The following is a 144,179-nucleotide window of genomic DNA, read 5'->3' on the forward strand; positions in this document are numbered from 1 at the left end:
GTTGGAAGCGTATTCAGCCTCAAACCAATTGTTAAGTACAGTGCAGAGGCAATGGTAAATTTTGTACCTTGTGATTATCATCAGGATTACAGTGAATCCTGTGAAGCACTTTGAAACATTCTCCCAACACTATATCAAATGCAAGGATTTTTACTATTATTTGTGGTTGTTTTTCTCTTAACTAATGGGTTGAGGCTGAACACCCTCCAATTTCTGGAACATGGTTTCTCTACAGCTGTTTCAGAGATGGGTCAGCACCATCTTAGATTTTTAACACCGACAGGAGGTTTTGTTGTTTTTCATTCTAGCCATTGGATTGGCTTTTCAACTGCATACTTTTAGTTTCAGAATTACTTTCAGATCAGTTTCCGGTGAGGAAATACAAAATCTGCATTTGCCCCAGCCCCGTTGAAGATTTTACAGATCGGCTCAATTGAATTCCACATCCAAAGTGATGTGAATCAGGCACACTTGTGTAATCAGGTGTAAGATGGACACCTGAATATGCTCAATTCAGGCATTTCTGGTTTAAATTGAATCAGTCTTCAAGAAGTATTGTACTGCTCTATAATCATGATTTTCTATCACATTGTAATTTTTCCACTATTGTAGCAGGAGCAGTTGCTGGTTTCAGCTGGTGTCATAGCAACAAATAATACATTCAGACCAGTTTCATTTTAAGAAAACCTGTATTTGAGACTTTTGAATCAAATTCAAAAGTCAAATTAACCCAAACGTTTGATCCTATTAAAAGCACCTTTCTCTAATTGTCAGAACTCTCTGTTTGCTTGTGTTTATAATAGGAATGCTTTCTGGTTTGAATTGCCATGTAATCCTAAAAGTTACGGGGAAAGGTAACTAGTCAACTGCCACTGCCATTGTAACAGAGAAAAATCAAAAGGAATGAATTATAAAAGAGCACAAAGAGAAACAGGGGAACTTGCATTTGTACAGTGTTTTTTCACATAGAAACATCCCAAAACGGCTTGGAGTAATTGCTGTCAAGTTTAATGACTGTTTAAATTGCCCATCAGAAATAAAATAGCCCATAGAAGTCACTAATATATAGCACAAAACCATTGGGGAGGATCTAGGGTTAAAGGGGGCTGGTTGAGATCAGGATTTGGCTGACTTGCTCTATCCCTCTGCCGGACTGCCAGTCAGTGGGAGAGCTGTGGGTGGTTGAAGATGGCAATGCGATTGGGAAACCATACATGTAAGTGACTCAGTTTTGGCTGATTGCAAAGTGATTGGGGAGGGCCTGTGAGCACCCTAGGCCCCCCATCGACTCCGCCACTGCCAAACCAGTTATTACCAATGAGGGAGCATTACTGGTTGGTACAACATCTATGTGGAATAATAGTCAGGCGAACAGTTTAATTACAGCTGTACAAACAGTCGGCTATTTTTCCTACTTGCACATGTGTGTCATAAAATAACAACCAGGTGCTATTTAGCTTCATTCTTGATTTGCTTTGAGGTGACAAATGGAACTAAAAATCAAGTCGAAAATTGTTTTTTTCAATATATTTTACACTCAACTGACAGGAGCCATCACCTGTCACTGTGTGCCAGAGATGAGGGCATAATTAATAGTCTCCCTGATGTATGTTACTCCCTAATATCACAGAAATAGTCAGTGAACCCAAAATGATTTGCCAATGTAACCCTTAGGTCTTGTTTTAATTACTATAACACAATGCTGCTGTTACCTGGTTAATTCTCTGTAGCCTTCTGCATCACTTGAGTACAAGGTCCAGGACTGATTGGCAGCCCGAGCAGTGCAAAGCTGCCTGAGGCTTTACCTACATAGTTCAATCAGTGTTAAAATTTGCACTGATCAACTGCAGTGAGCCCTGCAGCAACAAGCAGTGCTGCTGTTATAACCTGGAACAACAGGCTCCAATATCCGATTGCAGCAACTTAGGAAAAGTGGCTCAAGACGAGGGTTGCTGATTTTAAAGATGTCACACTGCTTTGGGTTCCTAAAATGGACACCGGATTGTTTTGCAGACAGTTCAAGAAAGGTAAATAAAATCTTATTTTTACTATAAATCCTCGTGGCAGTTTTGCAGATGTCATCATTGAGAATGAGGTGGACTGGTGAGGATGTGTGTATCAGGATATGTTCAATTGAATAAATACCAAAGTGACCCCAATGTTTAACTGATTTAGAGATTTAAAAACATTTCTAAATCATCTTTTCTTCTTCAAGAACAATATAAATATGTCAAGTCTATTTTATGTGGGGGATTGTTGTCCAGGACACTGAGAAAAGCTACCTTCTCTTTCTGAGTTCTGTCATGGTATCATTAACATCCAGCTAAGCGGGCAGACAGGACCTCAATTTTAAGTTTTATCCAAAGATCGGCACCACTGACAACTAGAAATTTGGATAGAAATTCCAACTTAGTTATAAAATAATAATCATTGGATTTAATACAATGTTGTACCATCTCAAAGTGCTTCATATGATTCATAATAATAAAAAAAATAATTCTTGCATTTGGTATAGATTATTTTACATCAGGAGGACGCCTCATTACACTTCAAAGTTTTAGTAATTATATTTTGTAGGAGAACCTGGCAGCCTATTTGTACTCAAACAATTGTGAAGGTAAATGACCAATTTTATTTGGGGGATTGTTGGCCAGCACACTAGGAGAAACTATCCCCTCTTTTCGAGTTGTACCATGGAATCATTAACATCGACCGAAGCAGGCAGATAAGACCTCAATTTGATGTTTTATCTGAGGATTGGAACCTCTGACAAATCAGGGCTCAGCAGTCGATTCATTGGGAGACAGGGAAACAGTGGAGTCCAGGGAGGATTGGGGTAATGGGTGAGAGGAATTTGGTGCAGGTGAGGAGCAGGCAACAAAGTTTAGGATTAGTTGTAGTTTATGGACAATGGATTTGGGGAGACCAGTGAGGAGTACATTTGAAAAGTTTGGACAGGATGTAACAAAAGCATACATAAGGGTTTTGTTGGAATTTGAAGAGATGATGGTAAAAATAGGCACTGTGGCAAGGTGAAGACAACAACAACAAAATTACATTTGAATAGCGCCTTTCACACCCAATCATTCTTGATTTATCCAAGGCTTCTCTCACATACCATCCATAAAGCAACATTTGCAGAGGCTGGAAAATAGGTAATCCATGTGCCCTATTAGTCAGGAAAGGTGTTTGGTGAAGGGTGCCTTTTGAGAAAAGGGAAAAATAATTTGCCATTATATCAAAACAATATAAATATATGGCATGTGAATATATTGTCCTTATAACACTGGGGCGGTAGTCAATCCTCACTCGGGGCAGTATTCACCTCTGGGTTTGAAGTTTGTGAGTTCAAACCCCACTCTGGGATTTGAATTCCCAAGTGTAGTCTGACTCTTCAGTACAGTACAGGAAGAAGTGTCATCTTATGGATATCCGAGAGGTTAAACAAAGGTCCTGTCTTCTGATTATTTAGGTGGACATTAAAGATCTTTTCACAACACTTTTTAAAAATGTTTTTCAAAATTTGGTTATCTTATGACCATTTGTGAAACATTGCTGTTATTTTGCTTACAACAACAATAAAATTACATTTGTATAACCCTTTTCACGTCGGGAGGAATTCCCAAGGCGCTTACAAAACAGATCACAATACTTGAGCGTAAGTACTGTAAAACTTTTTGAGATATTTCAAATGCAAAGGCATGAAGTGAAAAAATCAATTTTTCTTCCAGCACTTGTTAATACTGCTGTGTGAGGGTTTGGAGGTAGGGAGGTGCCAGTGTATAAAGTGCTTTGTGGGTGAATGAGGATCTTGAAATCAACTGATCTGCAATAGGGAGCCAGTGGAGCCTGGCAAAGACCAGTGTGATGGGGGTGTGGAGTTTGGTACAGGTGAGGATATGGGCAGCAGAGTTTGGAATTAGTTGGGCTTTGTGAATGGCGGAGCTGGGGAAACCAGTGAGGAGGGCATTGGAAACCTTGAGGCAGATTGATAAGGAAAATCTCTCCAATACAATGAACTGCAAAGGAGCTGCTGCAATATCTCATTGTACCACGAGGTGGAGGATGGTACAGTATTGAGCTGTGCAGCGAATTCCTTGTGATGTGTCAGTACTAGGTTCTCAACCAAGAGAAAGTGCATACAGTATTGTATTGGTTCTTGTGTCCTTGATTGTTGGGTATTAGACCGTCAACTGTTATAAACTGTAACTATATTTGTGCACATTGCTTCATTTTAAAGATTATCTGCTGAAAATATTAACTTATTGGTAAATAACTCACTATAGGTTTCATTGTGTTGTGTTATACTCTGCCCTATATCTTTTTAAAATATTATAGAGGTTAGTTTGCAATCTGCAGAAACTTTTATTTGTTATACGTAACTCTCAGAATAGCAGTGACTGTAAGTTACTTTTTGTATTGCCAGCCCACACCATTATTTGGTCTGTTTTCTTTATAAGGGCAGAATCAATGTGAAAATGCAGAGTGGGCATTATTGTTTTATGCTGAATAACACTCAAACTGGAAATAGTGGAAGCAAAGACTCCAAAGTAAATGCTAGTGACAAGCTAGTGAGTATTTGTAACCATTTCCCTCCCGAGTATCAAGGATCAGCAATGCTGAAGCATGTGATTATTGATAATCTTTGCTGAGGAGAAGAGCAGCTTTAACAGTACATGTATTTGACCGTTCACTGGTTAAACTATAATAATAATAATCCTTGCATTTGATATAGCGCTTTATCACGTCATTGAGATGGCTCAAAGAGCTTCGCAAAATATACTCTAAAGTGAATTAACTGTATATTTTGTGGGCAAAACTGCATATATCCTCCACAGTCTTACCCCACCATACATACATCTGTGATTTCCTGTGGATCTTACCCTCTTCCCACCAACTCTCTCTCCTCAGCCAATTGTGGCCTTCTTTGTGCCCCCTGCCTGCTCCACCCCTCCATCGGTGAGCAAACTTTCATCCACTTTGTCCCCACCCTCTGGAATTCTCTTCTGATATCCTTCCATTTTGCGCCTTTTCTCTTTGTTTTTAACCCCCCCACCCCCGGCTGTCCTAGCTTGGACATCTGAGATCTGTGTTACAATTTCACAGAGGTTACAATTTAAGTCTTTTAAGGATTGCATACAACTCCCATAAGAATATCCTTATCTCCTATGAATTGGCACCTCTCTCTTGTAGCATTTGCTATGTTAATAGTGTACCTTTCGGGACTTGATAACTAATCTTTCACACTAATATATATTCACCTAGTCACCTGTGAAGCTTGCAGTCCCTTTCAGAAGTTGGAAGTATTACTCGGCAACAGATGCCTTTTCCAGACTACATTTCTTTATAGGAAAAATATGTTTTGGGGAAAAGAGCAAAGGAAATAAAGGGAATGAATGGAGTAGAAGTACATCGGTACACAATCATAATCTGACAAATATGTTATGAATTTCATTAACATTACTTATTTTATCTTGTGTCCTGCTTGCAGAAGCATTCTGTCTTGTGGGGCCCAATATTTATCTTAAACTGAGGCTTAAATCCATTATCTTAATGTAAATTTGTGTTAACCACAATACCTGAAAAGAACTTTGGAAAATTGGCTTTCAAGTTGACTGAATTTAAGATTGTTTTCCAAAATGTCATACCTTAAATTTTAAGATAACGTCTTTAAAGCTCAGATCTTAAGATTGGTAAATCAGTGACTAGAGGGCATCAATTTAAGATTGCTGCCAAATGAACAAATGGAGGAGAGGGTTTGGAGTTTTTTTTTCACACACACAGTAATTAGGATCTGGAACCTCCTGCTGGCAACAGTGATTGAGGCAGAATCCATATTAGCCTTTAAAAGGGAACTAGATAAATACATAAAAAGGAATTAACTACAGGGGTATGGGCAGGTAAATGGGATTGAAAGGATTCCTCTAAAGGAGCCGTTAATGGGCTGAATAGACACCTTCTGTGCTATAAATTTCTATGGTTCTAACTTAAGAATTTCACACCCCAGGTGTTCTCTGGATTCAAAAGTACATTTATCAGGAAAATAAGTTTCTAATTTATTAAATTGTTCACAATATATTGATTCTATGACAGGAATCAAGAATGATGGGGTTTAAAGCACCATTAAAGTTGCAGCTATTTTCTTTGTTCCCCTGACAGATAAACCCTGTTATTAATAGCACACGAACATGAAAGTATGTTATTACCGCTTATTTTAAGTTTGGAGCACAGCGTCTTATAGGTTGTGTTGTGACTTTACACACATGAGCATAGTAATGCTGAAACCTTAATTAGCTGCTGTTGCTGACATGTAGCCTTTGGTGAAATATTTATTTATGGTCTATATTCTTGCTTAAGATAACCTTGGTTAAGGTTTTAAATACCAGGACCTCTATCCAACATAAAAGCATCTTCCTATGGAAACTAAAAGTGAATGTTGCCCACTTGTTGCCAGATCAGTGTATCGATCATCACATAAATAGTTTTGTTTTATTTAATTCACTGTGGTTTTGAAGTAAGGAGGATGTCTCGCTTTAGGGAGAGAGTCTGCATTCTATTCCAGACTCAGGGCACCTGTGGAGCACTTTGGAGACATTTCAATATGATAAAGCATTATAAAATGCAAGCGCATCAAGTTAGTAAATACAGCTGTGGGATAATTTTAAGAGAGCAAAATGGCATACAGAAAGCTTAGTTTTTTTTCCGAAAGTACATTGACTGCCCCTATTATTAAGATGGGCCAAAGTTTCTTGGCATTGATGGGATGACGGCTACTTGCCACTAGGGGACAGTGCCTGGTAGGAGGTTAACAATTTAATCAATAGAGTGGAGAGTGTACAGAGGACTTGGCATGAGGTCAGGAAGAAGCTGTAATAATTTGAAGCGTGAAGGTTAATTTCATATTCATCAAATGATGCCCAGATTTCTCAATTAATACAGAATATCAAGCGCGGTCTGAACTTACCACAAAGATCATCACTCAATGCAAAAAATAATTGCTTGCAAGATTGTCTGTGTCACACCAGTTGTGTGTGAACGTTTTCACTTTACAATTTAATATTTTCACTTTACAAATCACTGTGTGATGATTTAATCAGGTCAGTGTTCATTGGTGCCCCATTCGAACGTTGCAAAAATGCCCCACCTTTTGTTGGCCATTTGCTATACCTTCGGTAGGCTCCCTCCTATTCCAACTATCTCCTACTTGGGCTCCCACTCTGTCCTTGTGAAATGCTTTGAGATATCTTGCTACATAAAATGTGTCAGTTAAGTGCAAGTTGTTGTTGGAGGAGTAAAACAGCAGGTTGTGTTCTGCATTTGTTCAAGTCTGAATTGGATTGCCCATAAATACAGTCACTGTACTTAACAGTTGTTTGTAAAGCTGTTTAAGATCTGTCAGTTTTTCAGTGTTGGAGAAGTGATTATCAATGCAAGGATTATTATTATTGTTGCATTAACAAACCCTTAACAGGCAGAATGAGGTGTTCTATCTCAGCCATTAGCATTATTGACCCCACAGAACTGCACTTTTTACTTGGTATCCCTAGCCTTTGACAAACATCCCATATGCTCCATTTAACATAATACAAATGGTTTGAAACTAGACGTGCTAAATGCGATAAATTCAGGGGAGGTAATTTACCTTCTTTGATGGGTGAACAATTTGTATTTTCTACTGGGCAGCAAATGTACTCCCTATCTTGATATCAACACTAATGAAGTCGCAAGAGGAAGACCATGCTAAAACAGTACATTTGGAGCTTGACAGGATTAGAGGGAAACGTTACCTAGGCGAAGAAGTAATGAGTTATAGCAGCATGGAAATAAGTTGACTCATGGTTGCCTCAGGGATCAATTTCCTTTCCTGTATCAAACATTACCATCGGACCTTTAATATGAACAATCAGACAAGACCTTGTTTATACTGTCCAGACATGATTTGGAAGTCAGAAGAGAAACAACGGGGGTCAAATTTATGGTTCATGAGATATCTAGCATATTGAATATCCCTTATCTACAATTATTACTCCCTTCACTCCCTGGCACCTCCCTACCTCTCTGACCTCCTCACTCCCCAATCCACCAGCCACCGCCTCCACTCGACTGGCACCGGCCTCCTGCTCGTCCCTCGTACCCTCCGCTCCACCATTGGAGCTCATGCATTCAGCCACTACGTCTGGAAACTCTGGAACACTCTCCCTCAACCCTTTGCCTTGCCCCCTCTCTCCCTTTTTCAAGTCCCACCTAAAAACTTTCCTTTTCGACCGTGGTTACGGTCACCTCACCCCCCCCCCCCCCCCCCGGCTCGGAGTCAGGCTCCCCTACCATTAGCATTAGCATGCTACCCTGGTGGAGGGTGCTATATAAATGCAACTAGTTGTTGTTATTATGAAAGTTGAAGAATCTGGGTCTGGGAAGATAATTGGGAAGAAATTCTGCCTGGATCTATATTTACAATACAAAGTAAATACAAAATACATTTATATCAAGAGGATATCTCAAGGCGTGGGCAATTCTGGCTTGATACCCGAGCATGGGGTGGGAGCCGAGGAGGGTGGGGATTTGCTCTATTAGTGTAGCATTTTAGGGCATCCAGATTTTAGCAAATTCTTACATACAGCCTTGATCTTGCAGTCAGTTTTCTGTGATTCTGTCTATAAAAAGAATTGATAGAAAAACAGATTTCATAATTTAGGTGGTTTTTAAGAATTTGCAAGATTTTGAACACACTGAAATGTGTTAATAGAGTATATCTAGACCCAGGTGGGATTTCTTCAAATAAGTTAAACAGGGTCAAAAAAATTAGACTAAGTTAGAATGGAATCAGCAGAAGAAGCAAGATGGACAGATTTAACTGCTTTACGGAGTTTGGTGAAAATATTGGAACAGACTATTTGAGGACATAGAGTGGACAAGTTGGGTGAATTCAGGAAGGAAGGAGCTGGATATTTTTTGGGAAAGACAGAGCTGAGATATGAGCATTCATATTTTTGAACTTTAGAGCCAGCTACATAGACTTCAATGGTCTTTTCTATTCATGTGCAATCTTAATAAGTTCGTAAATAAAGATAAGAAAATTTGCAATAAAGAGAAAGAGCAAGAGTATCTGGAGGCAAGAGGTGAGAGAAAATTCACCAAGAATCATGGAAATTTACATCACACAAGGAGGCCGTTCAGTCAATTAAGTCTGCACTGGCTTAGTCTAAGCGCAAGGTGTTCATTCAATCACACTATTCTGCCTTACACCATACCCCTTTATGGCTCTTCCCTTCATATACCTGTCTAATATGGCAAAACAGTAAAAGAACAATTCTATATATTTTATATTTTTGTTGCATAATATTGGAAACTTTTTAATGCTGAAATTTCTTTCACAAATTTGTTGGGGCTGCAATTTCCTTTTTTTAATCTAATTTACATGTTTCATAAAAGACAAATCATCTTAATGCTTTTCATATATAGTATTCGATTCATGTTATGTTCATTATAAGGAGAATGATTGGAACTAACTGCCATCTTAACAAATACTCAGAGACCTGCATACGACTGATAAGGACACATTAATTTCCACAACCTTTTCATTTCCTGAGTGTAACTGATGTCCTTTGGAAATGTGGTCAGAAATGTTTCAGGAAATATAATTAGCCAGAGAGAGTTGATCATCTCTCTGTCTGCTGTAGAAATATTTGTCTCAATCCCCAATTTAATCAGCACCGGTTATTGTTATAGATTGAAATGATGATGAATAACTCTTGTGGGCGAGTGGGCACAGACATCGTCTGGACCGCATAGATCCAAAAGTTACGGGTTTGATCCCTGGTTAGTGAGCTGATCTAAATCGGGGTCAGTAGTTGGGATGCCAATTGGTCTCAACTACTCTGGGATGGAGAGGAGAAAATCAATCAGATATCCTGGGACTAATAGCTATCCAGAGGTTGTAAGATGGATTTGTATGAATGTCAGGTGAGGTTAGAATTGAGTTTGCTGTCCATGGTAGAATAGCCTGTCAACACTCAACACAATTAAAGCTCATACATGAATAATGGTGAAAGGTGCCCAAAGAACTGTCTAATGTCCCCTGGAGGGTAAGTGGAGAAAAAAAAACAGCTTTTTAATATACATAATATATATATACACACACACACACAATTATTGATGATTGGGCCAAAGTTTGTTGTGAACAGGTCAATCTTTGTCACTCAAACTTAATGCTTGCCCCTAAATTACATCATCACAAGCACAATTAATTGGAAAATTAAGCCACTAACTGAAATGTTTCTCTTGCAGCTGGTAATAATAATCTTCACTAACAGAAAACATACTAAATAGATTTAAAAAAACTGAGTCTTCACTAACAAAAATAAATTATTGCTGGTATTGAATCTGCAGCAGAGTTTGGGCAAATATTTTCCCCGTGTTGGGGGAGGAGGTTCACCTCTAAACCTATCATTAGAGACCGGTTTTAAGGACATTTTCTGACCATGTTGCTAATTATCAAATGTGGCAATCTTCCCCACACTCCAGATATGTGATAGAGTGGGTGTGCTTTAATAGTTGGATTGTGAATGGCCCCAAGTTTGAATGATATGTTAACTGCTTACTGTCAAAGCATAAATAATGAATAATACAACTTGGGGAGCTGCTGGAGGGTGCTCGATGTCCGTGGAACTGTATTGCAAGAGAAGGGAGAAAGGAGTCTGACATCTTCGGGAGGCACTGTGGAGGAGAAAAAGTTGCATAGAGANTTTTTTTAATGATATGCTGCATGTTGCACAATATTGCCAAAAGCAGAGCCATCCATATGGCTATTGACGAACATCAACGTCAAGCTTTAGCTGCACAAGGTGAGGTGGAGGTACGTCACCATAAGTCACAGGATGATCAACATCAAATAGCTAAGCAAATACAAACTAACCTGACAAATTCCTTCTTTTTCCAAAATAAATACTTTTGTCATCTATTGGGGAAAATAATGATACAGTGTCAGTTACTAGTTAATTGTCATTCATAGCACAAAAACACAGACCCTACTTTCTGTTTCTATTCAGCCTGAAATGATTTTCATTCTGAAATGCCCTATATCAAATACAGGGATTATTATACATATCATTATGTACTGTGCATAAATGCTATAAATGCATTGTGGTATGTGTTTCCTCTTCCTCATTCCTAAACCTTGGCGCAAATCCATTATCAAAACCACAACTTTTTGTTTCTTTCCCAGAGTAAGAGACACTCAGTGTTTCAGTTGCTTCTTGAGAGACCTTGATGGCCCAGCAGTACATGGCATAACAACAACTGAAACAACAACTTGCATTTACATAGCGCCCTTCACGCCGGACAGTGTCTTGGAACACTTTGAGGTTATACCCTTGTTACCAACATCATTTTGTGTTCGTTATGATTGAGACATAATTCAGAGATTGGGGAATAGATGTTGGAGGTTGTTGCATGCCAAGGTACACAGTAACAAAAATCGTCATGGCCTCAGAAGCACTTGGTTCATTACTTCCACTGGCAGCAGTGCCACTCCAGGGCATCAGTGCCAAACAGGAGTGCTGCTGGTTGAAGGTAATCTTTACTAGTACAACTCCTTTGTGTGAGGACAGAGAGCAGTTCATCAAACAAGGTTCTTCTAACCCCCACTCCGCACTCCAATTCTGGAAAAGGTTGTGCTTATTCACAGTGACACTATCCATGGTTCCAGCTGGACAAGCAAGCAGAAAGCTTGCCAAACAATATTTGCAATGGAAGGCTGCACAGTTTTAGCTGGTTAATTTCCAGCAGTATCCCAGCAACAGCAGCAGCAACAACAACAAATTACATATGTTCAGCTCCTTTTATGCCAGGATGATGTCCCAAGGTGCTGGACAGTCAGGGTTTGGACCTGAGCAAGGGGTTGGGATCAGGAGGCGTGGATGTAGGAGGGTGACCAAAGGTGCAGTGGAAGAATAGGATCTTGAGACATGCCTTGAAGGAGGCAAGGGAGTGAGCAAGCCAAAGGGACTATGGGCTGGAGTTCAAGAGGGTGTGGGCAGAGAGGCTGAAGGCCCGACCGCTGATGGTGAGGTGGGACATGGAGCAGGTCAAAATCTGCTGAGCGGAGGGAGCGGACAGGTTAATCTGGGATTAGAAGGTCATAGCAGTAGAAAGGAGTAAGGTTGTGATGGGCCATGAATGCGAGGACAGAAATTTTGAACTCTATCGTGTAGGGATTGGGGAGCAGTGGAGTTGGGCGAGGGTGGGGATAATAGGCTCATGGAGTCTGGTACGGGAGAGGACATGAGCTGCAGAGTTCTGAATGATCTGTAGCTGGTGGAGGGAAGAGTTGGGAAGGCTGACAAGCAGGGAGTCTGAGCACACACTCTAGGGTGCTCAAAGTCTTGGCTTTTGCAAACCTGTGCCTAATATTTTCTGGGTTCAGGAACAGAGTGCATCCTTCCAGAAGAAAAGTTCAAACTTCATTCCCGATGAAGGGAAATTTCACTGCATATGTAGTTTGGTTTGGATACTGTTAAGCACGGTGATGAGTTTCTGCATGTATCAGATACATACCTCAGCTGTACAGGTGGCAATGTGCACTATTTGTACAATTCTGAAGTTCATTCAGATCCTGTTATTAGTCATTATTGGCATGGTTTCCATTTGGCTCCAACTTTACCATTAACTAACAGTGCAGAAGCAAACAGTGTATTACAGGATACCATTTGTATCAGTAGGTGGTGTTAATCATTTTGCAAGCAATAGCCCTTTATTGCACAGTGCTGAGATCCAGGTAAAGTTCTTGCCTTAGGTAACTTGGCCAATAGATGGCAACTGTATCCTGGTGAGTGTATTGGCTATTGATTGAAGTTTACAAGATTGATCTGGCCAATTATTTACTTTGATGAAGGGTTCAAATACACGAGGGCACAAGTAAAAACCACAACAACCTGCATTTATACAGCATCCCTCACTAGGATTATGATGGGTTGCAATGAAGGAAGCAGCAAGTCATACAATCGTTGGATAACAGACTTGTGACGTGAAAAGACCATTGATGTAATTTGCACAAAGGGATAGGCTTATTAGACCTAAAGTCCCTGTTCTTTTTCAAAACAAATTGGCATTCTTATGTTACAATGACACCCGAGATATCTAGAACTCCAGACGTTGAGTGGAGTCCTGTGGGTCAGTGGTTAGAGCACTCGCTTTGCAAGTGAGAGACCTGAGTTCAATTCCAGGCAGAGGGCGAAACCTTGGGCAAGTTTCCTTACTCCACACAGAGCCTAATAATAATCCCTCCAAAACCCAAAACAATAATAAATTGGTCATTTTCAATCCATATGACTGTTTGTGGGACATTGCTGTGCGCAATTGGCTGCCGCGTTCGCCCACAAATATACAGTCAATTCACTTTACAGTGTGTTCTGTGAAGCGCTTTGGGTGAAAAGCGCTATATCAAATGCAAGGAGGATTATTATTATTATTACTCAATCTTCTTCCAAGTTTTGCTTCCCATTTATGTGGACATACCAACCTTTGCTTTGTGTCTCTACAGGACAATGCAGGTGAAACCAGGCATTCACTGTAGGGGATGATTGTATCTTATTGGTTAGAGCACTCACCTCACAGGTGAGAGGACCTGGGTTCGATTCCCAGGCGGGACGAAACCTTAAGCAAGTTTCCTTAGTCCACAGGCCTCTGTTTACCTAGCAGTAAGTAGGTTGTAAGTCAATTGGTGAATCGCTTTCCGGGGGTAATAATCCCCCCCCCAGAAAAGTGGTCACTTGATCCACAACTGTTTATAGGACACTGCTGTATGCAATTGGCTGCTGCGTTTCGCCCACAAAAAATACCCAGTCAATCCACTTCACAGTATATTTTGTGAAGCACTTTGAGACGTCTCAACAATGTAATAAGGAGCTATATCAAATGCAAAGATTATTAGTATAACGTGAGGAAGAGCTCATATTGATGGGATTGAAATTGTGCTGCACTACATGAAGCCAGCTACATAGCTGTTTTGTTATTTTCTTCCCCTTTCCTGTTTTTTTTCTCAGCTTGACATATGAAAACACATCTATATATTTAAAATCATCTCTATTTATTCCTTTGTTTTGGTTCTTTTGATCTGAGCTCAGTTTTTTGGGGTTCTTGTGATGCAATTCTGGGAATCTGTTGATCAACCACATTAGTTTATGCTTATGCAACTGCAGAATCAAATTTAACTCACTTGATGCACACACAGTGGTTCTTTTTTATACAATACAAAATTACATTTGTATAGCGCCTTTCATGTTGGGAGGACATCCCAAGGTGCTGGAGTTGGACTGACTGTAGCAATTCCAAGAATGATGGGGGTGAGGGGGAGGGCAGGTGAAGAAGAGAGAAAATTCCCTGTGATATTTTGAATGGGACTAGTGATACTGTCCCAATCACCAAAAATGCAGTCAATAATTATCACTGGCATCGGTGGAAGGGAAAGATTGAGGAAGATGGACCTCTGAGGTCAGCTGATTCAAAAATAAAGTTAGATAAACAAGCTAAACTTGTTCTCATTAGAAAAAAGAAGATGGAATTGGTAAGTGGTAGAATTAGAAGATATAGGTTTTAAATTATTCCTCAAGCAGGAATAGAGACTGACATTGTTTGCCTTCATGGGAACCTCAAGGGACTTCACTTTAATGTCTCATCTGAGGGATTCGGCATTGAACAACAACAACAAAACAACATTGTAAAGCGCCTTTCAGGTCGGAAAGATGTCTCGAGGCCATTTAGCAAAACAAGACTGTGTCTGTGTTGATGCTCAACAACAAGAACTTGTATTTATACAGCATCCTTGACAGCATATTTTCTCGTTCCATACAAACCCCCCCCCCTTACCTAGAAGGCTCTATTTGCTGCTCCTGGTGTTAGCCTGGCTCATTTGGTGATACTCAACCACTGAATCAGAAGATAGTGTGACCCAAGTTGAGACTTGGAGCTCAGCCTATGCTGATACTCTAGTGCAGTGCTTGGGAGGTGTTGCCATGCTGGAGGTGCCAGTGAGATGTTTAATTAAAGTCCCATCTGTGCCTGTTCAAATCGATCTGAAAAATCACATGACACTATTCCAAAAGAGAAGGGAGTTTCTTCCAGTGTGTTAGCCAATAATCCCTGAGATATACTAGTCATTCACTTTATGGCTAATTAGGACATTGCTGTGCACACATTCATTACGGTCTGGTATGCTACCATGCATGAGGGATGCTATATAAATGCAAAAGCAAGTTGCTGTTGATTGCCAAGTTCTGCAAAAACAATGTCACTACACTTTACAGAACATTCTCCATGTTCTAGGCACTATATCAAATGCAAGGATTATTATTGTTAAAAATCTTCCAAGTGCAATTCAAGTTTGCATTTATATAGTGCCTTTCACATTGGGAAGATGTCCCAAATACAGGAGAACCCTGCTATTATGCAGAGAATTCTAACTCACAATATGAGCGACAGTGCAAAATAGTGCTTCTACGTTTACAAAATCACTTGGGCTTACTGGGCATAACATACAATATAAGTTTACATTTATACAACACCTTTCACGTCGGGAGGACCCAAGGTACCTAACACTTCTGGCTTGGCAATCGAGCTGAGGTTTGGAGCTGAGAGGGGTGGAGAGGGGCAAGATGACTGAAAACATGAAAGAGATAGGTAGGTCTTTACACAAACCTTGAATAAGGTGAAGGAGAGAGGGTGGGAGTATGTCAGAGGGACCCTGGGATGGAGTTCCAGATTGTGGGGGCAGAAGGGATAGGAAACATGAAGCAGGCCAGTGCCTTCTGAGCAAAGGAAGTGGCTGGGTTGGTAGAGTTTTAGGAGGTTGCAGAACTAGGATGGGGCGAGACTGTGACTAGCAGCACTTTTGCATGGCTCACATGATGCCTAACCTCACCTACTAGTGTAATTTTTGTGATTAAGAGATTTTCATGCTTTGATGTCAGAACATCTGAGTCCATTACCAACCTGCCTTTAAGTGAGACCAGGCTATTTTGAAAGGCATTATAAATGGGGTCCTTAGGTGAATTAATTATGGTTATCATTGCTCCAGATACTGACTGTTTCACAATAGGCTGGGCCACACTCACTGAAAGGTTTATCTGTGGAAGCAATGAATGCTTCAAACATTTATAAATGCTAATCAGAACTGAGCGACATATTATTATCATATACTATAAATCTCAGCATCATTCCATACTGATGATCCTGTCCCCAAAATGCACAGCAGGTTGAACAGCACGCAAAAGAGAAAGGCAGGTTAACCTTTGGTGAATGACAATTTGTCAGAACTGGAGGGACTGGCTGAAGATAATATTAACAACAACAAATTGTATTTATATAGTGCCTTTCATGTTGTGATATAGTACAATATCAAATGCAAATATTATAATAATAGTATTTGATGTTGTAATATATCATGTCATAGAATTATCTTGAAGTGCTTCACAGGTTTACTATAAAGTCTGTATTTACTTCACAGGGTTGAATACATATTTAGAGGCAAAATATCTGCCTAAAGATGCCCCTTGGAAGGATTGCAGAAGGAAGGTTGCACCAGAAAACAACAACATTGACTAGAAGTTAAACATTTTAAATTTAAAACCAATAATTAGATGCTGCTGTTCGGTCATTAACTAATCGTGACAAGCTTGAAAAAGGTTGAATTTGCAAAAGCAATCTCAGGCCAGAGTCCCTCTCTGCAGGTGTGAGAAAGCCATTTGCAGCATCTACATTTCAGAGCAAAAGACCAAGACTCACTTTTGAAATTAATGTTGCTAAATTGTACAATCAGATGACAGATTTTATACAAAAAAAAACAAATGGTAGGCTAGATTATTTAATAACATTCCATGTTTAAGGGGTTTTCAATATGGTGGACAAAGAGCTGGATGCTGGATCTTATGTTATTCTGCAGCTAGGTTAGATTTAAAAACAATTCCAGAGTAAATGGCATCAAGAATAAGCTGTTACAGTTACAGTGAATTACTGAATGTGTATGAAAGCAGCAAGACTTGACTGGCCAGAATAAAAGATGGTCTTTTTAATTTTTATGAATGAAGCCTTGCCTTTTGGTTCATTTCAAGAAAATAGATATTGAATTAGTGATGGCGAGGAAAGGACCATTTTTCTGCGCTGCGTTTGGATCTGTATGCTGCTGCCCACATTATTGTGCTGCGAGTCACGCATCAGTGAATGAGTGAAATTGCAGGCAGCTCTTTGTTCAATGGTTGGATGAAAATGAATGCCCCTAACACCTACGTGTAACCAATCTGTGCTGTTTCCCGTGCACTTGTTCATCCCTTGCATCTTTAATTATTTATCTTTGGAGAGTTTTTTTTTAAAAAAAACCAGGAAATTGTGGCAATTTGGATTAACCCTAGAAGGACTGCATATCCTATGCGGTTTGCGACCACACACATACAGCCAATTTTGCATTCGTGCTCTGGCACCATTTAATGAAACATTATTAAAGTGCAGCAAGGATACAAAGAACTTTCTGATCCATCGTGCTGTTCGTATAAATTGGGAATCCAATTTTTGATATGCTTTTAGCCGCATTGCAATCATTTTGCCATTGACAGTGTAGGTTTAATCTGGGAGTAAATATTAAAGGGAAAAACAGGAGGATGAGAGTGAGGTGATGTACTGTGTCTCATTTAAGCGTCTGATCCAGCATTGCAAGAGATGGTTTTAATCAGATATTGGGAAATTGTCGTGATGGCTATAATGATGCACCATTTATCACACTGTCGGTCGTCTACATTTTACTTCTATTAACACCTCCTAAATAACAGCAATTATATTTTGTTATTACCTTGATAGCAATGCATTTCTTTAACCTAATAAAATATGTCCTTCTTAAATAAGTATCTTGTTGTAAAATCACCCACAAAATATATAGTCAATTCACTTTACAGTATAAACACAGAAGTCGCTGGGAACACGCAGCAGTTCGGGCAGCATCTATGAAGAGAGGAAAATGAGTCAATGTTTCAGGTCAATGACCTTTTGACCTTGCTGACGAAAGGTCATTGACCTGAAACGTTAACTCGTTGTACTCTCTCCATAGATGCTGCCTGACCTGCTGCATGTTCCCAGCGACTTCTGTGTTTGTACCAGATTTCCAGCATCTGCAGTACTTTCCTTTTGTTCACTTTATAGTACATTCTGTGAAGTGCTTTGAGACATCTTGAAGACGTGAAATGGCATGATATCAAATGCAAGGATTATTATTGTTAACTGAACCGTGCTTTTTTTCTTACCTGTAAGTGACCTTTACGACTGTTCAGATGGATGTTAAAGATCCCATGGCACTAATGGAAAAGAGAACGGAGTTTTTCCCAGTGTCCTGTCCAAACAAAATTCATTCCATGCCTGTTTATGGGACATTGCTTTGCGTAAATTGGCTGCTGTACTCACACAGTCACTCAGCTTTACATTATATCCTGTGAAGCACTGTGAGGCATCCTCCTGATATGAAAGGCGCTATACCAAATGCAAGAATTATTATTATTATTATTACGTCAGGATCATTTAAGTTACAAATACATCTTTACATTCTTTGTAGTTTATTGAATGCTAATGTTATTCAGGAATGACTTCTATATCACAAATAAATTGAAATGCTGGCACCCTTGCAGCTTACAACTGTCATAGACAATCAAGAGTTAAACTCTACAGGGGGTGTATGTTTCTCATATAAATGAATTGAAAAACACAATCTTGTTTTTATTGCTATAGCAATATGCAATCGGGTGATATATTCTGATATTTTAGAGATACAAATTAACATTCAAATCACAGGAAAAGCAAATGTTATATGGTGCACATTTCTATTCACTTTACTGATGTGAATGGATCAGTTGGATGCATCCCTGAGGGGTCGGATGAAAATATATACGAAGGAAGCTGTGCTAATCACATTAACATCTGAATCCTCCCACGCCTGTTATTTAATTAATCATGCTCTATTGATAGGAAACCAAATTTATGCTGCTGAATTGTAGTAAGTAGCTTATCTTATTAACATGAGAAAACCGTACCTGTATAAAAAATGGAAGATTCCACTATTCAGAAATCCTATCCTGAATGAATCATCCAGGTTCTTTGTTATTGGATAAAGCCATTAGCACCCAAGGGATCGCTTGGCAGATGCAGTAAGGCCCTATTTCATTCATAGAATTATTGGTAGGCTCGCTTACCATTTCATTCAAATAAATATAAATGGTTTGAAGCATCACTTTCCTACAGGATGATGAATTGCTTATTTCTTCTGTGTGTGTATATGTCTGTGTGTGTGTATATGTATGTGAGAATGTGCACATTATAATAAAACCAAATTCTTTCTTCAATGAAATGTGTGGACGCTGAGTTAAGACGCTGAGAAATCAATGCAGTGCAGATTATGAATGAGACGAACAGTGCGTTCCATTTATTAATGCTTTTTTCTTTTCAGAAGCCATGGAATCTGCCCCTAAAATGGTGGGTAAAGAAAAGCTTTATTCATTTCTGCTTTATGGATCTGACATTAGGAGTGCTCAGTTGATTTTACAAGAGGAACTGTATTAAAGGGGAAACACCGAGGTTACTGCAATGCCTGATTTATTGTCGGCATTTTCAATTCTAAAAGTAAGAGCAGAATAAAAAGGAGCAAGGATGAAAACGCACAGCAGATGGATTTTATTTAAGCTTCCTATGCTCAGTTTAAAATGTTGGGTAGAGGACGTGGAATTTTTCTAATTAGAAGCAGATGGTTTCAATTGACGCTTTTACAACACATACATCTGCAAACATTATAGAAAGTTAAACTATTTTCTCCTGATTCCGGTCTGTAACAGTGTGGGATCATGATTTTGTGGATCGTAGATAGGATTAGAGTTACGTTGGATTTAATGTATTGTTTAATCCATACGGGCATATGCAGAGGTTTTCGAGACTTTACATTTTAGCTTCATGCAGCACGGTGAAAGACTGCCCGGTCTGCAGAAGGATGGTCTATCGCAGTGAAAATATCAAGTGGGAATGTTTCTGATGTAGATGAATTTGCTGGTGATTGGTGCTGTTTACTTTCTGGAAAAGAAAAATTCCACGGCTTTGAGTGAAAATGTCCTTCTATCGAGATTTGAAGATTTGAAGGGGAAATTTGAAAATTGATTGGTTCTAGTGTGCTGTAAGTGGGTGGATGGTTTTGCAACAGGAAGTGATTTGCAGTGTTCAGTGAGCCTTTTGTTGAAAAGGGTCTTCTCATTTGTGTGAGTCATGCTTTTGCTGCGAGCAGCTTGGCAGCTCTAAGCAGGACGGTGATCTCTGCCTTAGCAAAGTACTACTACGCCAGGCCTTTACCTCTGCACTTAAGAGACATTTATTTCTGTGAGCATTTGTTTGCCTGGGTTTCTCAGATGGATTTTGGTGCTATGAGGGGTCTGCTATGGTAGGACAAGTGCACACTAGGTTGGCATCAGATGTGGATGTACATATGCAGAAACGCAGATAGAAGGGGATGCTTCAACGTACAAAGTACAACCGTTTCAGGAATGAATCCGTGACATCATTCGATGATCTTATACACAATTTGTCAATGAATGCCAAGGTCTCGACTGTTACCACGACGTCCGGTTCTCCTTCGTACCCAACCTCGTCGGAGGTGCTCCGCAAGGACCCGGAGGATGGGCCCACAGCTCTCTGCACCTTCATCCAAAAAATGTCCCATTTGAAATTCGCCAACACAGGCAGCCTGTTGGGCATCAAAAATTTCTCCTCTGCAGTGAAAGACCTTGCAGCTTCTAAACTGCAAGGAGGTTCAAGCACTCCAAGCTCAGTTGGAGCAGCAGTAGATGCATGTAACCCTGTCTCTACCACTCCATGTTCCCAGCAGGACATGAACAAGATGAGCACGGGCAAGAGGGTCAAGGTAGAAGAGATTCACCTAAGTGGAGAGGACTGGAATCAGAGTGGCAGCTTTGTCAATAAACCCTCACGGGGATGGCTTCACTCTAATGAGAAAATCCTGGGATCTGGTGTGACGTACGTTCTAAAGGTTGGTTGCTTTTTTATAACAAAAATCTCCCTTTTCATCAATTAAAAAAAATCCTATTCAAAATTGACACATGCGTGATTAACAATGATTAAAAACAAAGTGGTCTGTGTTCTTACCTCTCCAGTATGTATCCTCCGACCTGGCTCTTGTAAAGAAAACGTATGTTTATCAAGCCTCTTAACAAACCTGCATGTCTGGTTGAATTAAAGAAAATCTTTTTGTACACTATCTAGTCATCTGGAACGTTTACTGTAGTTATCACTTAAAGAGTCAGGTTATAATTGATTTCCTTGAAATGTTTTATGATATTTAATTAATCTTTCTGTGCATTGATGTAGTCAAATATGCTTGAGCTGTTTCTAATATTTGTTCAAATGTTGCAGTACAAAATAAAAGCATTGGCTGTTTGTTTAGCTGGGAAGCTGTTTCTTGGTACGAAGCCCCTATTTAGGTTTACACCTTCTGTTTCCTGATTTTCTTGAGCTGAAAATGTGTATTTTCATCACTGATGTGTTGCGTGAACTCAAATTTTGTTTTCCGCATGTCACTACATAAATGAGCTATCCCCAGAATAGAACAATTGAAATATTAACACCAAATAATGTAACCAACGAGGAGAACCTACAAAGTAGATTTCATGTGATGCTCCAAGCCCTACTGAAATGCTTGTTCCCAGAGTAAAGAGGTGCAAAAAGGGTTATGATAGATGTAAAAGATTTAGACGACAGTGGGATCCTATAGCATTTAATGGTTGTGATAGATTGAACACAGCTCATAACTAGTCTTGGATACAACTGGGATAGCAGGGCAGAAACATTCAGAGACATGGGGAAAAGACACTTATATTAGGAACTGTAGAAATCTGCTTATATCTTTACAAGGTGGCACATTTTAATATTTCCTCAAAGACATATATGAGAATTGAAATGTTGGCAATTTCTTAAAAAGCAAAATCTTATGTTAATAACTAAGGGAAATCTTCATAAAAACATTGATCCCCGAAAGCGCAAAGGTCCTATAACTTCATTACTTTGTCTGTAGTTTTTAAAACACAGGATTTCTCTCACTGATAAAACCACGGGGCATGGCTCTTTAATTTACTGATGGTGATCTGCATTATCTCTCCCCGATGCTACATTCAAAACAGCAGTTTTCGCATCAGATGGTATTAGAAGCTGTATTTGTACATAATTTAAATCTATTGGATATGCTTTTCAGGATCACCGAGCAATATTTTTTAGTTCACAAATTCGATCGCAGCATGTGAAGTGCAAGATATGTGTGTGCACTCCATAACAGAGAATGTCAGCCTCAGTGTATGTGGTCAATGTATGTTTTGTCTGAATTTATGTTTTGCCTGAGGGACTGTCATACTGGGGGGAGGGGGAGCGTTGACTACATTTTAATGCGTATACAGTACTACAATGGTTTCATGTAAAATATGCAATTAGTTTATTGACAATTAATTATTCCAAAAGTTAACTTTTTTAAATAGTTGTTTACATTTGGAAGTACTTCTTTTGCGACTGGGACTTTTCTTCTCTGGCACCCACCCAACACCATGTTACTGTTTCAGGATCTCTGTGGAGTTAGTTAGGAAAGTGTCGTTCCTTTATCCTTAGAAATCACCATTGTTAGACTGCAAATCAGTACACACGCAATGTATACACACTGACAAAACATCTCTGAGGTTCCTAGCGGCTATTTATTGAGCCAATCTGCCCTCTTGCTAGGAGCATTATTTTAATTAGTGCTTTATGTTCTCTCTGCATTCACTCTGCATTCACCAGTGAAACGAACAATGACCCTTCGCAGAAACGGATCAAACTCCTTCCACTGCTTTTCCCTGTGACTGCAGCCTCTCAACCTTTGTGCATTATCAGATTGCGACCTGGTTTTGAAAATTAATGCAAGGATCCGGATGCCTATGATGGAGGATTTGAGGCTCTCTTTAAAAGATGACTTTTATATCATTCCATAGACTTTAATATCTGGCTTAAATTTAGAAATTCTTTAAGTAGTGAATACAAATTACATGGAGGTGCTGCAGACAGATTTCCCCACCTGTCCATCTGTACGTTTCCCCACCCACCCTCCCCCGTCACTAGTACTGTTCTAATGGCTGATGTCCATTAATAGAGGTCATGTATTGGTTGCAAGGCTCACCAATTAGCAGGATAGCAATTTTACAATGAGTATTTACTTTTAACAAAAAGCCTCCATCCACCAATCGTTAATCAATGTCGGGGCAGAGCTAGGAGAGTGCTGAGCTAAGCGGCATCGTTCAGATGGATTCATCTGCCTTCCAGGTCAACCTTAAAGATTCTGTGACACTATTTGAAAAGAGTACAGAATAGCATTTCTCCCAGTTTGGAACAACAATCCGCGGTATAGAATTGGTGATTCTCTTAATAGCTGTTGGTGGGCACATTGCTGTATGCAAATTAGTTGCCTACAAATATACAGTCACTAGACTTTACAGAAAAACCTTGATGTGCTTTGAGACATTCTTGACATTACGGACAAGTCAAAAGGACGAAAGGCGAATGTGTAACTTGGTTTCATGAGCATCAACAGTGTTGGGCGAGGGCGAAGGGGTCTTCGGACACATCTATGTTCAATATTTAAGGAATTTTACATTTCGACTGCAAATTAGATCTTGAATCTAGAACTCTGCCCTCTTGTACTATATGATTCTTGCTCTAGATTCAGGCAGGCGTATTTCATCAACAAAATATACAGTCAATCTGATTTAGAGTAAATCCTGTGAAGCACTTTGAGACATTTTGACGACCTGATAATGGGCAATATCAAATGCAAGGATTATTATGAGTATTATTATTATCAGCACATTTGATGTTTTAGATATTTGATTATTATACTTTTCTTATTGAGTGAGACACTGTCCGGCGTGGAGGGCGCTATATAAATCCAAGTTGTTGTTGATACCCCAAAGTGGACAGCAAAGCCTGTTGCTGCATTAACAATATGTTAAAGTCACATATATTAATCCAGCACAGGCTGGGCACAGAAACGAATGAGAATTAGAAAAGGTTTCTTACCTCATGGCTTTGTTTGTTTAATATTTTGTATTCTAAGGATAATTATTGGTACCTCAGAACATCTGTGTTTTTTTCTGAGCTCATTTTAGTCTCTAAAATGAATACAGGGCAGTTCATTGCACTGAACAGATCAATTCCTGTTTGTTGCAGAGTGAGGTATTTTGTTGCAGCTTCAAATAAGTAAATAATGGATTTGTTTTGAGAAATTCTTGAATAGGGATTTAATAAAGAGAGATGGACAGAATCAACTGTGGCTGATGTGTGTAATTAAATTGTACTATCTCCTCAGTGGATCAATACTCTGGCTGTCTCTTCGTGTGTAAGAAATAGATGGTGGCAGGTTCAGCTTCAATCTTACATCTCATCCAATGTTGTAAAGTTTGTTGGAGTTTGCAAAGATGGCCATTCTGGGGGGATGGGGGGGGGGGGGTGAGGTGAGAGGAGTTATCTTGGAGTTAAGCTGGCTCCAGGTTGATGTGTTTAGCAATGGAATACAGAATTGAGCCAGCCCTCGGTGGTTGGTTCTCTTGCTAGTCCGGTTCCTGAGCCAAGCAGGTCAGCAGTATTCCAGGCACTGCTGATGGCAGTGAAGCCAACCTGGCCTAACAGCAGGACTTGGAGGGGCAAACCTGTCACTAGGAGCAGGGGTTCTTCCCACTCTGTTCCTGTTGGTTAAACACCAGCATTACCCCAACGCACACTCCGGGATCCCCAAGCCTCGGCTTTTGCCAACCTGTGTCCAGTACTCTCCCGATTTAAATAAGCAGGGTGTGTCCCTCCAGCGAGAGAGTGAGCATTCCATTCCAGATGCAGAGAAATTTCCATGTGTAAGTGGCATATGTATGTTGCACTCTCAGTCTGGTTTGGATACTCATAAGCAAGGATTGACTGTGCTTGTCTATTCAATTCTGGCAAAAGTACGATTTTATTTTTCATGATGTATTTGATTTTGTTCAAAAATTCCCAAGCTCGAATAATGTGAACATATTGAGGCTGTGAAAAATATTGGCCATTCAGCACATAAAATGCTTTGAGACATCCTCACGATGTGAAAAGGCACTGCGTACTTGTAAATTACTGTATCACGATACCGCATAATACAGCATCACAAACTGCAAGTATCGAAACCCAACAAGAAACAAATAGGAAAAAGGATCAGAGTACTTCATGGTGTCTGTGTCAGGTGCTGAGCAAGGGAAGAGTTGGAGGTGTGGGGGTGACTGTGGTTTCAGTCAATCAGGTAGATTTTTAGGTGAGATTTAAAGATCGATAGAAAGGAGTCAAGGGAGGGAGTTGAAAAAGGATGAGAACATAGTTGCTAAAAACTGGGTTACATTCTGAATGAAAACTGCTCTACTGATGGGTCTTCAAGGTTAGCTGTAGTCAGGTGAACAGGTCAATTGGTCTACAAATGCAGTCGCTACACCGGACAGCAATTCTATATGAAGTGCTTTGAAACATTTTGACATTATTGATCTTATATTAAGTACAAGGATTGTTATTGTATAAATGTTCCAGCTTGTCCTTCCATCATTTTAACCCAGTGGAAATTCTGACAGTGAATTCATCCAGTTTTACGGTTGCGCTAAAAAAATAAACTAACCATTTCCTAACATGTGAAATGAAAAACAAATGACTGAATAACAGTTGAGAAGAAATTGAAAGAAAACACAGCGTTATTCCCTCCCAAATTCTACTACTACTAATAATAATCCTTGCATTTGATATAATGCCTTATCACATCTTCGAGACATCTCAAAGTGCTTCACAGAATATACTGTAAAGTGAATTGACTTTAGATTTTGTGGGCGAAACGCAGCAGCCAATTGCCCATAGCAGTGTCGCGAAAATAGTGGTAGATATTATATGTTACTGATTTGGGGTAAGGATCACTTTACGAATGATGTCCTAGTTCAGAAATGCAGTGCTGTTCGTCATGGTCTCTTCAAGTACGGTATATTGGAATAGCCCTGCTAGTTTGCCTGGTGCTGTATTAATGGTTAATTTACCACAACTCAGTGAGCCTTTATATCTCCCTGTGGGTTTATTTCAGGAATTGATGGGAAGCATTTATTCATTTTTATTTTGTCTATTGCTATTTTTCCCTGAGCTCTTGGGCAGTTTTTGGCAGGCATGCGTGTCTAATCTCCCTCAAAGTCTCATGTGATATGTGCGTCCAAATCTCCTGCTGATCCAGTGTGTATCTGTTTGTCAGAATGCTCATTAACACTGTTTCTCTAGTAAATAAAAGAGACCATTTCTCTGGTGGTCTAACAGCATGAAAATGTTCCATTTCCTAGGTGGTCTAACTTGACATGCCCACTGAGGATCTGGTGGACATGTGCCAAATCTCATTGTTCAAATGTTTCCCTGGTTATTGGAGGGATTGCACAAGAGTACAATCTCTTGTGGGTACATAGATGACCTTTTTTGAGTATGGCAGAATAAGCACGGCTATTCTACCATGGGATACCCTGATTGATACCCTACCATCCTAAAATTGGGTTTCAAAAAACATCTAAGAGGCCCAAAATTTCACTCAATCTTAGCCCCAAGATAATTTTGACTTCAAATACACAGTCACTATACTTCACAATGGAGTCTCGTAGTGTATTGGTTGGAGCACTCACCTTTCAAGTGAGAGGACCTGGGTTTGATTCCCGGGTGGAAGAAACCATAGGCAAGTTTCTTTACTCCACACGCTTCTGTTTATCTAGCAGTAAGTAGGAATCCTGTTGTTAATTGATTGGCAGATCGCTTTCTGGGAGTAATATTCACTTCAAAATAAAATAATAATAATTTGATCATTCAAACCATGACTGTTTTGGGGCTACTGTTGTGTGCAATTGACTGCCGCGTTTTGCCCACAAAATACAGTCAAGTCACTTTACAGTATATTCTGTGAAGCACTTTGAGACGTCTCAATCATGTGATAAGGTGCTATATCAAAAGCAAGTATTAGAATTATTCATAGTAAAATCCTTTAAAGTACTTTGAGACATCTTGACGACGTGGTTAAAGGCCTATACCAAATCCAAGGATTAAAGGATTTTGTCTTCATTTTAAGATAGCAAAGAGCAGAGGAAAATTCTTAAATTCCTCCCCATTTTGGAAGCTGAAACTACAGAAAACCAGCTTCCAAATTGAGATGAATCAGTGGGAAGAAAATAATTGTGCATTTTTTTAAAGTAATTTTAATTTATTTGTTTCATTTTAATAGACAAACATTTTAAAGAGGAAAATAGAAGTGCTGCAAATATGTCCAACTGTAAAGAACAGGGAATTCACATTGGAGAACATGGGATAGTGAATTTACAATACAATTTACTTTCATATACTATCAGATGGACAGCTCAAAGTGTTTAAAGCCTACAAATGAGAAAGATCTTACAATTAATGAAGAGTTCACATCTGTGTTTAACACAGCACCGGCCACTATTCTCCGTAACATCCTAATACATAAACATATAAACTAGTTTTATATGTATTTGAAAATACCGCTTTTAAATCACTGACATCATACATCACTGACATTTATATCACTGACATCATCAACCTGTCCCTCTCCTCTGGCTCTGTCCCCATTCCATTAAAAACTGCCATCATCACGCCCACCCTGAAAAAACCCTCCCTTGATGCGTCGCAGCTATCAAGCTACCGGCCCATCTCCAACCTCCCCTTTCTCTCCAAGGTCTTGGAAAGAGTTGTCGCCTCCCAACTGCGCTCTTTCCTTTCCACCCATTCTCTTTTTGAACCCCTTCAGTCAGGTTTCCGTGCTGCCCATAGCACAGAAACTGCCCTGGTCAAGGTCACCAATGATATCCTGACCATCTGTGACCAGGGCTCCCTCTGTCTCCTCGTCCTCCTCGACCTATCGGCAGCATTCGATACGGTCGACCACGCTATCCTACTCCACCGCTTGTCCTCCCACCTCAACCTTCAAGGCACTGTCCTTGAATGGTTTAGGTCGTACCTTTCTCACCGTCTTCACTTTGTCTCAACGAATGGCTTCTCCTCCACCCCCCGTACTGTCTCATGTGGTGTCCCTCAGGGCTCTGTCCTCGGTCCCCTCCTCTTCACCCTCTATATGCTCCCCTCGGTGACATCATCCGCAGACATGGAGTTAACTTCCACATGTATGCGGATGACACCCAACTCTACCTTTCCTCCTCTACTCTCAACTCCACGACCACCGATGTCCTGACAGTCTGCCTGTCCGACATCGAGTCCTGGACGAGAGACAACTTTCTTCAGCTCAACGTGCGAAAAACCGAGGCCCTCCTGATTGGCTCACGTCAGCGCCTCCGCACCTCAGGCGCTGACACCATCAGCATCCAAGGCTGCACTCTCCACCTCTCAAAGCCAGTCAGGAACCTCGGCGTTTTGTTCGACCCTGAGCTGTCCTTTCTCCCTCACATCCGCACCACAACTGGCACCGCCTTCCATCACCTTCGGAACATCGCCAGATTACGGCACTACCTCACCCCTCACGCTGCTGAAACCCTGGTCCACGCCTTTGTCACCTCAAGGCTGGACTATGGGAACTCTCTCCTCGCCGGCCTTCCCGCCACCTCCCTCCACAAGCTGCAGGTCATTCAGAACTCTGCAGCTCGTGTACTGTCCCGCACCAGGACCACATCACTCCCACCCTCGCTCGCCTCCACTGGCTCCCCATCCCCCAGAGGATTGATTTCAAGATCCTCATCCTCACCTACAAGGCCATTCACGGCCTTGCTCCCTCCTACCTCTCCAACCTACTATCCCCCTACCTACCTGCCCGTACCCTCCGTTCCTCTGGCTCCGGTCTGCTCCACGTCCCCCGCCCCAACCGCCCTACCATCGGTGGTCGGGCCTTCAGCCTCTCAGCCCCCAGGCTCTGGAACTCCATCCCCCAGTGCCTTCGCCTTGCTTCCTCCCTTTCCTCCTTCAAGGCCGGTCTCAAAACCTTTCTCTTTGACCGTGCCTTCAGCTCCCCTCTCGACTCTCTTCCCCTCCTCGCTCCCTCCCTTCCCTCCCCTCACCCTGACCATTTCCCCCCTCCTTGCTCCCTCCCTTCCCTCACCCTGACCATTTCCCCCCTGCTCGGGTCATGACCCAACTGTGCAGCGCCTTGGGACGTCCTCCTGACGTGAAAGGCGCTTTATAAATGGAATGTTGTTGTTGTTGTTGTTGTTAAATCTTTTGAAATCAATGCTGAAAGGAGTTACGCTGTTCTGGACTAGAAAGTACAGGAATGACTGTCAAGTGTCGTGACCACTCTTGCAGACTAACACAACAAATATTTTGCACACATCAAGATCTCTAAAAAGCCATGAAATGAATGATCGATTGGCCCAGACACTGGCATAAATTCCCTTCACTATTTGAATAGTGCCTTGGAATCTTTTATGTCCATCTTAGATCTCAGTTTAAAGTTTCATCCTAATAATGGTACCTCCCCCACTACTGACACCAGTGGGTTAGACACAGGAAGCCCTTTACCTGCTCCATGTTATCATGTTATAGTCAATAATGTGTGTATACTCATTACTCTCTCCTGTTACACTGTGTGACTGTCTCTCTTTCTCTACTCTGTGACTCCCATTATACACTATGTGACTATCTTTCTTTCTACTCTGTGACTCTCACTCTCCTGTTACGTTCTGTAACTCTCACTCCCTCTTTCCATTATACTGTTTATACACAAAATGTATCAAGAGATAAATGTATAATCCCTTAAAAAGAAATAGTCACTCAATCCACGATTGTTTGTGGGACACTGCTGTATGTAATTGGCTGTTGCGTTTTGCCCACAAAACACAGTCAATTCACTTTACAGTGTATCCTGTGAAGCGCTTTGAGACATCTTGAAGAGTGATAAGGTGCTATATCAAATGCAAGGATTTATATTATATTACTGTAGTTGAATATCAGCATAAACTGTAAACTAAAGCTCAAGATGTAGGATTTGAACCTACAACCCTCTAACTTAGATCTGGGAGTTCTACCTGACTGAACCAAGCTGACACTTTCAGGAGAGCCAGTATCGCAATGTCAAATGTTTTACTGTTACATCCCTCCGCCCCCCCAAAAAAATCCTTCAGTCTGAATTGGAATTGGGCCATGCACTTGTGTGTAACATCTTTCAAAGCTTCTTTCAGGAAGTTGTTGATTTGCAATACTGCGGTATAAATGCAACCGGTGTGAATCGATTTGGACTGCTGAAAAATTATCCTTTTAGAGTTTTTGGGTAACCCAATGGATAGTCATGTGATTGTCTTTGTAATGGCATTTAAAAACAAACTAACATTGATCAATGGAGAACTGAGAATGTACTTAATTGCTGTGTGCAGTGCTCTCTGCTGCCCTGGGCAAGAACGATTGGGAGTGGAAAGTGAAAATTCTGCTTGCCAACTCCAAGTCACTCTACTACTGGAAGTAATGCTGCTTTGTGTCCAGCAACTTACACCAAACATTAAATTGACAGGGAATCTGAGTCAAAATTGCTGCTGGATCTCAAACTCCTCAGGTGTTTACCCAGTCTCAGTTTGCCATGGAACAAGATACATGCCCACCACTGGACTAGAGTTGCGCAATCAAAATCATCCCAATCAATACAACAACAATAACAACAACCTGCATTTATGTAGTAGCCCTCACATAGGGTAGCTTTGGAGCACATCACAAAGACAGGTCAGATGGCACGCAAGTGAGAGGTGGAGGAGGCAAGTGGGAAATTACCATAGGTGCAGTTGAAGAGCAACAATATTTTGGTGGAATTTAAAGACCGGTAGAAAATTACTACTAGAGATTTAGAGTATGTGCATCACAAGAAGATACAGTAAATCCTCCAAAGCACTTTGAGACATTTCCATGTTATATCAAATCCAAGGGTTATTATTAATGTTTGACTGACGCAATATTTGCCATCTGACACATTTTCATTCTGAACTGTTTTTATCTTGTATATCTGTGGTTAAAATATTACACAAACTTGACTGACTGATGGGAAATAAATATCTTTGACTGTTGATCCAAATAGATAATTTCCACTCAACTATACTACAGGCAGCTAACACCGAAAATTCGTGCAATGTTTGACAGTGTTGTTGAAAACATTGCTTTGGTCAGCTGGGTGTTTGATACATAAGGAATACTTATGCATCCAAAGCAGACTGAGAGTTCGAAGTATGTCACCTGCACATGGAAATCTGTGTGTCTGGAATGGAATGTGCCCTCTCTCTGTGTGACAAATTCCAAAGAGTGCACATCCATGATTGCCTGTTTGAACCCCTGCATACATCAGTTTTACTGTGGAGTGTTGTATAACACTACAGTGCAGTGCTCTCTGCATTTTCTGTTCCAAACCCTGAAGAGCAGAGTGCACAGTACAAACTTTACATTGCTTCTACAGGCAAACCATCTTTGAACAATGGATGATATTTAACTTTTGTTAACTCATTTTCCTCTCTCCATGGATGCTGCCTGACAAGCTGCGTGTTCCCAATAACTTCTGTGTTTATATTTCACTCTTGTTAGTTGTTAAGGACTTTAGAATATAAATTAGAATAGCAGAAATCTGGCTGCTCAAGGACCGAATTTAGAAAATTTCCAAAATTCTGCCTGCTTCAGTTTAAAGATAATGGTCTTCAGGCGCATATTGGCTCAATTACCAAACATGTTGAAGTCCTAGGTTTCTTCTGCCCAAGTTTGTAATCAGACAGGAAAATACAATGTGAATGATTTAATGGTCTCATAATGAGAAGTTAACAAAAACATTTCAGTATGTATAACAAGCAAAATGTGCCCAGGCAGGAGGGACATACTGAATAAATGACTAGGATAACAGACAGAAAATAATACTTTTTATTTTACTTTTAAGCTTTCATTTATCCTTATTCTACCAGTGAGTAGCTTTTTTTAAAACATTTTTTATTAAATATATATAATTGCAAAAATATTGCACTCAGACTGGCTTGTCTGCTACCTCTACAGTTATAATAATAATAATAGTTACATTTGATATAGCGCCTTATCACATTATTGAGACGTCTCAAAGTGCTTCACAGATTATATAGTTGTACTGGATTATGTACACTGATTGATATACCTGGGAGGGTATTGCATCAGACTGCAGCAAGGTATCACATAGGGAGACCCTGTCATTGTGGGTTCCACAAGGTGTTAGAAATACAGATACAGTCAATTTGTGGTGTCACATGGTGTTAGAGATGCAATCAATCTGGTGGGGAATGGATGGGTCAGAGAGACGAGCAATAGCTTCTTCTCATGTTGGTAAGATTCTTAGGGCTCCAATTTGACGTCCTTGTATATCAGAATACACTGCTTGCAGTGGAAACAATTCTTCATCAATGGCGCATTTTTAGTCAGAGAGCATGTTTGAATTGTAGATTTTAGCAAGGCTAAAAATAATAAGCCGATTTCTTGTTAATTTCTAGACTTTGCAACGCGTCAAGATGAAATTGGAACAATGATTTCTGAAGTCCAGATTTTATCTGGAGTTTGCCTTCTGCAGTTTCCAACAGATTAGATTTAGTCTGGTGCAGGAAGTGGCAGTATGACTTCTGTTGCCAGACATAACATTAATGCTGATGCATCTTCTGTGAGGCTCATACAAGAATCCTTTTTGAACTGTACATGAGAACACTAAAGGAACGGCACTGGTCAGCACCAAACTATAATATAATATATAAACTATATATATATAAACTGGGTCTATATATATAAACCCACCAACTAAACTAAACTAAACTGGGTCTATAAACATGCTCGAGGCATGTTTACTTACTACTGTGTTGCAGATGAACCTAAAAGTAATATTTTACAAAATAGGTTTCTGAATCAACACTGACATTCTTGAACTTTTATCACCAATGAGTAGGTAAAACTGCTCTATCTAAGATTCCATACTGCTCATTTGCAAACACAGGTTCTGATGTTTATTATGTATCAAATACAGTTGGAATGGCTTCCATACAAAACAGTTTCTGTAAACACATACAGTTATTAGGGTTGAATGATTTTCCTATAAAAGGTCATGTTTTCTTCCAGTTTAATGTGTACATTCTGTAACTCTGACTGCAAAAGATATTTCTCATATTATAAAATGGATTGTATGGAACATGGCAGTTATTTAGATATTGGCAATATACAGTTTATATTAGGGTTTATGATAGTAACCTTTGTATTTGATCTTTGTATCACATCGTTGAGACATCTAAAGGTCATTCACAGGATTTTATTGTTCAGTGTAATGACTGTGTATTTGTTGGCGAACGTGGCAGGCAATTTTAACACAGCGATGTTGCACAAACAGCCATGAAGTGAATGACCAATTTTCTTTGGTGGATTGTTCGTCAGGACACTAGGGGAAACTCCCTTCTCTTTTCGAATAGTGCCATGGAGTCTTTAATATCACTTGAATAAGCAGACAGGACTTCTGTTTAACATCTCATCCCAAGGATGGCACTTCTGACAATGCAGCACACCCCCTTCACTGCATTGGAGTGTCACCTCAGGCTGTGTGAGTTCAAGTCTCAATGTGGGGCTCAAACCGACAACCTTCTGAATCAAAGGAGAAGTGGATCAACTGCGCCAGGCTGACACCTGCCTCTTATTAAAAGCAAACATTTCCCTGGCAAGTTTTATTTTATTGTTTTAAAATATTGTGCCTTTATGAGTTGGTGTAATTATGGTAAGAAAATAGCTCGAAACTATTGTCGTTTGTTGTTTTGCGGAAAGATTCTTGTTATAACTTATGGAATGCTGCTTATTTCCAGATTTTTAAAAAATATATGAATGCTCAGTAAAGATGATTGTCTGTTGATTAAATTAGTATATTCTTTTCATTGGTTGCTAATTTGGTGTTCTTGGTTCGGTCCATAGCACTCATGCCTCTGAGTCAGAAGGTTGTGAGTTCAAGTGCCACATCATGACTTTGAGCACCAGTCTTGGCTGAAACTCCAATACAGTGCTGAGGAATGTTGCACTGTCAGAGCTGCTGTCCTTTGGAATGAGACATTAATCAAAGTCCCATTTGCCTGTTCAGACTGATGTTAAAGTTCCCATAGCACTAATTGAAAAGAGAACGGAATTTCTCCTGGTGTCCTGGCCAGCAATCCTCCAGCAAATAGTCATTCACTTCATAATAATTATAAAAATAATCCAAAATAAATTAAAAAATAAAAATAACGACAAAGCGATTTTCATGTCAACAGGATATCTCAAAGCTCTTCGCAGGATACACAGTACTGTAAAGTGTAACTTTACACTGTATTTTGTAGGCATAACCTGGTTGTTTGTGGGACCTTGTTGAAAGCTATACCTGTTTAGAAGCACATGATGTACATCTGTTTACATATGGAGTACAAAACTTACAAAGTATAATTAATAAGCAGACAACCGCAAGTGGTTGTTTTTAAATCTCCTAAAGGCTTCATTAGTAAATTATGTTATGAACTGGGATTAACGTGGCAAATGAAGTTGTAACTGCCCACTGATGTTATTGTTTTTAGAGCCATCTTATGTGGAGGGGTTACGAACAATTAGGCTTTTTAATGGAAAATCCATTAAAAACAATCAGCTAACTAACATCATCAAACTGGAGGTGAAGGACTTTCAAATCTTTAAAAATGGTTCAAATTGACACTCAATGTAAGAAATTTCCAAAATTCTGTATTATCTTAATTTTTAATACACTGAACTTAAGGCTAAGGCCAGCTAGATTTTGTACCTCTGATAATACCTATTTGTTTTTTACTCTGCTCTGATGGGATCTTTGTTCTTCACGAATTTCGCACAGCAAAATCAACAAAGCCATGAAGTGAACAACAAGAGTTTTATCTGGAGAGATTGTTGGGCAGGATACCAGAAAAAACTCCATTCTCATTTTACTTGTGCTATGGAATCTTTAACGTCCACCTGAACAGGCAGACGAGACCTCAGATTAAGTGCTTCAGCTGAAAGACGGAACCTCCAAAAATGCAACGTTTTCCCAATACTTCATTGAAATGTTAGCCTGGATTTTGAGCTGAAAGTCCTAACATGGGGCTTAAGCCCACAACGGTTTTATTCAGAGGTGCACGTGAACCATGCTGACACATGGCAGTATGTAGGTTGTGGTCTCCATATTAAAGTGAAAGTAGGTCTCATACACTGAGCAGTATGCTTTACAATAAGGCTCGTTAATAAGAACAACCACTCTGTATCTGAATATTTTTTCCTACCCATGTTAGTTAGTGAGCCAGTCCCAGAACTCACTCACTTTATACCTGAATTCAGATTGGGAAAACCAGATATCAAACCCTCCAAGACTGAGTCCAAACTTAATTCATCCAAGTTCTCATCTCTTGTGATCAGGCTGTTTCTGTATTCTCTCTTTGTTACGTAGTTTCCACTGTTTTTTTTACATGAATGGTGCTATGCAAATGTAAATTGTATGCAGCCTAGAATCATTGAAACAGATCCTCTCTGCATTTCATGAACCTTGCATGCCTATTTCATAGGGAAAGTGCTTGTTACTTGTCAGTATGCTTGCTGATGCTTGTGATTAGCATTGATTGTGTGAAGTCCTCTTGTTTGTAACAATAATCCTACATGAGATAAATATCCTTTTCATAAATACACTGACAGTAATACTATTAATGCTCAACTCCAGGTAGCAAAGAACATGATGCAGTTCTGCATATTGTTCCCATGTGGAGGTTTGACTGGCATTGCATTTGATGGTTAAGAGCTTGACATGGTAAAAGTCGGCAGAGAGATAAGCTCTTAACATTGGAATTTAGCAACCTGCCTGACGTTACAATAACTGAGGGGAGGGGAGAAGGAATGAAGGAAGAATATCAGACAAGTGTCAGTTTTAAGCTTTATTTTTTACAGTATAAATGACTCTTCAGTTTTTATTTTACTGCATAATGTTGTCCATTGTGCTTAATTATTTCTGCTAATCTGTAGTAGTAAAATACAGTGCTTATAACAAATTGAAAATCTCAAATTTCTTTGTGAATATTTACTATCAAGGGTAGTGACTGTGTATGTGTTTACGAACATGTAGCCAATTTGAGCCTAGCAGTGCCCCTCAAACAGCCATGAAGTGAATAACCAATTCATCTGGAGGATTGTTGACCGGAACAGAAGGAGAGCACAGTATGCATTATCTCCTCTAAAAACAAAGAAGGCAAATATCCAATTTGTGTTTGGGTTAAATCACCACAGACACCATTGAATATGTAAAATAAAAATTGTTGCATTTGATATAACCCCTTTCACGTCACAACGACGTCTCAAAGGGCTTCACACAATTTACTGTAAATCGTTGTGACTGCATTTTGTAATTTCTGCACAACAGTATCTCAAATATACAACTAAAGTGAAAGTTTACCCCTCCACACACACATACAATTGCACATAAAAAATCTGACCTCAAACATAAACTATTGAATGCCCCAATGACAATTGATTTGTAACTTGCTTCTGGGAAAGATTCCATTCATCTATGAAGAATTCATGGAGTGGAGTGCTTTTAATCTTTTTAATTCATTTAAATGTCACAGCTGTGAAGTAACACTCGCATTCATTTGGCTTTGGAAATTAATGAGCAGGACAATATTTTCCAGACCCTTTCATCACATGGTGGAAGCATAAAGCTGTTGCTGAGTTTTCATCTGTTTATTATTTTATGCTCTGTTTTGGGCGCCTTTTCTCCTTTCCCCATTTCTACTGTTTTTTTCCTAAACGCTGTGACTCGTGGCCAAGCTGGCACACTACAAGTGGCGAGAGCCTTCCAATACCTCGCCTGACCGATCGTTACAGCTGAGGTTGATCCTGACTTTCTGCTTCTCTGCTCCCACCCTTTGGAACTCTATCCCACAGTCCCTTCACCTTGCTCCCTCCCTTGCCTTCTTCAAGATCCGTCTCAAGATCCTCCTCTTTGATGGTGCTATCGGTCACCCTCCTACCCCTACCTCCCTGCTTCGCACCCCTCCTAAACTCAAACCCCAGCTTGGGTCCAAATCCCTGACTGTCCAGCTCCTTGGGACGTCCTCCTGGTGTGAAGGGTGCTATACAAATGTAATTTGTTGTTGTTGGATATATTTATCTCCAGATTTTGGGGATGCTTTGATCAGAAGTAGTGATTGCCCCGTCTTCCTCTTTTGTACCACATTCACTGAGTCATTGAGAGATCTCACCATATGGCCTCTGGTAACTGGGAGTATGCCAGGCCAACCAGCAGCAGCTCTGCTGCTACTGTTGTCTACTTCCAGAGCAAAGTTCCTGTCAGTCAACATGATGTACTTCAAGTTACCGGAAGGAGTCCCCATTTTGATGTTATCCGGAATCTCATTACGAATCACCACCACCAGCAACAACAAATTGCCTTTTTATAGTGTTTTTCGCATCAGGAGGTTGTCCCAAGGTGCTGAAGGTTGTCGCAAGACACTACGCTATAAACCTGAATTCTTTTTTAAAAGCTTTTTTTCTTCCCATTTCTTGAGTTTCCTGATTGGTCAAGAGCATAGGTAGACAACTGGGTCCGAAATGACACTGAGAAGTGGGTAAGAGCAGGACACGTATAAAGCATTTATTACACAACGAGGTGCTCTAACTACTAGGTTAATAGAGTATGTTAATATAGACTGGGGGTGGGGGGTGGAGATGCAGTCTGGAGAGCTGGAATTTCCAGCTAAGTGGAATTACAATTACTGCAGTGGTATTTGCCAGCTTTTTTTGATGTTGGCCTTTCTTCATCGGCAATAAATGCTGGTAAATCCTGGTTCCGGCATTGTAACTGCTTGAATCCCAAGCAGAAAATAGCAAATAAGATGTCTTCTGATCGCAGGATTCAAACTGAGTCAAAGCTGATATCCCTGGGCACTGAAGGCCAGCGAGCGGGGGCTGTGCTGGGAGAGGTGGGCTGGCCACAGTCTAACCACTATCCATACACTGGCCTAGGTTAAAAGATGTTTCGCTTTTAGTCCGGCTTTGTATGAATTCCGGATTCCCGGTGCCTAGTAATATTGTAGATTGTCATTGTTATTGTCAAATTTACTTCTTGATCTGTTCAGATTGTGTGCTTCCCCTCCAATGAGCAAGCATTAACTCCTAGGGCACTGATGATGTGATAAATCAGCAGCTCCTGTTCTGTTGTATGTCTGTTCTTTATCCCCCACTCGTCTCTGCTTCCCACCCATTAATAAAAGCCTCAGCATATTGATGTGTCTGCTCCAATTGGCAAGATCAATCTTTAAAGTTCTGACATTGATTGGCAGAAAAACTGGCCTTTGGAGCTAAGAAAAAGAGCAGAAATAACAGTTTAAAACTTTTTAAAACATTTAGTAACAGGGCATTGAAATTACAGAAGTAAAGAAACTCATGACAACTTTGAAGCCTTATATTGTAATATAATAATAATAATAAACCTTGTACTTGATATAACATCCGTAAAGGCAAAGTATCTCAAAGTGCTTCACATGATTTTCTGTAAAGTCTGTCTTACCCCATTGTGATTTTCTATTTCAGTGTCAAGAATGTATGAACTAGAATCCTTAACAAAATGTTTAGCTCTGGCAACACAGAATCCCCTGGAGCTTGCTGACAGCCTAAGAATTAAATCGTAGCCATATTGCTCCATTGTGCGATAAATTTATCACAGTACCCAGTTACATAGCTAATATCTTATACTAATAAAGATGAAGGGTCTGTCTGAGTATCTGACAATCACGCAATAACTGATTGACGTACAGACATGATTTGTACCTCATCGGAAAGGTCTTGCAACTGGCAGTGTCATGGGCATATTTTATTGTGGGGTGTGATCTCCTATCGTTGATGAGCTATATTAAATGCTTTATTGAAACCCCCAAATATGAGGCATGCATCGTATTCTGCAACTACATAGCGACAGAGGAAAGCACACCATCCATACATCTATATTCTGTAACAAATGTATGACACTTTTTCTGGTTGTCATGGGAGCTATGTGGGACAAACAGAGAGACTGAGAGAGATAGACTGAGATCGTGAGAGAGACAGAGAGAGAGTGGAAGAGAGAGACTGAGAGAGAGGGAGATTGTGAGAGAGAAAAGCGTGTTGACTGCGTGTTTTGTGAGAGAGACCGAGAAAGACTGAGAGAGAGCCTAAGAGAGAGAGCCTGAGCGAGAGAGAGACTGAGCTAGTGAGAGAGGCCAAGAGAGTGAGAGAGATTGTGAGAAAGAAAGATTGAGAAAGAGAGACTGAGAGAGAAACTAAGAGAGACTGAGATAGTGTGTGAGAGAGAGAGAGGGAGACTGGGAGAGAGAGGACAGAGGAAATATATTAAAGGAGTCCTCCCAAAAGGAGTCCTCCCACAGAGTCCTCCCAACTGAGTATAGATAAAGATGAAATGTCTGTCTGTGTGTGAATCTATACATCTATATTCCATATTGAATTCTTTGGTTGCAAGCGAAGCTGTAATGGATAGAGATAGTCATAAATAACAGAGTAAGATCATTTTGGCACCAATATTCAAAATGTATAACTTTTCAGTAGTAGATTCTGTTAAGGGACTACAAGAGGCCATTAGAATTTTTAGAAAGTGCATTAATCTAAGAGGATTACTTCAAGTGCGCAGTAAAGTTTGCCATTTACCCTTGACACAACCTTGGTACACTGCCATAGATCCCTAGAACAATGTCTTTCAGAGCCATACAGAAAAGAGCATTATAAAGAGGTCTGAAGTTAAACCGTCAAGAATCTCCAGTGAGTCATTCATGACTCACCCAGTAATTCTATAATTGAGTAATCTCTGTATTTCTAGAGAACAGATTGTAAAATTCATGACCGACAACTCTCTTTATAATGACTGTAATTCCAGGAGATTCATATGCATTAGATACAGAACCCTATAAATGAGGCAAGGTGTATATCTAAAATGTTTTTTTAAAAATGCGGGTGACAGAGGTTACAATTAGTATATTGGTAAGTGATTTATGGATTAATTCTGGGAAAGTTATAGGAAGGGTATGTAATACAGAGGATGTTTTATGAGGATTCTCTATTAATGGTGATGATGGTTTAAGTTTGATACATCGAGTGATGATGTGTCAAAACTCATGGTATGTCAGAGTATACATATTGAATAACAATGAATGGGAGTGAATGTACTTCAGAGAGCGGGTAGATAAGCTACTGTATTTAAACGGCACAGTCTTTATGGAAAGTGCTTAGTAAATGTTGTTTGTTTGTTGCCAAGCCCTCAGATGCAATAACGCAATCTCAGTCAAACACGTCATTGCACCATGAAAATGTCATTGCGGCAAAAATAATGTGAGGCTTTTCGACATCCTCTGGATGATGGCTCTCCAAATCCATGGAGTGTCAACCAACCAACACTGCAGTGCCGAACAGATGGTTGTGGGAAAATGGTGTTTTGCTCTCTGATCTTTTTTCCTGTTCTTTGGCAGCTTTTAGAAATCTCAATTATCACGTATTACGTGAGTTAAATTACAGCCATAATTAACACATCCTATCTTTTGGGTGAGACGTTAAACCAGGTTCCTTCTGCCTGTTCAGGTGGACATTAAAGATTATGTAGCAAAGGTTACTGAGTTTCTCCCAGTATCCTGGCCAATAATCCCCCAGACAAACTTGGTCATCCACCTCAGGGCTGTTTGTGGGTCATTGCTATGTGCAAATTGCTGCATTTGCCTACAAGTACAGTCACAGTTGCTGTGAAGTGCTTTGATTTTGATGACACGATAAGGTGCTACATCAAATGCAGGTTTTTTTTTTGTTATTCCAGCCCCTGCGTAAATATCACAAGTTAGACGCTAGAGGTTAGTTTCATTCATTGCACATAAATAACTTTTGAAAGTTGATGGCAACATCAAGATCACTACAGGAGGAGGAAGAGCTGAGGCCTGGAGCAGAAACTCCCTCATTAATCTTGCTGAAAGCAATCATTTCATCCAAAAGTTCTGCACATTATGAATTCTAACTCTATTGGATAGCGGTCGGGTTACAGCTAGGAATGCTATGGTGGTGCTGAGCCACTGCAGTGGGAGAGACAACAATTCACAATGCTGTATTGATTTTCTGATCATAACTAAAGCTGTCTTCGTATCTTTAAGCAACAGTTATTATCTGACTAAAATGAGACTCTTGGCTCATGCAGCTTAATTCAATGGTTTCTCCATAGTTTTGCAGTATTTCTGAAAGACTTTGACAGTTCACAGGACCTCTGTTACAGAAGTCGTTACCATCAGATTGTTGTTCCCACAGGTTACCATTACATACTTCTGGTTACTGGATGCAGCCACCATTTTTGCAAATGAGGTTTCTTGTTATGCACCATCAGTAGATTTGGACGACCTAGAGTTGCAAAGACCTAGAGTTGCAAAGGGCAATTTCAGAAGAGACACCACAGGAAGTTTTTCTTTACCCATGGGGTATTGACAGCTGGAACAAGTTGTCAGAAAGAGTGGTTAAGACAACAACAACAAATTACACTTGTATAGCGCACTTCACGTTGGAAAGACGTCCCAGGGTGCCGGACAATCAGGTGTTTTGGACCCAAGCTGGGAGTTGGGGTCAGAAGGAGAGGAGAGCAGGGGGTTGGGGATGGGGGTAAGGGTGGCCGAAGCCACGATCCAAATGGGACTTAAAGGAGGCAAAAGAGGGGGTGAGGGGGAGGGATTATGGGATAGAGTTCCAGAATGTGGAGGCAGAGATGCTGAATGCCCGACCGACAATGGTGGAGCAGAAAGTGCGGGGGATCTGACGCAAATGTCCGCCAAGCAGAGGGAGCAGACAGGCTGAATTGGGGTTATGAGGTCAGAGAGGTAGGGGGGAGCAAGACCGCGGAGGACCTTGAAGGTAAGTCCAGTGTCCTGGTTAAGGCCAGGATACTGGACTTATTTTTAAAAAAACAGCTTGATGCTGTGATGGAAAGATGGGTATTTTGGAGGGATGAGATCAAATTTGCTAAAGGCCCTTCTTAATCCAAACCGATCTTGTGATGGAATCCAATGAAGACATACTGTAATTAGATACGAATATCTTCATTAAAAAGTTCCAAGTTACTTTGTTTTTCTTTCTTCTTGTTTTTGATTTCCTTGCTGGTTTATTCTTTCTCTCTCTCTCTCTCTTGCTCTGGTGTTGTTGGATACCTTTCCCTCTCTTGTTTTGTCCCAGCCACTGGGTGAATGACGTTAAATTGGAACCAGGTTTTAGTGGAAATGTGATATTGCACTATTTTGACTGCATATCTAAGAGTCTTTCTCCTTGGTATGTAAATTCATCTGACCCACTTGAACCAAACCTCTACAAACATGAAATTAATCAGATCATCCATTTTTTGAAAACAAGCTTGGCAGCCATTTTACAGCTTGTGAAATAGGAACATAAGAATGTGCGACAGCAGAAAAATCAATTACCATCCTTCTGATGAGACCCAAAAAGTGACAAAACAAATATGGTTACTTGAGCTTTCTCATGCCTCAAAAGCCCATGAAAAAGAGATAAAGGATAAAGTTTGCAATGTTTCAAAGTGTTATGGGGGAGAAATTCCACCTGGGTAGATATATTTATGTTTCATTTGGCAAACCATTGAATTCAGACTTAAATTTTATATCTTTTTTCTCTCGTTCTTAGAAGAACTCACAGAAAATCAGGTTCAAAATTAAAGCTGTCTTTCAGAATTTGCTAAGATGTTTCTGGATATTTGGAACTGCTACATAAATTGTGTAAATCTCAACCCGAGTGGACTCATATATGTGTTTAACTTCTCCAGTATAAAGACCATTAGTTGGAGTGCTCCCTATTCGAGGAATTGGTCTCTTCCTTTCAGAGCTAGATTGCTGCCATCTTTTATTCTCCCTTTAGGCAATATGAGTTTTATTGTAAATCCAAGATCTTAGAGGATATTTGAACTAATAGTTGGACCCTGTTCAGTGCGGGATCTCATTTTATGGACCTAAACCATCATGTCATAATGGCGTAACTAGGTTAGTAGATCCTCTAGGTTGCACGTTATAGTGCACCCAGATCAGGACTTCTGGATCATCAGATGGCCGATGGTATCATCTCTGACGTCATTGAGATGTGCCTGCACAGTGCACAGAAAGTCAAGCGGGCGGCAGTCACTGCTCTAGGGAGCATTTCCAATGGTTGTTGGGAATACTGGAGACACTAGGAACCTGACATACACTAGAAGAAACCCATCTCACTCCCACTGCTGACTGCTTTGCAAGTGCTGCACTGCCTGTGCATTTTACTGGCCATTGAGCACCAGGAGACGGTACTGTTCCACACATATCGTATACAGCAGTTCCACAGAGCACTTGTTTTGGATTCATACTTGCTGCAGTGTGCCGAAGTGCAGGGTTACTCTGTACTTTGTTGATCTGCCAAGGAGGGTTGAAAACCGCACTCTACTCAGCCCAGGAATAATTTTCTACCAATCAGCAGACTAGGTTTTCTTGTGCATGAGCTGAAGGAACATGTCTCTGTCTGGTTAGCTCTCTGGTCAGACCGCAGCTTGAATTTTGTATATATTTCTGGTCACCTCAACATAAGAGGGGCTGATCAGACTCTTGAGGCATGCAGAGGAGAGCAACAAGGATTATCCCCAGTGTTAGTATTAGAAGAATGAGCTGTGAGCAATGACTAGACAATCTAGGATTCTTCAGTCTTGAGAGAAGTCGACTCAGAGGGGATCTCATAGAGGTATACAACATTTTAAAAGGGATTGTAAAAGTAAACCCAAATTAATACTTTAGGATGCATCAAGACAGTAGAACAAGAGGACATTGTTTTAGAATTGTAAAGGGCAACTTTACCATAAAGTGTTTCTTTATGCAGAGGATAAACAATGATTGGAACAGATTGCCAGGAAAGGTGGTAGAGGCCAGGACACTAGACTCATTTAAGAAGCAGTTTGATGCAATGATGGGGGAAACAGTAGGGTGGGTGTTCTGGAGAGATGAGATCGGATAGGCTGAAGGGCCTTCTTCATCCAAACCAATCTTGTAATTGTGCGATTTTGTATTTTGCAGAAAAATACTTCTTCTGTCTCCTCTACTGTTATTTAATATTGCAGCGTCAGCAGGATTTACAATCTGAAGAAAGCTGTGCCGTTTTCATTGATTTTAAAAAGCTAAATAAAAATAACCAAAAAGACATGTACGCAGATTATCATTGATGTACCACAGTTCCAGGGATCCATAGAGTTACTGTGAAAGCATTGTTTTATTGAAGTATACACAATGGTAGAGACCAATAAAAAATGTGAAACAGTTGTAGTATTTTTGCCACTATTTTAACAAGCAAGAGTCAATAGTCGCTATTTGAAATAGAGTCTTCCCAATTCAGAAAGTGGAGAGGATACTTTTTGCATTTTTTAAAGTAGATCTGGCTAATTGGAGTCACTGCAGGTAGTTATCAGCAGAGGAGATAGTCATCATTAGTCTAAGCTTCGAGGCTGCTTCAGCCCCCTCCAGGTCAACGTCCTCACTGGGCCCAGTTATTAACTGTAAGTGAGCGCGACTGCCTGTTCACATGGGCACAGCCGGAGACACTTTCTGTCTGTTGGGAAGGGAAAAAAGTATATATTAACTCTGCAAGCACCACAGACTTTTACTTTTGGTGTTAGATCATGTGCGTTTCATGCATATAACCACTCTTTTCTATTGTTTATTCTAAGTGTAGAGAATTAATCTGTTACATCCTAGATGCTGGTGCATTAAGAGCTCAGCAGTAGAAAGGATTTCAAAGTTTGATTTCAGAGGATATTCTAACAATGCTCTTCAGCCAGTTATGTTCAAGAATATAGTTTACAATTAAAGCTTCTCCATGCAGGCCAGATCTCTCCTACACTAAAACTACTGAAGCTTTGGGCAACCTCTCCTGACCTACCATTGCTCATGGATCATGTCTGTTTTACTTTCCCCGTTAGCCTTTGTGTGGTAGAATAATAATTTCATTGGCATATTTTCAGAGCTCTTGTTTATGAGTTTCCAGAATTACCACTCTACGGTTGCCTTTCCATCAGGTAGAAACAACAGCAGCAACAACTTGTATTAATATGGAGCCCTTCAGTAGGATAATGCCTTGGAGTGCTTTACAAAGATGGGGCTGAACATTGAGTAGAGGAGGGGGAAGGGTAGGGGAAGGAGATAACTGTGCTTATTGACCTTTATGGCCACTACCTATTTATAAAAAGGAAGTTCTCTCTTCATGCATATGGATTGAGTCATGTCTTCAGTTAGCAGGATTCCAGAGGCCCGAATTAACAGCTAGTTACATAAAATAAAATGACTGATATCGCATGGACAGGGCCATTTGGTCCAAATGGTCCGTGTTGGTGTTGATACTCCACACGAGCCCCCACCCATATCCTCACCTATACCTTTCTCCCTCATGTGTGCGTTTATCTAAGTTATCATTAGTCTAAGAGCTTCTAAGACTATTCTAAAAGAGAAGGGAGTTTCTCCCAGTGTCGTGGCCAACAAGCCCCCAAATAAAATTGGTCACTCATTTCACGGCTATTTGTGGGACATTGCTATATGCAAATTGACCTACAATTGCACAGTCATGCCACTCACTTCAAGGTAAATTCTGTGAAGCAGTTTGAGATATCTTCCCGACGTGAAAAGCACTCTACCAAATGCAAGAGTTATTATTATAAAGACCCTCTCACCCACTTCAAAACAATGGCAGGCCCCAAAACTACTTCCAGGATTTCAGCACTTCTATTGTAGTTGAAGAGCGAGTGGAAATAAACCACAACAAATACTAATTATGCAGAGCTTTTAAAGACACAAATATAACTAACTATAGTTTGAGGTGCCATCACAAACGCCACCAAGATTTGTAAAGCGAGGATGTAATGCTCTCAACTACTTAATTAAGCTTTGTAAATTTACTGACAACTGGAGAATTAGCCCCTAGTTTAACAAATGTATGGGGCACAGTTGGTAATTTTTTATGAAGGCTTAACAAAATAAATTACATGGGCAAGGTCAAACAGCTTTACACTTTTGCACTTGTGTATAGATGTTGAATAATCCCTCCAAAACCAAAAACAATAATAAATTGGTCATTTTCAATCTACGACTGTTTGTGGGACATTGCTGTGCGCAATTGGCTGCCGCGTTCGCCCACAAATATACAATCAATTCACTTTACAGTGAAGCGCTTTGGGACGTCCTCCTGACGTGAAAAGCGCTATATCAAATGCAAGGATTATTATATTATTATTGAATGCCCTCTTCCCTGTTGAGCACGTTAAGTTTTTTTTAATAATTTATCTCTATGACTCCGCTGTATGCACACCTGTCCTCTAAATCTGTGTTCGTAGGTTATTTACCACGTCAGATGCAGGGAGTTGAGTCACCAGGCTCCTGCTGAGTCAGACCTCCTTATGGCAAATGTCTCTCAAAGTGCGCAGCAGTATAAAAATAAGAATCCCAAATCAGCATCCACATTGACAGCTTGATGAAATACGATGTTTAAAAAAAGCACAGTTAAGAACTTTATGAAAAGGAAAAGTCTTTCATTTTTCAAATGTATCACAAGATGACAAGAGAGGTTTGGGTGAAGAAAGCCGTTCGGCCCAATCTGATCTCATCCTATCCCTCGAATGAGACATTAAACCAAGTTCCTGTCTGCTTGTTCAGATGGATGTTAAAGATTCCATGGCACTATTTGAAAATAAAGGGAAGTTTCTCCACATCTCCTGGTCAACAAATCCCCCAAAATAAAATTGTTCACGTGACTGTTTGTGGGACACTGTGCGCAAATTGACTGCTGAGTGCGCCCACAAAATACACAGTGAATCCACTTTACAGTGCATCCTGTGAAACTCTTTGAGAAATCTTGATGACGTGATAAGGCGCTATATCAAATTGAAGGATTATTATTATTATTTATTATTATTTTTCCTTCAGAATATCCACCCTACCATCTTCTAGCACAGCATCAAGCTGTTTTATTAAATGAATCCAGAGTCCTGGCCTCAATCACCCTTCCTAGCAATCTGTTCCAGTTATTAATTATGCTCTGTGAAAAGAAAATTTCCTGGTATCTGTTCTGAAATTGCCCTTTGCAATTCTACTGAAGTATTGTTCTGGGTTCAGTTGTTCAATCCCATTTAAAATCTTGTAGACTATAAGGTTCTTTCTGAGACATCTCCTTTCAAATCTGAAGAGCTCTAGGTGTCTAGTTGTTGTTCATAGCTCATTTCTCTAACACTAGGGATCATCATCATTGCATCTCACTGATCTATGGTTTGGTCAGCCCATTAAGTCAAGGTGACTAGAATAGTGCGAACTGACCAGCGGACTGTATAACTTGAGTATGATATCTGAGGATCTGAACGCAACTGATTTGGCAATATAACCCAGCATCCATTGTTTATTGCTGCCTTGTGCTGTTTTGACATGGTGAGCTACAAGTCAACTAACAACCCAAGATCTCTTTCAATTTTCCCCATCGCAAATTTTATCCCATCCACGGAGTACACCTATTCCTACTTCCTGCATGAAATGCCTTGTATTTATCTGTATATCATTGAAATCCACATCCACATTCATCTTTCTTTCTCAAAATGTTAATGTATTATTTGAGGATGTCATTCATTCTGGGCTGGTGATTATATGTTGCTGGGAAAAACGTCTGAGATCAGTAAAACAAAGTAAAACTCCCAATGCTAAAATCTTAATTATGTTAAAATGGGTGGGTGAGGGGATAGTGGAGGGTGCCACACCGAATCACTATTGGAATGTTTCTTAACAAATTGAGTCTATTATGGAATGTATTATGTTGCAATTAAGGGCATTTGGACCAGCAAATTTAGTTGATGTTTTCAAATACTTCTAATAAATAATGATAATACTTTCATTTTATATAACACCTATAAGTTTGAAATATCTCAAAGCACAGAGGGAACTGCTGTCAAGTACAGTGGCTATATTTGTAGGGAAATGCCACTTGTTAAAGAAATTGCATAGAATTACATTGAATGTTTCAGCATTTGGTACACTAGTCCATGTCGGTGTTGACCCACCACCCCTCCTTGTTCCTCTTCTATATGCCTCTACTCCCTTTTCCTTTATGTATGCATTTTACATTTTTAAAAATAAATCAACGCATATTTCAGTTACTTAACCAGTGAAGTGATTAATGTTCTTGATTGAGCTCGGGTGTGTGAGAAAAGGCCAACATTTTAACGAGAACTGCAATATTCAGAAACATTTTACAAACTTTTTTTTACAGTATCTGGGCTGCATCGAAGTATTACGTTCAATGCGTTCCCTCGATTTCAATACGAGAACACAGATTACAAGGTAAGAAACACTTTGAAACTTTTCTGCAGAGATTTCTTTAAAGTTGTTTTTTTAAATCATGACTATGTTACCAATATTTGAACCGGTGATGGGGCCAGTCATGATAAGTTTGAACCTCCGAGGGCTTTGCAAATACAGACTGAAAGCATCCGAATGCCCTGCAGGATCTTAATCTTTTAGACATCTCAATGACCTTCCAATTACTTTCCACAGAGAACCTCTGATTTATTTGCAATATGCTGCTTAAAGGGAATCATGATCAAGTGCCTTGTAAAGTGCTGCCTGATTTGCAGTAATTCGGAGTTTAGACTAGAAGCCTTGTCACTGGAAAATTAAATTTATGGAAGAGTGTGGCTTACCGAGTGTCATCGGCAGCAGAAAGCTAAGCTGTATTACAGGAAATGTGAGATTGATTTCCCTCCGTCCCCCCCACCCCACCCCACTGCTTGCCATTGCTTTCTGAAAATGAAAAGGGATGAAACTTTTCGGAAATACTTGACATGAATATTTACATGAATCAAGTACAGTGGAATTTTTTTTGCCAGATGCAACCCAAGACGTTGGGTAAATCTAACAAAACTCCTGGCCCTGATTCAGTTGCATTTTTACCTGTTGTAAATATGCCTGTTAATTCAGACAAAAATCCGGTATATCCGGGCAAAATGCCGCACTAAATGTACTCACTTGAGTCTTCTGTGTGTCCGCCACGAGGGACTCTGGGACGTAGATGGGAGGAGTCAAATTGCGATTGACAGACAACGGACTCCAGCCATTCACCTAAAGCTGGAGTTGGACTGTCAATCAGTGAGGGGGCAGAGAAATAGGGAAGAACGAGGGGGGGAATAGAATTCAAGTGAAACAACATTATTACATATCATTATACAGTGTCACTGCAGCTCCTCTGCTGGGTGCGAATGATATTTTAACTAACTTCGGACATTGCTTAAATTGGATAAAATGTCCATCCCCATGCGTCCGCTTTAACTGGCTTCCACTGTATTTGAATCGAGTTAATGATGTTAATCCTGTGAAAAATTAAAGGACTCAATATTTTGTTCCCTGCTTCCTTCTCCTTGTCTTTCCCCAGGCCAGTGAGCCAGGCCTGTCCATATTGCAAAAGCCATTGACCACTGTGAGCAGTGGAATGGAACTTGGTTTACATTCTGCCACTTGGCTGAGATGAGTTACTAATCAGAGCTTGGGAACTGAACCTGCGATCTTCCTGCTCTGTAGGTTTGCTTGTTGTAGGTTAATCCGGAATCAAGCCATATGTTTGCAATTTACAAATTTGCACAACATGGCCCTTTCAGATTAGTTTGGAGTATCAATTCAGTTTGCTGCTGACCCATTGCATGGGAATAAGGATTCAGAATCATAAAGTGGCAAAACTCTTTGAGGTGAAAAATTAGATGTTCAATATCAAAATTTTACTGGCATTGCTGAAGATTGTGATCCAAACCCATCTTTAACTATCAACATGTGTAAACACCTTGCTCCCTATTCCCCACCCCAGCACGATGATTTGGCCCAAAGATTTCAAGAATCCATTTGTTGCTTGTGGTCATGGAGGACAGCAGGAGAGGTCCATCCACATTAGTACATTAAAGCAAGGGATCACCTTTTAATGATGTCTCAGTCTGAATATAACTTACTGGCGTGTAGTGCACATAACATAAAATACATCTTTGCACTTGTGAATATTATAGTCTTCATCTTTTTATGTTGCATTATCTTATCTTGTTCATTTACACTATTCAAAAAAGAGAATGGAGTTTCTCATAGTGTCCTGGCCAATAATCCCCCAGATAAAGATTGGTAATTCGCTTCGCTTTGGGGCATTGCCAAATCTAATCGACGGTATTTCACCTGAAGATGATTGATTGGGCCACCTTCTGAAATCTGCACATATTGATAACAATTTTGTATCTCATTTCTGCTGCCTCTGAAATAGTTTCTCAGCATGTGACCAGTGTTGACACATCTATTATCTAGGAATTTGATGCAATTTGGAAACAGACCAGACCACAAGAACGGAAAATAACAACTAGAAAGTCTGTCTAACATCATTAACATAATCGTCTTCACAAATACAAAGATTTATTTTCCTCTTGCACTCCATGTGGCCTTTTAGTACAGTCCTATAATACAATTTAATAAGTATCCATGCAATACACTCACAAAAGTATCTTTCTTATCGTATTTGTGTTAGTCGTATGGTACAGTTAGTCTCTATATTGGTCTGTATGTTGTTTGTCCAGAGAAGCCTTGCTAGGTGCAATATCCTTTTCTTTTCAGGGAAGCTATCAGTAGAGTATGCGAAGCTGTACCAGGCACAAAAGGAGCTTTTCGAAAAAGAAAGGTATCCTAAGAATTTTTATTTTAACATTACATGTTGGTCACACTTTAGTCCTATGGCACTTTACACTTTGAGATTTCCTCTCAACGTGAAAGGTGCTGTATAATGTAAATTGTATCTTATGCTATGTACCAGAGTCCCAGAGTCTTGTTATCTCATCCCTTCCCTCACCTATTTCAAAGTCCTTCTCACGACCTTCCTCTTTGACCGCAGCTTCGGTCATCTTCCCTTTAAACATCCTTATCGATGTTTAGCCTCCACAGTTTTCTGGGCAGAGCATTCCACGGAAATGGTTTCTGACCTTAGTTCTAACTATCTTTGATCTTATTTTAAGGCTATGCCCGCTTGTAATGGTTTCCTCTACTTAAGGGAAGAGTCATCCATTATTTAAGCCATCAATTTCTCTCATTATTTTAAATAGTTCAATCATATCACATATGTGTCAGCCTGGCTCAATTTTCAGCACTCTTGCCTCTGAGTCAGAAGGTTGTGGGTTCAAGCTCCATGTTGGGACTTGGAACTCATATAGTCTAAGCTGACACTCCAATGCAGTGCTTGGGTGTGGTGCAATGTTGGATGGGCTGTCCTTTGGATAAGACATTAAACTGTTAAAGATACCATGGCACTGCTTGAAACGAGAAGTTTCTCCTGCTGTCCCGGCCAACAATCCTCCAAATAAAAAAAGGTCATTCACTTCATGACTGCAAAGAGAATGCTGTAATTTGGAAAGTTTAATGATCCACAGAAGTCACAAATACTTTTGTTAGTGTTTTTTCTACAGGCAACACTTTGTTGGAATAATTTTTTTTTATGATTTGCCTTAACAGCCACCAAGTAAAGCATTGTCTAGCGTACTTGGTAAGAGCAACCTTCAGTTTGCTGGAATGAACATCACTTTGAATATTTCAACCAGCAGTCTCAACCTAATGACCCGTGATACTAAACAGGTAGGTCGGTAGGATCCTACAGATATCAGCCAGCTTGTGAATGAGTACCATGACAATAACTACAAATGTAATCAATCACAATCCTATCTATGTAATACGGCCTTATCCATACATCACAAATCTAATATGTAGCTTGACTTACATATTCAATTGGAGGTTCTGGGTGTATAAGAAAATGTCTGATCTGAAGTGTCAATTCAGAATTGTCCAAACATGAGCATTTTCGATTTGTGTGGAAAATTCTAAATTTAACCCGATTTTGTTTTGTGAAGTGTCTGAATTTAAAAAAACTGTTTAGTGTTGAGCTTACATTTTGTTTGTTGAATGGGCGAACACGCAATCTTCAATGAGGCAGATATGCATCTGGAACAAGGTAGTTTACTGGGGAGGACAATTAACAACCTTTGGAAGGTCTATCTGACACCTAAAGTAGGGTGGAGGGATGGATCTGCAGCCTTCAGATGGACTTGTGCAGGATCAAGTAGTCTAGTAGGAGGAGGATAAGTAGTCTAGAGGCAAGTATGTGCAATCTGGTTCCTGATAATTCTGGTCCTGCAGGTTAATATGCTCTCATTTACACATGTAAAACACCAAGCAGGTAAGCTTTATTAGCACAAAGACTGGAACAATCTATTGTCCATGCAGCACCATGTCTGTCTGCTCGGAACTCGTCCCACACTGTAGGAGATAGCTCCCTCTAACTGTGTCTCTTTATCTGTGAATCTTTAAGTAACACATTAACATGCTTTACCACAAACACCCCAGAACCTTTCTGCCTCCTCCCTTGATTTCAGGATTATTGCTATCTTGACCATCAGAGCAGAGCTCCTAACATGGTGAGACCAAAGTGTGGCTGCAGTATTCAATCCTGGATTGGAATCATTTCAATTAAAAGTTGCACATGAGGCCCAACTTGACACAACAGACTGACATTTATTTACATGAGGTGGGTGATTCAGGCTGGTAGAAATATGACTAAAACCCAGTTTTCTGCACAAATGTCATTTTATCTGTCTGCTTGGAGCAGATTATACTGATCCTTGGAAGCTTGCTCTTTACACTTCACCATAACCATCCTTGGATTGCCTCAATAACCCTGTAAAGGGAACAATCGTGGATCAAAATTGGTATTGAAGTTTGATGCCTGAGTCAGCATCAATGAATAGCAAAGACATTATTCCTGTTTATGTCAAATAATACCAGCTGGAGTGGGTGTTTTGCAGTTCAGTGCTCAGGCATGGTGGGTCTTCACAAGGCTATATTTTAATGGACAGAATAAAGAGCAACTTCTGTCAACATGGGGGGGCTGAAAGTGTGATGCTAACAACTGGAAGTTGTAAGTCCAGCCAACTATTCACTTTCAGGTCAATTCACGGTTGAGAAAAGGCAAGTAAACTCAAGATAAAATGTCACAAAGGAAGACACTGACTGAGAAACAGCTTCTGATAACTTCCAGGGCTTTCATCCCATTATATACGACTCAAAAAGGCACCCCATGTATGTCAAGCCAAATCACAATACCTCGGCTTTGAGGTACTCTCAGATTGTAGCCAAAGGTTGACGTGATGTGCAGGCATTCCCTCCAGAAGATATATTTCACATGGCAAGGAGATTTCTCCAGCAGTAAGGCACCAGTACCACTGCCACTGTCCTGAGGAGAGTGTTTCAAAAATCCTTATGAGTAACAAACATTAACTAATGCTGATCTTTTCCAGGTAGTGGAAACTGAGGAGATTAAAAAAAATGTTGTTGTCTGCTTAGTGTACCACGATTCTCCATTATCTTTTGTGTTCAGCCTAGCTCCGTTGGTAGCAATGTCACTTCTGGGTCTGGAAATTGTGGATTCAAGCCACAGGAAATTTGAATTCAGTCTAGGATGGCACTCTAGTGCACTGCTGGGGAGCACTTCATTGTCGGAGGTGCCATCCTTCAGATGAGACGTTAATCTGAGGTTAATCTGTTCAGGTAACACTTTTGAAAAAGAGAAGGGAGTTTCACATAAAATTGGTCATCATTTTATAGCCGTTTGTGGCTCATTCCTATGCTAAAAGTAGCTGCCTTGTTTGCCTGCAATATACACAGCAAAAAAACCAACTTGCATTTATATAGCACTCCTCATGCAGGGTAACGCCCCAGAGTTATTACAATTCCTGTAACATGTTTTGATATTGAAAGTGCTTTTTGTATTTTCTTATTTCTTATGAGGTCCTTTCTGAGAGGGTTAGCCGTGGAGAGTAGAAAAAGGGTAATTTTTATCTGGAGATTAGGTATAAGGCTGAAAGATGCTAAACTCACACCCACCTATCTATTTGTCCTCAGAAACCTCAAACTCCCATTAGAGTCATCCTCCATTTCAAGAATTTATCCTCCTTGGGTACTTTTGTTTTAATGACACACCTAGAAAGAAACAAGTAACAATATTATTATCATTATTATGACGTTACTGCTTCTGGGGGGAGAGAATCAGCAAATTCTTAACAGCGAGATGTTTTCCTGAATTAAATGGAGTAGATTGTGTTAAACCATCTTTTTCACATTTAGCTGGTGGTCATTCAACTTACATTTGTCTAATACTCATGATACTAATTGCAATAGAAAAGTTGTCTTCAGGTTAGATACGGGAGAGAAATACCTTTCTCAATATTAATTTCTGTCATGTACTTGTTCCACTGGTTCCAATTACAGTACTTCAATCCTTTTTTTAAAACATCAAGATTTCAGGTGAACAGAAGCCTCTTTATAATATTATTTTAGAGAAGATATTAAAAGCATGTAATGGAGTGTTGTGCTAGGAAGATTGTTCAAAATAAAGGGCTGTATTATAATGAAGAATGTGTTATTGAATATGTTCAGAAAATGCAGTGTTAATAATTGAGAGAGAGGGTATATTATAGCAGGATACATTATAGAATACTTTATTGAAAAAGGTGAGCTCCCAATGGATGTATTTAAAGCACTTTGAGACTTCCAATGGGAAATTAGCAAAATAAATGTAAATTGTTGTTGGTAATGGTTTATTACATTGAACAATGCTTAATAGAGATGACTCACTATGTTATACAGAAGGGGGTATTGAATAGGGATAAAATCTGTTACAGAGTTGGTTGTGCTATACATAGTGATACTATAGAGAGGATGTATTATAGAGCCATTAGTGACAGAAGCACAAACATTGCTCGCTAATGTTGACAAGATGGAAGCCATAGTAAATGTCTTGTATTCTATGCCTCTTACCTCCTCAACCTCCTTGGCCTATCCCTCAGACTTACCGAACCAGTGCCAACGTAGGTATCCAGTTCGACCCACAACTGTCCTTACTTCCCCATATCTGGTCCCTGAACAGGACCGCCTTCCTCCACCTCCCTCACATTTCCTGCCTCCGACTGTACCTTACCCCAGAAGCAGCAGAAACACTTGTCATGACTCGACTTTTCAAATGCTACTTTGACAGTCTCCCCAGCTCTACCATGCACAGGATCCAACTGATCTAAAACTCCACCGCCTGCATACTCAGCCGCACTAAATTCCGTACCTCCATCACACCAGTTCTAACCAGGTTCCACTGGCTCCTTATCCCCGAATGGATCAATTTTAAGATCCTCACACTCATTTTCAAATCTATGCCTTGGTACCTCCCTACCTCTCCGACCTGCGTACGCCCCAACCCACAACCTACTACCTCCACTCGATTGGCTCCGGCCTTCTGCAGTTCCTCATGCCCTCCGTTTCACCACTGGCGGCGGCACTTTCAACCACTACGCCCCAAATCCTGGCACACTCTTCCTCTATCCCTCCGCCTTGCCCCTCCTTTCCCCATTTTCAGATCGAGCCTGAAGACTTTCCTGTTCGACCGTGCCTGCGATCGCTTTCCCCTCCTCCCTGCTTGACGTAGTGGTCCAACATTGTCAAGCGCTCTGGGATGCTATCCTGCATGAGAGGCGCTATATAAATGCAAGTTATTGTTGTTGTTATAGCAAAATAAAAAGAACCTGGTGCATTTTCCTTTTCCAGCATAGCTTAATAATTCAAAAGAGAATTCAAACTCACTAAAGGTTGGGGAAAAAAATGAGATCATTGGGATAACCTGTATAAAGCTTACAAAATTAAGAGATTCATTCAGAAAGCAGAAATGTAACTATAAGATTCATCCTGGGAAACAATTGCTATTTGACAGCTCTTTAAAAGCAACTTTCCATTTTAGGTAACGTTCCCTGATCCGAAAGGATCTGTGATTGTTGGAGAGGTGGTGGAAAGGGAGGGGGATTGTTTAAATATGATTGATAATATTAGTTGCTATCTCCTTTGTGTCTACCTCTCGTCACTGCTGATTCAGAATCTCTTCCATTCTGATGTTATTTATCTTCTCTTGGCTTGTAAGGTCTCTCTTGGGAGAAGCCCTTTGATTAATCGTTTGTGTTTTTGGTTTTGATCCAACAGATTATAGCAAATCATCATATGCAGTCCATTTCCTTTGCATCTGGTGGCGATCCGGTAAGACACAGCTTGATCTTAATGATAGTGTAAGCCAGGATTTATCTCTTATCATGCTAAGAAGAAGTGATGAGCATGACAGCTCTTATTTCTTATTCAATACGCTTTTTGATTTTGTTTGTATAGAAAGAGGCACTTTTCACATACCCTCCTGATTGACAGCAGCAAATCCTCTCCTGAAGTGATTGAAATGCAATGGGCCACAAAGCAATGATAACTTTATGCCTTATTTATTTTGATAAATGGTTTGGTAAGAATGCATCATATTTTTAAAAGAACAGGCATAAAACACAGGTTTTTGAAAGCTGTAGTTAAGAACTCATCCCGGCCGGCCTGCATAGTGATGTTCAGTGCTTTAATATTGTCTGCACAGTGATTAAAGATGGGCAGGCTCCGAAGAAACAAAGTTAAGCTCCTGTCAACTCTGTGGCTCAGGTTCAATTCAGCATTAATAATAAAAATACATTAATCACTGTGCTGATTACTGTACTTGAACCTAATTTGGTTTGAAAGGGAATTAGGCAAGTACAGTATCTGGAAAGGAAAAATATAAATGTTATGAGAAAAGACAGGGGAGCATGACTAAACAGAGACTGCAGAGATTGGCAGGATCTAGTACAACAGGGTGCAATAGCTGGTCAGTGCTTTTTCATTTACTGCACATACATTGCTGGCTGGCTGTGCATGTGCAGTTTGCTGGAAATGATGTTGACGTTGCTCTGATGTCCCGCAGTTGGACATTTTTTAACATACTGGCCAACTTGTAAAAGAAGCTAACCAGCTGGTCTGCAATTTAGATTTTTTTCTTAAATAGATTTTGTGGCCCACACCCCAATTATCCATGGCCAAATTGTAGGAAGTGATGTAAATATGAAGTAGATTGATGCGTTTTTTCAGCCTGTCACTAAATCAGCAATAAAAACATAAGTCGCTGGAAATAATCAGAGGTCATGCAGCACCTTCAAAAACATAATAATGATCATTTGGTCACTCAATCCACAACTGTTTGTGGGACCCAGCTGTGCGCAATTGGCTGCTGCATTTGCCCACAAAATCTACAGTCAATTCTCTTTACAGTATATTATGTGAAGTACTTTGAGACGTCTTGAAGACGTGATAAGGCTCTATATCAAATGCAAGGATTATTATTATTATTGTTGTTATCTATAGAGAGAGGAAAGTGGGTTAACGTTTCAGGTTGATGACCTTTCGTCAGAAACTGCCTGACCTGCTGAGTGTTCCCAGCCACTTCTGTTTTTATTTCAGATTTCCAGCATCTGCAGTATTTTGCCTTTTGTTCACTAAATCAGCACTGTGCTGCTGGAAACTGAGTGTTTCTCTCTTTCTTCCTCTCCACACATAGTGGATTACCAGGCATTGTATTTTCCGCCCAGGAATTAAATGCTGTCTTGACCATAGAATAGAGACACACAATACCTCATTGGTATTGAAGGGATGTGTAGACACAATCCTCATTCACATTGAAGGAGACAGTAGGCAACTATTGACATAACTCCTCATTCACATTGAAGGGACATGTGCACACAATTATTTTTTGTTAATTACAGGGACTGGGGAAAGAGGGGGAAGGCAGAGGAACAACACCAGATAAGATAATTGAGTCAATGAAAAGGATAAGCTGGGACAAAGGGCACAAGAGTGCCCACCTTGCTGTCCTCCCATCAAAGTATGAAGCTGCTTGTTAAATAAGTCCAGTGTCCTGGCTTCAACCACACTTCCTGCCAACCTATTTCAGTCATTAATTCCCCTTCAAGTAAAGAAAAACTTATTGGTATCTGTCCTGAAATTACCCTATGTCCTCTTGTTCTACTGTCTTGTTGCATCCTAAAGTATTGTTTTGGGTTTACTTTTTCAATCCCATTTAAAATTTTGTACACCTCTGAGTTGTCTTCTGAATATCCCTAGTTTGTCTAATTATTGCTCAGCCAACTAGACAACATATAAAACTTTGTAACATGGAATAAAAATAATAAATTTGATGTCACCTTTAATAGCGAGGAATCATTTTTTGTAATAATTAAACTGATCTGCTTCAAATGACTAACAGCCTTTCTTCCCAAAGAAAGTGTTACATTTCTATATCTTGGGGTTGGGGAAGGAGCAGAAAGTAATTGCTTGTTTACATCACTAGAACCAGACAAATCCTCAATCCCATGGTTTTGTTCCTCATGGCTCAATTGTTTTATACCCACAGATTTGACATGCCATTTACTGGTGACTTCCAGACACAATGCTTGAACTGTTAAGATGTGAAAAACAAGATTCATGTCATCTTATCTCTGCTGTAGTTTTCAGGGGAAATTTAATTTGAGACTATTACCATAGAAAATGTCTTGACGTATACAATCTCCCATTATTTGCACAGTATTCATCTGTTAATTTGTTTGACCTTTATGGAAGACATGGTATTAACCAACAAAGCCAATGTGATTCATAGATATTAGTGATATTAGTCTTGGAGTCATGAAAAATGCCATGACGTCTGGTTACGGCGCAGGAAATATGTTGTCTCCAAGCACACTCCTCTCCTTCACTTGGAGGCACTTCAAGATGCACTGTTCTCAGGAAAGAGTAAGGGTTCCGGTCGGTATAGAGTGTAGGCTGGCACTCCAAAGCAGTACTGGGGAAAACACTTCTTTGCCCTTCAGATGAGACGTTAAACCGAGACCCCACCTGCCTGTTCAGTTGATCCCTTGGCATGAAAAAGGAAGATAATTTCTCCTGGTGTTCTGGGCAACAATTCTCCAAATAAATTGCTCATTACATCAAATTTAATATCCTCTCTTCTTCCTCCCCACTTTCCCCATTTTGGGGCCTTCTACCAGATTTTAAACAGCCTAATCAGATCACCCCTAATCTCAACCATTAAAGTCTACCCAAGCTTTCATCCACAGCTAAACCTCTTCAACCAACGGAATAAATTGAGTAAATTGTGACTGAATACCCTCCAAGACAAGTACATTTATTGGGACAGTTTTATACTCTAAAGTGACACACAAGTTATTTTTCCTTTCCCACTACCTCAAATAAGGGCATTTAGAAATTGTCTTCATCTGCTCTAAAATAAGTATTTCTCATTAGTATTTGTAACATTTTTACCACACATGGTTGTCATTCTCTTGGACTGTACACTGTCCCTTGGCAGAGAGGGGCAGGGTGTGTCACACTCTTACCCCTCTCCTCCCTGCTTTCCATTGCTCCTGATCCCAACCTCCAACTCGGGTCCAAATCCCTGACTGTCCAGCACCTTGGGACATCCTCGCAATGTGAAAGGTATTATACAAATGTAATTTATTGTTGCTGTTGTTGTTGCATCCTCCTGCCTGATCTATGCTACTCTACAGCTGGGCTGCTCGGAGCGAACCATTTCTCCTGAGACAAGACAAATTAGCAGCTTCCCATGTACTGCTATAAAACTGCACGGTCCCAGTCTATGGCATTAGCATATTGATTTACTGAAGATTTTTCATCTTTTTTTGTGAGTCTTACATACACTGAGAAAAAACAAATGACGGGGTAAAATATCCTCCTGTGTCCTGATTGATGACTTCCTGGCTAATTTAGATCTATAGACACTGGGGGAGGGTTAAATTAGAGGAGGGGGAACTCTTCCAAGATTTGTGGGGTGGGGGGAATAGGCACCACTGATCACTTCTGACTTGACACCACCTTTGAGTGGAGTTTTCATGAGTTGGTTTGATGTACATGAGGTTCTTTACAAGAGACACATTTTACATCGAAGGGTGTTTTATCTGACACATTCATCCTGGGTGTTTTTTTCTATTTCAAGCTCAGTGGTTAGAGCACTCGCTTTGCAAGTGAGAGACCTGAGTTCAATTCCAGGCAGGTCAGGGCGAAACCTTGGGCAAGTTTCCTTACTCCACACAGAGCCTAATAATAATCCCTCCAAAACCCAAAACAATAATAAATTGGTCATTTTCAATCTACGACTGTTTGTGGGACATTGCTGTGCGCAATTGGCTGCCGCGTTCGCCCACAAATATACAGTCAGTTCACTTTACAGTGTGTTCTGTGAAGCGCTTTGGGACGTCCTCCCGACGTGAAAAGCGCTATATCAAATGCAAGGATTATTATTATTATTATAACCACTGAGACTCAAGCCCAGAACCATCTGGTCATAAACTCCATAATGAACTAGCTGAGCCAGGTGGAAAGCTTACATGCAAACAATGCTCTAAGTTGCTCTTTTGCCCTGTAGAATTTCGTAGCTCCATGACCTGAAGCTGCAAGGAGTTTTTTATCATACACTCAATCTCCTGAGTCTGGATCAAAGAATCAAAGAATGCTTAGAACCTATCCCCCCCAAAAAGTAAAGAAACTCACCTTTAAATTCACTTTCAAAAATGATTCTGCCTTAGAATGATTTGTGAATATAAATTGGAATGTGGGAGAGGCATCAATAGGCATTGGAGTCATATATACTTTAGGTAACAATAGACAGTCATCATTTATAAGCAGATTTGCTTTCACAGGAAGGGCATATCATTGCTCAGACGGAGCCATTTGGGATTTTCTAATGATTTGCATATAAGTGGATTTGATATCTGGAATTGATCTTGCTTGTGACTTTGACCTGATAACTAATGAGCAGCTTCTTCGCTAATGGCTTATATTCAGAGTATTCATGAGGTTCTACCCAAGCTTGTTGTACCCACTTTCGAGAGCACAAGAACGTGTGTTTAAAAAGAACTTCCTGATAGGATGAAGAAGGCGTGTTTCCATTTGGTGCAGATGAAAAGAACTGGAAATCTGAAATAAAAACAGGAAAATGTTGGAAATATCTGCTGGTTGATCAGCATGTCAGGGTCTCACTTGAAACATTCATTTGATTTTCTCTTCTAGATGCCAACCGGCTGCTTTGCAGCTCCAACATTTTCAGTTTCTATTTATGAACTTTAGCCATAATCTACTCAATATTGATCATAGAAATTTACAGTTCAGCAGAAGAACTATTTGGTACTTTTAAAGAGCAGTGCTTTCAGTCCCATTTATCTGTCTTTTCCCCAGACCTGTGTGATGCATTCCTTTTTTAGATATCTATCTGATGAACAGGATTTCCTGGTATTATGGTGATGTGTGTACAAATATAAATATTCATGTTTATCTATAATGAACAGTCAGTACACCGTCAATGGTCAAGCCTTCAACCTTTTCCCCCTTTCCCTCTGAAACGCACCCCGGAAATCCCTCCATCTTGTCCCACTCTCCTTTCAAACCCTATGTTAATACCTATCTCTTGGCTTTTTCAGTCACTTTCTGTCCACCCACCTAGTTCCTTCCAGGCTTGGTGTACCATTCAGTTTTTATACAACACTTTGAGATACTCTCCCAAAGTGAGAAAGTATAGTATGCTATATAAGTGTAACTTGGATAATTTTTGATCAGAGTCATGTCGGGTCCACAATCAGATGCACCAAAAAGAGTAGCCGATAAGATTGAAAAGGCTCTCAAGTGAACAGAGGTTCAAACCAAGTAACCACATAACCGTACAACTTCTATTGTGTATAAAACCTTTGAAAGTCAAATACAGCAATACTGAAGATATTCCGTTAAAATGAAACAGCATTGCTACTCTAATTCCTGATCATTCAATAACATTTATGGGAATAATTAAAATTTAATCAAAAGGAATTAACTTTATTGGAATTAAATATCGGAACAAATTCTTCAGAAAAATTTATTCAATTACAATCCTTTTTGTGTTTAGCAGTCTGGGAGATTAAGTTCAATATCTGCGCTAAAGCTGATCTTATTAAATTTTGTCCTTTTTTTTACAATATATAACAGGACACTACAGACTATGTTGCGTATGTGGCGAAGGATCCAGTCAATCGTCGAGGTAATGTGCACTCCCTTGTTAATATATATTCTTTCATAAAATCCTAGCAGCACAAAAAAACAGGGGACAAGACCTGATATAAGTTACAGTGGGCATGTTCGTGACAAACACAATATTGTATCTGACCAAACTTCACCCTCCAAATAACAGTCAATAGTTAACAGATAACACCTGATAACTGGGGCCAGAGTTTGATGGGAAGAGTTGCAACTCAGCAAATTAATTTTGTAGCTTTTACTCACCCCCCACCACTCACCCTCTAACAAGTGATATTCTTTACTGAAGAGTTGTGCCTGTGCTATATTTTTAATTGGAGATTTTCATAATATCTCAAGGTTATCAGAAAGAATGAAATTGTAGCTCTTTACCTGAAAGTGTGGAGACATTTTATTAAAATTCAGTCACTTCTGAAGAATGTGATGTGAGGTGTGATAATTATTTTTTCTAATAAATAATAATAATCCTTGCATTTGATATAGTGTCTTATTATGTCATTAAGATGTCTCAAAGCGCTTCACAGAATATACTGCAAAGTGAATAGACTATATTTTGTGGGTGAAACATTAAATATTAATATTTGTATTGTGTCTTTATTTTGTTAGTTTTTAGTGGATTTTGTGGGCGAAACGCAGCAGCCAATTGTGCGCACAATGTCCCACAAACAGTCATGTGATTATATTGTTGAAACCTTGGTTCCTATCGAGGTCTGGGGTGCCCCACTCCCACCTCAACTTCAAGGCAACGGTTGGATCTGAAACTTGTCAGCGACTGCCATTGAATTCCCTGCCTGTCATTTCACTTCTGATACAGTTGAGTGTAGAGCAACAAGTTCAATGCAGTCGGGGGCTGGCTTCAGACTCAACGTGAAGTTGGGGTGGTGGGGGATATCTGTAAATATCGGCTGAGCTATCAAGAGGGGTAGAACTTTCGATATGTGATGTTGTTTCACACCTCAAATTTCAGATAGTTCAGGTTTGTGAACTCTTGTGGGTGAAAAATATCATAGCATTGGACTGTAACAGTTTTCACAATACCTCCGACAATACCTCACTCCAAGCTGCCGAAATCCTTGTTCATGCCTTTGTCACTTCTCGGCTGGACTACCCTAACGCCCTCCTCGCTGGTCTTCCCTCCTTCACTATTCACAAAATTCAGCTCATTCAAAACTCCGCCGCCCACATTCTGAAACTTCATACCCCGATTACTCCAGTCCTTGCCAAATCCACTGGCTCCCTGTCACAGAGCGGATGAACTTCACGATTCTCACTCCGGTGTTTAAATCCCTCCATTCCTTGACACCCCCCTATCTCGCTAACTTCCTCTCTCCCCACAGCAGTACCTTCTGCCTCCACTCTACTGGGTCCAGCCTCCTCCATGCCCCCCGAATCCCCCGCTCCACCATCGGCGGCCGTGCCTTCAGCCACTATGCCCCGAAACTTTGTAACTCCCTCCTCAACCCCTTCACCTCTTCCCCTCCTTCCCCATCTTCAGGTCGCACCTAGAATCATAGAATCATACAGCGCAGAAAGAGGCCATTCGGCCCATCGTGTCTGTGCCGGCTCCTAAAATAGCAATCCCAACTTAATCCCACTGGCTCGCTTTCTCTCCACCTGAATCTGGCCCGCACCTGAAGACTTTCCTCTTTGAATGCGCCTATGGTTACCTTCCCCCTCTCCCTGGCTTGACCTCGGCTCCACCATTGTTAAGCGCTCTAAGACGCCGCAGAGCGTGGAGGGAGCTATATAAATGCAAGTAGTTGTTGTTCACGATTTTTGAAGCATCTACTACGAGGGTAGTGAATGAGAGAACAATACACGGAGCCACAACAGTATATAATAAACTCAAAACAAAAAAAAGAAGTCGCTGGGAACAGCTTCTTTTCCAGCTTCTGTTTTTGTTTTCAGATTTCCAGCATCTGCAGTATTTTGTGTTTTGTTTTATAGTAAACTCAAATACACCATATAATGGAAATGCAGATTTCACATTTGAGTAACATCTGCTGTGCAGAAAACTGTACACATTATATAGCAAAATGCAAATGCTTGATACTGGTGATGTTCATCCACTATGGGGTGAAGTCTGTGCCATTTCACAACACATTATTTAACACAAGAATGGGTTATGAAATGCTGCAAACTTTACCCCACCATCCTTCGGGTGAGGTGTTACATTCAGATCCCATCTGTCTATTCAGGCTGACATCTAAGATCCCATGGTATATTCTTATTCGTTCTGGCCAACAATTCCTCCAGATAAGATTAAAAAAAGTCACTTCATGGGACACTGCTATGCCAAATTCGCTGCCAAATTCACTCCTACAAAATACACATTCTTTATAGAAAAAAAACTCTGATGGGCTGTGAGACTTTTGAGAGGATAAGGTGCTTTATCAAATGCAAGGAATATTATTACTGTACTCTAACCTGAGACTGATCATGCTTACTCATCAACATATTGAGAGCATGAAACAATCCAATAGAAGGCTTCACAACATTAAATAGCTGTGCTCTGAGAACTGATAAGCTGTTGTTTGATGTTTTTAAAGCATGCCACATATTGGAATGCTGTGACGGGTTGGCTCAAGACGTTATTAGCACCATAGGCCAAGCATTTGAACTTCGATTCAAGCAATATCTCCAATGTCCTTCCAAGATATCTAACATTCACGACAGGTAAGTACAGAGAGCATTGACACTTATGCTTTTATATGCACAATCGAGTATTATACTTTTAAATCTGTGTCAGACTGGGGGTTGCAAAAATTGAATTGATTGCATTAATACTGCACATGGAAGTCACAAGATTGAAATAATGAAGTTACGTAAGAGCAGTCAAAGTAGACTGGTGGCATAAACACTCAAGTCATGCACTGGGATCAAAAACTCTGATTCTCCCATTTCCTTGGCCTTGTGATTGTAACGTGATATTAATCTTGCCTGCTAGAATGCTCACACCAGTCACTGAAAATAAACCATTACTTTTTTTCATTTTCATATAATGATTTATTATAATCTTGCCCCTTGCTTTTTAGAGTTTAATCTGTATTTTGAATTGAAACAGTAGAGCAGCATTCAAGGTTTTTATACTGATCCCAGATTTTATTGGATCTAGAATGGCAAATAAAGGCTGCTTTGTGCCTGTCTGAGGGATGAACACGAGTCAAGTGTGCATGTTCTGAGCATTTTGGGAAAGTATACATATTTCTAAGAAATGTTTAAGGTCAAAGCTCATGAAGCCTTTACTTCGAATTATTCAATAATATCCCAGACAATCCTGTTTCATTGCTGGGATGTACATTCTGAGAAAATAAATAACAAAACAATTTAATTTGTTAATCCTCTTTGTTTCCCAAAACTATACAGAAAGGGGATTATATAGGTTTGCTGTTTATTTGTCAAGTAGATATTTGGGGATTTCTAAAACAAAAACAATTTCCCCATGATGACTAGCAATCGGCTTGCTAAGCACAAACCATTGTTATGCAAATAAAATAGTTGATTTTACACGACTGGTGGTTGGGGTATAAGCAAGAATACATAAATATCTGCTCTCTATTAGCAGAGGTCAGTGGTAGACTGGATCCCTAAAAGGGTCTGAGAATTTCACTGAAAAACTGGGTGGTGGGGAGGTACCAATTTATGGGGGGTGGGAGTCGGTGGTGGGCGCCAGTGCCAAAGAGCATAAAACAACAACAAATTACATTTGTATAGTGCCTTTTACATCAAGAGGACGTCTTACCCTGAACAACGCACAAAGGCCTTCCCTGGCACCTCTGCAGTCACCTCCAGCCTCGGGGTGAGGGGAGATGTTGGGAGATTGTTAGCGCACTCCCCATATCTTGGAGCCGACAGTGGCAGCAGATTTCCTCTCCTCTAGGTTCCGTGGCTATCCCACCATGTGCCGATGGTGCAGGGTGTGGAGTGTGGCTGTGCAAGGAGGAAAGTAGCTGTGTCTGCGCCGGGCTCAAGAGACCCGTTTGTACTTCTGTATAAGTGCCTAGAAGGCTGACATATGACTGTACGGAGGATAAGTGTCTGTCGGTTGATTCCTAGAAACCCAGCGATGATGTGGTTCATTCCTCTAACACTAGGGGTCATCCTGGTTACTCTCCTCTGCACTGCCTCTAGGGCCTGGCAGCCCCTTATGTCTTGGTGACCAGAACTGTTTGCAGTGTTCAAGGTGTGGCTTGACCAGAGCACTGTACAGCCTGAGGATGATGTCTGGGATCTGAATTCAACTGATTTAGCAATATAGCCCAGCACCTGTTTGCCTTGTTTAATGCTGCCCCACACTGGTTTAACAGAGTGAGCAACAAGTCAACTACCATCCCTAGATCTCGTTCAGCTTTTGCTTTGGCAAGTTCTAACTCAACCATGGAGTACTTGTGTTTCCTATTTTTGGATCCTATATGTAGTACTTTGCATTTATCTGTATTAAACTTCATTTGCCAGTTATCAGCCCCTAAACTATCGCTCTCTTTGTAGGACCTTTGCTGCCTCCTCTGATTCCATAGTTTGCCCTAACTCGGTGTCATCTGCAAATGTAGTTCTTTTACACTGGCTCTGTGAATCTGTGTCCAGAAGGAAAAACTAGCCACTTTATAATATGAGCTGCCCCTTGAGGCAGATTTGCTTTTGAAGAGAAGTTCAGGGATTAACATGGTGCAAAAGGAAGACAGATGTTAAGATGGGATCGAGAAACCAGCCGTGATTTAATCAGATGGCAGAACAGGCTGAATGGTTAGAATGGCCTCCTTGTGTTCGTGTGTTTCTATATGTGCAATACGACTTTAAGCAGCTGCTTAGTGTATTTTTTGTGACTTGTATTCTATGCTTCAGCACCTTACCAAGGGCTATTTTCCAATGTTACACAGAATACCAAATTTCGAAGAATCATCTTGGGCTGGTGAAGATGAAGAGGTAATAGAACATCCATATTATAACAGCATTCCTGGGAAAATACCACCTCCTGGAGGATTTATTGACATCAGGCTAAGAGATGTCCATCAACAAGCTCTGATTCAGACTTTGACAGCCCATCATGCTGATGCAAATCAGGTTGGTAACATTTTCCTGAATGATCTTTCTCAACAGGCTGCAAAATGGGATTTAAATAAAGGAATATCTAAAGTACAACTTAACTAAGTTACACAGTTGTGCACTCCAATGGCTTTAAATCCATAGAACCATAGAAATTTACAGCAGAGAATAGAGGTGCTCATCCATTCAGAGCGATCGCTAAATATCAATCAGCTTTGATTGTAAGTGGAGACTCAGTATGTATAGGAGGAAGCAGGGAATAGGAGGATATGGGAGAAGGGATTAGGTGGCTCATGTGGAGTGGAAAAACTAGCATTAACTAGTTAGGCCGAATGGCCTGTTTCTATGCTGTAACATTCTATGTAATTCTATAATCCTCGCCAGTGATAATTATCGCCTCACATCTAACAATTGTCTCGCCTGTACGTTTGAAGCAATTTAAGAATCAATTTACTTTGTGACTTAATGCTTTCCTAGGTCTATATTTAACACTTGTACTATCAGGTCACTCACTGCTTGATCAAATGGAATGCTGACATTTTTCACATGATATGAAAACAGTCTCGTAAAGTCTGGCTAGAATTTATGAAAGTGCAGGTCTCCCAAGATAGTGCTCAGGAATACCTAAAAACAATCTGTGTTGAAGTAATTACTAAATTGCAATTTAATAAAAAAAGAATAGAATAAACTGAAAAGTTCTCAGGCGTAGATGAACTTCAAACTGGGGGAATAAGCCCACCCATCGTTCCACAGATAGAAATGTTTGTATTCTGTTAATCTTTCTTGCTCTATTATTTTAGGCTTGGAGCCCTTAGTGTTGAACAATTTTACTTTGTTACTGTAGCCAGTGTTAGCCATAGGACAAGATCAAAGCTACTATCAAGACCAGCATCTTGGTGAGAGCCACAATGAAGAATGGAGAAAGGCACTCAGCAGATATGGTAAATAAATGAACCTACAGCAAGACAACGTTTGTCCCCTCCTCAAAAAAGTCAATGAAGTTGGTCAGACAAGGACGATGCCACCTGAAGCTGCATTGGTGTTCATTTATTATAGTGGGGCACTGTTATAATGTGGTTGTTGGGATCCATAAAATCCCATCCCAGGCTGTAACAAGACACAATATCTGGTTTCTCTGTGCATTTGCGCAGCTGAATGACTCACATGTGCTGGCCTGTGGACATTTTGTTTTGGTGTTGGGCCAAGTCAGGCTATGTTCAAATTCTAGATACCCAGTGCTGGGGCGTTACTATAAAGCATAAATTAATAATAATAATCCTTGCATTTGATATAGTGCTGACAGCATCAGCATCCAAGGCTGCCTCTCCATCTCTCAAAGCCAATCAGGAACCTCGGTGTTCTGTTCAACCCTGAGCTGTCCTTTCTCCGTCATATCCGCGCCACAACTGGCACCGCCTTCCATCACCACCGGAATATCGCCAGACTACGGCACTACCTCACCCCTCACGCTGCTGAAACTCTGGTCCACGCCTTTATCACCTCAAGGCTGGACTATGGGAACTCTCTCCTCGCCGGCCTTCCCGGCACCTCCCTCCACAAGCTGCAGGTCATTCAGAACTCTGCAGCTCGTGTACTGTCCCGCACCAGGCTTCGCGACCACATCAGTCCCACCCTCACTCGCCTCCACTGGCTCCCCATCCCCCAGAGGATCGAATTCAAGATCCTCATCCTCACCTACAAGGCCATTCACGGCCTTGCTCCCTCCTACCTCTCTGACCTACTATCCCCCTACTTACCTGCCCGTACCCTCCGTTCCTCTGGCTCCGATCTGCTCCACATCCCCCGCCCCAACTGCCCTACCATCGGTAGCCGGGCCTTCAGCCTCTCAGCCCCGAGGCTCTGGAACTCCATCCCCCAGTGCCTTCGCCGCCTCCTCCCTTTCCTCCTTCAAGGCCGGTCTCAAGACCTTTCTCTTTGACTGTGCCTTCAGCTCCCCTCTCGACTCTCTGCCCTCCCCTCACCCTGACCATTTCCCCCCTGCTCGGGTCCTGACCCAACTGTACAGCGCCTTGGGACGTCCTCCCGATGTGAAAGGCGCTCTATAAATGGAATCTTGTTGTTGTTGCCTTATCACCTCATTAAGATGTCTCAAAGCACTTCATAGAATATACTGTAAAGTGAATTGGTTTTATATTTTGTGAGTGATACATTAGATATTAGACAGCAGTATTGTGTCTTTTTATTTTATTAGCTTTTACATTTATTGAGGTCAGCCCAATAAATCTGTAATTGCAGGATATGGTTCCATCACCCTCCTAACTGCAGAAATTACATTTGTTTTTTTCCAGTTAATTGGAACCTCCCCAATGTTTGTTGACTCCCTCAAAATGTTTCTCAAATCTCCTCCCTTGTGTCTCTAAGTACAGTGGGGTACAGTTTTAGAATCTCTATCTCGTTATTGTCAAAGTCCTGGAACCTGTATTACACACATTGAATGTTGGACAAAGTTATTTATCCCAGCCACACAAGAGGTAGTTCCAGCCAGGAACTGTTCTTATTACAATTGTTGTCTGGTAATGTACTGTACCTATGAACAGGAGCGCCTTTTTAAATGTATCTACATGACCTTGTAATATTTTGGAATTACTGCAGTCAATGTTTAGTATTGAAGTAAATATCTGGGTGAAGATTGATTTTTATTCCATTCCTTACTCCACGCCTAAAGGGTCCTCTGGTGATTTATACATTCAGCCTGAAGTGAGACCTTTATTGACCAAAGGTGGAGATGCGCCAACATATGTCAACACTCAGCACTTGGATGTCCAGGCTTTAGCTGCATTGCAAGTAGATCCCACTACAGGGTCCAATGAAACAATAAGCCATGCAGAAGAGAGCCCTCGGAAAGATGCTTTTGATATGAGTAAGTGCAAATTTCAGTCTTCTCTCCCCAGCCCCTGAAAGTAAAGATGTCAGTTTGTATGCTTGTCAAATGATTGGTTCTGAACTATTTTCATCAGCCTGGCCCAAATGGCAACTCTCTTGACACTGTGTATGAAAGTTGTGAGTTCCAGTCAGTGCACAATGGCATCTAAGCTCATAGACTAGGGCAGGATGGTCCAACCTTTTGGCCAGAGGGCTGGATGCCCTATTTGAGAAACGTCCATGTGCTGCATAAGCAATATTTTTGTGTTTCCTTTCCAGAAACATAACATAACATTTACAGGTTATGGAAGGAGCGGGTGGGCCAGATGAAATGGGGGCTGGGGTGGCAAATGTGGCCCATGGGCCGCCGGTTGTACTCCTCTGGTCTACGGGGATTCTGGGCTATGTCAGAGGTGCCATCATAGAAACAAGGCATTGCACCAATGTCTTATTTCAATGATGGCACTTCTGATATCTCCCAGGGATACCGTTAACCACCACTGAAATGCCAACTCCATGGTTTGGAACAAGAGCGAAGGCTGTACCAGGGTGAAGAGAGAAGCATTGATAATCTGAAAGTGGCTTTGAGCCCATCGTTATGCTGCAGTTGAAGTTGGGGGAGGAATTGCAGTTTTCACACCCAGAGCCAGTCTACATGAATACATAGAAAAACCTGAATTGTCTTAATTTGTTCAATAACACATTTGAATCTGTTATGCAACTTTACAGTTTTTACCCTTATGTTCCTATGATCCCGAAGCCAGATGATTTTTGGCTTTCCTTGTCCCAAAGTATTGAGGTTAATTTGAGTGCCTGAGTACAGGCCCTGCTGAGATCAACTAAATGCAATCAAGCTGATACATGGCTGAAGAAAGCCACATTGTTCAATATGTCCTGCAATTTTTAAAATAATAATCCTTGCATTTGATGTAACGCCTTATCATGTCTCAAAGCGCTTCACAGGATATACTGTAAATTGGATTAATTGTCCGTGTATTTTGTGTTGAGGCTAATTTGAGTGCTGAGTTGCACAGCAATTTCCCACAAATAGCCACGGCCTGAGTGACCATTTTATTTTGGGGAATTGTTGGCCAGGACACCTGGAGAACCTCCCTTCTTTTTTTGAATAGTGCCAATGGGATCTTTAATATCAAGCTGAAAAGGTAGACGGGACCTTAGTTTAATGTCTGATCCGAAGGACACATGAGATGTTTTTTGTCTGTTTTTTGAATTCCAGCTGTCACTTCAATGACGACAGGTGATAAGTAACACACTGATGAATTTCAATACAACATATGTCAATTATTCTGGGTAATTTTATCAGAAGCTTAATAAACACTAGATTTGAACCTGAGGACTGCAGGGTGATCTTGTTGAAGGACACTGCTATTCAGCAAAGTAGAGTGGCATGATTCAATGAATTATAGACCACTTAGTTTAACATCTGTGCTGAACATTGTACTGGATGTCACGAATATTCATCCAAAGAACACAGAGCCCCATAAATATTCAGCATGCTTTGAAAAGTAATATGTCACATGTTAGTAGTTTTCTCGATTTATTCAATGTTATAATTAAATTAATGAATGAGGTTTATCCACCCGATGTAATTTAGTTTGAAATGGACAAGCTAGGTCTTCAGCCTTGAAAAGAAATGCCTTGGAGACAACCTGATAAAGGTATATAAGATTTTAAATGGGATTGAGAAAGTAATAATATTAATAATCCTTGCATTTGATATAGCGCCTTATCACATCTTTGAGATGTCTCGAAGCGCTTCATAGAATATACTGTAAAGTGAATTGACTGTATATTTTGTGAGTGACCGTGACAAACAAGTGCGAGGCGAGTGCTCTAACCACTGAGCCCAAGTAAACCCAGAACAATGCTTCCAGATACACCAAGCCAGCAGAACAAGAGAACACAGGTTCAGGGTTGCAGAGGGTAATATCAGGGCAGACACTAGGAAGTTTTTCTTTACTCAGATGCTATTAACAACAACAAAACCCTGCATTCATGTAATGGCTTTCTCTGAGTGGGAAAGCGTCTCAGAGAGCTTTGCAATGGTATGGCTTGATGCCAAGCTGGAAAGGCAGGGGAGGTGACCAAAGGCATGGTCAAAGAAGAAAGCCTTCAGGTGTGATTTGAAGTCTGGCAAAGTGGGGGCAAAATGGAGGGATTGAGGCTGGGAATTCCAGAGATTTGGAGCATAGTGGCTGAAAACACGGCTGCTAGTTGCGGAGCAGAGGGTCGAAGGATGTGCAGAAGACCTGAGCAGCTGAGTGAAGTTGTCGGGTAGAGGAGTGGGAATCAACAACCAGGACAGGTTACCAGGATGGGTAGTTGAGGCCAGGACACTGGACTTATTTAAAAAACAGCTTGAAGCTGTGATGGGAAGACGGAAGGTATTCTGGAAGAATGTGGTCCTGATGGGCCAAAGGGTCTTCGTTGCCCAAACAAGTGAGTATTATTTAAGCCTTAAAATTGATGGTGCGATTTACCTTTTCTCTAGCATCAGTACATTTTAAAGAAATATATATTGTAAATAAAACAGATTTATAACAATGAGATGTGGAGGAAGAAGGTAATAACAGAGAAAAAAGATCTCTTGTATTTTTCAAAAGGCAATTCACAAAGAAGTGTTACTTTTTTGTAATTGGGGTCTATTATGTGCCATGTGTAAAATGATGTGCAAATGTGTTTACATGTGGTTTACACGTGGCACATAATGTCATTCCTTATCCTAATGAGGACAAAAATGCTTGTCCTTCCGAGATCTCAGGCTCTTAGATGATAATTATCTGCTGGTTATGTTTTAGAAATAAATGTTTATAATTTCAGGCTCGTCTTCCACCCACTACGTGTCACACAGAACAGTGTGAAGAACAACCACAGCTTTCACATGGATGTTTACGTGTTCAAGGCTTTAACTCATAGTTTCTAACAGTACAGAGGAAAAAACATGGCAACATCGTGCTCTTATTTAAATAAACATACAATTGTTTCAGAGCACTTCATCACTAGGGTTACCAGAACACATTTATTGGGCTTTTTGAATGGATTGAAGGAGAGAGCATTTTCACACTTTTTATTTTTATGAAAGTAAACTAGGAAAGTATTTACATGGAATCACTGACTTTTTATTTACCCATGATGGACAGTGGGTGGGAAAGGGTCCTGGTCTTCTATACCATTGATGCCAGTTTAATCCTTCAGATTTATGGCTATCAATGTGACCCTGCTGGCACAGATGACTGCCACATTTGCATACAAAACAAAATTACTATTGGTTTCAATACTGTTATTTCACACAAGCCAAAATTTAAAAAAAATTGCACATGCATGACACACATCTCTCAGTCAAACGGCTGCAATGTAACTATTGTCTCGAATGTCCTTGCCTGATCCACGCTCGCCTGTCCCCACTTTGAGAGAATTGTTTCACTTATACTGTTCACTTTAAATCAGTGAGGGGCAACCTCTTTGGTTGGCCAACAAATAAATGTTTCTTGATTGAATATTTCTTGACCACTGCCACCACTGCTTTAAATCATTCTTTCCCAGGACCTCAAGAGCGTTACACTCTTACCCCTTGGTCTTCCCTTCCTTTTATTAATCTGCAGGTGTTTAAAGGAAAAGCTTGATAGAAAAGCCTAACTACTAACCTTAATTTATTTTGTTTTCTCTGCTAATCCCTGCACTGTGGACCTTGGATTTACATCAGTGTTTCTCCTCAAAACACATGAAAAGTGCTCCGCATCCAACCCACTCATATCACAAGAATAATAAACTAAAGGCAGAATCGCAATATACCTTGCAAATCACAATTGCCATGGAAACAACTAGTGCTTGCATTTTATTCCTATGAAATTTTTTACAGTAATATTTTAATATATAAAATGTAAAATATTGTTTCTAACCACCATTTTGATATGTTACCACTGCCATAGATATGAGTAAAATATTCTGCCAATAGAGGTGCATCACTTGGATAATCTATACTAATAAAAAGACAATGTCTGTCTGCGCTTCCAGAAGGATCTCAATAACCGATCGATGTAGAGACATGATTTATACCTCATCGGAAAGGTCTTACAACTGGAAGTGACATGTGCATATTTGTTTTCAGCTATCTCCTATCATTTGTGAGTTTTACGTTTTTCGCTGTAATTACACCTGGTGGCTGCCGAGTCAAAGTGGCGTTGTGCCATCATGCATCACAGAGCACCTACGTATGTACGCACATACTGCACTTACACCTGGTGGCTGCACTGGCTGACCGTGGCGCAGTGGCATCCTGCGTCACAGAGCATGCACGTAGCCTAGCGTCGGGAACAAAATAAAGAACACAGACGGAGCTTAGCCGAGGCAACAACAACAACAAAATTACATCTTTAAAGCACCAAGTCCTCTTACTGAGTCCTCCCAAAATGAGTCCTCCCACAGGAGTCCTCCCAGATGAGTATAGATAAAGACAAAATGTCTGTCTGTGTGTCAATCTGCATTTCATATTAGATCCTTTGGAATCTGCAACAGGTACAGCTACTTTCCTATATGAGAAAGTCCTCATAATTTATTGATTCATTCTGTGAGCTTTTGATATGTGGAAACAAAACTCAAGAACAAACTGTTATTGGTGCAATATTGATTGTATTATAGATGTTTTGTGGGTCAGAAGAGGAGGGAGGAGAAAATTTGACCAAGCCAAAAAAAAGTTCAGTACATCTTTCCAAATTGGTCTGTATTGTACTAATCTGCTCTTTCCTTCAAAAGAGAATAGTAAATCTTCCAAACACAGTTAAGTCATTTTACCGGTTTCTGTCTATTCTCCATATGTGTTACTGCTACCAAATGTGGGTCTCCATGCTCACAAGTTCAAGGCAACAGGAATGAGTGATATGTAAGATAGTTGGCTTTTTAATGAATAGATTTTGATACTGTGTCACATTGTGCTTTCACTGACATTCATTTGATTATCTTCAATATGTATAGGGCTGAGGAGATTGACCTAGATTCAACTCCAGAGAGTTCTGGTTCTAACTCTGGCACACTACCTGGTGTGAAGGGCACTATATAAATGCAAGTTGTTGTTGAACTTTCCTCACCTCCCCAACTCCATCACTTTAGTTGGGCCTGAGGGTGGCCTGCGGGACTCATTGGATTCTGTAGTGCTCAGCGTTAGATTGCTGGCCCAGGGAGTGCTGGTTACTGGCTTCAGCTGATGGAGTCAGGGGTGGGAGTGGACGTAGACCCAAGGAATGGTAATCACACTATTGTATTGCTAAGGAAGACTGATACTTAGTCACTTTTGGCTCTGGCTCGCCGCCTCTCAATGTCTTTAAATCTAAAGTGAATTGACTGTATATTTTGTTATCCTATGTGAAGGCACTTTGTAAATGCAAGTTGTTGTTGTAACCCAATAGAGATCTATATGCATCAGCACTCCAAAGTAGTTCACTTCTTGCATTTGATAGAGCGCCTTAACACATCATCAAGGCGTCTCAAAGTGCTTCACAGAATATACTGTAAAGTGAATTAATTGACTGTATATTTTGTGGGTGAAACATGGCAGCAAATTGAGCACAACAGTGTCCTACAAGCCGTAGTTGATTTGATTTATTTTGAAGGAATTATTACCCCCGGAAAAGCCATCCACCAATCTACTAACAACCTAGTTCCTACTTACTGCTAGATAAACATAGGTGCGTGGAGTAAGGAAACTTGCCCAATATTCTGCCCGGGAATCGAACCCTGGTCCTCTCGCTTACGAGGCAAGTGCTCTAACCACTAAGCTACAGGTCTTTACACCAGGAAATATGGCCAAGATACTGGGCTTCTACATATATGCTGCACTGGTGTGTAAAAGTGAAAGCCAGGCTCATTTAACAAAGTGAACACATTTCTGAGGAGACCAGAAAGACCAAATGAGAGATATTTCAGAGTCAGTCAGTCTGGCGCACACTCGATCACTTGCTCGTCATTCACTTGCTTGTCATTCACTCGCTCTTCACCCCCTCCACGAGTTACTGCCTCTAGCCACAGCCTTTTCCCATTTGCCAGCACCATCTGTTTTCCATTGCTAAACCAGGTTTCAATCTTCATTTTCAATTTGCCATTAATTCGGTGACCCTTAATCTCCTTTATGAGATTAATGTGCAAACGTTTATCGAATGCTTTCTGGAATCCAAGCAGATTATCAATTTATACTGTAGCTTGGAAGAAGGAGAATTTGCAAGTTCTAAAGTAAAGGTCCGGCACATATATTGAGAGTATAGTGCAGTGGAGCGATGAAGCTCCATTTATACATTCTGCTTCACATTACTTTGAAGCAGGAAGGAATACCAATTTCATTGTTCTGCACAACCAAAACAATGACATTTAAAAAAAATCATTGAAATGTGCAGCTCAGAAGAAAGCCATCCATTGTGTCTGTGCTGAGGCTTTGAAAGAGCAAGTCCCATTTGCTTGCCTTTTCTCAATGTCAAAGATCTGTTTGCTCATTTATATTACGAAACACAAGTGGTCTGTCAGACTGTTCAGTGGCTCACAGGGGAGAGCCAGCTTTATGCACTTTGCACTGGCTAGGTTAATACTGTGCAGATGTGAATCTTATAGTTGCTGTAACCACCTCATGGTGCCAGGAGCAGGGCGTCCATAGCAGTTTCCAATACCTGAGTCCCCTTTAATACAACGCTTCTGGTGGTGAATCACCACCTAAATAAGAATGATTTGCTATCAAATGTACAGTTGAAACACCAGATAATTTTTTATTTCATTTACAATTATAGATAAAAAATGTAATAACCATTTGCCTTGACTAGATACACAGTTTAAAATAATATGTTATGGAATGCATTTTTGCTGTTACATTGAGAAGTTGTGAGCAGTGAATAGTCAGTGACCACCATATGGGTACTTTGGTGTAATTAACTATTCAGAGAATTTTTTAAAAATAATCCTTGCATTTGATAAACAAGCCTTCACATCAAGAGGACATCTCAAGGAGTTTCACAGGATTTAGTGCAGTGATTGTGTATTTGCAGACGTAGGTTTTTACCTGAAAGTAACTCAAATCTCTTTATAAAAAATACTTCCCAAGCCTATAAAATTAACCTCTTTAATTCCAACAAGTAATAAAAATTGCATTTTGTAACTACAGGACAGCTATGGTACATTTGTTTCAGAATTATTTCCACTACATACTTCAGCCACAACTCCATGTATCCTCGGTTATGTCCTGTAGTCACAAGCAGCAGTGGGACAGAAGGGAGAATTAACTTGATTTATGAAGCAATAATAAAGCAGTGAATGACTAACCAACCTGACCCTTACCAAGCTATTTTCTGAACAACACTTTACTTAGCAAACTACCTTTCTGCTCTTCAGTAGACACAAACATGACCGGAGCACTGTACAGCCTGAGTATGGTGTCTGGCATCTAAACTCACCTGATTTAGCAAAAGATTATGATCACCAGCAGAGAAGTCTCTGTAAGAGACAGAGTCTCTATAGGTTTCTGCTTATAAATTTGAGGCTGTTAATGGAAGTAATAGCACATCTTTTCTTCTCTTTGTATTTGTGATATCCCGACTTTATTAGAGCAGTATAGCAGAGGCAGAATAAAACATCCACTCTGTTCTCAGAAGGACCATTACCTCTGTATCTCAGTGGGAAACCTGTCTTGTATTAGTGTGACGTTACTATTCTGACAGGAAGGAAACTGACAATTTAATGCAAATCTAATTATGGGAAGTTTTGGCCCTTGGAGTCCTGACAGCTAGGGACTGGGCTAAGACTGTTCTGTGTTCATTTCGGTTAGACCCCTAGTAGTTGGCACAGAGACACAGATGAGAAAAGGTATAGTTACAGGCAGTGCCTGTTTCTCTGTATTCAAACTAGACCGAGGGTTCTTTCAAATTCATGCCACCTACACATAAGAATTTCCCTGTGTCTGGAAAGGTTCATCATGAATGAAGTAAATTGCCTCTTTAAGCTTTTTCAAAGGTATCACATTGTAATTATTGACAGTGGCATTGGCTGCTACATGACTTTATGGCACTGATTGGGCAGAAGATCAAGGCTTCACAGGGTAATGAGAAGTAATCATAATCACTGATACCCTTTACACTTGTTAATGAGAATTTCACCTTAGTTGGAGCAACAAGGAAATACACCATTGTAATAGTTCCTGATATACTGTGCCCTGGTGGTAACACATAGATTCATTGTGGGTTCTTCATTAATAAGCAACCCACATAAAAAGATCTCTATAACAGACACACATATATATAAGGATAATAATCATTGCATTTGGTATAGCACCTTATAACATAGTTGAGATGTTTCAAACCGCTTCACAGAATATACTGTAAAGTGAATTGACTGTATATTTTGTGAATGAAATGCGGCAGCCAATTGCGCACAGGACCCACATCCTTGGCTGTAGCATAGCTAACTTTATATTGAGGGTGTAATTCATCCTGGAAATTTACTTTGTATTCTTTTGTTTGTGTTCATTAATAGACAGTCTTAAGACATCCAAGGAACCATACTTGAAGGAGCGGACGTTGATGTGGCAGGCATGTTCAATGAAGAACTTAGTAACATTTTTCTCTATTTCTCTCTCGTTGTAACCAGAACCCTTTGAAGATGCTCTAAAGCATCAAACAGGTGGGCATGTTTCAAACAGGTCTGTGCCTGTTTCGTCTGCCAGTCCTCATTTATCTAGGACCAGCACAGACACCAGCAGGAAGGAATGGCTTGAGGAGGAAGCATGGTATCATGGGGAAATGAGCAGGAAGGATGCGGAGCAGCTCTTGATGATCGATGGCGATTTCCTTGTTAGGAAAAGCACGACTAATCCTGGATCCTATGTATTAACAGGAATGCATAATGGCCAGGCTAAACACCTTCTCCTGGTGGATCCTGAAGGAATTGTAAGTAATCAAACCAAATATATTGAATGTTAATGCTTCTTTAACTCTGTTTTTCCTATAGGTTCAACCCAGACTCTGAGACAGAAAACCATTGTTTAGATTGTTCCCCTGTGAGATAGATCTCTGCAGTGTGTATCAGCTACAGAAATCACCCTTTATTTTCTGAATTTTGATGATTTGGTGCCAATTCATTGTACGGAAATAGGTGAGGACAAGACTGGACTTGATTGTGAAACCATTCAATCAAACAGCCCAACCACATGCACTGTCGAGGCTCAAACAAGAATAATGGCTACTCGGGCGAGTTACCGGAGGGTAACCTTGACCTATGGAACCATACCCCATAGAAGGAACACAGGATTCCAATGCCTTCCCGAGAAGAAAAGGGGAGAAAATTTAAGGAAAAATTGATGTAGCAAACATTTTTAAAAATGTTATCATTAACATACAAATCTGAAAAGTGTAATGTGTAATGTTTGAAAATATAGCAATGTTTGAGTAGAATGTTAAGATACTAAGCTAGATTGATTCATCCAGTAGCTCTTTTAGGCATATCCTTTATTGATATATTTCCTTTTAAAGGTTCGGACTAAAGATCATATATTCGAGAGCATTAGCCACCTTATCTGCCATCACCGTGACAACAATTTGCCTATAGTTTCAGCGGGGAGTGAACTATGCCTGAAGCAACCAGTTGAGAGTAAGCAGTGACGACCGCGGTCAGTTGTGGGATTTTATTGACTCAGTGGTACTTCTTGTTCCTTGCTTTATTACTTAGCAGAAACAGGGAGAAGGGATCTTTGGATCTTGGGATGGAGTTGTGATTTATGTGACTTGGTTTTGGCATGGCCTGATTCAGAGGAAGATAAGTTTTTACTGCGATTACTCAAAGCAGAAACCCGCAATGGACAAAGAATGTGGCAAAGATGTTTTTTACCCTGTGTTTCAACTTGAATCTATGTACCTGGAACCGCTGTCAAACTATTCACTGTTGTAGAGATAAAATGCTGATATCCAGCACAAATGATACAGAAATGATATTTTAGGATTTCTTTTCCGATGTCTTCACAGTGAGCATTTTACTAAAGAAGCACAATATTTGAAATGTTTAAAGGAAAGTATTTAATAGAAATAACTTTCATTGCATTTACTATTTTAAGGAACCACAATCTTTTTTTTTAAAAAGTCAAATAGCTACAGTATTTGGTGATGAAGCTGATAGGATTGATGTTTGGTTCATTTTGTCTTCACAGCTGTAAATTGAAACCTACTTGCAATGTCTTTATGTGGACTTGTTTTATGACTGTGTCATTTTATATTAGCTTTAGAAATCAATATTACATGAAAACTCTTGACAAAGTATCTGCTGTTGAGTTCACTCACCGACCGTTTTAATTCTTTGGAGTACTAAGGTCATTTTTGCACACATACACACAACACAGACATATATATCTATAACTGATAACTGTAGTGGGACATTGCTACGTGCAAATTGGCTGCTACTTTAGCCCACAAAACACTTCACTTCAGAGTATATCCCATGAAGTGCTTTGGGACGTCCTCCTGACGTGAAAGGCACTATACCAAATGTAAGAATTATTGTAAGGAAATCAATGCTATGTACATTTTAAGAATAAGAAATAACAGATTATTCCAACAAGAGCATTTCATTGGTACAGCAGTTTAACTCTGGTGGATTGTATGGTTGGATGCAGGCGGCTTGTTCAATACTCAGAGATTTATACCAACCAGCAACTACCACAGTATAATTAAATTATTTAAGAATTGTACAGAGATAAACAAAAAGATTCTTGGATTCTTGAAATTTGTATCATTATTTTATTCTGTAAATTGAAAGAATAGTGTGGCAATTTTTTCCTTATGATTGTGCATCGTAGATAATGGAGCATTTTGATGTAATAAATATGCCAAACAATTTTCAAGGTATTTGCTTAGTAGTAATCATACTGTACCAGCTTTTTAAAGAGCTCACTTAAAAAAACGCACAAAATGCCTGCATTAAATTTGTTCTTCATTCAAACCAGCTCAAGGAGTTAATGATTGAGTTGATGAAAGTACATTCATGATATGAATTGTTATTTGGAATGATGGCTTTACGAACTATGTTACTGTATCAAATCCATGCCTACCATTCCCTGTCACTTTGATAAGTCCAGTAGAGAAATCGCTGACTGACTAGTCTTTACAACTACTGTCAGCTTCATGGCAGATGAAAAATCACCATCAAGCTTAGCAGAATTGTGTGGAATAAAATCGGCCACAGTATCAGACACTGTGCTGCCTTCATCTCAACTCTTAGAGCGCTGGTGTTGTGCTAACTGTGTAGAGTGCTTCTTTATTCAGCCAGGTAAGGGTTAACACAACAATTTTAAAGCATACAAAACAGTTGCTTAAGATAAGAGAATTTGTTTCACAAGTTCAGTTAGACAACACTGAATTTTTAGCTGTGCTATGGAAAATGTGCCTTTTGATCAGATTGTAGGGTGCGTATCTCACAGGCTGCTGTTTTGAATATAAATGAATTGTAACATGATTTTCATAAACTATGTTTACATTTGTATTTGTTGATTATTAAAAAAAAACTGTATGACTGTTGGCAATAAAACAACAAATATTTGGTTTGTTGTTTTTCTTTTAAATTGAAGTGAAACAACTTCAGATTGTGAAAAATGACTATCAGCAATACAGATTTTCAGTGCACATCTGGAGAGTGAAGGGACCATGTTGGTGTGGCAGTGAGGAGTTCTTGAGATATGTTCCTTCCCAAATGGTAATACATTGCATGTGCATAAAGCATATTATAAGGTGATGGACCTCATCTGGTTTTGAGAAACTGGAAAGTTGGCAACTCTAGAATATCAGTCTTGACTCATTCATTTGCAGGTTGAGTGGTCGTCCTCAGTCATTTGCGATTCACCACATGGGGGCACTGCAAACCAGGACAAAACACTATTGGAATCTCACCTGCCCCAAAGATGTTCTATCCACTGATAGGGGAGAACTACTTATGATTTTGTTCTCCGAATATCCTGCACTGGAAGTTATAAGGTAATTGGGGTAGAAGGATCATACTGCAATCAAAGCTCTGATCAGCATGATCACTGCAAAAGTGTGTATGGAATTTGTCTGCAAACAGCCATACATATTTCCTGATCTTTTTGTAATGTCAGATCACGTTGTTCTTACCTATTGGTAATAAGTGGTTCTCTGGTGGCTCTGGTTAAAATCGGGCAGTGCTTGTCAGTCTAATCAAATTGTAGGTTTAATCAAATACAAGCAACTTTAAAAACATTCATTTTAATCATCATTGGACGTCTTGAGATCACTGACTCTTTCGATTCCATTTTCAAGACATCTGTAGATGTAACACAACAGTAATATGCAGTGTTAGTACAGTGGTTAGAATTACTGAGGTGAAAATTTAATTATTTGTCACATTTTCCATCCATTCCAAATGACACAGAAACTGAATGTCGTCCTCATCATCAATTTTGTCATGAAGGTTTGTTCATGACTTGATTTTTAAAAATTCTGGCCCTCATCTTACAGCAACAACAACAAGATTGCATTTATAGAGCACCTTTCATATCGGGAGGACGTCCCAAGGCGCTGGACAGTTGGGTCGGGACCCGAGCCTTAGGGGGAAATGGTCAGGGTGAGGGGAGGGAAGGGAGGGAGCGAAGAGGGGGTAAATGGTCAGGGTGAGGGGAGGGAAGGGAGGGAGCAAGGAGGGGGGAAATGGTCAGGGTGAGGGGAGGGAAGGGAGGGAGCGAGGAGGGTGTAGAGAGTCGAGAGGGGAGCTGAAGGCACGGTTGAAGAGAAAGGTCTTGAGACCGGCTTTGAAGGAGGAAAGGGAGGAGGCGGCGAAGGCACTGGGAGATGGAGTTCCAGAGTCTAGGGGCTGAGAGGCTGAAGGCCCGACCACTGGTTGGGGCGGGGGATGTGTAAACCGGAGCCAGAGAAACGGAGGGTACAGGCAGGTAAGTAGGGGCCGGGAAGGCCGGTGAGGAGAGAGTTCCCATAGTCCAGCCTTGAGGTGATAAAGGCATGGACCAGTGTTTCACCTTAACTGGGACTTCAGAGCCTGACTGTTTTTCCAATCCTGGAGGCAGCATTTGCCTTCATTTCGTCACCATTCTTACAGTTATGGAGTAGGTGGGGTAGGTGGGGGGTGGGGGAAGGTGTGAAATATAGTATGCAATGTGAGAATTGTCACCTGTGGTAATTATCACTTAAACCAGTGCTGTCAAACTCAAATTAACACTGAGAGAAAGAAATGGCAGATCTATAATAAAAACGGACTCAACATAGATACAATACATAACCGAAGATTGTGTAACTATATCCTGTCTCAGCACTGCAGATAAGTTTTTCTATGCAATCGTTATGTCTCATAGATGCACCCAGTCAATCAGGAACAAGCAAAGACCAAGAAGAGTATGTATGTACGATATATGATAATAAAGCTACCTTACAACATGTCCACAAAACATGTGTCGGATCCCACAAAGTGGGTGATTTTACAGTCTCCTCCTTCCCTACAGGAAGCAATAATACTACAAACCAAATGAATGCATCATTTAATCTTGGTGTTGTTTTGTGTTCATTAACTTGAGCAACAGGAATATTGAAGAAAGGAAAGCATTTAAAGTGTATCACCCTATGGGGTGGAATTTGGCTGCCAAGCCAAACTAATTTCCCTTAGTGGTGTGAATTTATATTGGCATTTTTCCTACAAAATACACCATCACTACACTTTACAGCAAATCCTGTGAGACCCTTGGAGATGTCCCACCAATGGACAAGGGGCTATAATAAATGCAAAGATTATTATTATTATTTCCATTAGCTTCCTCTACTGTGCCCTCAAAATGTGCCTGGACACCAACCAATTTAGTGGCAATTTGTCCTAAATTGTAACCAGCATTGTACTTGTACCAGTGTGAGTTAGAGATTAGGTTAGGACTGCCAACCTTGTTTCATGTTGGACTGCTATAATGAACTGGATAGGAGTCCATCAGAACTGGAGTAAAGCCCAGATTCCAGTAATGAAAGGGCAGTGTGTGGACCCAGCATGTCACTTAGCCTCTTAAGCTAAACCTTTTTGTGCGATCTGACACTATCAATATTTCAGAAATCTTTGCAACCAGACAAGGCCACAGTGCTTTTTTTTGTCAGCTGAAGCAGGATCTTGTATTGACACACTGAATCTTGTTCCAAATGAAGTTAAGCTGCAGCTATAGTTAACAGAGTAAGTTCTTGTTCCCATGAGCTTTAACAGAATTTCAAAAGCAGACAGAAATTTCAATTAATTAAAAACACAACTTGTACAATTTTTTCTTTTCTTGTGGAAGCAATGCCCTCTGAATCCTAACAAATACAGCCTGTCTATTTGAACTTTGCCCATTCAACGAAGCAAGGGTTCTTTGACGAGAAAATACTCCCCTGCTTTCAGGGCTTGTTTCACACAAAGAGCATTTTATATAAACGTCTCACGTGAAACTGAACTGAGACAAATTCGATAAGTCAAATGTCTCTTAGGTTTTTTTTCATGATTTGGTTATCGACATTTCTCAAAGCATTCCCAGGCTTCTTGAACCTTTTTGAAGCATTTGGCCTTTGCTCCTTCCGAGATTCAGAGGGAAGAGAAAAAAAGGATGTACATCACAAAGTTAAAGAAATACATTAAAACTCAGCAACTTCAACCAGAGGGCTGTGGTTTTACCATAGAAATGTAAATATTGAGGCAAATATGTTATAGAGATATAGATCACAATGAGTACTTCTGGTCCTGTCTAATCCTATGCTCCTTCTATGTGATAATCACCCATCCCCCACCGGTTAGCATTAAATGCTTGAGTTTGATGACTCGAACGGTCTCCAGCTGAAGTTACTGGCTATGGAGTTTCAAAGGATTCTAAGTCTGTTACACCTCCAATTGGGAATGCTGCTCCAACTAAACCTATTTTCAGAGTGGGGTTCACTCAAGTTGGAATAAGGTTCGTGATGTACTGTTAGTTACTGCAAGACAGATTTGTTAATTAAAAAATACTGTAGTGCAACATTGACCCTAAAATCTGCAAAATTAATCTTACAAAAATTTTGCTTTGATTGGGACCCTTTGGAAGTTCAAAAACAGGAGACATAAATTTTGACCAGGTTCACCATTTGACCAGTCCTGCTCCAGTGATTGATCCACCTACTTTTAAAGAAGTGCAAAAAGCCTCTTGCTTCAAAATCATGCCCTCACCACACACACCTCAGCTCATCATAACTCACTTACACATGCCTGGCTCATAACCCAAACATAGCAATATGAATGTCCATCGGTTTGCAACTCCATAATGCATCTGAATAAGAATGTTGATTTAGTAACAATTTGTGTTAAATTGCACAATGTTCTACTGTTGGATATGGGCTTAACTAAATTGACTAAAACTACAGTTAGGATCCAACTCCAGTTCATGGCCTGATCACCTTCTTGGTGTGACTGTTGAGAAGTGTGTCGTGGGGGGGAGGGGAGGTAATAGATCCTTCGTCCAGCAAACACAGGGACAAGTCATGTGTTGATTATCACAATCTCTAAATTCAGTGCAAAAGGCCAGAAATTCCCCAGACAATTCCTAATTCCATGGCTGTTAATTGACCCATTTTTTATTAATAATAAGCCTTGCATTTGATATAGTGCCTTATGCCCCCCATCCCGTCCACCCGTCCACCCCCCCCCCCCCCCACCTTGTAAATCGAGAGATTCACTGAGATGTTCTGGCTGTTGTCAGTCCTGGTGGTCTGCTCACAGGCGGGACGCTGAACTATTTATTTTCAGTTCTTATTATGCTGAGAATCGAAACCAGCGTGCTTGCTAGTCTCTGAGGTTCCGTCAACATCGTGATGATGTCAGACTTTCACACATGCACAAAACGTCCTCGAAAAATCATCTTGGCTTTCCTCACTACCTGAATAACAATAACAGAGGGGAAGTTGGGGTTATTGTGCTCCTAAACCTTTTAGCGGTTCTGCTCCTGTTATTTGGTTTTGCAGAGATCAACAAAATATAAATTTCTAATGGTTTTCACATGGATGGGTAAAAATGTCCCCCAAGTCTAGATGTACTCTATTATCAGAACAGTGCAGAGTGTGCACAATTTGGCAAATCCTCAGTAATTCCTTCAAAAAAATAAGAATAAAAAGTATTAATTTGGTCACTCAATCCATGACTGTTTGTGGGACACTGCTGTGCGCAATTGGCTGCCACATTTTGCCCACAAAATATATCAGTCAGTTCACTTTACAGTATATTTTGTGAAGCACTTTGAAACGTCTCAAAGACGTGATAAGGTGTTATATCAAATGCAAGTATTATTATTTCATTTTGAAGCCGGTTTTCTGTAAGTGTTTCAAAGAGACTGCAGAAAATGGGCTTCAAGGTTAAAACTGAATTCAGCCATTTGCCAAATACTGCACGCTCCGAAATACTATGTCAATAAAATAAATTTAGACCCGAGTGAAACTTCAGCACAGGGCTTTGGTGTTTGATGGCATTGTGAAACTTACACAATGATGCCACAACATTAGTGATCACACACTGATTCTGGTCGTTCTGTGGCTGAGATTTTTCATTATGGAATCTGAATTTCCCATTCCTATTAGGAGTCAAATTTGGAATCTGATCAGTGGCATATTTAAAGCCCAAGAAGCTAGCACGGGTCTACCAGTAAAGGTTTAACTCAGCAGCTTCTGTTGTTATCCCATAATCTTCAGTAAAAATATTCGTAAATAGGACCGTGTCTCTTTTAGTTCAACAAAGCCATTTTAGGGCAATTAAATTCACTGCCCATGTGCACACAAAACATCAACATTCATTGCTTGAATCAAATGTTCATGTCATGAGGGTAAAAGAGTTTTTTGTTTTTCAGGATTTATTTCATGATCAGAATGGTGTCTCAATGAAAAAATAGATGTGTGTTTATTTGGCTTTATCATGCATTCTTCATTTCAGATCAACAATACCAAGCAAAATAATAAAATCCTTGATTAAGACACCTTTATTTGAAAACTAGAACATACATGACTTCTACGCTGGCACTTTTACACATAAGCACAGGCATGGCTCATCTGCACCATTGTAAGTGGCACACTACATTGAAAACTACGCTGTAATAACATTGCACTGTACAAAGCTAGGAGTGTTCCTTAAATAACGAAAGCCATTTTTGTAAAACAACAAAGCTGCAAATAACAGATTGTTGCCAAAAGCACAGGTATAGTACATGCACTGCATAAAAGCTAGCATCGACATGCTTCTGCTTGCAGAGTATGTGCCATTTGTAGGGAGGAAGTACACCATTCACACTGCTGCTGTACCGACTTAAGATACTGAAAAAGTTAACACTGACACTGTCATCACCAGTGCAGAGTATCAAATGGCGTCTTCTCAACCAAACATGTATTCAGGTTCAGTCAATGGATAAACAATGCATTCAGTTTACAACACACATATAGAGTCAATGGATACACAATGTATTCAGTTTGCCATACACATGTGCAGGATTCAACACATAAGACATGCACACTCCATAATGAGTGATTTGACATCTTTTAACTATTTGTAAGATCCAAATGTACATTTATTGCTTATTGTCATTAGGTACACATGCTTTGGGAGAGGGAGTGCCAGTAATCCAATACTGGTTTTGTAAGTGGTTGTTTTTGCTGACAGGAAATGCACACTCAAACAACAGTGACTAGGTGGTAAAGGGCAAAGTTGACACTTTAAGAAATATTTACCTACCCAGTCAATGCAAGCCCAACAGATAGAGCTAACCACATTGCAATTACCAGCATTCTTGAATGCCACTGATTCAAAGGGACAATGAATCATATCACTGGGAATTAGTAAGTCTGCAACTTCTGTTACAAAACTGTCCTTAGGTGCGTAAAGCATCCTATTTTTTTGGTATGGCACTTTCTTTTGCTTGTTTTCATGCGATTCAATTACATCTCATTCAAATCTTTCCAATATTCAAATGTGCCACACAATCAGATCACCCTATATTTATATAAAAAAACACATAATATTACAATGTGAGTCAGTAATGAGAGGGCACAAATCTAAGAAAATTACAGAGGGCAAGTCAGAAAAACATCATCTAACTCAACAGGCGTTTACAACACGGAACACTGTGCCACAAACCATAGTTGAAGTGGAGGTTATTTTTCTTGTTTTCCCATGCTTATGATAGTGTGGGACTTAGATAGATGCTTAAAGAGGAGAGCATAAGTAACTACCAGAAGAATAGGATTAGACAAGGTGGCTCATATGGAGAAAATCACCAGGGTAAAACGTGATAGACTGAATGGTCTATTGCTCTATAGTAATTGTGATTCTACTGTGTAAACGTTACAAATTTGCAACTTGCAGTAGGTCAGATTCTCTGAACTTGTATAACAAAACATGTTGGTGAAGCTCATAATTCCTTATCTGGTACAACACTCTCAGAAACACTGGCTGTGTTGAACACTGAGCTGATGCTCTGAAGTTTATGATTATCATTACTTTTTCCCACTGGAAATTGAGACTGTGGGTGGAGACAGGGCAAAGGGCAGGTGCGAGTGAGCCTGACAAAATCTCTGAAGGGTAAGAAATACGTGCAATGTTCTCTTGTTTTCACAATAACATGCTTATGATATTGTGGGACTCGTAACACAAATAAGTAAAAACTCATTGTACAATATGCAATAATATCTAAGCATTCAATATGAACGTACATATACCTAAAGGAAACCAAAGAACTTTGCAAAGTTCTGGAGTCTTAAAAAAAATTAGTGTTTGAAGGTAGCTAAGAGTTTAAAAAAAATAATAATTTAAGTTCACAAGAGGTGAGAAGTTAATAATACTGTTTAATAAGGCACGTTAGCTTACAACCAGCTCACAGTTCTCCATTGGTCATTGATTGATTCATTGCCTTGATTACACTTGATGGGGTAATGATTTGCGAGAGCTCTGCTTCCTTTGGCTTCTGTGAATTGCTACTATTGGACTTGCTTTTTTCTCCGCCTGGTTGACTTGGCAACGATTTGGCTACTTTGGTATTGACCAGACAGCCACAGAGGAGGCGGAAGAAGGCCCGGCGCATCTCCTTGCTGGCCAGGGTGTAAATGATGGGATTCATGGCAGAATTGAGGACCGCTACTGCAATAAACCAATCTTCTTTATAAAGAATGCTGCAATCGTTGGGCTTACAGGCCACATCGAGTAGTAAGAGAACAAAAAGCGGGGCCCAGCAGGCGATGAAGACTCCTACCACGATCACTACTGTCCTCAGTAAAGCCATCGATCTCTCCGAGTTGTTCTTTGAGAATTTTCTGTTCAAAACTTTGCGGCCACTTGTTTTCACCAGTATGTAAATACGAGCATAAAGTATCACGATGGCCAGCAGAATTGCGCTAAAGATGCCGATACAAAAGACAACATACATTTTGGAGTACAGAGGTAAGACGGTTGAGCAATCGTGGAGGTTGCAGATACAGTTCCAACCGAGGATGGGCAAGGCACCAAGTAAAATGGAAATCAGCCAGGAGGCGCCAATGAGGAGGAAAACTCTGTACTTTTTACTAGCGTCATAGGGTCTCATTTTTATCATGGTCATGTGCCTCTCAATTGCTATCGCTAGCAGGCTGAAGGTAGAGGCGCCCAAGGCTACAAACATGCTACCTTCTCTCAAAAACCATACCAGTGGTGTCAGACTAAATGTCTTATCACCGGACATTAGGATGTTCACTTTATAAGCTATTCCTGCCAGAAGATCAGACAGGGCTAAATTACCAATAAAGTAGTACATGCGATTGTGAAACTTATTGTTTTTCCATATAGCGAGTAGTACCATTAGGTTCTCAAAGACTATGAAACTGCAGATAATCAAAAATGCCACATTTGTTAGCCCCATCCCATCAGTATTCTCTCTCTTGTTTAATTTCCCAGTATAGTTATAATGCTGCTGAATGAGGTCAGTTTTGACACATCCATTGATGGTCGAGTCAACAGGTGGAGATATTAATATCATGATGGTTCTTGCAGTGTCAAATCTTCTTCACTAGATGGAGGCTTTGAGTCATTGTTAAAACAAGGAGGCTTCAATCCAATTTTTCACATGCTGTGGACAAACACAGAGTAAAGAAAAGGCATGAATTTTAAAAGCCAGTTACAAAATCTGAAGGTAAAATTTCATCAATGTGATGCTGCGTTTCAGTAGCAACCAGGAAAGGGTGCTTGCATTAATGCCTATCGATTTTGGCAAGATCACCAAGGATTTGTAACAAAACTCCCTTCAAGTGGTACATAAAGTGCATTCAGAGGATGCTATTAGCACATTGAATAATTAACTCTAAGTGCACAATTCACCTCGCAGTGTAGCACTTAATAAAACCCAAATGCTGGATAGTTTTTCTATCCTGAAAAGTCCTCATGGATTAGGAAAAAACAATGATGGGAATTTAAGATTATAAGAGATTTGGAAATATGCGACATGTCTGAATATGAAAAGGTGATTTCTTTCATGTTGGACTATATTCAGGACTGATTTACATTTTGCAACTAAGGTAGTTTATTTCAGCTGTCACATGGAAAGGCATTGTTACAATGAGGATCAGAGGAGGAAGTCAATCTTTTTGCAATGTCTTTCAACATTTCTTATTATCCTTGGATTTGATATAACATCTTATCACATCATTGAAACATCTCAAAGCTCTTCACATGATTTTTTTTACTGTGAAGCGTAGTGGCCGTGTATTTGTAGATGAATAATAAAGAAACATTCGATTGTGGAGTCCTGTAGCTCAGTGGTCACAGCACTCGCTTTGCAAGAGACACACCTGAGCTCAATTCCAGGCAGGGCGAAACCTTGGGCAAGTTTCCTTACTCCACACACCTCCAAAACAAAAAAAAATTATAAATTGGTCATTTTCAATCCACGATTGTTTGTGGGACACTGCTGTGTGCAATTGGCTGCCATATTTTGCCCACAAATATACAGTCAATTCACTTTACAGTCTATTCTGTGAAGCGCTTTGAGATGTCTAGAAGACGTGAAAAGCGCTATATCGAATGCAAGGATTATTGTTATTATTATAAAGTTAAATTCTGCTAAATTAATTGCTAAATCAACATCATTCATCAATGATGATTTTACTTGAAATTTGCTCAAATAATAAATAATTGCAGCCAGTTTGCAGATATTCACAGCCAAGCTCATTCATTTGCAATTCAGCATAAAACAACATAAACTATTTTGAGCAATGTAATACAATTTGCATTTATACAGGACCATTCAAATCAAGAGGAGTTGCAAAATTCTTATACTCCAAAGCAAATTCACCATTGTTCTTCAAAAGTGATTGGATCTATGTAATGTGCCGGCTGCTGTTTTCAAATAGCTTTTTAGAGACTTTCATGCATTAAGCATTAGAAATAGGATAAATGGAGAATATTTAATTTCATGTATTGAAACAATCTATTTATCTATTATAATAATAATCCTTAATAATAATATTGCATTTGATATAGCGCCTTATCATGTCGTAGAGATGTCTCAAAGCACTTCACAGGATATACTGTAAAGTAAATTGACTGGTATTTTGTGAGGAAAATCTATCTATCTATCTATCTATCTATCTATCTATCTATCTATCTATCTATCTATCTATCTATCTATCTATCTATCTATCTATCTATCTATCTATCCATCTATCCATCTATCCAATCTAAAAATACATAAAACCAAATAAATACTTATTAATGCGATGACACATTCAACCTTTATGTCTTGTAATTATTTGTGAAGTACGGAATAAATTTAAACAAAAAGTATAAGATTAAACATATAAGATCATAACAGAAATGGAATGACTACAAAATAATTTGAGCTGGAAATAAGTGAACATGAAGACAAGATAGAGAATGAAGACTCACCTTTTATACTATTCATTTTTTGCAGGAACATTTCACAGGTCAGTGATGAAGGGGCCACTTGCTGCACAATGTGGTGATCACTGTTTTGTGGTGCCAAATTTTTAGTTTCCTCAGACTCAAAGACTCCCTCGTTTTCTTCCAGTCAATTTCACAATTTTTGTTGAAGTCTTTTCATATTCTTTTCTCAAATGCACTTCTTTTGAAGACTCCGCTTAACAGTTGTAAGAAGCTCTCTTTAAAACATTGCTCATGCTGCAGGGTCAGACTCAATCCTGAATCTAAAACTTTTCCAAGTTGCTTGTTGTTATAGCAATCTTTATGTTGTCTTGTACTCTTCAGGAGATGCTGTCAAGTTTCTTGACACTCTTGTGCTTTCCTCCCAGAGTTTTGCATGAAAAGCTTTTGGACTACAATCTACACAGGCAAATCTTCTGGTGTTGAATTCTCTGTTCTATTACTTTTTTTTCCTTTTCTCAGCCACTGTCTCTTTAACAGCATTAATTAAAAAAAAACGTACTTAATCTTTGCAGTGTTCCTTTTATACTACTCCTTAGTAATATCTCTGCTGTTTCACTCCAAAGGCCTGTTGCTATTTTCTTGGTCGCTCTCAGACTGACTGTGCTGCTTGAAGTTCTCCTCTTATTATATTCCTGTCAGCCTGGTCTTTCTGTCAGTCTGTTTCTGAGTCAATGCCAGGTCCCGCCCCCAAAGGCAGTTTTTATTTTGCTTGTGTGACGTGCTTATGAAAGAAGTATAGGATAGAGAAATGTACAGACACTCAGAATGTGTGTGTGGGTGTGAGAACAATACACATGAAAATTGATGCAAGAGTGTAAGAAAGCGTACCAGGCAGTTGCGGCTTTATTCCCACCTTTTTATGCTGAAAATTCTTAGTCTTGTCGGTTGTGGTAAAATATTAACCGTTGGAGAGAAGAGGAAGAAAGAGATATGTACAAAGACTATTATCTTTGTCTCTAAGGCACTCCAAAACATTATCCAACGTGAAGGGCACTATATAAATGCAACTTTTGAGTGATGAAGCAGAGAGAAAGTAAAGTGGAGAGAGGAGGGATTATCAGGTCTAATTTGCAGTTATCACAAATTCATTTCTAAATAGTAAATCCTGCAGGTACCCAGGTGAGTTTCAAGCTGAACTCGGCTCAGACTTTGATCTTCTTGTTGATTTCCATGAAACCATGTGGTGAAAGGAAGCTCCTGGTGCTTTGTAGCTGATGATTAAGTGTAGATCATCGTTTGAAACTTCATCTCGGGGCGATCTTACAGCTTGCTCTCGAGCCTTCCATTTTTAACCCCTTGCAAACCCTACAAAAGTTTCTATATTGTTGCAGACACGTGACATGCACATTTTGTTGCCACATTTGTTCACTTATACAGGATTTTTAAAAATATATTGTCATTAGATCTGATTTTATCTTGTGCAAATGCAATGTAATCTGTATTGAGTTACCTGATGTCTGCCAAGCCAGCAGTAGAGGGTGGTTGTGGAGCTATGATTGGCCTCTCCATCTCTTGGATGGGGAGCTGGGAAGAATTAACACATTCAAGTTGCTATCTGGTGACCATTGGTGGAAAGTGGACTTGTGCGGATGTCAGATGAGAACAATATCAAGGTCCGAATTTTCTCTCCGTAGCTCAGGGTCCTGACATCAATTGTACTGCTGCTGCTACAGCCTTGGCTGAGATTAGTCAATTTAGCAGGAATTTGAACCTGGGAGCTTCAAGGTCTGTACGGTTCAATTTACACTAGGTAGTGACATTGAAGGAGAGTGTAGATGATGTACCAGGCAGTTGAGGCTTTATTCTCGCCTTTTTATGCTGAAAATTTTTAGTCTTGTTGCTTGTGGTAAAATATTAACTATTATATTATCTAACATGTAGAAACGCAATGTGTGCCAGCTCACAATAGGAGATGTAATATTGCCCACTAGAGATATGACGTGCAGTTTTGGAAACAGAATGTCCCTGATATCCTTATTAATTGGTGTTGCAAAATTTTTGTCCCTTCTGTAACAACATCTTACCAAAGGAACAAAATGTTATTTTAATGAGGCTTGTTGTCTGTGTTGTGTTTATATTAATCACATTTTGATGACGTTATGAGGTCAAGAGTGGAGCAAGTTCAAGAAACTGAGTAAATACTTAACATATGGACACAATATAAGATAATTAAATATATATCTAGAAGAAGAAAATATTTATAGGAGTACGGGGAAAAGGCAGGTAAATGGGACTGAACAAATTGCTCTTTAAAGATCTACGCTGGGCTGAATGGTCGGTCTTCAGTGCTGTACATTACTATGAGCCTCTGGAATGTGGATACTTGAGATGGTTTAAGATACATTTCATTCATTATTTAAGAAATGTAACATTGAAATGTAGTGAATAGTATGCCATCAACATTTAATGGGAACACTTAGACATGGTAGGATATTGCTCTACGAAATTGTTCATAGTGTTAAAGGAGAAGGATTTGCAAAAGAGACAGTGCTTTACATTCATTATCATATATTTTTCTGTCAAATGCAAAGAGGGTGGAATTTCTTCGGAAGTGCAAACATTTTTATTATCCACACACACACATGGAGGTAATGAGCTAGGATAAGTTAATGGTAGCTGAGTCTATGGTACTAGCTTTTCTCAGTTTGAACATCCATCCATCAAAAGTAATCTGGGCACGTTATCTGGGTTAATTACAGAGCTGTCCCTAGCTTGAATTTTTGGAACAACTCAATGATCTACAAAGAAACCAGAAATGGAAGGTTTCAGGAAAGAGGGGTCAGAATTAAAAGCATTCATTTCTCCTTCGAGACCAGGGGTTCCCAAACATTCTGGGCTCAATCTCCCCCAGCTCCCCCCACATACACACACAGCATATTAGATACCTTGATTGAAGACCCTTTCTTCCCAACTCGGGCTGCACATGCTTCCTGCAGCGCAGTGAGGCCTCACTCCTCTTTCATAGATTCCTACAAAAGACTGCCCTGAACTTTGCAATGAAACCATGGGAGCACTCCTTCCAGGATTCCATGGACCCCAGTTTGGAAAACCCTGTTCTAGACAACAGGTTTTATTTCAGTAGTTGAATTGTGTAGCTTACGTGAGTGCTTTACATTGAAAATACTTCTATCTAGGCAGTCAAATAAAGCACAAAATTGACAACTGTAAAAGATCCCCTTTACTGAACAACTGCATGACTATTTTAATATTATGTTGTTTTAGTTGAGATAGCATCCTTTCAAATGTGGTAATAAATAAAGAACAGGCATAAGGTACTACATTTAATTTGTACTGTTTGTGAGTGTACCAACTCTATGTGCTATGTGTCATGCAATTTATATTGGCAACTTTCAATGTGTTCATTTCAATTTATTTCTGGTGCATGATTATATTGCAGGATCGGGAAGGAAATAGCTTTCTGTGACAAAACAATTACACACCACAACATCACACAATAGAATGCAATATCACAGAATACTGTAATATAACTCGATCCAAATCAAGGGTGTGCTATTAGGCTTCTTTATTTGTCAATCCAAACACTCAAAAATCCACCACTCTTAACCACACACTTTGTCCCACTCCCAGTGTCCTTTAATACTTCCTGCCCTTATTCTTATTGGCCCTTTTGTTAATTATCAATTTACTCTTAAAGGAGTATCCAACAAATACAGTAATGCAACTCAACAACATACAATGGAACACAACAAAATACAATGCAACACATTGCACAATTCTCAGTGGTCCTCCCAAGTAGCTCGCTATGCATTAAAACAACAACTTGCATCTATATTACGCCCTCCATGCCAGGCGGCATCCCAGAGCACTTGGGACACAGTACATCTCAATCCATCCCAATTTTCAGCCCAATTGTGGACTAACATGCACTTGTTGTGAGAATATTAGTAATAATCCTTGCATTTGGTATAGCACCTTATCACATCATCGAGATGTCTCAAAGCGCTTCACAGGATATACTGCAAAGTGGATTGACTGGTGTATTTTGTGGTCGAAATGCCAGTATAAGTAGAGCCTTGTAAGTTGCTAGGTCATAAAGTGCTTCTCTTGCAGGGAATCTGTACAATCTCCTTCCCAAACAGAAAAAGATTTGCCAAGCATTTATTTCTGAAGATGGCACACAATTTTGTTGGTAGATCCAGCACACAGAAGTTGGAGATGAGGTGTCTACTGAGCAGTAATAATTAAGGAATGGGAATACGTTTCATGTGTTCAACATAATAATGAATAGATTAAAAATATTATGAAATGCTTCACATTTCACCCCATATTTAGCTGTATTTTCAGATATTATTTCATTAGGGCTCTTTATATAAATTCAGTGTTCTCTTTTGTTTTCAAAAATATTTATTTTATTGCTAATGTCTATAGATTTCCTATTAGTAAACACTAATATGTGGTATTTCTTAAAAGCACTCTTCAATACGTAGCCAGTTACATAATCCATGATTCATAAAAATAAAATTTAAGAGGAACTACTTCAAGCAGAGAGAAGTGAGGATATGGAAATTGCTTCCTGAAGTGATGGTTAAAGGGGGGTAAGCAGGGAGATCGAAAACACATTTGAATAGGAGGGTCTTGAGATGGGTCTTGAAGGAGGCAAGGGAGGGGGCGAGGTGGAGGGACTGTGGGATGGAGTTCCAGAGAAGGGGGGCAGAGTGGCAGAAGACCTGCCCACCAATGGCAGAGGAAGCGGGCAGGATGTAAGGGGGTTAGGAGGTCGCAGAGGTAGGGGGGAGCAAGACCATGGAGGGCTTTGAAGGTGAGGACTAGGATCTTGAACTGTATCCTCTGTGGGATGGGAAGCCAGTGGAGTTGGGCGAGGATGGGGGTGATAGGGTCGCGGACCCTGGTGCGGGAGAGGACGCAGGCTGCCGAGTTCAGGATGATCTGCAGCCTATGGAGGGAGGAGTTGGGGAGACCAACAAGCAGGGAGTTTGCATAGTCGAGCCTCGATATAATGAAAACGTGCATGAAGGTTTCGGCGGCCTGCGGTTTGAGACAGTGGCGGAGCCGGGCGATGTTACGGAGGTGGGGGAAGACAGAGCGGGTCATGGTGCAGATATGGGGTAGAAAGGATGGTTGAGGATCAAGCAAGATGCCAAGGTTCCAGACTGGCTCAGTGAGCTGGAGTGTGCAACCATGGATGGTGATGCCGTCATTGCCTGAGGTGTGGATGCGCTAACGTTCAACTGAAGAAAGTTAGGTCTCATCCAGGACTTGATGTCTGTCAGACATTCTGTCAGGACAACATTAATACTGGAGTCAAAGGTGGAGGCAGAGAGGTAGAGTTGTGTGTCATCCGCATACAAGTGGAAGTTGACCCCATGTCTGCGGATGATATCAAGAGGGAGTATATAGATATAGAAGAGGAGGGGACCAAGGACAGAGCCCTGAAGAATGTCACAAGAGAGTGCGGGGGCTAGAGGAGAAATCGTTTGTGGAGATAAAGTTGAGGTGGTGTGAGAGGTACGATCTGAACCGGTCAAGGACAGAGCCGTGAAGGTTGAGGTGGGAGGAGAGGCAGTGGATGAGGATAGAGGTTGACGGTGTCGAAGGCAGCAACGAGGTCAAGAAGGCTGAGGAGGCAGAGGGAGCCCTGGTCACAGATGGACAGAATGTCATTTATCACTTTGACCAGGGCTGTTTCTGTGCTGTGGGCGGCATGGAAACCCAATTGGAGGAGTTCAGGAAGGGAGTGGTCGAGAGGAAAGAGCAAAGCTGGGAAGCAACAAATCATTCCAGGAGTAGAGATGTATTCAAAAGGAAGCTAGACCAACACATGAGGGAGAGGTGAATAGAAAGGTATGGGAGGGAGTAAGGAATGGATAAAGGCTAGCATGGAGTATTACCAGCACGGAACAAGTCACCTGTTCCCGTGCTGGACATTCTTTGTAAGTAAAGATTCGCTCCAATCAAAGTCCATTATGCCTAACCAACAGAAGCTCTGCTCCAGCATGATCTGCTTCCGAAGTGAAGTTCCTACGAGTTGTTGGGAATTCTAACGGGATTCTTTATGAACAAATCCTGTTAAGAATTATGGCAAATTAGGCTCTAGAGTGATGTTATAATAATATTAATAATAATAATGATATTCCTTGCATTTGATATACCACTTTTCACGCCTTCTAGACGTCTCGAAGTGCTTCACAGAATAGACTGTAAAGTGAATTGATTGTATGTTTGTGGGTGAAATGCGGCAGCCAATTGCGCACAGCAGTGTCCCACAAACAGTCGTGGATTGAAAATGACCAATTTATTATTGTTTTTTGTTTTGGAGGGATTATTATTAAGCGTGTGGAGTAAGGAAATATGTTTAATGTGTTGGTATATAAGCTTGAATATAATGCAACTTGTGGGGAAATTAGTTAGTATATTTTATTGGAGGGTTTGGCTGTAAATAACTTATCGATTCAGTTTTGGTTTCAAAACTGATGCTAAATACAGCATGGTAGATACAGTGTTAAAACACTGCTCAAGAACGAGCATTTGTAACTGATGCTATTTACGTGTTTAATCTTTCAGAGAACTCATTAATAGTCAGCAGTCATTGGCTTCTAGGTTCTCAGTCTGTTTCAACATTGGCCATTGGACAATCGTCGAGGGATTGAGTAATTCGTGAAATTAAGTAGAAAACAGTCTGGATTCCTCAGAAACTTTATTTTTCTTGGCTCCCATCCATCTGGTTCCCAAAATAATTTTTCACTTTCTTAAAAAAAATCCAAGCTGCATTTTTTCAAAATCTAAAAATATCCTCACAAATAAAAGCAGTTGTGTAACATCTTCAACTTGTCCAAAACACATTTAAATGTTTATTTTTTCAACTTTACAACAGATGCAATCTTTACACCAAGGTTAATCGCAGAGGAGAACGGGTTACCAGAGAAAGTAATTAAGGACAAGATACTGGGATTATTTAACAAACCATTTGATGCTAAGGGGAAGTTGTTTGGGAAGGCATCTAGAAGGATACGTTAAGTGGCTCGAGAGCTTTCTTCATCTAAACCTTGAAGGGTTAAGGTTTGGAAAGTGTTATTCTTATTTCACCACTCAGCTTTCCATAGAATTGTAAAATTTTACAGCGCAGATACAGCCATTTGGCCTTTGTGCTGGCTTTTTGAATGAATATCCATTTAATTCTGACACTCTTGCCCTTTGACTATTATTTTCTCCCTGCAGTTTTCTCTCCTCTCCCGATGGCATTAACTCACGTAGAGATACATGCTAAGGACAAAAAGGACTATCAGGTCACTTGCCCAAGTGCTGTTCTTTATGTGCGAGCTTAAACAGTAGGGCATCAACAATAGGGCTTTTTTTAGACAGCCAGGTAGCCGACACCTGCAGAAACCCATCACATGCTTGCGAGTATTCAAATCAGATTGAGAGTTCCATGTGTCCCATCTACATTGGAACGTGTACAACTACAACCACAGAACTATGACATGTTGCATTTGTATTGTGCCTTTCGCATAAAAAAAGTCTCAAAGCTCTTCAGAACTATAGCGCTGACTCAGCTCTGATCACATCCTTTTCAGGAAGAATCAACAACAACAACTTGCACTTATATAGCGCCCTCCACCCTGGGTAGTGTCTCAGAGAGTTTAACAGTGGCGGAGCTTGACTCTAAGTCAGGGGGAGGGGCGAGGTGGCCGTAAGCATGGATGAAGAGGAAAGTCTTCAGGTGGGACCTGAAAGAGAGGAGGGAGGGGCAAGTTGGTGGGATTGAGCTAGAGCTCAATCCAGAGTATTGGGGCGTAGTGGCTGAAAGTGCAACCTCCAATGGGGGATGCGGAGGGTGTGAGGGATGAGCAGGAGACCGGTGCCAGTTGAGCGGAGGCACTGTGTGGTGGATTGGGAAGTGAGGAGGTCGGTGAGGTAAGGAGGTGCCAGGGAGTGAATGGATTTGAACACGTTCACCAGACATTGGTCATGTACCTTGTTCCCAAAGCAAATTTTAGCTCCAGCTATAACTCTGCTCAGCTGAGATCTGCTAACTCAACACAACCCTGTTCTGCTTCAATTGTTCTCGGACTTTCTAGTTCTTTTCCGACGTTAATCAAACCATTCTTACATTTGATATAGTGCCCTTCACATTGAAAGGACATCCCTAAGCACTTCACGGGATTTAGTGTAAAGTTCAGTGACAGTGTACTTCGCCCATAAATATACAGTCAATTTACTTTACAGTCTATTCTGTGAAGCGCTTTGAGACATCTAGAAGACATGAGAAGCGCTATAACAAATTCAAGGATTATTATTATTATTAGTTTGCTGGTCCCATAGCTGCCACAAAAGTTTGTGCTTTGTTCCATTTTAAATAAGACAAGAACCATCGTTGTAACATACCGTTGTATGCTCCTCAGTGCCACGTTAACTCAATGATTGCAAATATTTTTCTCTTCATCTGTTAGTTGCTTGGCTTGTTTACTTCTCTATTGCTGATGGTAATGTAAATGTCAGAACCGATCTGCAATTTTGACTTTCAGGCTACATTATCTTGTAATTCCTATTGAATATTTCAACAGTCATAAGTGCTCAGAAAGTATCAGATTAATGGGAAGTTTTGCAAATCACAAGGATGCAATTTGTAGACAAATACTTTGTACTTCATGCCTTTAGATGAATTTCAAGGCTCCAATTTGGTGGTAGAGCCAAGAAATGACATGATTTAGTAAAAAAAATTATTCAAATAATAATAATCCTTGCATTGATATTGCACCTAATCACATCATTCAAAGCGATGTACTATAAAGTATAGTGATCATATCTGTAGATGAACTTAAGGATGAAAGATGAAACTATAAGAAACTCTTTATAAGATTTCTCTGTTTTGTTCACTGACAAAAAATAGATTATATTTAGCTATTAACATTCATAGTTTATAAGATATAGCAAAAACACAGTGGCCTTTTAAAATAGAACTCTAGTGCCAATCTTATTACCAAATTTTGCATACTGTCAAAACATACTTCTACTCTGTGGTGTGAGGTTTGATAACTGAAATGATCTCATTCAGATAGCAGGCAGTGTTCTCTGAGAAGGGGTGTTCATCTGCCTTTCTTTTATTGACCTCCTTAAATTACATAGGATTATAGACATATGGAGAACCAGGAAAGACAAGTATGGTCCAATTGTCTGATCCCACATTTGTTTCAAAACAACCAATACAACAAGGGGCACATCTTAAGCAGAGGAGAGACACAAATAGTTCCTGAGCCAGATTATATCACAATACCTGGTCACGGTCATAAAAGTGCATCTGGACACTGCAGCAAAATATCTCCAGACGCATTGGCCCCTCAGCGAACAGTATTTAAAAAAGATTATCTCATCACTACAGAAAGAAGTGTGATGAAAGTAGCTGAGACAATATCATGTTGCACTCTATCATGGCAGAGGTCTTATTATGGTTACATTAGAGAAAGCTGACTGAGATGAGCAAAGCCACCTTTATCCTTTATGGCATTGTATCAAATTCTATCAACTGACAAGCACCCATTACCAAACACCTGAGTAATTTTGAAAAAGGCCTTTGAATTAGTGGAAAAATTATTACTCATGGATAATGTTTAAGGAATTGTGAAATATGAATTAACATGAAGAAAACGTGGAATTGCAACTGCTTTTCATGAATATATTGTAATCATAAAACCTCAATATTCATGTTCCCTGTGTGGATTAGTGGTGCTTATTATACGCCAAACACTAAAATAGTCATCTTTTCATTCTGTGTTTCTAATGAGATCTCCATTGTAAATGCATAACAAAAAGATTGTTATTGTAATGATCAGCATATGATAGACTCCAAAGACAACAACAACAACAACAAGATTCCATTTATAAAGCACCTTTCACGTCAGGAGGACGTCCCAAGGCGCTGCACAGTTGGGTCATGACCCGAGCAGGGGGGAAATGGTCAGGGTGAGGGGAGGGAAGGGAGGGAGCGAGGAGGGGGGAAATGGTCAGGGTGAGGGAGGGAAGGGAGGGAGCGAGGAGGGGGAAGAGAGTCGAGAGGGGAGCTGAAGGCACGGTCAAAGAGAAAGGTTTTGAGACCGGCCTTGAAGGAGGAAAGGGAGGAAGCAAGGCGAAGGCACTGGGGGATGGAGTTCCAGAGCCTCGGGGCTGAGAGGCTGAAGGCCCGACCACCGATGGTAGGGCGGTTGGGGCAGGGGACGTGGAGCAGACCGGAGCCAGAGGAACGGAGGGTACGGGCAGGTAGGTAGGGGGATAGTAGGTTGGAGAGGTAGGAGGGAGCAAGGCTGTGAATGGCCTTGTAGGTGAGGATGAGGATCTTGAAATCAATCCTCTGGGGGATGGGGAGCCAGTGGAGGCGAGCGAGGGTGGGAGTGATGTGGTCCCGAAGCCTGGTGCGGGACAGTACACGAGCTGCAGAGTTCTGAATGAGCACGTCATACATTCATCTGAACTGTATGGCTTTCTGTTCGTCCAGATTATTTGAATTGGTTGGCAAATTGGCAACATGTGGCATAAGCTCAAGGTTATTCTGACAAGCATAAATGAAGTGGGAGGTTTTTTTGCATTAAGGGTTAGCAAGCTGAATTAACTCTGACATTAAAAGAAGTCAATTCAAAAAGTGAAGATATTAAAAGGGTTGGGGAAAGAGCAGGATCCTGGGTTTGAGTAGCTAGCTCAGGGGGAAGGATACATTTACCCACTGTTACTCAGGGGTTAAGTTGGAATGCCCCAGGCATGATGCCTGGAATTGCTTAGCTTCCCACTAAATGATCTGACTCTGATTATTTGGATTGGTTCAGTCTGCAGTTGGAGATACTGTACATCAGTGGTAGTCAACCCATGGCCCGGAGGGCCGTCAAGGAGTGGCCTGCCAAACATTTGCACTAGTCTGTTTTAAATTAATATTTTGTTTACATTTTTTTTCTTGATTTAGTATTGCTTGATTTGTGCCATAAATGTATTGTGAACATATATTTTGTTGGCCGACCAAAAAGGTTGGCAACCACTGCTGTACATGATATATGAAAGTCAGCGGGGTGAAATATTTATCAAGTTCACTGTCGGGTTGAGTTTTTTCTAATCCGTGATTATTCATACAGATGATTCCATGCACATTACCCAATAAAGTACATTAATTCAAGGCTAATGGTTTATTTGGGGGGTTTCAGGGACTACATGCTCAGTACATGGTGGTTCAGCATTAACAATGGTAACGAATAGCCACTGAATCAATTCTCTTGAGGTTAGTTGTAGACAAGAATGATTAACTCTGTGTAGTGCTATTTTATGAATTCTCAGTACTGTATATTTTACTAAAGATGCATCAGTCTGTGCACTAACAATAATCTTAATCATAATTCTTGCATGTGCACAGCAAATTCCTCAAACTGGCATTTGATTGAATGACTAATTTTTTCGGGTTAAGGGGCGGCAATTGTTGGACACTGGGAGGACAGTGGGAGAAACTTCCATTTTTTCAAAGGGGCATGGGATCTTTAATGTCTATCTGAACAGGAGGACAGATTCTCAGATCAACTTGTTCTCCCTAGCAATGTATTGCAGTGTCAGCCTAGAACGAGCTAAAAGTCTTGATGTGGGGCTTGAACCCACAACCTTTGTGACTCAGAGGTAAAGATGCTACCAACTGAGCTGAGCCAAGGTGATGTACAGCTCACTCTCTGCTCAAACCATGACTCAATAACTCTATGCCTGAGACAATGGAAAATTCTCACTTCCAGCAGCAATTATCAAGTGCTTTATTTGATGTTTTCAATGCTGAGGTTGAAAAACAGCTTGAATGGGAAAACTGCAACATAAATAGGTGTGAGTGCAGGAAAATGTTTATCAGGGTGTGAAGTGTATCTAATGCTGGGAATTTCATGTTGAATCATGAGAACTCTGCTCAAAGGCAATCTCAAGTCTGAAGAGAGATATTGTATATCAGTATTTGGGGTTCTTTGTATGAGGTCCACACTATGTCTTGAGGCAGTTGTGTCATTTATGCTCAATTTTGACCACTTGAGTGCTTTTTCTAGCCCAACATGTCCAGTAATTATTATCAGCCAATTCTAGGAGGAAAAAGGTATCATTCATTTTTGACCAAGAACCCACTGACGATGCTATAGAGTAGATATTCCCAATGCTGGGTAATATTTTTTTCCCACATAGGGACGTGTTCTTCGTATAGTTATCTAAGTGACTGTTGACTCTGGTAAATCCATCTACAAAATATACTTTTTAAAATGATCGATGTGCATGTTAATAAATTATTTCCCACTGACTATTCAGGGAAAGGCTTTTTACCTACCAATCAATATTGTTATTGATACTTTGTAAGAGGTTAAAAATATAGTTAACAGGAATAGAGAAAGTAAACATGCAAAAACACTTTCACATCTGCAAAGGCAGCAGGACAAGAAGACACAAGCTCAGGATCATAAAGGGCCAGTTTTTTGTTGTTGCGTTTTGGAAAGGTTGATGTTGTCTTTAAGTTTTTTGACAGACAACTGTATTTTTTTTAGACAGAGGTAAAATAATCCCCAAAGTAGCTAATATGTCTTGGAGTACTGTGGTCCTGCTTGGCTCATGCAATAGACCTGCCAAAAAGGATTTGCCCGATTCCAATATTTCATTGCCAGGCATGACACCTTGGAGCCAGCTCAGGCATATGGGGATTCCCCCTACCTCCCCAAAAGGAAGATAGTCACTACTTGGCTATTTGACATCTGACAAGCGCAGGTTTGAATTTTCATTAGCTGATAAGCAGGTAACAAGAACTTTTTGTAAGCTTCCCAGTGACTGGAATCGGATGCAAAGGTCCTTTTAAGAGAGCTTGTTAGGGTATGCATGTGGGCCAATAACTGGGAAAACAAGTCTAATACTGATAAATGTAATGTACTCTATTATAGAATCGAAGAATAAGAAACACAAGGATTCCATGAATGGGATTGAACTTGCCAAGAAGGAAGCTGAAAGAGATCTAAGGTGTCAGTTGACTCATTGCTCATCATGTCAAAACAATGTAAGGCAGCAATACAAAGCAAATAGGATACTGGGCTATATTGATCTTTGCATTTGATACAGCACCTCATCACACCTTCAAAATGTCTCAAAGCGCTTCACAAAATATACTGTAAAGTGAATTGACTGTGTATTTTGTGGGCAAATATTGGTAAATCAGTTGAGGTTAGATCTGTAGATGTCATTCTCAGGCTGTGCGCAATTGGCTGCTGCTTTTCGCCCACAAATATACAGTCAATTCATTTTACAGTATATTCTATGAAGCGTTTTGAGACGTCTAGAAGTCGTGAAAAGCGCTATATCAAATACAAGGATATTATTGTACAGTTCAGGTCACCATAACATAAGTCTGTTCAGGCCTTAGAGGCAGTGCAGAGGAGAGCAATGAGGATGATCTCCAGTGTTGCAGGAATGAGCTATGAACAATGACTATACAAGCTAACACTCTTCAGTCTTGAGAAAATCATTCAGAGAGGCCTCATAAAGCTGTACAAAATTCTAAATGGGATTGAGTAAGTAAACCTGGAACAATACTTTAGGATGTATATGACAGAAGAACATGAGGATGGGGATGATTGGCTCACGGAGCCTGGTGCGGGAGGACACGATCTTCAGAGTTCTGAATGGTCTGGAGTTATTGAGAGAAGAGTTGTGAAGACTGCTGAGCAGAGAGTGGGCATTGAAGAACATTCTTTGGATTGGGTTAGATGAATGGGCACTCCCTAAATCACCCATAATCCATGTGACACATTCCCCAGTGGTGCTTGTCTTTCAAAATTTCCGCAATTATATCAACACAGGAATTAGTCTTTATTATGTTAGGATCCATTCAGCAGAAAACATATTGCAAGTTAAAAAACCATCAAAAAACCATTCCTCAAAAGTCAGGCTTTTGAGGAATAAAACATACATGCTGCATTACCTTTTTCTGTGAAAACATGATGTGAAACTCATGTATTTTCTTTCTAAGTTCTGGCAGTAGCTTTTATGTGATCAGGCCACACCTGGGGTATTGTGTATATTGTGTACAGTTCTCGTCATGACATGAGGGAGGTGCCCAGATCCTAGGGACAGTAAGGAGAAGAGCAATGAGGATGATTCTCAGTGTTAGAGGAATGAGCTATGAGCGACAATTTGATAAGCTAGGGCGCTTCAGCATTGAAACAAGACGTGTCAGAGGGAACCTTATATATAAATTATAAATAAAAGTAAAACCAGAAAAATTCTTTCAGATATGCCATGGCAGCAGAACAAGAGGGTTTTGGGGTTCCAGAGAATAATTTTAGGATAGAGCCAGAAACAATTTATTTACCTAATGGTTAATAAACAACTGGAACTGGTTATCAAAAGGGGTGGTTGAGGCCAAGACACGGCACCCATTAAAAAACAGCTCTATACTGTGATGGGAGGACAGGGTGATAGCTATTCTGGAAGGATGAACCAAATGGGCCAAAGGACCTTCTTCATCCAAACCTCTCTTATGATCTTGTGACATATTTTACATAATAGTGAATCTGCATGCACTTTGTGTTCAAACCATTTCTGCTGTTTTCACCCAGAGATTTCATTCATTCCTGCTCTTTTCCGTCACAGCTGTTTTGAGCAGGAAGTGTTTAAAGGATAAGGAGCAAAGCCACCAGGTATAAGCACAGCACAATTGTTGCCTTGCTCGCTAGAAAAAGGCAAGGTGCCCATGAACATCCCTTCAGATTAGATGGCAGCAGTTTGTGCTGGCCACATAATGTGTGCATAAAGCGCTTGCCAAGGAAGTAGCATGGCTTTTAAAGTCACTTTTTTCACAAATGTTGGCCAAGTGCTGTCGAGGGAATAAAACACAAACTCCCTTATGTTAATGATGGTCAAATTGGATATTTGAGTTTCAGGATCTGGCTGGTGTCCAGAAGCAACCTGTCAATGTGCCAACCATGGCTGGCTGAAGGATAATGGCCTGAAACTGCTGACAGCAAAGGATGCAACATGATATGGTGTAGAATGCCTGTGCAATCTAACAACTAATTAATTCAGATCAACTTCACTGAAACCGTCCTTTAATATCAAAGATCTACACAACATGTCAAGCTGTCTCATGATTCATAGGAGAGTTTCCAAATATTTTGAACTAAGAACAAAGCAGGTGTTTACATTTGAGATTTTTTTTCTCTCTTAGCCAATCTATCCCCTCCTCTCCTCTCATGCTGGGGTTCACTTCATCAGATGCTGCAGTACTTGGATCATCCTGTCCTCACCCTGTCCTCACACATCATAGATTATTGGTTAGGAATCAGGAAAGAGTAGGAACACTAGTTGATGTCTCCCCTCCCTAGCCTAAGGGAGCTAAGACAAATTGCAGCAAACCAATTGGTGCCAGCCTGCCATTAGTTAACTAAGCATATATCAGAACCAGATTAGTGAGCTTATTTGTGTATCTTTGGGCAATGCCTGGTTGTGTCTATGTACAATATTTATATATTTGTCTACAAATCTCTTCATGCCCTGGCACCTCCCTACCTTTCTGACCTACTTTCTTCCCACTCCACTACCCATTGCCCCCGCTCAGCTGGTCATGGCCTCCTGCTTGTCCCTCGTCCCCTCTGCTCATCTCCGTCATCAGTAGCCGTGCTTTCAGCCACTACGCCCCAAAGTTTTGGAACTCTTTTCCCCAATCCTTCCACTCCCCTCCTTCCTCTTCTTTAGATCATGACCGAAGACCTTCTTCTTTGATTGTTCTTACGATCACCGTTAAGTGCTTGAGACCCTCCCCAATGTGAAAGGTGCTATATAAATGCAAGTTGTTTTTGTTGTTGTTATTTGAAATAGCTGAACATTTCAGGTTCTCTGTTAGCTAAGGATATCTTGAGAAACAACTTGGCCATCTACCCAAAGAACTCCTGTTAAATTGGACCAGGTAAACTTTCTGGGGCAGGGCAAGAAAATATTGCGTAGGACAGTGACACAAATAAAGACATCAGAAATTCACAAGAGGGATCCAGATGAAAAAAGCACTTCAGCCCATTTGATCTCATCCTTTCAGAAAGCCAACCTTACCACTGCTTCAATATAGTATCAAGCTTTTTCAACAATTTATATTTATTTGGTACCATTCAGATCAGGAAGATGTGACAAAGTACTTTGCACAGCCCGATGTGGGAGGAAGCGGAGCTGAGGGTGGAGGGACAAAGGGCTTTTTTCAGTGCAGTAGAAGAGATAGGTCTGAGACGGTTCTATCACCCTTATATGAACACCCACGATATGGCTCGTTCTCCCTCACAGAGTCTACTGGGTGGCCTCTGGTTCAATACTCACTAATGAATGCAAGGCCCTATAGCTAGGTGTAACTTGTCTAATGCGTTCTCCCACGACAACAGGTACTACCAATTGCTATTTAAATTAAAGCAAATTGGAAAGCTTCAATCAGGGTTTGTTTTACACCTCTATGACCTAGGATGAACCTGTTTGTGTATACCCTCCTTCTTTGATTTATACAGAAAGCTCGAGAAAGTACGTTTAAGTTAGCTCAACAGAATTTTATTGTACAACAACAACAACAAAGATTGCATTTATAGAGCGCCTTTCACGTCGGGAGGACGTCCCAAGGCGCTGGACAGTTGGGTCGGGACCCGAGCAGTGGGGAAATGGTCAGGGTGAGGGGAGGAAAGGAGCGAGGAGGGGTTAGAGAGTCGAGAGGGGAGGTGAACTCAATAAAATCCACAACCCAATGATAGGATAAGTATCAACAAACACAACTATGAGATAAAAACATTAATCACACTTAAACTACACAAGCTAGCAGCCACTTGTAATAAAGTTAATGTGAAAGTGCACGAAGAACCAACCTTTGACTACTACTCATTAATAGTCAGAGCACGTACCTTTGTTGTCATCAGGTAGAAAAATAGCAACCATGTGCACATGGCACTTATTCTTTTATAGGCATTGAGCCCCTCCCCAAATTAGGGTACCCAATGGTAATTGTATTGCACCAATTACTTGATGCAATTAAATATATATTAAAAAAATTTAAGGCACTGCTCAATATATTTAAAGAACAGACAGGTGTAGAATACAAAAGGGATTGACCATGACAAGTCTTAATATGGATTTTGGAGGTAAGGAGGAGAGACTCCAGGATGAAATTCCAGAGAGTGGAGGTAGAGTAGATGAAGGCTGACCGATGGCAGGGTGGGTGGGCATGTGAAGCAGACAATTGTTTGCTGAGTGGAGAGAGCAACCAGTGGAGTAGGGTCTGAGGAGATTGCAGAGATAGGATGAGGTGAGGTCATGGCGGCATTGAAAGTGAGGATGAGAATTCTGAATTTGATCTGTTGTGGAGCTGAGCGAAAGATGGGGGCTCAGAGAGACTTCTGGAGCCTGGTGCAGGAGAGGACACAGGCTGTACAATTCTGGAGAATTCAGAATTCATTTAAATGAATGTAGTGTCCTGGACTTAAAAAAAACCTAAGGAAAAATCAGCTTCTAAATTAATAGCAACTAGAGGATCTAAAAGAGAATTTACGAAGAACTATTTCATGTTGTTGTACTTCCCCAGAGGATATTGTATAACTCACTGCCCAAGTTGAATCAGTTAGTATAGATGTATTTAAGAGGAAGCTAGACCTTTACATGAGGGAGAGGGAAATAGAAGGGTATGGGAGAGAGTAAGGAATGGGTTGGAGATTCGTGTGTAGTATATGGCATGGACTAGTTAGACTAAATGGCCTGTTTCTGTGTCGTACAATCTATGTAAATTCATGTAAGAATTTTCCAAAAGGCTGCACTAACTTAAACAATGGCTTTAAGATTTACACCACAAGAAAGTTGAGGACTCTGCTAGCTGTATGCTGGTAGGGCCATTTAACACTTGAGATTTTTTTCTGAGGTATTAATGTCTAATATCTAATGTCTAATATCTAATTAATCTATTAATTAAATTAATTAAGATCTAATAAACTGGTGAAATAGCCTTCGTTGACAGAATGGCCTTTGGTAACAGTTTTCCTAAGAGTGTTATGACTGGCAACCAATTTAATGTGAACCAATTTAATTACTGTGGAAACTGGGAATGTTTACATTGGAACAAAGAAGAATATGGCGGATTTTACTTTAAGGTTTTATCCGATCCTAAAGTTCATGGAAAAGCAGGGAGGGAAGGGGAGTCATGCTCTCTATCTTAGAAGATTTATTATAATAATAATAATAATCCTTGCATTTGATATAGCACCTTACCATGCCTTCAAGACATCTCAAAGCACTTTCACAGAATATAATGTAAAGTGAATTGTATATTTTTGTGGACGAATACTTAGTTTATATTTAACTAGTTTGTATAGTGAGTGGTGAATAAGTGTAACAGATGTGATCGTAGTGGAGGCAGGGATGATTACTTCAAGATGGCATTATGACAGTGGTTGGGAATGAACAGGGTGTCACAAAAGAGAGAGAGCAGTGGAAGTTAGAAAATAGGGCTGACCAGATAGGCTGCAATGGTCTTTTCCTGTCTTGTACATTCCTAATGTTCTAGTTAATACTTGCATTATTTTGCGGCCAGATGCTGTAGAATGTTTTCATGAGGGTTACATATTTGTTTTATTAGCTTTAACCCTGCTGAATTCCTGACTCATTGCCCCACCTACTCAATACCTCTCTTCCAGTGGGAGGACAGGATATTGTGGGCTGTAAAACATCCCCAGGGGTGCAATCATTGTGGCTTGTGAAAAAAAGGCTCTACCTCTCTTGTGACAATTACTTCTGAGCTATCAGACCTTCCTCTCTCAGGGGAAAATTATAGGCATCAGAATTTGTGCCTTGAGAGAGGAACAGAACCCTTCCTCTCTCAAGGCATACATTCTGATGCCTATAATTTCCCCTTGTGTTTACTCAATATATAGAAGAAAGAACTACAAGCCACATAATAAAAAGGTACATAAAGTAACTAAGTATCGGGGCAGCTCAGGATATGTAGCCCATCCAGCATTAGCAAATGCTTTGAGACATCCTCCCAATGTGAAATTTTATTGTATTATACAACAGGAGATTACTTTTTACTTGCCCACTGATTCTGTTCTGACCACAGTGTTTCTCAACCATATCATCTGGTGGGAAAGAGACAATGCGGATTGTACAGCAACACAGCCAACATGAACGTCTGAAGCAGAAGTCACTTACCTATGTACTGAAAAAGGTTTCTGCTTAGTCCCCATCAAAACATTCACACAATTAATGTCAGTCTCTGAATTATGACAACACTTAAAAATGTTCAGGGTCAGTGCTCATCTCTGAGTTAACTTGCTTATATATCACACATGACTGTCAGAAATCAGGAAAGACAAAAATCATTGAACCCTGTGTATTAATTATCCTGGCAGAATGTTGGCACGCTCTATCATGGGAATTTGCTTTCTGATTTCTTGCCATGAGCAACTTCACTTATTCCTAACAATCTTAAAATTTACAGAACCCAGTTTTTTAAATAAAAAATACATATTTTTAGACTCATCAAAATATCAATGCTGGAAAAGGAACATTTCCCAGCTTTATAAAATAATAATCTTTGCATTTGATGTGACGCCTTAACCAGGAGAAACTGCTTTCACAGGATTTACTGTAAAGTGTAGTGACTGTGTATTTGTAAGGACACCAGGAGAAACTCCAACAATGCAGGTCACCCCACTGGAATGTCAGTCTAGACGATATGAATTCAGGGTAACGATGTGGGCCTTAAACTAACAGCTAACAGCAAGCTGGGTTTCATATACAAGGGCAGAGAACAAAAGAAAAGCAATAATGCTAATTTTGAACAAGGCATAATGCATGTCAGGACCAGGAAGAGTGACATTTGTCATGCGTGTAAGCCCTCTTACTACTTCGCATGCTATCTATATGATACATACTAAACACCAATAACTAGTTTGATTTATTGTGGATAATTTTTCTGATAATCTGGATCAAGCGATTCCTCCAGTTTGTCTGAAATCAATTCAGTGTTTTAGACGCTTGTATTTCTGAAGTAAAGCAGAGCTCCAATACTACATTGCATTGTTGGATGTACCGTCCTTCAGATGAAACATTGAAATGGTGTCCTGTTTGCTCGTTCAGGTGGTCATCAAACAATGCCCTTTCATAAAATTGGTCATTCATCTGGCTCTTACTATGCACAAATATTTGTTATTCACTTCATGACTGTTTGTGGGACATTATTGTGTGCGAATTGGTCGCTGCCTTTGCCTACAAATACACAATCACTACACTTTACAGTAAATCCTGTGAAATGCTTTGAGAGTTCTCCTGAACTCAGTGGTGCTATATCAGACACAAGGATTATTATTAAGATTGTTATTTCTATTAAATCCAGGGAGGGAAAATAATGTGCTCATCACCCGAGGGTTGCTATGTGGGAAAAACATATGTATGTTATGTGAGTTAACAGGAACGTTTCCCTATTGAGGTTTTCAAGCATTCCAAGTCCAGTATAATAATACATCTGTCTAGATGCCCCAACACTGCAGCTCAGCTCACAACAACAACAACAACAAAAAATTACATTTATAGAGTGCCCTTCACGTCAGGAGGACGTCCCAAGGCGCTGGACAGTCAGGGGTCAAGACCCAACCTTGGGGGAGGGGTGGGGTAGTGGTGAGGGAAGGCAGAGAGTTGGGAGGGCGACCGAAGGCAAGATCAAAGACCGGCCTTGAAGGAGAAGAGGGAGGAAGTGAGGCGAAGGGACTGTGGGATGGAGTTCCAGAGTGTGGGGGCAGAGAGGCTGAAAGCCCGGCCACCGATGATAGGACGAGTTGGGCGGGAGACATGGAGCAGCCCGGAGTCTGTTGAATGGAGGGAGCGGGCAGGTTGGTAGGGAGTCAGCAGGTCAGAGAGGTAGGAGGGGGCAAGGCCATGGATGGCCTTGAAAGTGAGGATAAGGATCTTGAATTCGATCCTCTGAGGGATGGGGAGCCAGTGGAGTCGGGCGAGGGTGGGAGTGATGGGGTCACGGAGCCTGATACGTGAGGGTACACAAGCTGCAGAGTTTTGGATGATCTGCATCTTGTGAAGGGAAGAGTTGGGAAGGCCAACGAGGAGGGAGTTTCCATAATCAAGCCTTGATGTGAAAAATGCGTGGGTGAGGGTTTCGGCAGCCTGAGGGGTGAGGCATTGGCGGAGTCTGGCAATATTGCGAGGTGGTGGTAGGCAGTGCCGGTCATGGCAAGGATGTGGGAGAGATAGGACAGTTCAGGGTCAAACGAGACACCCAAGTTCCTGACTGGCTTCGTGAGGTTGAGTGTGGAACTGGGGAGGCTGATGCTCCCAGCGCCTGAGGTGCTGCTGCCTTAAAAGACCACCTCCTACTGCATGATTTTCTTATTGGGATTGAAAATGTAGTTTGGCAAACCAGAAATTGTGGTCACTGCAATATTTTGCTTTCAGACCATCTCTCAATCAAGGAAAGGCTGAAAGTCTAACAAGAGGTTAGAAACCAAAAAGCCTTCTGTAAAAAAGCCTTTGCCAGCTCTTGGAACCCAAATATTTTCCCATCTTTTCGAGCAATTCCTCCATTTTCATCCACAAACCAGAAGTTAATATTAATGCATAGACTTGCAATTTGCACATACAAGAGTGAAACTGCTAAGTGGTGACAAATTAGTGAGAACTGGGTGCTTTTAATGGGAACTCTTCTAAGATTTTCAAACACACAACTGTTCATAAAAGATCATTTTTCCCAATAGACAAAACAGATGTCGATCCTAATAGTCTGGGCTGTATTTGAACCCCAAGCCCCAGAGGGGAGAAGCACTGAACACTAATCAACTGTACTACCCAACGCTCCTCATAGGAGCAGGCAAACAAGCCATCATTTTAGTCGTATATTGGAGTTGGTGTGGATCATGTCACCCGCTTCTGATCTCTAGAGAATTTGTCCTTTGCCAGAATGAATGATCACATTTTCAGTCAGTAAAGTAATATAAAGAAAGCAGAAACAAATAAAGCTTTGCACCATTTTGATTATTTCTCGGAGATACTGTATTTATATGTACTTCTGTTTTGTTACACTGAACTGTATGATATATTGAGGTTTTTGTGGGTTAGCCATTGTTATTAATCTTAGTCAACTCTACTTGGCTTAGAGTATGAGAGTAATTTTTTTTGTAGGGGATCTTTTTAAAACCACAGCCACTTTTAATTGCTATACTGAAAGCAGTATGTGAGTAGAAAATGCTTTCAGTTCAAACCTAAGTTTGTTAATGAGGATACTGGCGCTGCTAACTTACAATTAAATAGATTTAAAAGCCATTTATGGAAAGCCAGAGAGCAACGTCTGGCATACAGTTAAATTTGTATTGGCTTCAGGAGCTAACCAGACGATTATTAAACTAATTTCCAGTTAACAATATACAGTCCTTGGTGCCAATGTCCCATTCACTTTGCAAGATCAATTCCTGCATTCTTGTCAATCAATCAACCAGCAAATAGAGCATTAGAAACAACAGGGCAAAAAATCAATGCCTTTTATTTCTCAGATCTCAGTCAAAATTCTGGTATCAATTTTGACAGTAAAAGGAAGAACTATCAATAGAAAAGTACTGTAGTATGGAGCCTAGCAATAAATGTCACTATCTTCACTGCAAGCTCATCACTGAGTTCCAGCCAAGGTCCTGCTTGTCTCCCACACCAATACCAATTACATAAATCATTAAATTATAAAAAGCCATGTAAACTTGTTCTGTTACATTCCTGGAAACTTCAATATGTTGTTTGATAGATCTCCTATCAGTAGACAGCTTTGTTTGAAATTGAGAAACGTGAACATGATTTGATTTGCTTTCCTGAGATGGAAGAACATATTCTCAGAATACAAATGTTATGGATAGAACATCTGGAGACCTTGAAAGAAACTGGGGTAGCGGGGGTGGGGGGAGAATAATATTTCAAACTGTTCCCTGTTGGGAAGAAAGACATGTTTAAGATATTGTTGTGTGAAATGTGACATTTCCCATTGGGATTTCTTAACAAGGAAACTAGGAGTACATCACACTGACCCGAGCGAAGCTTTCCTTGATGGGATCTGTATTTAGAGCAGAGTTACAGCAAGTTGGCATGACATGCTTTCGCTTACCAGAAAGAGATGCTGCTCTGTTTCCTTATTGAGGAATCCCATCAAAAATTGAAGGAGAGCATTATGATAAAGTGGACTCCTGATAACTGGACTTGTCTTAGCTTGTCACTATCTAGTCTTAAGTCATCATGCTGTCAATTTCCTGGCAGCATTTATTTATGTATTGATTCATCTGCCTAACTCACCACTCCAGTTAACTCGTCACAGAGCCCTTTCCCTTGACGTGTCAAGGTGAGAGTTTACTGCAATTGTACGATTATGGATAGATTTCTAAGAGTTGACAGAGAGAAATGCTAGTTATGAGCTGAATTAATATAATAATAATCCTTGTATTTGATATAGCATTTTTTTAATGTCTTCTAGACGGCTCAAAGCGCTTCACAGAATAGACTGTAAAATGAATTGACTGTATATTTGTGGGCGAAACGTGGCAGCCAACTGCGCACAGCAGTGTCCCACAAACAGTCGTGGATTGAAGTGACCAATTTATTATCTTTTTTTTTGAAGGATTATTATCAGGTATGTGGAGTAAGGAAAATTGCCCAAGGTTTCGCCCTGCTGGGAAACGAACCCAGGTCTCTCGTTTGTGAGGCGAGTGCTCTAACCACTGAGCTACAGGACTCCTACAGGAATTGTGAGGACAAAGAGTCTATGTGAGGGGAAAGTGCATTCAATAAAACAAAACACTAAAACCATCTAACAACTGTGAGGTGCCCTCTTTTACATGACCTTGAGCTGATTTCTACATGGTATTTGGGATGCCCAGCTGTGTTTCCTACGTGCTTTCAAATCTGCTGACAAGACAAAGTTAATGAGCCATATAAGGGAATACCTGAGGAACTTGTTTCCCTGTACGCATAAAGAATGAAACAAGGAGCCACAGATACAGGCTGCAGTTTGAGGACTGCCACAGAAGTCAGGCCTTAGGAGACTACTTAATGCAAAAGAATGCACATCTGTGTTACCAGATAACTCATTCGTTACATTCATTACACAGCAACTTAAACTTCCGGAGTTTAAGCTTCGGAATGTTTTGGAGCCTGCTGTCTTCTCACAAGCATTTCAAAAGGTCGACGTCATCCATTCTTAATGGGTTTCACTTTGATAGATTACTTCAAGGTAAAATCGATGGTATCTGATCTCCCTGCACTTATTTAAAAGCATTACATTTAATAAGGACAGTGAAATCTATATGTAAATACATCAACTAATGACTATCCTACGGTGGGAGGGATGGGGGTCTCCTTTGAGTTGAGCTGGCTCCAAGACTGAGATAGATAGATTTCTTATCGCAAAAGGGATTAAGGGATATGGGGATAAGGCAAGGTTAGGGTATTAGTTGGAGTTAGATTAGAAGATCAGCCACGATTGAATGGCGGGGCAGGCTTGAAGGGCCGAATGGCCCACTGCTGCTCTTACATGTTATGTTATGTTCCCATTCCCCTACAAAATGCCACCATCACTTCCACTTTGAAAAAACCCTCCCTTGATGCATTGCAGCTATCAAGCTATCGGCCCATCTCCAACCTCCTCTTCCTGTCCAAGGTCCTTGAAAGAGTCGTCGCCTCCCAGCTGCGCTTTTTCCTCTCCACCCATTCATTATTCAAACCCCTTCAGTCTGGTTTCCGTGCTGCCCATAGCACAGAAACCACCCTGGTCAAGGTCACTAATGACATCTTGACCATCTGCGACCAGGACTCCCTCTGCCTCCTCGTCCTCCTCGACCTATCGGCCGCATTCGATACGGTCGACCACGCTATCCTCCTCCACCGCTTGTCCTCCCACCTCAACCTTCAAGGCCCTGTCCTTGAGTGGTTTAGGTCGTACCTCTCCCACTGTCTTCATTTTGTTTCCACAAACGGCTTTTCCTCCAGCCCCCGCACTGTCTCGTGCGGTGTCCCTCAGGGCTCTGTCCTCGGTCCCCTCCTCTTCACCCTCTATATGCTCCCCCTTGGTGACATCATCCGCAGACATGGGGTTAACTTCCACATGTATGCGGATGACACCCAACTCTACCTTTCCTCCTCTACCCTCAACTCCACGACCACCGATGTCCTGACAGCTGCCTGTCCGACATCGAGTCCTGGACGAGAGACAACTTTCTTCAGCTCAACGTGCGCAAAACTGAGGCCCTCCTGATTGGCTCACGTCAGCGCCTCCGCACCTCAGGCGCTGACACTATCAGCATCCAAGGCTGCACTCTCCACCTCTCAAAGCCATCAGGAACCTCGGCGTTCTCTTCGGCCTTTCTTCCTCATATCCGCACCACAACTGGCACTGCCTTCCACTACCTCTGGAACATCGCCAGACTACGGCACTACCTCACCCCTCACGCTGCTGAAACTCTGGTCCACGCCTTTATCACCTCAAGGCTGGACTATGGGAACTCTCTCCTCGCCGGCCTTCCCGGCACCTCCCTCCACAAGCTGCAGGTCATTCAGAACTCTGCAGCTCGTGTACTGTCCCGCACCAGGACCACATCACTCCCACCCTCGCTCGCCTCCACTGGCTCCCCATCCCCCAGAGGATCGAATTCAAGATCCTCATCCTCACCTACAAGGCCATTCACGGCCTTGCTCCCTCCTACCTCTCCGACCTACTATCCCCCTACCTACCTGCCCGTACCCTCTGTTCCTCTGGCTCCGGTCTGCTCCACATCCCCCGCCCCAACCGCCCTACCATCGGTGGCCGGGCCTTCAGCCTCTCAGCCCCTAGACTCTGGAACTCCATCCCCCAGTGCCTTCGCCGCCTCCTCCCTTTCCTCCTTCAAGGCCGGTCTCAAGACCTTTCTCTTCGACCGTGCCTTCAGCTCCCCTCTCGACTCTCTACCCCCTCCTCACTCCCTCCCTTCCCTTCCCTCACCCTGACCATTTCCCCCCTGCTCGGGTTCCGACCCAACTGTCCAGCGCCTTGAGACGTCCTCCCGACGTGAAAGGCGTTCTATAAATGAAATCTTGTTGTTGTTATGTTATGTTATGTTAAGATGACGAGCTTGGCAATGGAATATCACAATTGAGTCAACTGTCTATGGTGGTCTCCGTATTGCGGGTTGCGGGTTGGTCTATGCTGCGTCCTGAACCTTGGGGTCCTGTTTGACCCTCAACTATCCTTTCTACCTCACATCTGCGCCATGACCCGCTCTGCCTTCCCCCACTTCCGCAACGTTGCCCGGCTCTGACACTGTCTCACACCACAGGCCACCGAAACCCTCATACATGCTTTCATTACATTGTGGCTCGACTATGCAAATTCACTGCTTGTCGGCCTCCCCAACTTCTCCCTCCACAGGCTGCAGATCATCCTGAACTCTGCAGCCCGTCTCCTCTCCTGCACCAGGCTCCGTGACCCCATCACCCACATCCTCGCCCAACTCCACTGGCTTCCCATCACACAGAGGATACAGTTTAAGATCCTGGTCCTCACCTTCAAAGCCCTCCACTGTCTTGTTTCCCCCTACCTCTGTGACTTCCTAACCCCCCTACCACCCTGTTCCCTTCCTCTGCTCAGCGGGCTCCGGCCTGCTTCACATCCCCCGCCTTGCTTGCCCCACTATTGATGGGCGGGTCTTCCGCCACCTTGCACCCATCCTCTGGAACTCCATCCTGCAGTCCCTCCATCTCGCCCCCTCCCTCGCCACCTTCAAGACCCACCTCAAGACCCTCCTCTTCGACCGTGCTTTCGATCTCCCTGCTTCCCTCCCTGCCTTCCCCCACCCCGACCCCCAGCTCGGGTCCGTAACTCTGTCTGTGCAGTGCCTTGGGACGTCCTCCTGACATGAAAGGTGCTATACGAATGTAATTTTGTTATTGTTGTTGTTGCTGAGCCAGGCGGGTCCACAGTCTGTCATCTGCTGATCAGCCAGCCTGTCATCGGCAGGACTTGGAAGAGCCAAACCAGTCACTGTGGGCAGGGATTCTTCCAACAGCTTCTGTTAACCATGTAAGCTAAAGCTCTAGTGGATAGATTGGTCCTAGGTGGAATCAGCTGGAAGTTTGCCTGAAAAAAAGCTAAGTGTGTGGTGGCGAAAAGGGATTAAACTGCTTCCAATTGCTATTGTAGTAGGAAGTCCAACCTGGAAATCAAATCCTCAAATAATTCCCATTAAGCTTGGTGACCTTGCACATGACTTTGAGCCCTTATTTCCTATTCCCCCTAGTCTGGGCAGTCTGAGCAAACAGCACTCTCATTCTGAGTCAGAAAGTTGTGGGTTCAAGTTCCACATTGGAACTTTGCGTTCATAAGTACAACAACAACAAGATTGCATTTATAGAGCTCCTTTCACGTCGGGAGGACGTCCCAAAGCGCTGTACAGTTGGGTCAGGACCCGAGCAGGGGGGAAATGGTCAGGGTGAGGGGAGGGAAGGGAGGGAGCGAGGAGGGGGTAGAGAGTCGAGAGGGGAGCTGAAGGCACGGTCAAAGAGAAAGGTCTTAAGACTGGCCTTGAAGAAGGAAAGGGAGGAGGCGGCGAAGGCACTGGGGGATGGAGTTCCAGAGCCTAGGGGCTGAGAGGCTGAAGGCCCGGCCACCGATGGTAGGGCGGTTGGGGCGGGGGTTGTGGAGCAGACCGGAGCCAGAGGAACGGAGGGTACGGGCAGGTAGGTAGGGGGATAGTAGACCAATACTCTAGTGCTGGAGGTGTCAGGCTCTGCATGAGATGTTAAATTGAGGTCCTGTCTGAATATTGAGCTGGATGTTAAACAATATGTTACACTGTTCAAAGAGAGAAGAGAGTTTCTCCACCTATATCGTAATAATAGACCCAGAGGTGGAGCTTTGCATATAAACCTCACAGCAAACTACTTAAATACCATTGCATATCACTTCTGTTTATTTTCATTGTTGTCTACTTGATCAACTTTTACTGCATGCAGCTTCTCTCTCTCTATACATAGCAACTTTCACAATGAGTCAGGCATAGCCTTTTCATTACACACTTATTCTTAACGCGTGAATCTACAGCCAAGCACAATTTCACAAATGGAGACAAGGGTTGATTCCTACACCTTTATTTCAAAACTTCTTTCAAGAAAAGTCAAGTTCCATAGACGGTAACAAAATAAACCGCAGATATTTTATAATAAGAAGCTAAGTGTTATGATTCCTGCGTAGAAAGTTCAGAAACCAGATATTCCCATTCGAACATCCGGTCATAGCCTTGATCCAAGGCTATGACCGGATATCAATCAAGTGAGTGAATCAAGCAATCTGATAGTATGGTATGTTAATTAGAACTAACGTGGTTCAAATATTCTTCCAATACTGAATGGGAATACATATTTCCTTCTTTTTCCTTTCAGTTAATGTATCCCTGAGGTCACAGTCTGTAAACTCCTGACCTTGAAAATCTATGCAGCTTGTTTATCCACTGTCAATGTTCCACCAATGTCAATGTCCCCACTGGGAATTGTCTGAACTTTCTCCACATTATTGTCCGCCTTCACAATCAGGTAATTGTTGTTGCTGTCTTCACCTTTGACATGTTACCCTGAGCTTCGGTCCATATGAGAATGATTCAAATTGCAATGATTTGCATATGTGCATTCACATTCTTCTTAGACAGATTTCATCTGTATTCTGCACTTTGAGAGGTTACTTAATCCACCTCAGGACAACAATTAATACTGAAAATTGTAAATGTTTAGTGCTGGCAAGGAGTACCAGTTTTATTGCTTCCTTAAGCTTATCTTACACTACAACTGAAGCCAGAGGAGCAACACATTAGCAAGGAATCATTACGGAAATGTGTCATTTATAATAGGAGTCAGGAAAGCTTTATTTGCAAACTGGGCTTTTTTAAAAAATAATAATCCTTGCATTTGATATAGCATCTTTTACATTAGGAGGACATCTCAAAGCACTTCACAGGACTTACTGTAAAGTATTGTGACTGTATTTTGTGGGTGAATGCAAATGTTGTTGCTTTAATTGTGACTTCTAATTAGGAAGATTTGTCAAACTCAGTCAAACATTCACAAATTGAAAGTAACAATTAACACAACAAATCTGATTTATGAAGATTATAAGAGTGAAATTCCACCGCATCTAGATTTAAACTAATTTCAGAGTATCCAGAATTTGGCAAAATCTTGAACTCAAGTCTTAAGTTTGAAGCCATTTTTCTGTAGGTTCTATATTTTCTTAGGAACTGCGGAAAATCGACTTCAAAGTTAAGACTTATTTCAACAGTTTGGCAATTTCTGGTTGCTCTGAAGTAGCACCTCATAAATAGAATAAATCTAGACCTTGGTGGAATTTAAACCCTTAGAGCTTTTTAGCCTGCAATAAAAACTCAGAAAAATATATGCCAATAAATTTCAAAACTGCAATCTAGTGATCTAAGTCATACGGAATTCATAAAGCCATTTACCCATAAATTATTATTATTATAAATTGGCTTTTGTATGTTTTGTTTTGTGAAATTAATCACAAGCTAAACTTCAATACTAAAGTCTCAGGGAGTTAGGGTCAGCCCAAACTACGATTTGTATTGTGAGCCACCAGAGAGCTGGCCCTCAAGTTACTAAGCCACCTCTGATCCCTGGGTCAGCGATTAATATTGGCCTCCTTGAATATTCCTTTTCTGGTGTGTTCTTCGGCAGGTAAATTCCATGAATGTTCATCTCTTCAGAATTTTTTCAAAAAAAAATGTGGTCACTCAATCCACGACTGTTTGTGGGACACTGCTGGAGGCAATTGGCTGCCACATTTCGCACACAAAACACACAATCACTCAATTTCACAGTATATTCTGTGAAGCGCTTTGAGACGACTCAACAACATGATAAGATGCTATATGTCAAATGGAAAGATTATTGTTCTGTGGCGTTAACCTTTTTCGCATCGATATTGCTAATACTGGAGGTGCTGTAATCACATTGGGAACTGATCATACACAAGGCCTATGATTTTACTCTTGTACCTTGGTTATATTGCACCATGGGAACATGTTTAATAACTGTCTGGAAGGGCAACTGAAGTCACAGTTCTGTTGACCTCACAGTCTAGGTTGACTTTACTGTGTTGAGGAGTGTTGTGTTGTCAAAGGAGCCTTCATTGAATGAGACATTAAACCAAGGTCCCGTCTGTCTGGTTGGACGCACGCTAAAGATGCTATGTCACTAATCAAAAAGAGAAGGGAATTTCATCCAACGTCCTGCCCAACAATCCCCCAGATAAAATTGGTCATTCACTTCATGGTTGTGTATGGGACATTGCTGTGTGCAAATTGACTGCTGGATTTGCCTCAAAATACACAGTCACTCCATCATAGTAAATCCTGTGATGATCTCCTAATGGAAAGGTGCTATAACAAATGCAATGATTATTTAAAAAAAAAAATTTCTAAATAAAATTTCTGTTGCGATATTGCACAAAATGTTACCTTGGAGATGGAAAATCTTTCTCATAATGGTTTATGTTGTAATCTGAATTTTGAATTACATGCCAGGTTTTACATTTATTCCCTGAACAGTCCATCCATGGTCTTCAATGTAGAAATATTAAACCCTTAGAAGACGAGAACAGCATTGCAGCACATCAAAAACAATTCAAGGTTCATACTTTATACCCTCTGCAAAGAGAGAACAGAGGCACGTTAGTATGGTTTAAACTTTATCCTTGTTCATTGTTCAGTAATATTCAGTAATGTGTTTCTCAAGAACATTATGGAAACAAATGTGATAGAAAACATCTGTGTCTCTGAAACCAAATATTCTCTGGTCCTTAAAATTAAATTGAGTAATTATAACAGGAGACAGTTAGGTATGGCACTACTTATAGCCATTATGTTTGCTATTGACTGACCACTGCATTCAATTGCCCAATTATGTTTTCTGTTCAAAAGTTTCTCTTATGGTCTGATACATGCAGAAACCCATCACTTTACTTAATAAAAGCTGCTGAAACTCTGTTCCACGCCTTTATCACCTCAAGGCTGGACTCTGGAACTCTATCCCCCAGTGCCTTCGCCTTGCTTTCTCCCTTTCCTCCTTCAAGGCCAGTCTCAAGACCTTTCTCTTTGACCGTGCCTTCAGCTCCCTTCTCGACTCTCTACCCCCTCCTCGCTCCCTCCCTTCCCTCCCCTCACCCTGACCATTTCCCCCCTGCTCGGGTCCTGACTCAACTGTACAGCGCCTTGGGACGTCCTCCCGACGTGAAAGGAGCTCTATAAATGGAATCTTGTTGTTGTTGTTGTAATAGTATCCAAACCAGAAGAGTTCCACATTTGCAAATCATCTACATATGGAAATTTCCCTGTGTTTTTGTGCACTCTCTACCCAGAGGGTGCAACCAGATTACCTAATTCCTGAAAGTGTTAGGTACAAGTTGGTACAAGAACTTAAAATCATGAACATTTTTTGTTTGGAGCTGAACTACTGTTGCCTCTACTTCTAAAGTTGACTTTTTCAACAAAACATTTGGTGTTTTCAATACCTTGAGCAGAGGGTGTTGGAGAAGGGAAGAAATGACTGGTTTAGAAATCTTACAAAGCATGATCATTTACGAGAGTTGAATTAATGACAGTAGACACAATCAATATGCTGAGCAATTTTATTTAAACTGTTTGTATAGAGGATATATGATACGCTCTGGGGAAAGGGGAGGAAGGAATCTGGCAATGTGATTTATGTCCAGGGGTGAACTGGCCTGATAAGTTATGATCAATAAAATGGAAAATCAGTTATAGTCAGCGCTAAAACTGGTATACAGCTTTTAACCCATGGATCCTCATCGTGCATTCTTTTCATACCCTGTGTTAGTTTAGTGCCCAAAGTAAAGAAAGATATTAATATTAAATACAAACTTTATTGATGGTTAAAGTGCAATAATCGAGCAACCTGAATTTGCAAATGCAGTAATTAATAAAGAATTAATCTTGTCAATGAATGGATGAGTCACAAAGACTCTGTTGTAACATCCCCAGAAAGAGATAATGTGGAAGTGGTCTTCGTACGGATCTTTTGAAGCATGATCCAATGTGTGGCATATTTGGTTTAGTGGTGAGAGCACTCACCTCGCAAGCGAGAGACCTGGGTGCGATTCCCGGCAGGGCGAAATGTTGGACAAGTTTCCTTACTCCTCACGCCTCTGTTTACCTGGCAGTAACTAGGAACCCGGTTGTTAGTCGATTGGCGGATCACTTTTCCGGGGGTAATAATTCTTCAAAATAAATAAAAATAATTTGGTCACTCAATACACGACTGTGGGACACTGCTGTGCGCAATTGGCTGCTGCATTTTGCCCACAAAATATACAGTCAATTCACTTTACAGTATATTCTGTGAAGCACTTTGAGATGTTTTGAAGACGAGATAAGGCACTATATCAAATGCAAGGATTATTAGTTTTATTATTATTATTTGTAGGTCACGACACCAGGTATGTTTGACGATATGCCAAGCTTGGTAACAAGCATGGTAGCACAATGCTTCCAAACATTATAACAAAGGTTATACAGTACTTTAACAGGCCATTGTGTTCTTACTACCTCTTATAAACTCTGTATTTTAACAGCTAAATGTGATTTAACTTTTGTCAATGTATAAAACAGTGAAGCCTTATAAAAAGTTTACGTCTCATCTTCCACCCTTAAATTCACCTACAAATACGGAGTCGCTACATTTTGCAGTATATCCTGTAAAGAGTTTTGAGATATTTCGACAAAAACAACAACAAAATTATATTTGTATAATGCCTTTCACAACAGGAGGATGCCTGACAAAGTGATAAGGCGCAATATCAAATGCAAAGATTATTTTTTATCAATTATTTGCTAATAGAAGTTGGAACTCATGCATTTTAGACCCCACTGGTAGGAATTGCAAAATGCATATGATTAATTTTTACCATATTCTCATCAAACTTAAATTCTCTGCCCCCCCCCAACTGATTGTGCTATCTGTTTCCATCCACTCTGGTGTCATCAATGATTCTATGCAGAAATTGAAGCTGAGTCAAAGATACAATTTCACAGGGAATTTGACAAGTATTTGAAGATTAAAGATGCAAAAGAATATGGGGAAATAATAATAATAATCTTTGCATTTGATATAGCACCTTATCATGTCTTTGAGACATCTCAAAACGCTTCACAGAATATACTGTAAAGTGAAATGACTGTATATTTTGTGGGCCAAATGTGGCAACTAATTGCCCACAACAGTGTCCCACAAACAGTCATGGATTGAGTGACCAAATTGCTGTTATTGTTTTGGAAGGGATTATTTATTGGAAGGAATTGGTTGACCAGAAGAACCGAGGGGGTGGTGGTACCGGAATGTCATCAGACTGGGAAAATGTTACCAGTGGAGTTCCACAAGGGTATGTTTTAGGACCTCTTTTGTTTAATATTTTTATAAATGATCTGGAGCTAGGAGTCGCAAGCATGGTGGCAGTTTGCAGATGACACCAAGATAATGAAAGTGGTAGATTGCGAAGCTGAACAAGATAGGTTACAGGAGGATTTGAACATACTTGGGAATTGGGTAGCTCGGTGGCAGATGAAATACAATGTGGAGAAATGTAAAGTACTTCACAAGGGGACAAAAAATTCCTGCAAGGGATTATTATTTGAACATAGGTACATAGGTAGTTCGGGACATAATGTGCATGCAACCTCCAGGAAAGTGGAAGGCGAACTAGATCGACCTTGGTCTTTTTTCGTCTAGCATTTCTTATGTTCTTATATTCTTATTGCTCAGGATCCACCAATTGACCAACAACCGGTTCCTATTTATTGCTAGGTAAAGAGAGGCATGTGGAGTAAGGAAACTGCCCAACGTTTCACCCTGTCCAGGAATCAAACTTAGATTCTTTCGGTTGTGAGAAGGGTAGCTTGGTGTCATCTGTGAGCTGCAGGACTCCACAGAAAGGAAATTAAATTATAATCGATAGCTGCACTGGCATTTATGGGACAAATGCCATCCTTCTGTGCTGCAATTTCTAAGAATGTATGAATCTATCTCCACAAAATTGAAACATATTCCTTACGCATTGATGTCATCACATGTGGTATAAATTAACACTTTCACTGTTGGGGTCAGGACAACTCAGGAGAACTGGTCCATACATACTATCCTTTCCAAAAGCAACGTATTGCTTAAATGTCAGTGTCACACAATAACATGGAAAGTATTTCAATAGTGAAAGTATAGGATGGTAATTATCACACTCTATTATCTTATGCATTACTTATGTATTTATTAAGAGGGGTGGGAAGGGGTAAAGAAAGCCCATAAATTACCTCTTCAAATATTTAGTGCTTTTTCTTTTATGTGGACCATGTGGTACCTATTAAAATGGTCGGATCTTGGCTTGTACACTTTTCTCCTGGGAAGGATGTAACCCAGCTAGATTGTGTGAAACTATTTTGTTAGTCAGGCGGAGTCAGCCTCCTACTGCTGAATGAAACATTATGTGCCTGATGTCAAGTTTGGATTTTTGGCAATTCTTCATTCTTATGGATCACTAGTGGGGGAGACGGGGGTGGTTGGAGAGAGAGAGAGGTGGAAAATGTGATGTGTAATGTGATAGTCAGCGCTCCAAGACGTTTTCCTGCATGAAGAGTATTATAGAAATACAAGTTGTTGCTATTGTTATTGTTGTTGATAATTATATCACTTTAAAAGATCAATTGCGTCAGTGTTCCATGAACTGGCACTGAAACACTGAGATCCTCTCGATGGCAAGTTTAAAGACTCCATGGGCTGATTCAACCGTTTACAATAATCCACAGGGATTGGTTAACCAGGTTAATCAGACTCAACAATGAGAATTGAAGGTGAAATTTACCAAATATTAGTCCACATCCAACAGGAATTGAATAATAATAATAATCCTTGCATTTGATATAGCGCCTTATCATGTTTTCGAGACGTCTCAAAGCACTTCGCAGGATATACTGCAAAGTGAATTGACTGTACATTAAGTGGGTGAAATGCGGCAGCCAATTGCGCACAACAGTGTCCCACAAACAGCCGCGGATTGAAGTGACTAATTTATTTATTTGAAGGAATTATTACACCCCTGGTAAAGCAATCCGCCAATCGACTAACAACCGGGTTCCCACTTACTGCTAGGTAAACAGAGGCATGTGGAGTAAGGAAACTTGCCCAACATTTTGCCCTGCCGGGGATCCTACCCAGGTCTCTCACTTGAGAGGTGAGTGCTCTAACCACTAAACTAGAGGACTCCAATATCTCCAAAGTCCCAAAAGGTCGTGAGGTCCTACCTGGACACATTAGGTGCTTCTTAGTTACTTTTGTTTACTTAAGGCGGGGTGAAGGGTGTTGGATGGGGTGTTAGTAGATATTCCCAAATTACTGGTAAATTTACCAATTTCTTCTGGTTGGTAAATTTACCGACAGTCGGAGAATAGATGATCGGACAGGTTTAGTTTCTAATATGCTTTTAATTGATAACTTCAGCCAATAGTAACAAAGTTGCCCAAAGCCAATACCAACATAAACATTCACTGCTGTCTGTACATAAACATCCGGAGGCAGCGGGTTAGAAAGGGTCCACTGTGATGTAGAAGAACTTTTCACTTTGAATAATTTCCACCCACAGCTTTATCTTGTTATCTTGAAGATCCTGCTTTTCAACTATACCTACGGTCACCATCCCTCCCTCTCCAGCTTGGCATCAAGCTCCGCCACTGTTAAGCGGACTAACATGCAGGAGACTAAATAAATGCAAGTTGTTGTTGTTGTGATTGGGGTACAAAATGTGGTTTATGACGTGATACCCATCACATTGGCGAAAAGTGTTACTAAACCTGTCCAATTATGGGCAAGGTTGGGAGTGAGCTAATCCTTCTCCCCCTCTCCTCCATGTTCAGCCCAAAACCGGTCAATGCTGCCACCTTTGTTGTCGTCAAATTCAACTGCGCCATGCAGCATAGCAGCCCGACCCTGACAGAGAATAGGGCCAATATGCTGCACAATATGATACCTACAATAAACTCCGTCACATCGATCCTAGCCAGGCTCCACTGGCTCCCTATTATCAAATGGATCAATTTGATTTCAAGATCCTTACATCTGTTTTCAAATCCCTTTCGTGTCCTGCCTCCTCTCTACCTCTCTGACCTGCTTATTCCCCAACTCATTACCCGCTGCCTCCGCTCGACTAGGTCCTGCCTCCTGCTGGTCCCTTGTGCCCTTCCATTCCACCACCAATGGCTGAGCTTTCAGTCACTGTGCCCCAAAACTGGAACACTCTTCATTTATCCCTCCATTTTGCCCCTTCCTTACCCATCTTCTGGTCACTCCTGAATACCTTCCTCTTCAACACAGTCACCTCCCCCCAGTGCTCCGCTACTGTCAAGCACACTGGGATGCTACCCTGGGGGGTGAGGGGTGCTATATAAATCCAAGTTGTTGAGAATTATATGCAGCAAGGACTGAAAGAAAGCCATCGCTGAGGCAACAACAGAGATACCAGTGCTTGGAGGCCAAACCATTATGTTGAAGCTTGTTGCTAATTAAAGACAGGTTTGGGTCTTACAAGTCAATGATGTGACACCCCCAGCCACAAGTGGAAAAATAAGTCAATGTCTGCATAATGTGCGGCACAAAGCCAACTCCTTGACAGCTAAGAATTTTCTTTTTTGGTCAGCCGTGTGTCTGACACATGTGGATATCCATCACCGTGCTTAAGAATATCCAAACCAAATTTTGAGCACTATGGGTTTGACATAAATCATCGAAAATAACTTTTCATTTATTCTAGGAACAATTATAAATAGTTTCCTGTCCCATGTGTTCATAATCCTTGTATTTTCAATTGTTGGGGTTACGATACAGGGTGTGGCTGCCTTTTCAGTGTGTCTTCAGCCATTATATGACTTTTATCGTTTGTTCTACCAATTACAGTATTTTAATACTGCCCAATTACTCCGATTTTAATGCCCCCCCATCCCCAGACACACACACACACTCTCCAATCTCTTCACTCTATTTGGCACACATTCCTTATTATTTTAGAGGCTTCTTGATGGGAATTAGAAACAGAAGAAAGGACTGTTTTTACTTCAGTGTTTCTGTAGCACTTCCTTAGCCAGGAAATTGAACCGTGCTGAAAATGTAACAGATGTACTCACAACGATCCAAGAATTGCCACAGGAAGCTGGTGTGAGTTTCTGGGGAATGGGATGGGGGGGGCGGGGAATAAATATGTTGGAGAGTTTCTTCTTAAAACAGAGCAGCTGTAATCCCAGAATCTACTGAGGCTTGTTTTAATTGGCTCCCAGCCTAAAAGGAATGAATCCTTCAGGACTTTGCAGCCGCCATGTACTTTAACTACTTCAGCCGCGGGCAATCTATTTGGAGGCAATTATACCTCCCATGTATGAGAAACATTAGTTTATGTCCCTGGAAAAGACAATAAACTGAGACCTGCTAGTTAAGAATTTCAGCTTTAGGAGCCTCAATAATTAATTGTCCTTGAAAGGGAAACAAAACCAAAATTTCATTGAACGTATACATAAGAATTACGCAGTACATAAATATTACATTATTTAATATAACCACTAGCATATGTATCCATTTGTCTGACACCCACTATGGGAAAACATGTTATACTGTATTTGGTACTGATAGCAATAATAATAAAATGATATTCCTTGCATTTGATATGGAGCTGCGCCAAATTGAAGCAACTCAAAACACTCCATGAGTTTCATGTAAAGAGTAGTGACTGTGTATCCAAATGAGACCTGAGACTAACAAAAGGGTCCAGCTGATTATCTTGATGGCTTGAGTGAATTATGTCATTTCATGGCTATCCTGTAGCTCAGTGGTTAGAGCACTCGCCTCGCAAGCGAGAGACCTGAGTTCGATTCCCAGCAGCGAGAAACCTTGGGCAAGTCTCCTTACTCCACATGCCTGATAATAATCCCTCAAGAAAAAAACAATAATAAAAAATTGTTCACTTCAATCCTCGACTGTTTGTGGGACTTTGCTGTGTGCAGATTAGCTGCAGTTTTCACCTCCATTTGATATAGCACCTTAACACATCATTGAATTAACTCACAGGATTTTTACTGTAAAGAGCAGTGCCTGTATTTGTTAGTGAATGCGAAAGTCAGTCATTTCCCACAAAATACCCACTTTTCAACAAATAAGTGAAGGATCAATTTTTTCTGGGGGTTGTTGGCCAGGACACATAGAGAACTTTCCCTTCTCATTGGAAAATAACTTGTGAGTGGTAGTAAGTACAGGAAAAATAATGTTTCCAATGGTTGAGGGGATTTCACATTCTGCAAAACACCCACTTAAACAAAATTTCCCACTTACAAGCCACATATATGCACAAAAGCCTCAGTCACTTCCTGCAATTGATTCTGACGTTGTTAGAAATGTTAGTCAAACTTTTATAATATACAACAATAATAATATAATAATATAATAATAAAATAATAATATAATAACCTTTGCATTTGATATAGCGCTTTTTACGTTTTCTAGACGTCCAAAGCACTTCACAGAATATACCATAAAGTGAATTAACCGTATATTTGTGGGCGAAACGCGGCAGCCAATTGCGCACCGCAGTGTCCCACAAACAGTCGTGGATTGAAATGACCAATTTATTATTGTTTTGTTTTGGAGGGATTATTATTAGGCGTGTGGAGTAAGCAAACTTGCCCAAGGTTTTGCCCTTATTCTTGGGGCTGATGTCTGGCTGCCACTACAAGCAGAGATAGGAAGGAAATCTGCACCCCCTGGAAATATGAATTAAAAAGAAAACAACAACAACAACAAGATTCCATTTATCTTGAGACCGGCCTTGAAGGAGGAAAGGGAGGAGTCGAGGCGAAGGCACTGGAGGATGGAGTTCCAGAGCCGAGGGGCTGAGAGGCTGAAGGCCCGGCCACCGATGGTAGGGCGGTTGGGGCGGGGGATGTGGAGCAGACCAGAGCCGGAGGAACGGAGGGTACGGGCAGGTAGGTAGGGGGATAGTAGGTCGGAGAGGTAGGAGGGAGCAAGGCCGTGAATGGCCTTGTAGGTGAGGATGAGGATCTTGAAATCAATCCTCTGGGGGATGGGGAGCCAGTGGAGGCGAGCGAGGGAGGGAGTGATGTGGTCCTGGTGCGGGACAGTACACGAGCTGCAGAGTTCTGAATGACCTGCAGCTTGTGGAGGGAGGTGGCGGGAAGGCCGGCGAGGAGAGAGTTCCCATAGTCCAGCCTTGAGGTGATAAAGGCATGGACCAGAGTTTCAGCAGCGTGAGGGGTGAGGTAGTGCCGTAGTCTGGCGATATTCCGGAGGTGATGGAAGGCAGTGCCAGTTGTGGTGCGGATATGAGGGAGAAAGGACAGCTCAGGGCCGAACAGAACCCCGAGGTTCCTGACTGGCTTTGAGAGGTGGAGAGTGCAGCCTTGGATGCTGATGCTGTCAGCGCCTGAGGTGCGGAGGCGCTGACGTGAGCCAATCAGGAGGGCCTCAGTTTTACGCACGTTGAGCTGGAGAAAGTTGTCTCTCGTCCAGGACTCGACGTCGGACAGGCAGGCTGTCAGGACATTGGTGGTCGTGGAGTTGAGGGTAGAGGAGGAAAGGTAGAGTTGGGTGTCATCCGCATACATGTGGAAGTTAACCCCATGTCTGCGGATGATGTCACCAAGGGGGAGCATATAGAGGGTGAAGAGGAGGGGACCGAGGACAGAGCCCTGAGGGACACCGCACGAGACAGTGTGGAGGCTGGAGGAAAAACCATTCGCGGAAACAAGGTGAAGACGGTGGGAGAGGTACGACCTAAACTACTCAAGGACAGGGCCTTGAAGGTTGAGGTGGGAGGACAAGCGGTGGAGGAGGATAGCGTGGTCGACCATGCTACTTACAGTGTGTCAATCCTGTGTGTCTGAGAGAAAAAGATTCATTAAAACTTGGGTCGTACCCCTGATCTGAATGGAGTGATGAAGAGTCAAACACTAAAGATTACACCATTGTTTTCTCTCAGATCCTGGCTATCATGTTGTGGATTTCCATCATTTTTTATTTTGATTTCAGTTGCTATAAATATTCAGTTAATCTACACAGGTTTTAAATGCACACTTGTCATTTTATCAGCACTGGGAGTCTTCTTAGTAAATGTTAAGTGGGGGAAAAAAATCTCAAGATTAGATCGGGAACCACCAGTCACGATGATGTTTCATCGACTCAATGGGTAAACAGCCCAATCTTACACTCTATACAGTGTTGCTCAGCAATAGTATATGAAAATTACTGAATGTGTAGAGCTTTTGTACACTATTCCATCACTTGTACCTTAGCCACAAACAGAAAAGGGTATCTTTCGCAGCCCAGTGTAACATGTACAGCTCCTGCACTAACATTTGCCTTATTTAGAAATACACCTGTAAGAATGTGTGTGAGGAACCAAATTTTCAAAGTGGTAAACTTTTATATTTATTCGTTCTGAACATGAGCCAGGACCTTGGAACCAAAGTGACTTTTATTGTAAACTTACACCTTCAGTGACAACAACTTGGATTCATACAGACCCTTCATGTAGGATAACGTCTTGGAGTGCTTCACTATGGCAGGGTTGTACCCTGAGCTAGGAGGGAGGGAAAGAGGGAAGATAACCATAAGTGAGGTCAAAGTAGTAGGTTTGAAAGTGGGATTTGAGCATAGATAAGAGTGAGGATGAGGCTGAGGGATTCAGGCAGGAAGTTACAGAAGTCATAATAACTGAAGGCTTGGCTGCCAATGTTAGCACAGGAGGGATGGAACCGGGCAACAGGACTTTGTTTGGGGATCTGCTACAGAAACTACAATCGCTCTCTTACTTTGCTAAACTAAAGATATAGTGAAATTATGTCAATTGAAACTCAATTTGACAAAAACAAATATTCAATAAACCAAACTATTCATATAACCAAACTGAACATAATAGAAGACTGATCTCCTGGAGCTCTAAATTCTATTCAATAAATCAAATTATTCAATTATCCAATATTCAATTAACAGAATTTCACTGTAATACACTTTGAGATTAGAATTTGACTAGTGCATGTTCTGTCAACAGTCATTCAGTAATGGGTTTCCGGTGTATAGTTGGCAGGTTTCTTAATTCATATAAAAAAACTATGTTCAAACATACAGTATTCTCAAATGTCCTGTAATTGAATAACCAATTAGTTGTTAATATTTCTCTCAAACAACACTGTAGAGGACTGTTATTCTGTTTTCTCTACAGAAAAAAAACACATTTTTGTACATGCTTATTTTAGGACACACACCGGAATAAAGGATGTACCTCTAGCATTTACTACTTGTGGTTTGTTTTTGTTCTTTTTAGAAACTGAATGTAACAGTCCAACAGACTGAAATGTGAAACCACGCTGTTAATCTTTAAACCTTTCCAATCCTGGCCACTTATTCAGTGCCCCCAGTGATTATACAAGACAGAGACTTCTTGCCTCAGTGAAAAGGAATTCATTCATTCAATAAATTCCAAAATTGTATGCTATGTGTGTCAGGAAGCACCACTTACAAGTAAATGTTCCTATTCTGGACATCGGTAGGAAGAAGTTAGCAGTGAGTAGTTTTTGAGCAGGGAAAATCTTCCCACATCTATATTAATAGTTGAGCCTAATTTGCAGTATTTCTTAATGTGATTCCCTATCCTAGCTGTCAAAATGCAAACTCTTTCCTGTAACCATTAGTCTGTCACATCACCCCGCAAGAACACTGATCTGACATGTTCTTCTGCCTAATAATAATGCACAAATTTGATATATCGTCTACAATGTTGAAACGTCATGAAGTGCTTCACAGGTAATGGCTGTCAAGTACAGTAATTTGCATATTTGTAGGCAGACACGGCAGCTAACTTGCCCACAGCAATGTCCAATCTACAGCCAATGAAGTGGATGACCAATTTATCTGGGTAATTGTTGGCCTAGGCACACAGAAGATTACTGTGCTTACCTTTCAGCTGTTCTGTGCTCTTATCTGACTGATTAAGTTGTATTATAATAATAATAATAATAATCCTTGCATTTGATATAGCGCTTTTCACGTCGGGAGGACGTCCCAAAGCGCTTCACAGAACACACTGTAAAGTGAATTGACTGTACATTTGTGGGCGAACGCGGCAGCCAATTGCGCACAGCAATGTCCCACAAACAGTCGTAGATTGAAATGACCAATTTAATATTGTTTTGTTTTGGAGGGATTATTATTAGGCATATGGAGTGAGGAAACTAGCCCAAGGTTTCGCGGTGCCTGGAATTGAACTCAGGTCTCTCGCTTGCAAAGCGAGTGCTCTAACCACTGAGCTACAGGACTCCAATTAATCATCTATCCGGATGTAACCTTAACCTCGGTTGCCAGAGTGAGAGGCAGGGGTAGACTTCAAAGAGAAACTTTAAATTGAGACTGTGACTGTCATAGGTGTGAACCACATTTTTCTACTAAAACATTTGGTATATTTCCTGCGCATAACTGCATTTCCTGAGATGTTCTTTAAAATACAGTCGAACATATATTGACAAAGAAGTACCTAGTTTTAAATACATTTATGATCATTTTTGTCAATGAATGTGACAAACTTATGTCTGAACCTTTGCTGTGTGTTGGAGATTCCTTTTCCAGTAACTTTGCTATATAGTATCATTCTCACATCCAGTCTGTTAGAAAATGTGCCTAATTTTAACATTCGTGTGACTTAAATTAGCTTTTCATTAGCAATATATTTTAAATACTGTACTATCGTTGACAATTAAAATTCAATGCTTAGGACTCTTCAGGAATGAAGAGATGACAGGATCGTTCACTGCTTTTATTGGGGAAATCCGCTGACAGTGTTAATATTAATCTTGTCTCTGAGTCAGAAGGTTGTGAGTAAAAGATCCATGTTGGGACTTTGAGCTGGTAGGAGACTCAGTGATTTGGGGACATAGATATAAGACAGTCACAAGAAGAGTGATAGGAGAGCTTAGAATAATTTGTTTGCACAGAGAGATGTTGGATTTCAAGACAAGGTAGTGGAAGTGAAGTCCATTATGGGTTTCAAGAGATAGATAGATACATGAAAGATAGCAACCTGTAGAGATATGGGGATAGGGTAGGACAGAGGGAATTAATGGACAGCTTATAAGAACGTAAATACATAAGCTTTCTCTGATAACTGTTGCAGATTTGATGGGTTGAACGGTCTCCTTTGTGTTGTAAATTTCTATGATTCTGAATACTGTGAAGTGTTTTGAGATTGTTCAACAATCAACAACAATAACAGCAACAAAAATTACATTTGTATACCACCTTTCACGTCGGAAGGACGCTGGACAATCAACGTTTTGGACCCGAGCTGGGGGTCAGGTTTGGGGAGAGTGGCGGGTGGGGGGGAAGGGGGGAGGCAAGGTGGAAGGAGAGTGATTAAAGGCACGGTCAAAGAGGGGGGGCTTGAGTTGGGTCTTGAAGGAGATAAGGAAGGGGGCGAGGCAGAGGGACTGTGGGATGGAGTTCCAGAGGGTGCGGCAGAGTAGCTGAAGGCCCGTCCGCTAATGGTGGTGCGGGGGACGTGAAGTAGGCCGGAGCCCGCTGAGCGGAGGGGGAGGGCAGGTTGGTAGGGGGTTAGGAGGTTACAAAGGTCGGGTAGAGCAAGGCCATGGAAAGCTTCGAAGATGAGGACCAGGATCTTGAACTGTATCCTTTGTGTGATGCGAATAATAATAATAATAATAACAATCCTTGCATTTGATATAGCGCCTTATCACGTCTTCTAGACCTCTCAAAGTGCTTCACAGAATATACTGTAAAGTGAATTGACTGTATATTTGTGGGCGAAATACAGCAGCCAATTGCGCACAGCAGTGTCCCACAAACAGTCATGGATTGAAGTGACCAATTTATTATTATTTTTTTTTCTTGAGGAATTATTATCAGGCGTGTGGAGTAAGGAAACTTGCCCAAGGTTTCACTCTGTTCAGAATCGAACCCAGGTGTCTCGCTTGCAAAGCGAGTGCTCTAACCACTGAGCTACAGGAAGCCAGTGGAGTCGGCGAGGATGGGGGTGATAGAGCTACGGAGTCTGGTGCCGGAGAGGACAAGGGCTGCAGAGTTCTGGATGATCTGCAGCCTGTGGAGGGAGGAGCTGGGGAGGCCGACAAGCAATGAGTTTGTATAGTCAGGCCTCGATGTTATGAAGGCGTGTATGAGGGTTTTGGCGGCCTGTGGTGTGAGTCAGTGGCGGAGCCGGGCGATGTTGCGGAGGTGGAAGGCAAAGCGGGTCATGGCATGGATGTGGGGTAGAAAGGATAGTTGGGTCAAACAAGACGCCAAGGTTCTCGACTGGCTTAGCAGTGAGATGTAGCGTGCATCCTTGGGTGGTGATGCTATCAGCGCCTGAGGTGTGGCACCTCTGGCACCTCCAGCAATGCAGCACACTCTCTGCACTACACTGGAGGGTCAGCCTAGACTTTATGAGTTGAAAATCCTGACGCGGAGCTTAAACCCATAGCTGTCAGGCTGTTGACACACGTTTATATAATACCTTTCAAATTGGGAAGGTGTCCCAAAGGGCTTTTCATAGCTGACAGGGCACCCAAGCTTGGGGTGAAGGGGGAAAGGTAACTGAAAGCGTGATTGAAGAGATAGGTCTTAAGGCGATATGTTATATATTATTACATATCACAAATTTACCCCACTATAAATATGACATTGTTATAGCCATTGATGAGTCTATCTAAGACCTTGGAGACTAATGTTATAAATGAAATGACAGTAAGACATGAACATTCTCAAGGTTTACAGCAGAGATAAAAGAAATGAATTATTAATATCCTCTAATTGAAAACAGATAACCTTGCAGGTTGCATTCATTGACATTGACCTAAGTAACATCTCATTTGACCAACAGGTTTCACATATGGTACTAAACTCCTTGAAAGAACCTTTTAATGAAAACATTAAATCATACTGAAATTCTCCAGAAGTTGTCAGAGGAAACATTAACTAATTTCTCATTTCCTAGTTTCTTTCTTCCATCAACAAATCAACAAATAAAAAGAGTTACTTAAAGACTTTGAACCAAGGTCAGATATCAGCAAAGCCAAACAAATACTTTACTGAAACACATAAATAAAAAAATATTACTCAGGCATAGCCCTTTAAAGATGCAATATGTAATTTCATGTTGGGTTCATTAACACACTACTATCCTTATCATAATGTTATCTGGAATTATTGTCAAGCACTTTGAGACATTCTCCTGACGTTTGAGTGTCAGATTGGCTCAGTTGTTATTATTCCCATCTCTGAGACAGAAGATTGTGGGTTTAAGTCACATGTCAGGACTTGGAACTCATATAATCTAAGATGACACTCCAATGCAGTACGCTGCATTAGGGGTATGCTGCATTGTTGAATATATTTAAATCGAGGTGATGTCTGCCTGTTCAGGTGGACCTTAAAGATTCTTTGACACTATTCAAAAAGAGATAGGAATTTCTCTCAGTGTCCTAGCACAAACGCTCAAATAAAATTGGTCATTTACTTCATGGCTGTAGGTGGGACATTGCTGCACACACATTGTCTTCTGCATTTGCCCACAAATACAAAGTCCCTGCACTTTACAATATATCCTGCAAAGCACTTTGAAATATCCTTCTGAAATGAAAAGCACTATTCTAAACGTAAGGAATTATTATTATTATTAGATAAATGTAAATTTTATCAGGCTTGTGAAAATCAACAGTCCAATATTTCCCATGTTCTTAGACTTAAAATTTCCAAGTTGTATGAATTTTGGAAAATTCTTAAATTCAGCCTTGAATTTAAAAAGCAGTTTTTAAGCTCTGCTGAAAACCTTGGACTATAATAATCCTTGCATTTGATATAGCACTTTTCTATGTGCTGTGAGGACATCTCAAAGCGCTTAACAGTATTTACTGCAATGTAGTGATTGTGTANTTTTTTCAGCAAACATGGCAGCCAATTTGTGCATATCAATGTTCCACAAACAGCCATGGAGTAAATGACCAATCTTATCCAGGGGATTGTTGGCCAGGACATTGGAAGAACTCCTTTCTCTTTTTCAGATGAGATCTTTAAAGTCCACCTAAACAAGCAGATGGGGATGATTATCAAAGTCACCAACAATTTAGTCCTCAAATGAAAGTTTGGTCAACTACAACTAATTGGTTGAACTACAGAAAACCGACTTCCAGATTAAGACTGGGTTTAAGAATTGTCCACAATTTTGTACCATCTTAATTTATTAAGACAAAATGGTCTGATGTGTTAGTTTAAAATTTTTAAACTGAATTTTAGTTGTCTGCCACAGAGAGATTGAGGGAGTTGTTTTGCACTGATTGGTTCCTGCACGGTTCAAGCAATGTAATTCCTGATGTGACCCCAAAATACAGGAATGCTTATGTGGACAGTCTGTTGATCTGGAATAAACAACTGGGATTAATGTGAAGGAAATAACACGTTTCTAAAATTCTATGTTTAGACCAGAGAGTAACATATGGGCTGCGATAATAACTTTAACAAAATAAAAATGTTCCATGATCTAAAAGACAAAGAATTTAAGGACAGAACTGATGGATTTTATTTTGTCATTTTGCTACAGCTGGTCAATGTTATTTCTTCCTGTAAAAATATATTGGCTTTAACCCACTCCAGCTGACAGTTCAGCTCATCTGATTCCAAGAACATACTTATGTAAGCATTAAGAATAAGAAGAATCGTTGCATTTTATATTGTGCTTCTAACTTTCTTTGATCATTGTTCTGGTCTTAGGTATAAGAATTTTGAGGACTCTCGCTCACAAAATACAGTCAAACCACTTTACAATATATTCTGTGAAGCACTTTGAGGCATCTCAACCACGTGATAAGACGCTATATCAAAGGATTATTATTATTGTGTCAGCCTCTCTCAGTTAGTAGCATACTCACCTTTGAATTGCAAGGCCTTGGATTCAAGCCCCATGTCAGAACTTGTAACTCATATTGTCTAGGCTGACACTCCAATGCAAAATCATGTAAATCTACGGAACTAGTTTGTGTCAGAGCAAAGTTTCCACAGGTCAGTATGATAAACGTTCCCTGTTTGAGTGGGTCAGATTCTATATTAAAGAATTAAGACTTCTTTAACTTCATTACATCTTGGCCCCGAATTTCTCATGTCGTTAGTTACTAGAAGATCAGTGTCATGAAATTTTAGATTGAGCAGAATTTTGAAAAATGATCTAAAAGCTGATTTTCCACTATTCCATTTTGGTACTGGACAAAATTGACCTTCAAATTAATGCTGAGTTTTAAGATTTTGCTTTCGAAAATTCTGCTCGGTTGTAAAACCAAAGGACTAAGAAAATGAGAGATTTCAGGGTTTAGTTGGTGTTTATTTTGCTTGAGGTTTTGGGATTGAAAGGGATGCAGATAGCTCCCTTGGCTGTTCTCGGAGCTGACTGTGTCACCAGTGTGATGCATGACATCCGCTTAAAGCCTCACAGTTGGAATCCATCATCCAGAGCCTTTTCACAAAGTACGGAGGCGTTGCTTAACAAGGATATAACCCATGAGGGCTGTGGTAGTGCATTTCACGTTTATTCAGAGACCATTAATAACTCTCCTTTGTGTTGTTTGATTCATTTTCACTTATTTATTCAGCAATACAATTACAGAACATTACCCTTGTAGAAAATAAATAATTATAGTGGTTGTGTTCTAATCACACACACAATTTACAAAAGGCTCTCAAACACGGGAACATAACAATCTCTAGGAGCAGGTAAAGGCCACTGAAACGCAACAGACAGGCTAATCACTTTTTTCTCAGTTTGAACTCCAAATCTCTCTCAATCCCTATTCTTTCACTTGAACTAGATGCCTCTTGAACCCATTTATATTGCTTGCTTCAATCGCTTTCAATGGTAATTTAGGGGATTAAAATGAGATATTTCTTGATTGAATTGCTTAATAAGTAACTCCACTGGAATTCACATTAACCCACAGGAACTCCAGTCTAGAAATAAATTGTGTCAGAGAAGAGTTCCCACAGATTGGAGTGTTATACTTCCAGTTACCAGTAGGAGCCCCAATTTGCACGACTCTAGTTATTTATTAAGGAATCCTATTAAAAAAGTCCAAAAATTAGATCCCTTAAATGAGAATTGATTTATACAGTATTTACAGAGAGTATGAACCATTCCTACCTCAATCCACCAATTCTTTTGGCAAGCAAAATAATAATTACAGAACATTGAATGTAACTTGACACCAGATAAACAAGGCTACCAGTGCACCTGCAGTCTTACAAAGTATAGCTCCAAGCTTTTAGCACCAAACAATCCATCACCGTGCAAAATCAAAGTGGTAGAGGAACCTGTGCATCTTAGGCAACCTAGGACTCTTAAGACTTGAAAGGACATGTCTCATAGAGATGTATAACATTTTAAAATGGGATTGAAAAAGTAGGTAAACTTTAGAATGCACCAAAACAGTAGATCAAAAGGACATAGTCAAGCGTAATTTCAGGACAGTCATCAGGAAATATTTACTTATCCAGAGAGCAATATGCAGGGTGAAACCTTGAGCAAGTTTCCTTACTCCACACGCCTGATAATAATCCCTCAAGAAAAAAAACAATAATAATTTGGTTTCTCAATCCACAACTGTTTGTGGGACACTGCTGTGTGCAATTGGCTACCATGTTTCGCCCAGTCAAATGTACAGTCAATTCACTTTACAGTAGATAGTGTGAAGTGCTTTGAGACATCTAGAAGACATGAAAAGCGCTATATCAAATAATAACATGGGTTTATTATTATTTATTATAATTAACTGGAACAGGTTTCCAGGAAGTACGGCTGAGGCCAGGACGTTGGAATCATTTAAAAAAACAGCTTTGACAGGAAGACAGTTGGGCTGCTATTCTGGAGAGACAAGATCAAATAGGCCAAAGGGCTTTCTTCACCTGGACTAATTTTCTATTCTTGTGAACTACATCAGTACCTCAAAAACATTTGCCACTGTCCACATAAACAGTTATAATAGAATTTAATACATTCTATTACTATATAGCTCCTGTCCTGCCCGATTCGGAGGGCGGAGCGGGGACAGCGCAGGGAGGAGCCGAGTCCTAGCCAAGTGTTTAAAGCCTGACCGAGGTAAGCCGTCCTCCGCCGGGGCATCTGTAGAAAAATCACAAGTTACATCATCGTGACGTCACACCCAAGAGACCAACAACTAATCACAATGAGCGCCCACCGCCCTCTGCGCCACCTCTATCCCTCAGAGCCTCCTGCAGGCTGGCAATGTCCCAATAACCCGCCACCTCTCGTCCCAGCGTGCACATCTTGGCTGCCGCCCCTGACCCGAGCTGGCCCTCCCTCAAAACGCCCCCCTCCCTGCCACTCTCCCACTCTGTCCTGCTCTTTCTTCGCCTTCCCCGCCTCCTATCTCTGCTTGAACCCCCCCCAATGCTTCCCTCTGCTCCAGCCTGGGAATCCTTCGCCGGGCTCATGATGGTACTCGGCGTTGGCTGTCCTGCAACAGCCACCGACTGCCCCAGTTGCCATCACCGCCCCAAGCTATCCCAGACCCTGCTCCTGGGGGCTAACCTCTCCTCCCTCATCCACATCCCCAGCTTCCCTGCCAACCAATCCACTACCCACTCCCATCCCACACATCTCCCTGCCAACTGACCACTCCGCATTGGCCTTCACAATGTCCGCTCCATCTCCAACAAGACCCTGGCCGTCAATGAACACATCCTCGATGAGAACAATGACACCATGGCCCTCACAGAAACCTGGATCACCCCTGGTGACACCTTCCCTCTCACTGAGGCCACATCACCCGGCTACACCTACCACCATGCCCCCCACCCCAACCGCCGTGGCAGCGGGGTAGCCCTCATATCCAGGGTGTCACTTGCCCTATCCCCCTACTCCACCATCTCATTCCCCTCTTTTGAATTCCTTACCATCTACCATCCCTCCCACCTCTCTCTAAAAATCCTCCTAATTACCGCCCCCAAAAATCTTCCCCAACGTTCATTTCTGACATCTCCACCCTCCTAGCTTCCTTCTGCCTCTGCTTCGACCGCCTCATCATCCTAGACAACTTCAACCTCCACTTTACCCCCTCCTGCTCCATCTCCTCAGACTTCTCCTCTTTCCTCTCTCTCTCAATCTCTCCCTCCACATCCACTCTGCTACCCATATTCACGGCCACCCGCTCGACCTGGTGATCACCCGGGGCCTCCGCGTCTTGGATGTCACCATCACTGACAAGGTCATCTCTGACCACTACTTCATCTCCCTCAACTCCCATATTCCTCTCCCCACTGCCTCCAAACCTACCACCATCTTCTATTGCCTGTGGAAGAAGATCTCCCCGCAATCCCTCTCCACTGCCCTGGAATCCTCTGAACTCCTCCCCCTCTGGCCCAACTCTCACACCAATCCAGTTTCTGCACTTACACTTCTCCACAGCACCCTCTCCACCACAATCGACGCTTTTGCCCCCCTCACCTCCCAAACTACCTCCTAATCCCGATCCTCACTCTGATTCACCAGCCACCTCCACTTCCTTAAGGGCCAGGTGCGGGCTGCTGAACGCATCTGGCTCAAATCCGGCCTAATGGTCCAACATCTGGCTGGACCTCATCAAAACCTACCGCTCTGCTCTCGCCTCGGCCAAATCGTCCTTCTATTCCAGGTTAATCCTGGAGGTGAAGGGCAACCCCAGGCTCCTGATTTCCACCATCAACCGGCTCCTCCGCCCTCCCCGACACGCCTCGCAGATTCTTTGCTCTAACTCTCACTGCGAGAAAATACTGGACTTCCTCGAGTCCAAAATCGAGGGAATCTGCTCAGCTGCCACTGCCCCACCAACTTCCACCCCCTCCCTACCCCCCACCCACACTCTGACAGCTACCTAACCCTCCTTCCACACCTTTGAACCTGTCACCCCCTCCTCTGTCTTCACAACCATATCCTCCATGAAGCCCACTACCTGCTCCCTGGAACCCATCCCCACCCCTCTCCTTAAATCCCAGCTCTACCTCCTTGCCCCACTACTCACCGACATCATCAACCTCTCCCTGTCATTTGACATTGTTCCTACCCCCCTCAAAACAGCCACTGTCACCCCCACCTTGAAGAAACCTTCCCTTGACCCATCACAGCTATTCAGCTACCGGCCCATCTCAAACCTCCCTTTCCTGTCCAAGGTCCTTGAGAGAGCCGTTGCCTCCCAGCTCCGCTCTTTCCTCTCCTCCCACTGCCTCTATGAACCCCTTCAATCGGGTTTCCGTGCTGCCTACAGCACGGAAACTGCTCTGGTCAAGGTCACAATCGACATCCTGACCATGTGCGACCAGGGCTCCCTCTGCCTCCTCATGCTCCTCGACCTCTCCGCCGCCTTTGACATTGTGGACCATTCAATCCTCCTCCACCGCCTCTCCTCCCACCTCAACCTTCAAGGTTCTGTCCTTGACTGGTTCAGGTCCTACCTTTCAAACTGAAAGGTCGCAGCAAACGGCTTCTCCTCCAGCCCCCCGCACCGTCTTGTGCGGTGTTCCTCAGGGCTCTGTCTTCGGTCCCCTCCTCTTCACCCTCTACATGCTCCACCTTGGTGACATCATCCGCAGACATGGGGTAAATTTCCACATGTATGCGGATGACACCCAACTCTATCTCTCTGCCTCCACCCTCAACTCCAGGACAACTGGTGTCCTGACCGACTCCCTGTCCAACATCAAGTCCTGGACGAGGGACAACTTTCTCCAACTCAACGTCAGCAAGACCGAGGCTCTCCTGATTGGCTCGCGCCAGCGCCTCCATGCCTCGGGAGCTGGCAGCATCAGCATCTACGGCTGCACACTCAACCTCACAAAGCCAGTCAGGAACCTGGGTATCTTGTTTGACCCTGAACTGTCCTTCTAGTGCCTTGGGACATTCTTCCGACGTGAAAGGCGCTATACAAACGTAATCTTGTTGTTGTTGTTTCTCCCCCACATCCACGCCATGACTGGCACTGCCTACCATGACCTCCGCAACATTGCCAGACTCCACCACTGCCTCAACCCTCATGCTGCCTGAAACCCTCACCCACG

The 144,179-nt window shown here is 40.9% G+C and overlaps 2 protein-coding genes across 2 annotated transcripts; one reads left to right on the forward strand and one right to left on the reverse strand.

Annotated features, from left to right (window-relative positions):
• The first annotated feature begins 20,411 nt into the window (after positions 1-20,411).
• Positions 20,412-70,593, forward strand: LOC103182842 (SHC (Src homology 2 domain containing) transforming protein 3). The gene is made up of 11 exons (XM_042346843.1): positions 20,412-21,058; positions 48,373-48,443; positions 50,739-50,802; positions 51,627-51,746; positions 56,184-56,237; positions 62,067-62,118; positions 64,664-64,790; positions 66,992-67,175; positions 68,002-68,098; positions 69,844-70,038; positions 70,523-70,593. The coding sequence occupies exons 1-11, from the start codon at positions 20,522-20,524 to the stop codon at positions 70,591-70,593; spliced, it is 1,572 nt and encodes a 523-aa protein (XP_042202777.1). The 5' UTR covers positions 20,412-20,521.
• Positions 70,594-87,026: 16,433 nt separating this feature from the next.
• Positions 87,027-92,623, reverse strand: LOC103182841 (sphingosine 1-phosphate receptor 3). Its single transcript, XM_007899998.2, has 2 exons — positions 91,965-92,623; positions 87,027-90,150 (listed from the first exon to the last, which is right to left on the reverse strand). Exon 2 carries the CDS (start codon positions 90,058-90,060, stop codon positions 88,927-88,929), a length of 1,134 nt encoding a protein of 377 aa, XP_007898189.1. The 5' UTR covers positions 90,061-90,150; positions 91,965-92,623; the 3' UTR covers positions 87,027-88,926.
• Between the last annotated feature and the right edge of the window lie 51,556 nt (positions 92,624-144,179).

Source organism: Callorhinchus milii, unplaced genomic scaffold (assembly GCF_018977255.1).
Source record: "Callorhinchus milii isolate IMCB2004 unplaced genomic scaffold, IMCB_Cmil_1.0 Scaffold1, whole genome shotgun sequence".
Lineage (NCBI taxonomy): Eukaryota > Metazoa > Chordata > Chondrichthyes > Chimaeriformes > Callorhinchidae > Callorhinchus > Callorhinchus milii.

What these genes read in the sequence shown, in the direction of transcription:
- LOC103182842 (XM_042346843.1), top strand. Translation starts at nt 20,522, where the DNA reads ATGCTTCAACGTACAAAGTACAACCGTTTCAGGAATGAATCCGTGACA. An exon ending in ATCATGCTGATGCAAATCAG is followed by an intron (nt 67,176 to 68,001) that starts GTTGGTAACATT and finishes TTGTTACTGTAG; the next exon opens with CCAGTGTTAGCCATAGGACA. An exon ending in GAAAGATGCTTTTGATATGA is followed by an intron (nt 70,039 to 70,522) that starts GTAAGTGCAAAT and finishes GATATCTCCCAG; the next exon opens with GGATACCGTTAACCACCACT.
- LOC103182841 (XM_007899998.2), bottom strand. Translation starts at nt 90,060, where the DNA reads ATGATATTAATATCTCCACCTGTTGACTCGACCATCAATGGATGTGTC.